Source organism: Hyla sarda, chromosome 1 (assembly GCF_029499605.1).
Source record: "Hyla sarda isolate aHylSar1 chromosome 1, aHylSar1.hap1, whole genome shotgun sequence".
Taxonomy (NCBI): Eukaryota; Metazoa; Chordata; class Amphibia; order Anura; family Hylidae; genus Hyla; species Hyla sarda.
The window spans coordinates 125,426,777-125,548,672 of NC_079189.1; the positions used below are offsets into that span (position 1 = coordinate 125,426,777).

A 121,896-nucleotide genomic window follows, 5' to 3' on the forward strand; every position below is an offset into this window, starting at 1 on the left:
GTCCATTTTAAGAACTGTCCAGAGTAGGAGAAAATACCCATAGCAAACGAATGCTGCTCTGGTCCTAAAATGGACAGAGATGTCAGCAGAGAGCACTGTGTTCCAAAAAGAAAAGAATTTCCTCTGTAGTATTCAGCAGCTCATAGGTACTAGAAGGATTTAACCCCTTAACCCAGAACGACGGGTATACCCGCCAGCTGCTGAAGTGGGTTCGCGCAGAGCGACGGGTATACCAGTCGTTCACATAATTGCTGCTGCTGCATACCGCGGGCTGAACTTTTCACCTCCAGTTGTCCCCGACAGGTGAGAAGTTCTACTTAACCTCTTCGCGCAGAACGCCGCATTTATACGGCGGATGACGCGATACCTTCGCACATTCCGCCGTATAAAGGCGGCGTTCATTATATGCGCGCTCCCGCCTGACACCCCGGGACCCCATTTGATTACCTGATCAGCGATGGGGTTTGCAGGGGCGGCGGGTGCGCGGCGATCCAGAGGTCCGGCAGCGGCGATGGCAGGTGCGTCGGCGATGACGGGGGTAAGTGCCCTCCCCCTGACACTTGTGCCCACGTGTGGAAGTCCGGTGAGAGCTTGTTGCTTACCCGGTGGCTGCATGTGGTGATCCAGCAGGCTGCGGAGGGATCTGACTGGCCGGTGAGTGATTGACGGTGGCCCTCAAGAGCATGCAAAACTACAACTCCCAGCATGCCCAAACAGCCAATGCCTTCCTGGGCATGCTGGGAGTTTAGTTTTGCAACATCTGGAGGACCACAGTTTTGAGACCACTGTGTAGTGGTCGCCAAACTGTGATCCTCCAGATGTTGCAAAACTACAACTCCCAGCATGCCCAGGCAGGCATTGGCTGTCTGGGCATGCCTGGAGTTGTAGTTTTGCAACATCTGGAGCACCACAGTTTGGCAACCACTACACAGTGGTCTCCAAACTGTAGTCCTCCAGATGTTGCAAAACTACAACTCCCAGCATGCCTGGCTGCAAACTGCTGTCTGGGCATGCTGGGAGTTGTAGTTGTGTGCCTCCAGCTGTTGCAAAACTACGACTCCCAGCATGCCCACACAGACATTTGCTGTCTGGACATCCTGGGAGTTGTAGGTTTGCAAGATCTGGAGGACCACAGTTTGGAAATCACTGTGCAGCGGTCTCTAAAATGTGGCCCTCCAGATCTTGCAGAACTACCAGCATGACCGGCAACAAGCGGCTGTCAGTACATGCTGGGAGTTGTAGTTTTGCAACAGCTGGAGGCACACTGGTGGGTAAACACTGAGTTAATCTGTTACCTAATTCACTGTTTTCCCACCAGTGTGCTTCCAGTTGTAGCAGAACTACAACTCCCAGCATGCAGTCTGTCAGTTCATGTTTAGAGTTATAGTTTTGCAACAGTCAGAGGTTTGCGCCCGTAATCTCCCCCTACCCCCCACAATGTGAATGTACAGGGTACATTCACACAGGCGGGGCTTTACAGTGAGTTTCCCAATGCAAGTTTAAGCTGAGGCATATTTTCCACTGCAACTCAAGCTCCCAGCGGGAAACTCACTGTAAACCCACAACTGTGTGAATGTACCCTAAAAACACTAACTACACTACACAAAATAAAAAGTAAAACACTACATATACACCCTTACACAATAACCCCCCACCCCCCCCAAAATAAAAATGCATTTCCAAAACAGAGCCTCCAGCTGTTGCAAAACTGTCCAGGCATGCTGGGAGTTTTACAACAGCTGGAGGCACCTTGTTTGGGAAATACTGGTGTAGGGTATTTGTGGTGGAGGAGGCAAGAGTAACGCTTGCATCCGTGTCCGCCCCTATGCAAATCACTAATTAAGGCCTCAAATGCATATGGCACTCTCTCACCTCAGAGCCCTGTCATATTTCACGGCCACATATTGGGTATTTCCGTACTCGGCAGAAATTGTGTTACAAATTTTGTGGGGCTTTTCCTCCTTTTACCCCTTATGGAAATGTAATATTGGGGTCTACACCAGCATGTTAGTGTAAAGAAATTACATTTTTTACACTAACATGCTGGTGTTGCCCCATAATTCATTTTCACAAGAGGAAAAAGGAAAACAAGACCCCAAAATGTGTAACGCAATTTCTCCTGAGTACAGAAATACCTCATGTGGGCGAAAAATGCTCTGCGGGCACACAACAAGGCTCAGGAGTGAGAGCGCAGCATGTACATTTGAGGCCTAAATTGGTGATTTGCACAGGGGTGGCTGATGGTTTGAGCGGTTCTGACATAAACGCAAAAAAAAAACACCCAAATGTGACCCCATTTTGGAAACTACACCCCTCACGGAACGTAACAAGGGGTATAGTGAGCCTTAACACCCCACAGGTGTTTGACAAATTTTCGTTAAAGTTGGACATGGAAATGAAAATTTTTAGTTTTTTCACTAAAATGCTGGTGTTACCCCAAAGTTTTCATTTTCACAAGGCGTAATAGTAAAAAAAAAGCCCCCCAACATTTGTAACCCCATTTCTTCTGAGTAAGGAAATACCCCAAATGTGTATGTAAAGTGCTCTACGGGCAAAGTACAATGCTCAGAAGAGAAGGAGCTCCATTGCGCTTTTGGAGAGAAAATTTGGCTGGAATAGAAGGCCATGTTCGTTTACAAAGCTCCCCATGGTGCCAGAACAGTGGACTCCCACCACATGTGACCCGATTTTGGAAACTAAACCCCTCACAGAATGTAATAAGGGGTGCAATCAACATTTACACCCCACAGGTGTCTGATTTTTGGAACAGTGGTCCGTGAAAAGGAAAAATTTTATTTTCATTTGCACAGCCCACTGTTCCAACGATCTGTCAAACGCCAGTGGGGTGTAAATACTCACTGAACCCCTTATTACATTCTGTAAGGGGTGTAGTTTCCAAAATGGGTCACATGTGGGGAGGTCCACTGTTATGGCACCATGGGGGGCTTTGTAAACGCACATGGCCCCCAACTTCTATTCCAACCAAATTCTCTCTCCATGGCGCTCCTTCTCTTCTGAGCATTGTAGTGCGCCAGCAGAGCACTTGACGTTAAGACATGGTGTATTTCCATACTCAGAAGAAATGGGGTTACAAATTTTGGGAGGGGGCTCCTATTACCTCTAATGAAAAAAAACTTTGGGGTAACATCAGCATTTTAGTAAAAAAAAAAAATTCATTTTCACGTCCAAATTTTGTGAAAATTTGTCAAACATCTGTGCGGTATTTAGGCTCACAGAACCCCTTGTTACGTGCCTTGAGGGGTGGAGTTTCCAAAATAGTATGCCACGTGGGGCTTTTTTTTTTTTTTTCTATTCTGGCACCATGGGGGCTTCCAAAAACCATTTCAGCTTAATTTGCTCTCCACAATCCCATTGTCGCTCCTTCCTTCTGAGCCCTCTAGTGCACCCACAGAGCACTTTACATCCACATATGAGGTATTTCCTTACTCGAGAGAAATTGGGTTACAAATTTTGGGGGACTTTTTCTCCTTTTACCCCTTGTAAAAATTCAAAAAATGGGTCTACAAGAACATGTTAGTGTAAAATTTTGACTTTTCTCATTCACTTTGCTGCTATTCCTGTGAAACACCTAAAGGGTTAACAAACTTTCTGAATATCATTTTGAATACTTTGAGGGTGTTTATATAATGGGGTCATTTATGGGGTATTTCTCACAAAAAGGTCTCTCAAATCCATTTCAAACTGAACTGGTCGCTGAAAAATTCTGATTTTGAAATTTTCATGAAAAACTGGAAAATTACTGCTAAACTTTGAAGCCCTTTAATGTCTTCAAAAAGTAAAAAAATTCAACTTTATGATGCCAGCATAAAGTAGACATATTGTGTATGTGAATCAATATATAATTAATTTGGTATGTCCATTTTCCTTACAAGCAGAGAGTTTAAAAGTAAAAAAAAAATGCAACATTTTCACAAGAAATTATGCAAGTATCGCCAAAAATGTACCACTGACATAAAGTAGAATATGTCACGAAAAAACAATCTTGGAATCAAATTCATAAGTTAAAGCATCCAAGAGTTATTAATACTTAAAGTGACAGAGGTCAGATTTGCAAAAAACGGCTGCGTCCTTAATGTCAAAATGGGCTGTGTCCTTAAGGGGTTAAGGACCAAGCATTTTTCTGTTTTTGCACTTTTGTTTTTTCTTCCTCACCTTTTAAAAATCATAACCCTTTCAATTTTGCACCTAAATATCCATATGATGGCTTATTTTTTGCGCCACCAATTCTATTTTGTAATGATAATGGGGGAGATTTATCAAAACCTGTGCAAAGGAAAAGTTGCCCAGTTGCCCATAGCAACCAATCAGATCACTTCTTTCATTTTGCAGAGGCCTTGTTAAAAATGAAAGAAGCAAGCTGATTGGTTGCTATGGGCAACTGGGCAACTTTTCCTCTGGACAGGTTTTGATAAATCTCCCCCAATGTAATCAGTCATTTTACCCAAAAATCTACGGCTAAACGGGAAAAAAATCATTGTGCGACAAAATTGAAGAAAAAATTGTGTAAATTTTGGGGGCTTCCGTTTCTACGCAGTACATTTTTCGGAAAAAAATGAAACTTTATCTTTATTCTGTAGGTCCATATGATTAACCCCTTAAGGACCCAGCCAATTTTCACTAGGACCCGGCCATTTTTTGAACATCTGACCACTTTCACTTTAAGCATTAATAACTCTGGGATGCTTTTACCTTTCATTCTGATTCAGAGACTGTTTTTTCGTTACATATTCTACTTTATGTTAGTGGTAAAATTTTGTTGATACTTGCATCGTTTCTTGGTGAAAAATTCCAAAATTTGATGAAAAAATGTAAAATTTGCATTTTTTTTTAACTTTGAAGCTCTCTGCTTATAAGGAAAATGAATTTTCCAAAATAAATTATATATTGATTCACATATACAACATGTCTAATTTATGATTGCATCATAACGTTGACATGTTTTTACTTTTGAAAGAGATCAGAGGGCTTCAAAGTTCAGCAGCAATTTTCCAATTTTTCACAAAATTTTCAAAATCAAAATTTTTCAGGGACCAGTTGTTTTGAAGTGGATTTGAAGGGCCTTCATATTAGAAATGCCCCACAAATTACCCCATTATAAAAACTGCACCCCTCAAAGTATTCAAAATGACATTCAAAAGGTTTGTTAACCCTTTAGGTGTTTCACAGGAATAGCAGAAAATTGAAGGAGAAAATTCAAATTCTTCATTTTTTACACTGGCATGTTCTTGTAGACCCAGTTTTTGAATTTTTACAAGGGGTAAAAGGAGAGAAATCTTCCTAAAATGTGTAACCCAATTTCTCTCTGGAAAGGAAATACCTCATATGTGTATGTCAAGTGTTCGGCGGGCGCAGTAGAGGGCTCAGAAGGGAAGGAGCAACAATGGGATTTTGGAGAGTGAGTTTTCCTGAAATGGTTTTTGTGGGGCATGTCGCATTTAGAAAGCCCCTATGATGCCAGAACAGCAAAAAAAAAACAACACATGGCATACTATTTTGGAAACTACACCCCTCAAGGCACGTAACAAGGGGTCCAGTGAGCCTTAACACCCCACAGGTGTTTCACAACTTTTTGTTAATTTTGGATCTGTAAATGATTTATTTATTTTTTTCCACTAAAATGCTAGTTTTCCCCCAAATTTTTAATTTTTACAAGGGATAATAGGACAAAATGCCCCCCAAAATTTGTAACCCCATCTCTTCTGAGTATGGAAATATCCCAAGTGTGGACGTCAAGTGCTCTGCTGGCGCACTACAATGCTCAGAAGAGAAGGAGTGGTAAAATATGAGAGTAAAGATTTTTTCCAGGTTTTCGGCGCAATCCACCAAGGATGGGTCAGAGTTTCTTCAAAGGAATTTTATTTGCCAAAGAAACAACGCGTTTCAGAGCTTTGGAGCTCCTTCGTTAGGTAAACATGGCAGTATGACAGAACTGAGTGCAGGAGTGCTCTTTATGTACAAAATTGGCGCCAAAGTGTAGTTAGCCCCGCCCACTGGACGTGGCCACCAGCTCCAGGCCAATGATAGACACAAGAGTTTCCAAAAAGAAAAAGAAACACGCAAAACAGCGCACACCCGTAAATATCAAAATGTTCTCTTTATTAATACATGAATCAAAAAGGACAGACAAAATTATTAAAAACATTTAAAACAGGCCTAAAGCAGCCAAAGCACAAAACAGGGTGAGCCCCCTCAACAAGGAAACCCCACCCAGGGCACCTGCCTATTACAGTACATCAATATCGTCACTGTGATATAGACATAAGCTACCACATAACACTATATTCATCTCAACAGCCCATATACAACCTGTATTCTCATGTAGCAAGGTTATGATGAAATGACAGGACGGTTAATAGAGGAGTTACCAGGCAAGTGCCCCCCTAAAGATCCCACGCGTTCCGTTGCCCGTCGGCAACTTCCTCAGGGGTGTTGTGCTCCTATTTCCTTACATCTGTCTTATATATACTACATAATCAACTTAATTACAGAGGTCTGTTTGACCAGAAGGAGATACCTGTGAGTCTCTGTGGCTTCATGTCCGAGCGCTGCCGCTCGATTCTACTTCCGGGTCTCCTGCCCGAGCGCTGTCGCTCGCTTGTACTTCCGGATCACATCCGTAGCTCCATACACCATCCACGCATGCGCACTCCATACTGCAGACTTCACTACATGCGCTTGCGCAATGCGCTCCAGAATATACTCCGTCGTTCATTCATTCTCGGGCTACGTCCCAACATACCTCTATGTGTATCACTTGTAACCGTGCGCTCTATCACTATGGCCACTCACTAATTCATCCATTCTCCTCACTATGACCATTGTCTTTCACAATAATGGTCCCTCAATAATACATTTCAATAAACTGATCTTATATTATTCACATGGACATAAAAATGCACAAATAACTTTATAGATAAATTTAAGAACATTATCTTAAGCTATTAAAAAAATATAAAATAGATAGTATACTATAAAAATTCTGTGTGATACAGCCAATTTTGGCAAAACCTATATATCTCATGAGGGACCATCCATATATGTACATCACATAATCCATATTTAGCACAAGTTTAAATCCTATACAAAGAAGACCAGCTAATGCCCAACACATCAGTATAAAAAATGGTTGTTATTATTGATATCCAGCATGCAAACATGCCAGTGGGTAGCAACACACATGAGCATACACATAAACATAACCATGGACATATATAGAGTGCCCTACCACTTAATCCACCTATGTGCACATCAAAACACACCTGGATATATCTAAAATAAATAGAAATAATAAAGATAAAAAAATCAAAAATAAATAAAAAGTAAAAAATAAAGTAAAATAAATTAAATGAATAAATGGCTCATCCAATATTAGACTCCAGTGAACAGATAAACAGATGACAGATATCCATATACCCATACCAATAGATCGTTAGGTCACAATATATATATACCCATATCCCTAAATAATTTCATGCAATATTCCTTAGATAAACCCATAATATATACTATCTCCCACATCCAAGTGATTATAACTCCAACTGAGTATAAGTTAACATAAATACAAAATCACAAAAATTACATATAATGTGAAAACGCAAAAACAATTTTTTATATTTATAGACAATTTGTGTACCATAATTGTGTACCATAATTATTATGTATCATCAAAATACATAATAGAGACCATTTGGTTATTATTGCAAATGTTGCCATAGTCAGTAAAGATGTAGCCATAGTGAAAAATACACACTACAGAGCCCATAGAGTAGGGCCCAGTTCATTTATATAACCCATATGATGTACCTATTTTCTCACAAATAGTACAATAAAAATGCATGGTTAGGCTAAGTGGAGCATACCCCCACATATCTCAATAGATGCCCCAACATACATTAACCCGCATCACTTTATCATACCATACCACGTGTGCACATCATACATACAACACCACACAGTTATTCTTCATCTTCTACCTACTAGACCACAGGTATCTCCTTCGAACTCAATATATTGTCATATAGCTACATTTTATTGAACAGACTAATTATTTACAGTTCCAGTTATCTTAGCAAGTAGTCAAAGACTAATGTCATATACATATACAATATACATAGTGTGGCCAAACGTGGCCCCCACCAGCTCACTTCACCCTACTGTGTTTCTGGTGGTTCTTTCATTTGGACTTAGGAGGGCGTAGACAATTCCAAAGGACAAGGCCTATCATCCATGGTGTCATGTGTCCCCCATCAATATGGGCACATTCCGCATTGTTCCCAGACATAACGTATCTTAGTGTTCCCCATCAGTATGGGCACATTCCACATCGCTTCCAAACATAATGTGTCCTAGGGAGTCCAAGTCTCCTCTGTGGCCAGGATCGTATCTCTTGAAGTCGGATATCCTCTGATAGCATTTAGATGTCCTCATCACTCCAGTTACTCCAATCTCTCCAATCCTTATCTGTCTCAATATGTGGATGTTTACACGAACAAGTAATTGAAAAAATCAATGTAATATAAATAGAGTTTGAGAAATATATATACCAACAATTCCGAGTATTCTCCTTGGTCCTAATCTCTGGGGATCTAATGTTGTAATTCCTGGGGTGCATGGAATAGTTCGTAGGCGTGAAACATAATATATATACATTATACTAAATTCTATAACAAGGTAGGATAATTGTGTTTGTCCCCCATCCAATAACAACCAACGTGAATAAGTGATAAACTAGTGAAAATGAATCCCTCAATATCTGATTATATCGTGATGTGCCAACTAAATAAATTGTAGAAATTGGAAGCTGTAGGTACGCGCCCCAACACACCTTATGTGCGTCCGGGCGCCCACCCACCTACCCCAATGAAGTGTGCTATGTGAATGAGAACGTGTATCCGTGTAAGTAATGTGTTTACTATTTGTGCAACCCACTACAATGACCCCTATGTGCTACCCCCCCCCCCCCCCAAAAAAAAAATGTGTGAATGGATGAGTAAACTAATGTGATCATGTGGGAAAAATGCCATTGTGTATATAATGGGCGGTTGCGGGCACGGGGCCGGAGCCACTACTGCGGCCCCGACCACATGTCCACACCACCCTCTAGTGTGATGTGAACCCACTTACCTGTATAAATACGACAACCCTTACCCACTCGTGCCTCACAGTGCCACCATCACCATGGACCCACCACTCATCTTAATTCATTTGCTTATAATTACAAGCATACCACTAGGTCCACCCCATATATCCCCAGATAGAGTCAGAGAATCCCAAATAAGACTCAAAATAAAAGAAATGCCAAAATAAGTTAGATTAAGATAGATTAGATTAGATAGGATTAGAATAGATTAAGGAATACTTACCCCAAGAAGCCTGTAAACAGGAGCTCTTCATTGAGACCTCGTGGTGTCTCTGTTCCCAAGTCATAAATCCACTTTGACTCGGCCTGTAGGAGTTTCCTTGTCGCTGAGCCACCCCTAATATTAGTACTTATTCTTTCAAGGCCAACTACTCGTAGCCCAATAGATTTTCCTGCATGATACTTCAAAAAATGCCCTGCAACAGAAGTAAGGGGTTTGTACAATGCTGCGTCACGTCTGGCCAGGGCTATGGTCGAGAGGTGCTTTTGCACCCTCTTCCGCAGCTGCTGGCCAGTCTGACCCACATAGGTCTTTCCGCATGGGCAGATCAATGCATATATTACCTGGGTGGTCTTACAGTTGACATAACCTTTCAGGGGAAACTCCTGTCCGTCAGTCCGATTGACAACCTTCTCCGTAGGTGTCATGTGTTGACACACACTACAGCTTCCACATCGATATCATTCGTTAGTTAGTTATATACATCATACACAGCATATCATTTATAGCATGTATCCTATTGTATCTACCATAAACCCTACCCACCATATATTCCTGTGTGATCCTGCTATTTAGGTTTCTTCTATTTGTCAGACGACGTGTTATATTTTATACATATTTGTCATATGCTCCCCATGCATGTGACATATACCTTGACATATATAGTATATGCTAATTATATGTTAATTATGTATTTTAAATGTAAATTTTTGTTTTTAGATGTACAAGGTATGCATTTATTTATCCATTCAAATATCGCATTTGATCACCAATTATTCCCCCTTTTTTAATATTAGAAATTCCAGTGCTTAAATATCGCACTACTAGCAATAATGGATTGTTTGCGCTTAGAGCCTTGGCTTTCCCCCCTCTTTTTTCTCTACGCATGCGCTATGTAAGACAGCTTGGCACTTTGTGCCCCCACACACACATCTATCTCTTTACACATCGCTGCTAGCGCATGCGCAGTTAAGACCATTTTGGCCATTGACAAGTACGCATGCGCCGTATTTGTCTCATAGCCCGGCCCCCTCCTCTTTTCACTGCGCACGCGTGCACAGGTGCCGCCTAATCCAAGAAATAGTCAATGCGGCCCCAGCACTTAGTACGCGTGCGCCGACACACGTCATGATCCTTCACTACACCCGCACTACTACCGGACACATGCGCACTAGACATGTGTGTTCAGCGGCTTATATGAGCCATTACCGTGACTCAAAACCGATAACAAGGTCTATTCATGTGTTCAACCATATTGATGTTATGACGTTTTTATGTGTTTTTATCCAATGTTATTAAGTGAGACAATGTTAAACTCTTGTGTCTATAATTGGCCTGGAGCTGGTTGCCATGCCCAGTGGGCGGGGCTAACTACACTTTGGCGCCAATTTTGAACATAAAGAGCGCTCCTGCACTCAGTTCTGTCATACTGCCATGTTTACCTGACGAAGGAGCTCCAAAGCTCTGAAACGCGTTGTTTCTTTGGCAAATAAAATTCCTTTGAAGAAACTCTGACCCATCCTTTGTGGATTGCGCCGAAAACCTGGAAAAAATTTTTACTCTCATATTTACCACTGTACCTACCGGCCAGGAGTACTCCTAGATCCGGGACCAGGAGGCTGCACCACCTGCATGATCACCCAAGCGCATTTGTAGTTGTGTCTTTATACACAACTAAGCAAGGTGAGTGGTTCACTAACACCCACTGCACACCACTTGCTTGATAACACACTGTGTATCAAACGATACTTGTCCCATGAGGAGCTCTGCCATTTTTTCCTCTCCAGACTTACAGAAGAGAAGGAGTCACATTTGGCTTTTGAAAAGCGAATTTTGCTGAAATGGTTTTTGTGGGGCATGTCGCATTTAGGAAGCCCCTATGATGCCAGAACAGCAAAAAAAACCAAACACATGACATACTATTTTGGAAACTACACCCCTCAAGGCACGTAACAAGGGGTCCCGTGAGCCTTAACACCCCACAGGTATTTCATGACTTTTTGTTAATTTTGGATCTGTAAATGATTTATTTATTTTTTTTCCACTAAAATGCTAGTTTTCCCCCAAATTTTTTATTTTTACAAGGGATAATAGGCCAAAATGCCCCTCAAAATTTGTAACCCCATCTCTTCTTAGTATGGAAATACCCCAAGTGTGGATGTCAAGTGCTCTGCTGGCGCACTACAATGCTCAGAAGAGAAGGAGTCACATTTGGCTTTTGAAAAGCAAATTTTGCTGAAATGGTTTTTGGAGGGCATGTCGCATTTAGGAAGCCCCTATGGTGCCAGAACAGCAAAAAAAAAAAAACAAACACATGGCATACTATTTTGGAAACTACACCCCTCAAGGAACGCAACAAGGGGTACAGTGAGCCTTAACACCTCACAGGTGTTTGACGACTTTTTGCTAAAGTCGGATGTGTAAATGAAAAAAAAAAATTTTCACTAAAATGCTGGTTTTCCCCCAAATTTTACATTTTTACAAGGGGCAATAGGAGAAAATGACCCCCAAAATTTTGTAACCCCATTTCTTCTGAGTATGGAAATACCCAATGTGTGGATGTCAAGTGCTCTGCTGGCGCACTACAATGCTCAGAAGAGAAGGAGCGCCATTGAGCTTTTGAAGACAGAATTTGGTTGGAATAAAAGTCGTGGGGGCCATGTGCGTTTACAAAGCCCCCCCCCCCCCCCCCCCCCGTGGTGCCAGAACAGTGGACCCCCCCCCCCCCACGTGACCCCATTTTGGAAAGTACACCCCTCACAGAATTTAATAAGGGGTGCAGTGAGTATTTACACCCCACTGGCGTTTGACAGATCTTTGGAACAGTGAGCTGTGCAAATGAAAAATTACATTTTTCATTTTCACGGACCACTGTTCCAAAAATCCGTCAGACACCTGTGGGGGGTAAATGCTCACCGTACCCCTTATTACATTACGTGAGGGGTGTTGTTTCCAAAATGGGGTCATATGTGGGGGGGGGGTCCATTGTTCTGGCTCTATGGGGGCTTTGTAAACACACGTGGCCTTCAATTTCGGACAAATTTTCTCTTCAAAATCCCAATGGCGCTCCTTCTCTTCTGAGCATTGTAGTTCGCCTGCAGAGCACTTGACGTCCACACATGGGGTATTTCCATGGGGTTACAAATTTTGGGGGTCATTTTCTCCTATTACCCCTTGTAAAAATGTAACATTTGGGGAAAAAACTGCATTTTAGTGAAAAAAAAATGTCTTTATTTACACATCCAACTTCAACAAAAAGTCATCAAACACCTGTGAGGTGTGAAGGCTCACTGTACCCCTTGTTATGTTCCTTAAAGGACAACTGTAGTGGTAAACATTTATATATGCCCGTGCCTCAAAAATAAACAAAATAAACTCATACATACCTTCCTACGAGCCCCCGTTGGTCCGGCACAGGCCTCACAGTCTGGTATATTAATAAGTAGATTGCAGTTGTGTTGATTTACAGCAAAATCCACAATGGGGGAGATTTATCAAAACCTTTGTAAAGAAAAAATTGACCAGTCGCCCATAGCAACCAATCTCATTACTACTTTTATTTTTGAAAGGCCTTTTATAAACAAAAGAAGCAATCTGATTGGTTGCTATAGGCGACTAGTCAACGTTTCCTCTTAACAGATTTTGGTAAATCTCCCCCAATGGCACTATTGATGCATCAGAATTGTGGCACAATTGCCACTTAACATTTTCACACACCAAAAGAGGCATAGCTAAGGATTGTATGTGTTTAAGCCACACAGCTGATTTACAAAGCCAACTAGACATTTTTCCCACTTTCTGCAAAATGCCCCATATTTATAAACAGGTTAGCCTGTCATTGATTAGGCCACTGCATCAAACTGGTCTGCATGGCAGTCTTCCCAGAAGGAGGCGAGTGTCCCAGGGAGAGAGTGTCATGGTCTGACCCAAAACACCTCCAAGACGAGCACTGCCAAGCAAGTCTAGACCTAAACCCTATTGAGCATCCTCAATCAGAAGGTGAGGGGGCACAAAATTTCTAACATTCACCAGCTTCGTGACTTTGTCGTAGAGGAGTGGAAGAGGACTTCAATGACAACCTGTGAAGCTCAGATGAATTCCATGTCCAAGGGATTGTCCCATCTGGTTACTTCCGGCTTTTCCTGCTCCACTTTAATTGGCATCATGCAAATGGCGTAGAATCAACTAGTGCCAGAAAGTTAAACAGATTATTAAATTACTTCTTTTAAAAAATCTTTACCCCTCCAGTACTTTTTAGCAGCTGTATGCTACAGAGGAAATTATTTTCTTTTTGAATTTCTTTTTTGTCTTGTCCACAGTGCTCTCTGCTGACACCTGATGCCTGTTTCAGGAACTGTCCAGAACAGGAGAAAATCCTCATTGCAAACCTATGCTGCTCTGGACAGTTCCTGACACGGACAGAGGTGTCAGCAGAGAGCACTGTGGACAAGACAAAAAAGAAATTTAAAAAGAAAATAATTTCTTCTGTAACATGCAGCTGCTAAAAAGTACTGGAAGGGTTAAGATTTTTTAATAGAAGTAATTTACAAATCTGTTTAACTTTCTGGCACCAGTTGATTTAAAAAAATAATAATATATATATATATGTTTTCCACCGGAGTACCCCTTTTAGTCCATGGGTGTTGGGCAGATTGCCTAACTTCCCTGCTTCGGCTGCTTTCTTGACAACCTCCAGCTGCTGTAAACAGGCCAGAGGAGCGGTACAAGTAACTAGGAAGTAACTAGGTGGGACAGCCCCATTTAAGGCAGTGCTGGAAGATAATGGTGGCCACACAAAATATTGACACTTTAAAGGGGTATTCCAGGCCAAAACTTTTTTTTATATATCAACTGGCTCCGGAAAGTTAAACAGATTTGTAAATTACTTCTATTAAAAAATCTTAATCCTTCCAATAGTTATTAGCTTCTGAAGTTGAGTTGTTGTTTTCTGTCTAACTGCTCTCTGATGACTCATGTCCCGAGAGCTGTGCAGTTCCTGTGGGGATATTCTCCCATTATGCACAGCTCCCGGGACGTGACATCATCATTGAGCAGTTAGACAGAAAAATTCACAAGCTAATAACTATTGGAAGGATTAAGATTTTTTAATAGAAGTAATTTACAAATCTGTTTAACTTTCCGGAGCCAGTTGATATATATATATATATATATATATATATATATATATATACATAAGGTTTTGCCTGGAATACCCCTTTAAGCCCAATTTGGACATTTACACTTAGGGGTGAACTAATGGCATTATTTGCCAGGGTGTAATGCCTGCTTTGGATTATAAATTTTCACTACAGATTGAAGCGAATATCACCTGCCAGTAGCGATGAACCATCTGAAGTATATCATAGATTACAATTAAATGAATATGTGTCATTCCTTTTATATTCTGTCCATTTGTATGATTTCACAAAAATAAACAGAAATTTACTCTTACCAGCTTGATCCCACAATTGCACCAATGGAAAGGTGTAGAGAAGCCTATCTGAGCGATGGTTTATCTAGGGTTGATAGACACCTGGGTTTAGTAGCAACATACTGCTTAATTCCATTAGTCCGGCATATAACTATCCGGCTAAGTCCTAGCACAATAACAATATGCTCTTATTTTTGCTAGAAGAGACCTGATTGGTAGTTTGTTTATTATTTATTGCATATATTTTTTTTTACTAATTGCTATATACGACCTAATAATAGCAGTTGTGTACCTATATCTGTATAATGTGATGCCGGTCCTCTCACTGACGTCCGAGGCTGATGACGGGTATAATACCCAATCACCGGTCCCGGTTTCGTTTCTGACGTCCGAGATCATCGTAGTCCATGATAGGCTGAATATTCCATCACCGGCCTTAGTGAAACCAAAACTACCGCCCACTCTAAACTCCGCTGCAGTATATATAGCGCTCCATGTGAAGTGCTACCTCCTAATAGAGGAATAAAAAGTATCCGCCCCTTCTCAACCTCGCCGCGGTATATATAGCGCTCCCTGCTAACAGCGGACACTTGTTAAAGGGGTAGTCCAGTGGTGAAAAACTTATCCCCTATCCTAAGGATAGGGGATAAGTTTGAGATCGCGGGGGGTCCGACCGCTGGGGCCCCCTGCGATCTCTCTGTACGGGGCCCCGGCTCTCCGCCGAGATAGCGGGTGTCGACCCCCGCACGAAGCGGCGGCCGACACGCCCCCTCAATACATCTCAATGGCAGAGCCGGAGATTGCCGAAGGCAGCGCTTCGGCTCTGCCATAGAGTTGTATTGAGGGGGCGTGTCGGCCGCCGCCTCGTGCGGAGGTCGACACGCCCCCTTCCCGCCGGCTGTCGGGGCTCCATACAGGAGATCTCGGGGGGCCCCAACGGTCGGACCCCCCGCGATCTGCAACTTATCCCCTATCCTTAGGATAGGGGATAAGTTGCTCACCACTGAATCACCACTGGACTACTCCTTTAACTAGCAGAGATGCAACATAGTATCAACTGTTGCAAATGTTTTGCTTTTAGTAACTGTTTAAATTCTGCCTAGAATACATCTATATCTAGTAAAGAGTTGGCTAATTTTATGCACTTTTATTGTATCATGTCACTTCCTTTTCTTTTTCACTATGGCTACTCCAGCTACTGACGTTCCTGAATAGCCCAATTGATTTGACCTTTGCTTGTTGCGTATCTCTGTCTATTTAAGTTGTCGTCATTTTAGTGTTTGTATATGCACATTTGCCTGAGGCAGTGCCCGATCCGGGCAAGAAACGCGTTGCTATTGTGTGTTTAATAAACTCCCACATGAAATATCTATGACCATTGATGTCGTCTGCACTGCTGTCAACTGCGCCTATCAAGCATCGTTTCTTTTCCTGTTCCTTAATTACATTCCGAACAGAGGATATTGACATCTGAAAACGTTTTGCTATCTTCTTATAGCTTTCTCCAGCTTTGTGAGCATCAACTATTTTCAGTTTCAGATTTCTAGACAACTGCTTAGAAGAACCCATGGTGCTGATTGTTGGGGCAAGGTCAGATGAGTCTGGGCATTTAAAACCTTTGAGATTGACATCACCTGGTCTTCCCAGATGATGACTGAGAACAATCCATGACACTAGCAGGTCTCAGCTTTCCATAGGGGGCAGTGCATGCTATAAATTCTGCAGGATGCCCAAACTTTTGCAGATGCCATTTTTTGTTTTCTGTTATTTTGAAAGTGTAAATGATGGAAATAAAATCTAACTTTTGTTGACATATTATAAGAATGTCTAATCTGTAATTTGATGCCTTTTGGAGATTTTTCCATCTTTCCTTGGCTTCTTTATGCACATTAATACAAATTTTTACCTGGGGTGCCCAAACTTTTGATCCCCACTGTAAGTGGTCAGAGCCCTCATTGGTGGGGCAGGGAGAGGGAAGAGAGAAGCAGCCCCTGCAGCGCAGGCTTCCATATGACAGGCTACAGCCTGTGCCCGGAGCACGTGCTGAGAAGAGAGAGGCCGCGAGCAGAAGGAGTCCTGTGATCCCCTGTGCGCGATATGCACCTAAGGGGGACGGAGCTATACTTAGGCCCAAGCTGTGGGCTCAATTAGAGAGCCGTCAGAGGCACGGGCTGAGAAAAAAAGACAGCCCTTGTCTGCGCAGCGCAAGAAGCGGGCCATGCATCGCAGAAGCAGTATGCGCAGCGTAGCGCAAGAAGCGGCCTGCGCATCACAGTGCAGAGAGGCGTCGCCGGTAGAGAAACCACGGCGGCTGAGACCTCCTCATGCCCTGCCGTGACTCACCGCTCGTGGCCTGGAGAAAAAGACTGCAGCATAGGGGAAAGTGAGTCAGAATCTATTAACCCCTTATAGGCTAGAAACCATTAACCCCTCATGCAGAAGAGCCCCCAGTAAGAGCTGTCCTAAGAAGAGAGAGGCTGTGTGGCTCATGCATTACCAGGTCCCCCTGTTTAGGGAGAGGGGGAACTATGACCAGGGAGAAAGGAGGGGAAGGAAGGGGGGTTAAAGGCATACTCACCCCAGGGAGAATACTCACCAATGAAGACTTCAACCAGCCAGGGCACCTGCCTTAAACCAGCTCAGCTGGCAAACAGGAGCAAATGGGGGACCCGTACCCTAGGTCACCACCAGGCGCTGGTCTAACAGCCCATCCAACAAAGCACTGTGCCCCTAGCTCGCAGGTGGGGGATCAGGCAGCATCATGCTCCAGTCACTCCAGTAGGGGGAAAAAACTAAAGAAATAAGACCAGGTCTGGAGAGATCCAGACCTGTGTCTGCCTCCTGCTGACACTAAGCTAAAACTGAGTTGCTGAGAGCCAGGAGGCGGGTATATCCTGCTGGGAGGAGCGACTTTCTTTAGTTTTTTTGCCTAGTGTCAGCCTCCTAGCAGCAAGCAGCATATACCCATGGTCCTGTGTCCCCCAATAAAGCGCTCGAGAAACAATTTTTTTTTTATTAACTGGTGCCAGAAAGTTAAACAGATTTTTAAATAGAAGTAATAAATCCTTCCAATAAGCTGCTGTATACTTCAGAGGAAGTTCTTTCCTTTTCAAATTTCCTTTCTGTCTGACAACAGTGCTCTCTGCTGACACCTCTGTCCATATCAGGAACTGTCCAGAGCAGGAGAGGTTTGCCATGGGGATTTGCTTGTACTCTGGACAGTTCCTTATATGGACAGAGGTGTCAACAGAGAGAACTGTGGTCAGACTAAAAAGAATTCCGGAAAGAAATACAATTTCCTCTGTAGCATACAGCAGCTGAAAAGTACTGGAAGGATTAATATGTTTAAATAGAAGTAATTTACAAATCTGTATAACTTTCTGGCACCAGTTGATTAAAAAAAAAAAATGTTTCCATCTGAGTACCCCTTTAAGACCCTGTTGCAATACAGTTTCCACTCAAATATTTTTTTTTTATAACTTTACATGGTGCCTGGTTGTGACATATGATGGAAATTCAGAAATAGGGAGATTAACATGATATAGATGTGTATGGGTTTTTTTAATATTAAAAACAAATAAAATGGAAGTTAGTATAATTTAAAGTTTCCTTCAACTAAAAGGGAACAAAAACATATTTCATCAGACAGAAACACAAATACAAACTACTATTCAGTAATGACCTTACAAACAGATAAATGGGGGGATTTATTAAAACTAATTCTAAGACATTTCAAACTTAACCTGTTGGGGACGGAGGGCGTACAGGTACGCCTTCACATCCTGGTAACTAATGACGGCGATCGAACCGGGATGACTGCTGATAGATGTCTTTCTGATGGTGTATGTCAATCCTGTACCTGCTTTTATTGCCTAATAATTTATCGCCCGGAAAATAAGAGTGATCAGAGACAGCTTCGACCATCCCAAAGGACAGGAGCCACCTCCTCCTATCCAGTGCCATTGGTCGATCACAACTCTGCCCACCGATTGAAGTTCAGGCAGGCAGAGCGGGGGGGGGGGGGGGGGGGAGAACAAGTGCAGCAGAGGGGGGGAGGGGGGAAACAAGTGCAGAAGAGGGGGGGGAGGGGGGGGAAACAAGTGCAGCAAGGGGGGAGCATGTGGCGAGCTTACCGCAGCAGCGGCTGTCAGTGCATGCTGGGAGTTGTACTTTTGCAACAGCTGTAAGCACACTAGTTGGGAAACACTGAGCTAGAGTCTGTTTCCAAACTCAGTGATTCCAACCCGTGTGCCTCCAGCTGTTGCAAAACTACAACTCCCCGAATGCACTGACAGACTGTACATGCTGGCAGTTGTGCAACAGCTGGAGGCACACGGGTTGGAATCACTGAGCTAGAGTCTGTTTCCTAACTCAGTGGATCCCCACCAGTGTGCCTACAGCTGTTGCAAAACTACAACTCCCAGCATGTATGGTCTGTCATTGCATTCTGGGAGTTATAGTCTTGCAACACCTGAAGGTTTGGGGCACCTCCCCATGTGTACAGGGTACATTCACACGGGCGGGGGTCTACAAAGAGTTTCCTTCTACAAACTCCCAGCAAAAAAACTCACTGTGAACCCTCGCCCATGTGAATGTACCCTAAAAACACTACGCTACACCACACCTACACTAAATAAAACACCCTTACACGGCCGTCCCCCCCCCCCCAATAAAAATTAAAAACGTCTCTTACGGCGGTGTTTCCTAAACGGAGCCTCCAGCTGTTGCAAAAAACAATTCCCAGTATTGCCGGACAGCCATTGACTGTCCTGGCAGACTGGGAGTTTTGCAATAGCTGGAGGCACCCTGTTGGGGAAACACTGCCGTAGGGTTTTGGTGGAGACAAGCCCCATCCTTGTATCCGGGTCCACCCCTATTGCAGATTCCTAATTTAGGCCTCAAATGCACATGGCACTCTCTCACTTCAGCTCTGTTGTATTTCAATGCAACAGTTTAGTGCCACATATGGGGTATTTCCGTACTCAGAAGAAATTGCATTACAAATTTTGGGGGGATTTTTCTCCTTTTACACCTTATGAAAATGAAAAGTTAGGGGCTCACCAGCATGTTAGTGTAAAAAAATAAACACTTTTACACTAACATGCTGATGTTGCCCCATACTTTTCATTTTCATAAGCTGTGAAAGGAGAATTTGCTACGGAATGTCCCCATATGTGGACGTAAAATCCTCTGTAGATGCACAACAGGGCTCAGGAGTGAGAGAGCGCCATGTACATTTGAGGCCTAAATTTAATGAATTTCCGTTAAAGTTGGACGTAAAAATAAAAAAATATATAAAAAATTTCCCTGAAATGCTGGTGTTACCCCAAATGGGTAATAGAAAAAAAGCCCCCCAAAATTTGTAACACCATTTACAGTAAGGAAATACCCCATATGTGGATGTAAAGTGCTCTACGGGTGCACTACAGGGCTTTTGGAGAGAGAATTAGGCTGGAATTGAAGGCCATGTACGTTTACAAAGCCCCCCCGTGGTGCCAGAACAGTGGACCCCCCCACATGTGACCCCATTTTGGAAACTACACCTCTCACAGAATGTAACAAGGGTTGTAGTGAGCATTTACACTCCACAGGTGTCTGGCCGATTTTTTGAAAAATGTAATTTTTCATTTGCACAGCCCACTGTTCCAAAGATCTGTCAAACGCCATTGGGGTGTAAATGCTCACTTCACCCCTTATTACATTCCGTGAGAGGTGTAGTTTCCAAAATGGGGTCACATGTGGGTGGGGAGGTCCAGCAAGCGCATACATATGTCTCTTGCAGTGCTATCTATAAAGTATGCTTTCAGCAGCCTATGATGCTGCTGGCCGGGGTAGGCAGCGCAATCTACTTCACAGATAGCGCAGCGAGGGACATGGGGGACCAACACACATTTTAGGACTACAACTCCCTTCATGGACAGACTCCATCCATGATGGGAGTTATAGTCCATGGGCTTAGGTGCAGATCGCAGCGGGTCATTATCCAGAGACGAGCTGCGATCAGCATTTATTAACTGTAAAAGCTGGCGGCACATGCAACTCTGTATACGGTGTCATAATTCATAATCCCTGCTGCCGGAACACGGGAGCTCTGATTGGTGAAAAGCTTTTCACCAATCAGAGCTCCCCTCTCCTGGCGGCGGGGATTATGAATTATGACAGTGTATACAGGAGCCGGTGGGCAGCGCAGTGGAGCTGCATGTACCGCCGGCTTGTTAACTTAATAAATGCAGATCGTAGCGGGTCTCTGGATAATGACCTGCTGCGATCTGCACCTAAGCCCATGGACTATAACTCCCATCCTGGGCATAGTCTGTCCATTATGGGAGTAGTAGTCCTAAAATTCCCTTCCCAATAACAAAAACAGAAAACATCAATACACATTCCACCTCCCATCACAATCCAATTTAAACACACCATTTCACTTATACAACAACAGCCCCTACTGGTCAAATACAATCACTACAACTCCTGCCCATATTACTTTAATCTACTGTTACCAGAAGTCTGTGAATAACTTCCCACATCTGTCAATCACAACTGAGCGTTCTAATGACCTTTGCTGTCACTCAGAGTTAAATATACACTCACAACCCCATTCAAACACCGTGTTCCTCTGGTCTCCCATCCAAGATTTAACCAGATCTAAAGCTACTGAACTTCAACGTGAAGCCAGCCAGCTCTGCCATAGACCTAAATAGGTCTATTGGTTTTAATGAGGAAAATTTCTTAGAGGACATCTGTGGTGCTGGGCATTTAATAGGTCTTTGAAAGACCTTTCCAACGATGTATCCCCGTCAAAATTGGCCCAGCCGTTCTCCCGTTATAGCCACACAAATTAGTGAGGAGAGTAGAAAGTAAAACTACATCTCCCATCATTCCTTTTGCATGATGAGAGATCAAATTATAATATTGAAACGCCCCATCTCCCTCCCCTATGCATATACCCTCCCCTTCTGCTTATCTCCCCCTCCCCATGCTGCCTCCGTGTTCATGTTAGATCCTATCTATGGAGACACACAGCCTGCATCAGCAGTGTTGGCACCGAAGCATGGTAAAATACATAATTGTTTGTCTATAAAACTGTCCTGACAGGGGTCCCTCCATCTTTTTCACAACTACAACTCCAAGCATGCCCTGTTAGTTTTATGCTGTAAGGGAAAGCTGGGAATTGCAGTGGTGTCTCCAGCTGTTGCAAGACAACACATCCCCGCATGCCCTGTCAGCTTTCTGCTGAACGTGAATGCTGGGAGTTGCAGTGGTGCCTCCAGCTGTTGCAAGACTACAAATCTCAGCATGCCCTGTCACTTTCTGCTGTTCTTGCATGCTTGGAGTGGCAGCGATGACTCCAGCTGTTGCAAGACTACAAATCCCAGCATACCCTATCAGCTTTCTGCAGTACGTGCATGCTTGGAGTTGCAGCGGTGACTCCAGCTGTTGCAAGATTACAAATCCCAGCATGCTCTGTCAGCTTTATGTATTATGGGCATGCTGGAAATTGCAGTGGTGCCTCCAGCTGTTGCAAGACTAATGTCCTGTACAAACCCCATGCATTTCTATGTCCTCTTTAATAAACACCCCATGGAAAAACCAGAAACCATCCCATGCAGTTTGTCCTCCCCCTTGCAGCCCGAGGAAACCTGCGTTAGGCCCCTTTCACACTACAAAATTTTATACACAGCACACTAATATAATACTGGTTGGGTTACACTGGCATACACACACAAAAGGGACTACAACTCCCAGCATGTGTCATTCAGGAGTCATCAGTCTGTGGTATAACACCACCATGCTGCCTCTGTAGTCTCCTGGGGGTTGTAGTTCACAAACACCTCTATTGTATCTCAGTAGTCTCCTGGGAGTTGTAATTCAACAACACCTATTATATCTCAGTAGTCTCCTGGGGGCTGTAGTTCATCAACACCTTTATTGTATCAGTATTCTCCTGGGGGTTGTAGTTCACCAACACCTCTATTGTCTCAGTAGTGTCCTGGGGGGTTGTAGTTCACCAACACCTATATTGTATCTCTGTAGTCTCCTGGGGGTTGTAGTTCACCAACAACTATATTGTATCTCTGTAGTCTACTGGGGGTTGTAGTTCACCAACAACTATATTGTATCTCTGTAGTCTCCTGGGGGTTGTAGTTCACCAACACCTCTATTGTCTATGTAGTCTCCTGGGGGTTGTAGTTCACCAACACCTCTATTGTCTCTGTAGTCTCCTGGGGGTTGTAGTTCACCAACACCTATATTGTCTCTGTAGTCTCCTGGGGGTTGTAGTTCACCAACACCTATATTGTATCTCAGTAGTCTCCTGGGGGTTGTAGTTCACCAACACCTCTATTGTATCTCAGTAGTCTCCTGGGAGTTGTAGTTCATCAACACCTATATTGTATTTCAGTAGTCTCCTGGGAGTTGTAATTCACCAACAACTATCATATCGCAGTAGTCTCCTGGGGGTTGTAGTTCACCAACACCTATATTGTCTCTGTAGTCTCCTGGGAGTTGTAGTTCACCAACACCTATATTGTATCTCAGTAGTCTCCTGGGGGTTGTAGTTCAACAACAACTATATTGTATCTCTGTAGTCTCCAGGCTGTACTTCCGGATTTCTTAAAGTCGGGGATGCGTGGATGTAGTCTCCTGGAGGTTGTAGTTCACCAACACCTCTATTGTCTCAGTAGTCTCCTGGGGGTTGTAGTTCGCCAACACCTATATTGTCTCTGTAGTCTCCTGGGGGTTGTAGTTCACCAACACCTCTATTGTCTCTGTAGTCTCCTGGGGGTTGTAGTTCACCAACACCTATATTGTATCTCAGTAGTCTCCGGGGAGTTGTAGTTCACCAACACCTCTATTGTCTCAGTAGTCTCCTGGGGGTTGTAGTTCCCAACACCTATATTGTCTCTGTAGTCTCCTGGGAGGTGTAGTTCACCAACACCTCTATTGTCTCAGTAGTCTCCTGGGGGTTGTAGTTCACCAACACCTATATTGTCTCTGTAGTCTCCGGGGGGTTGTAGTTCACCAACACCTATATTGTCTCTGTAGTCTCCTGGGGGTTGTAGTCCACCAACACCTATATTGTCTCTGTAGTCTCCTGGGAGGTGTAGTTCAACAACACCTATATTGTCTCAGTAGTCTCCTGGGGGTTGTATTTCACCAACACCTATAGTGTCTCTGTAGTCTCCTGGGGGTTGTAGTTCACAACACCTATATTGTCTCTGTAGTCTCCTGGGAGTTGTAGTTCACCAACGCCTATATTGTATCTCATTAGTCTCCTGGGGGTTGTAGTTCACCAACACCTATATCGTATCTCTAGTCTCCTGGGGGTTGTAGTTCACCAACACCTCTATTGTCTCAGTAGTCTCCTGGGGGTTGTAGTTCACCAACACCTCTATTGTCTCAGTAGTCTCCTGGGGGTTGTAGTTCACCAACACCTCTACTGTCTCAGTAGTCTTCTGGGGGTTGTAGTTCACCAACACCTCTACTGTCTCAGTAGTCTTCTGGGGGTTGTAGTTCACCAACACATCTATTGTCTCAGTAGTCTTCTGGGGGTTGTAGTTCACTACACCCCTACAGGGCATACACCAGTGTTTCCCAACCAGGGTGCCTCCAGCTGTTCCAAAACTACTACTCCCAGCATTCCCTGGCTGGGAAACACTCGCATACACACATATAACAGGGACTACAACTCCCATTATGTGTCATTCAGGAGTCCCCCCCCCCCCTTCACACACAGAAACCATCCCCAGTCCGAGGTTTATTCCCCTGCAGTCTATACATCCCCAGCCCGTGCACTTTGTTATCCTCCTCTTCAGATAACATTCTTATCTTCTCTGTCTTCTTTCAGTGCAGACCTGTGTCCTCAGAAGACAGAGCAGGGGGGAGGGGAGATGAGGAGCTGTGTATGTCCTGTCTCTCCCCCTGCTCTAGCTTCTCATGCAGACCTGCGTCCTCCAGGAGGGGGAGATGAGGGGGTGTGGCTTATTTATCATGCAGACCTGCGTCCTCCAGGAGGGGGAGATGAGGGTGTGTGGCTTATTTATCATGCAGACCTGCGTCCTCCAGGAGGGGGAGATGAGGGGGTGTGGCTTATTTATCATGCAGACCTGCGTCCTCCAGGAGGGGGAGATGAGGGGGTGTGGCTTATTTATCATGCAGACCTGCGTCCTCCAGGAGGGGGAGATGAGGGTGTGTGGCTTATTTATCATGCAGACCTGCGTCCTCCAGGAGGGGGAGATGAGGGTGTGTGGCTTATTTATCATGCAGACCTGCGTCCTCCAGGAGGGGGAGATGAGGGTGTGTGGCTTATTTATCATGCAGACCTGCGTCCTCCAGGAGGGGGAGATGAGGGTGTGTGGCTTATTTATCATGCAGACCTGCGTCCTCCAGGAGGGGGAGATGAGGGTGTGTGGCTTATTTATCATGCAGACCTGCGTCCTCCAGGAGGGGGAGATGAGGGGGTGTGGCTTATTTATCATGCAGACCTACGTCCTGACTTCACTTGTCTGCATGGGTTGCAAAATTCCACCTCACACCAGCGCTGTAGTGAGTGCGCAGGTGCGGACGGAAGAAAGTGATTGGCCATGGGTGTTTGCACAGCCCAGTGAATCGCGGCTGTGCAAACGAAGAAGCAATATGTAAACTGTGGGAGTGACCAACAGGAGGCTAGGGGGGCCGGCAGAGAGAGGGGAGGATCACTACACAGGTGACGTTTTGTTACCAAAATGGCCACGACACGCCGAATGAATAGGGGACGAAATTCATCAGTGAGAAACCCAGGCTGTACTTCCGGATTTCTTAAAGTCGGGGATGCGTGGATCCTGAGTGGAGGTAATTAACTATGTTATATAATAACATAGGGTAATCTTTTGCAATGGTCAAAAAATGTTTTGCTCTGGAGTACTCCTTTAATGTTATAGATATACCCTGCTGAAGCCCTCGGCTGTTCGGGCATGCTGGGAGTTGTAGTTTTGCAACAGCTGGAGGCACCCTGGTTGGGAAACACTGCGCTAGTGGGCACAAGGATGGGTGGATCAGTGGGCTAGTGGGCACATGGAGAGGGCTGATGAGCTGGGAGGGGGAGGATGGGAGGAGATAACCACAAGGGAAGGAGCTTTGGGCGTCACTTTATTATAATTTCCTGGGGGGTGGGAGAGAGCAGCAGCTAACAGGAAGCTGGCGCAGGGAGTCATGGGAAATGTAGTCTTTATGACATGGCTGCTTACTGCTACAGGTGGCAATTACAAGAGAATGGCTGGGCCAAATTTGACAAATGAGGTATCATTGGAAAGGTCTTTGATAGAGCGATCAGATGAGGTAAACTTTTTTTTTAAGTACCAGTGCTCCGGAGTACTCCTTTAACATAAGGGAAAACTTTTCTGCTTTAAAAAATGCTTTTGTAAACGGGTTTCCTGGTTTTTGCTTATGTGTGATTTATTTATCAAGGTCGTGTGACTATTTGATAAATAGGTCATACGTAAGCAAATGTAAGTTAAAAAAGAAAAATTATCATATAAAAGTCATACGTGTGAAAAGAATGATAAATCTCCTTCTATAAATTTCTTTCTATTTACAGTGGTTCCTAATTCATCAGGGGGGATATTTATTATTGTTTGCTTTGGTAAGCAAGTTCAGTATTTTTTTTTTCTTATGTGCTACATATTTATCATACTATCAAAGGGGGTTGATAAATTTGGAGAACATAAGCAAAACAAAAAAAAAGTCGTAGCTGAGACTTTTGTGATATTTTTTTAATTTGCTCACGTACGGGAGTTTTGTACTCCAGGTCAGACCTGGAGTAGACTTGCGACTTTTTGTAAGGTGGTTTGCAACTTTCTTTTTGCCTAAGTGCAACTTTCGCACATCATACATTTTTGACCACTGCAAAGTGAAAACTGAAAATTGCTTAGGTAAGGCTGTTTGTAACTTTTTGCTTACACAAAATGAGACTTTTTGTGCGACTTTTGAAAGCAAAAAAAAAAAAGTCTCTACCTTGATAAATGTTCCCCCATAAGAACTATTTAAAAATGTGGCATATTTTCCAGCAGACGCATTACGCATTTTAATACCAGCCTAAGCCACACTTCCGAAAATCCTTCACTTAAGCACATTTTTGATATATTATGGAGGATGGTTGTGTGCCAGTTTTTTCATCAATAACATCCTAAATATTTGTATTACATACAGTCATGCCGTAAACGTTGGCATCCCTGCAATTTTTCTAGAAAATGAAGTGTTTCTCACAGAAAAGGATTGCAGTAACACGTTTTGCTATACACGTGTTTGTTTCCTTTGTGTGTATTGGAACTAAACCAAAATAAGGAGGAAAAAAAAGCAAATTGTATATAATGTCACACCAATCTCCAAAAATGGTCTGGACAAAATTATTGGCAACAATAACTTAATATTTGGTTGTACACCCTTTAGAAAAAATAACTGAAATCTGTTGCTTCCTATAACCATCAATAAGCTTCTTACACCTCTCAGTCGGAATGTTGGGCCACTCTTCCTTTGCAAATTGCTTCAGGTCTCTCTTATGGGAAGGGCGCCTTTTCCCAACAGCAATTTTAAGATCTCTCCACAGGTGTTCAATGGGATTTAGATCTGGACTTATTGCTGGCATCCATTTCTGGGTGCTTTTTGACATGTTTGGGGTCATTATCCTGCTGGAAGACCCAAGATCTCAGACACAAACCCAGCTTTCTGACACTGGGCTGTACAGTACGACCCAAAATCCGTTGGTAACCCTCAGATTTCATGATGCCTTGCACACATTCAAGGCACCCAGTGCCAGGGGCAGCAAAACAACCCCAAAACATCATTGAACCTCCACCATATTTCACCGTAGGTACTGTGTTCTTTTCTTTGTAGGCCTCATTCTGTTTCCGGTAAACAGTAGAATGATGTGCTTTACCAAAAAGCTCTATCTTGTTCTCATCTGTCCACAAGACGTTTTCCCAGGATTTTGGCTTACTCAAGTTCATTTTGGCAAAATGTAGTCTTGCTTTTTTAGGTCTGTGTCAGCAGTGGGGTCCTCCTGGGTCTCCTGCCATAGCATTTCATTTGATTTAAAATGTTGACAAATAATTCACGCTGCCACTGATGCTCCATGAGCCTGCAGGACAGCTTGAATATATTTGGAACTTGTTTGGGGCTGCTTATCCACCATCTGGATTATTCTGCGTTGACACCTTTCATTAATTTTTATCTTCTGTCCACGCTCAGGGAGATTAGCTACAGTGCCATGGGTTGCAAACTTCTTGATGTTGCGCACTGTGGACAAATCTAGATTTCTGGAGATGGACCTGTAACCTTGAGATTTTTTTTATACGTTTTCACAATGTTTGGTTCTCAAGTCCTCAGACCGTTCTCTTCTCCTCTTTCTGTTGTCCATGCTTAGTGTGGCACACACAGACACACAATGCAAAGACTAAATTAACTTCTCTCCTTTTTATCTTTCAGGTGTGATTTTTTTTTTTATTGCCCACACTTGTTACTTGCCCCAGGTGAGTTGAAAGGAGCATCACATGCTTGAAACGGTCTTATTTTTCCACAATTTTGAAAGGGTGACAATAATTTTGTCCAAACCATTTTTGGTTTACTAAGAGTGTCGGGTTTATCTCTGAGTGTTTCTTCATTTACACCCTGTATTTTTCTCCCTGATTTACTAATGTGTCGCACGGGTTAGAAATTGTGTCGCACGGTAAGTTTTATATATGCCCCCGACACAGCGCAATCATATGATCCCAGCAGTGCATGTGTGTATTTATGTATATATATATATATGCCCCCCGCACAGCGCAAACATATGCCCCCAGCAACACATGTATATACAGTATATATGCCCCCCACACAGCGCAAACATATGATCCCAGCAGCACATGTATATATTATATATATATATGCCCCCCGCACAGCGCAAACATATGCCCCCAGCAACACATGTATATACAGTATATATGCCCCCGCACAGCGCAAACATAGGATCCCAGCAGTGCATGTGTGTGTGTATATAAATATATATATATATATATATCCCCAGCAGCGCATGTATATACAGTATATATGCCCCCCGCAAACATATGCCCCCGGCGCATCTATATACATATGCCTCAAGCGCTATCAAGGACAAGCTTTTTATTAGCAGAGCATCACTCTGGGAAGCCGCTGCACGATGCTCTGCTAATGCTCCGCTTGTCAATCATAGCGCCTCAGAGGCATATGTGTATAGAAGTGAAGTGGGGAGCAGACATATAGCCGTATCTGGTCCCCACTTTGCTTCTATACACAATCCTCAGCAAACACCTCAGCTGCCCCATCGCCTCCCCCATCCCCGATGTTATAATTACCTGTTCCCGGGGCACGCGCTTCTTCTGGCTCCGGTGCTGTGCGCTGCGCAATGACGAGTGACGTCACCAAACGCGAGTGAGTGCGCACAGTGACAGCGCCGGAGCCAGAAGAAGCGCGGGCCCCGGGAACAGGTAATTATAACACTGGGGATGGGCGAGGCGATGGGGCAGCTGAGGTGTTTGTTGAGGATTGTGTATAGAAGTGAAGTGGGGACCAGATACGGCTATATGTCTGCTCCCCACTTCACTTCTATACACATATGCCTCTGAAGCGCTATGATTGACAAGCGGAGCATTAGCAGAGCATCGTGCAGCGGCTTCCCAGAAGCTCTGCTAATAAAATGCTTGTCCTTGATAGCGCTTGGGGCATATGTATATAGATGGGCCGGGGGCATATGTTTGCGCTGTGCGGGGGCATATATACTGTATATACATGCACTGCTGGGATCATATGTTTGCGCTGTGCGGGGGGCATATATACTGTATATACATGCACTGCTGGGGGCATATGATTGCGCTGTGACTGTGGCATATATACTGTAAATACATGCGCTGCTGGGGGCATATGTTTGCGCTGTGCGGTGGGCAAATATATATATCTCTTAACATAAAAAACTACTTTGTACAAACGTGAAAAAAAAAAGGACAAAACCCGAGTAATGTGGTCGGAAAAATTGGTAAACCTGTGTGAAAGAAAGGTTTTGGTCGGGAAACGCCCCTTTTTCGGCTTTTCAGCAAGCCGAGTCGGGTGGTTTGGGAATTAGTGTCGCAACATGGAGCACATTATCTGCGCCATGGCGCAGACAATGTGCGACAACATAAATCCGACAAATGCTGTCGGTTTGGTGATAGTAAATGAGGGCCATTATGTCCAATTTGCTTTTTTTTCCCCCCTCCCTTTTTTAGTTTGGTTCCAATACACACGTGGGGGTGGGGTGTGTGTGTCAGTGTGTGTGTGTGTGTGTGTCAGTCAGTCAGTATGTGTTACTGCAAGCCTTTTCTGGATCCTTTCCTTTTACTTCATTTTCTTGAAAAATTTCAGGAGTGCCAACATTTATGGTCATGACTGTTTGAAGTGCTGACAGACAGATCCTTTTTCCAAACAATTATATGAATGTTAGATTTATCAATTTGCAATAATATTGTTGAGAGACTGATACAAATGATAGTTTTTTTTTTTTGCAAAAGGAACTACAGCCACAACCATGTTGCTAAATTCTCACGTGTGCTGGATTAAAGGAACTTAAAAGGGAATGAATGCTGACAGCTTCATGCGCTCCGGTTCTTAGCACCGCAGGTCCACACTGTTACATGCCGTGCAGCACAGGACGCACCGTTACCATAGCAGGATTTGTGAGGCCACACTTCTATCCCTGGGTAGGTGGCTTTTTGCTGCCACCTTTTGTTATGCACTTTAAGGTAGTAATGATACAGCTTCCAGCCCTTACTACTTCAGTGTTCAGTACAGAGCCAGGCATGAGTTATAGACAGTTTACTTTTTCTCTCGATGTATTTAGTGATCTTCCCAGCCAAGGGTGAATGAAGCACAGTATCCTCAGAATATACAATGCCTCCTGATGTTGTACATTTCCCTTTGCTCCTTGTGTGTTTCTGGCTGAGAGAAGCCAAAAGTGGTCTTAAACCTCCTAACCGGGCTGGGTGCATGCAGGCACTTACCTTCTTTCCTGGCTACAATTGGCAGTATACTATTGTATATAGTGAGTAAAGATGATGGGGTACATTGTTGCTTTGGTAAGCGAGTTCTGTAGGCATTTTTTTTTCCATGATAATTTCGGCACACATGAGCAAAAAAAACACAATCACTTTTGAATACCATTAACGTAGCACACATAAGCAAAAACCAATAAATTACTCCAGAACAACATTTTGTAACCCCACCTTAAGTTGCAGCTGTGAAAAAAAAAAGTGCAATATACACACACGTGTGTGTGTGTGTTTATAATTATTTTTTTTTACCCCTATTTGTATTAACCCATTTTTTTTCTTCTCATTTCAGATACGTGTATCCTGTGGAGTACGGTGACCAGCGTTTTTATTTTTTTTTATATATAATAATATGGTTACCGAGGACTTATAGGGACTGTTTTTTTTTAAAGAACTTTTTTAAACGTTTTTTATTTTATTTACTTTATAGGCTTAGTAGTGGAAGCTTTCTTATAGAGGGAGACCAATACTAAGCTAGGGCACAAAAACAGCTAACACTAACCCCCAATTATTACCATGGTAACCCTCACCACAGGGGTGCCAGGAAGAGCCAGTACCAACAGGCCCAGAGCATCAAAAATGGTGCTCCTGGGCCTAGGCAGTAACAGGCCAGTGTTATTTAGGCTGGGGAGGCCCAGAAACAATGGTCCTTGCCAATCCCTGGTAACGTCAGGCTGTTGCTGCTTGGTTGGTTATCTGGCTGAGAATAAAAATACTTTTTTTTGTCATAAATATATTTAATTTTTTTTATAAAAAATGCATAGAGGTTCCCCTATTTTTATTCTCAGCCAGATACCAACCAAGCAGCAACAGCCTGGCATTACCAGGTTGGGGGAGGACTATTGTTACTGGCCCACCCCAGCCTAAATAATGCCAGCATGTTAACACCTAGGCCAAGGGGCACCATTTTTTTTTTTACACTCCGGGCCTGTTGGTAACGGCTCTTCCTGGCACCCCTGTGGCAGTGGGTACTGAGGTAATAATCTGGGGTTTGCGCTAGCTGTTTTTGTGGCTAATGCTAAGCCCCGGCTTAGTAATGGACTCAGCCTATAAGACAACTTCCACTACTAAGCCTGTAAAGTAAATAAAAATCACAAAACACGTTTAATAAAACTTTTATTCAAAAAAAAAAAAACACTCCCCCACAAAGCCCTCATTCAGCGTTTATTTTGTTTAATGTTAATAAAACGGTTGTCATCGACATAGTCCACAGGGTATGCAGATCTGAAATAAAAAAAAAAACCACAGAAAATAGGTTAGTACATTTATTGTCACCCGCCCGCACATCTCCCGCCCGTGCCGCATGACTCCAACTCCCAGCATGTTCTCACTGTAAGGGCATGAAGGGAGTTGTAGTGATGCGACGGCAGGCTGGTGGGAGATGTCCAGGCGGGTGACAAGCAAGCCAGATAAGCTTGTTACCTGCTCACACATCTCCTGCCACCTGCGCCCCCATGACTACAACTCCCAGCATGCCCTTGCAGTAAGGACATGCTGGGAGTTGGAGTCATGAAGCACAAACGGGAGATGTGCAGGCGATTGACAAGCTTGTCGTCACCCGCCCCCACAGCACTAATACAACTCCCAGCATGCCCTTACAGTAAGGACATGCTGGGAGTTGTAGTTGTGCGACACGACCCCCCCCCTGCACGACTAAAGTAAGGATATGCTAGGAGTTGTAGTCGTGTGGCGTGGGCGGGAGATGTGCGGGCAGGTGACAAGCTTGTCACCCGCCCGCAGCACACCACTACAACTCCCAGCATTTCCTTACTGTAAGGGCATGCTGGGAGTTGTAGTAGTGCGGCGCAGGCAGCTTGTGCTCCGCTCCCTGGCTTCCCAGAAGGGAAAATGAAGTTACAGCATTGTAACTTCCTATTTCCCCCTGGCAGCTGGGATTGGCCAGGAGATCTGGACCAATCACAGGTCTGCCTGGGAAATATGACAGTGCTGTAACTTCATATTCCTGTCGGCCGGCTCTGATCCCCAGTTGCCTGCCCGTATCTAGCACCTGCCTGCTAGGTATTGCAGAACTACAACTCCCAGCATGTCCTCACTGTAAGGGAATGCTGGGAGTTGTAGTGCTGCAATGCCTGGCGAACGGGTGATAGATGCAGGTGGGTGGAACTTTACAAATGTCGCACGTGCGACTTTTAGTATAGCTCCGCTCCCCGGCCACGCGTTCACATTTACCACCCACCTGCTAACCATTGCAGGAATACAACTCCCAGCATGTCCTTACAGTGAGGACATACTGGGAGTTGTAGTCCCAACAGCTTGCGGGCGGGTGGTAGCTTTGAGTGGGTGTCGGGGAGCAGAGCTGTGCAAAAAGTCGCACAAAAAGCCGCAACTGTAAGCTCAAACGTGATGTCACCTGAATCTAATGTCAAAGGGCACAAAACTAAGCCAGATGCATCCTATAGAATAGAAGGACAATGGTACAAAAAGATCTATATATAGAGCTTTTCTTAATTATAAAGTTTGATTTATTAAATCAAATTCGACAAAATGTGCCCTTTTCTAGTTCATGGCAGAAGATGAAAGCAGTGGATTGGTGGTGGCAGACATGTTTGATGTGGTTCTCATCAGATATAATGCTCATGACCCTGGCATGCATGCAGATACGACAGAAAGGACAAGACAGTAGTTTCCCCAGAAAGTTTATTTGTATTTTCCATAATACAGTACACCTCCATTTCAGCAGTGTTTTTCAGCAGGTTTGTAATGTAGATTATATAATCATATCAGTATGCCCAAATAGTAACCTCCTCTGTAACTGCACCCATGCTATGGCCAGCATCCTTGCAGCATTCCTTGGTACACAGGTGTGGCTTATCAGAATCCCATTCTGGAGAGGTACATGATCTTAGAGCCCTAGATGACCGACTCGAGGCTCAGAATACCAATGCACTTTTCCAGGGATTTTTTTTTAATATTTTGTCTTAACCCACTGTGATGTAGTCACCCAACTAAAGCCTTAACCCTGTGGTGGGTCTGTTCGAGTGACTAGAAGGAAATGAAACATCTGAACACGCAAAACTTGGGGTGATGCATCAGCAGCCATGTTTATTGGCTAGTAGCTTCATGGTTTCCCATTCCATTACAATTACCAGTTTAGTTTTGGCTATCATGAGTTATTGCTTATTTAGAGGTATGTTACCGGTTTTCGGCCGCAGCACTACCATGAGGAGGGTGGTGTAGCTGTGCTTTAAATATGGTTCATGCATACTGATCAAAATAAAGAGAACTTTTAAATTCAAGATAAAACAAGACTTTTTCTAAAAATAAAAAAAAAGAAATTAGGTTGGGGGGGGGTGTCTAGGCTTTTGTCACTTTTATTCACATAGGATTTACTTCTATTTGTTTTTACATTAAACAGATGAAATACAGTTAGCGTCCAGGGTCTGATTTATAAGGGACTCTATATAGGAAAGATAAATGACCACACAAAAGTAAGATGTGCATTTAGTGCAATAAGGAATCAAGTTTTTCCTCCATTTGCCTGAAACTGTCATGACTGATCGAACATCAAGCAGAATATAAATACAGATGAACATTTTGCCGTAACATCATCAGCTTTCTGCTATCATGTACTGTAGGTAGAGCAGTATAAACAGTTGTCAGTGCTTGCAGTAGAATTACACAAGGTAATAAGAATAATGATAGACTTGGGTAGATATTCCATGATATTCCTAAAGCGTCATACCGTGCAAAGGCTCCACAACAAGAAAGAAAAAGTCTTCACAGCTCAAGTGGTTCTATCCACTGCAGGGTCTGTCTAACTGCAAAACATTAGTGGATTCAAGGGTTCCAGCATACAAAAATAAAAATTGCATAAATCACTTGACGCCATGGAACGGAGCATTAAATAATAAACACGTCCACTTTTGTAAGCCGTTTAGCGAAAGATGTCTGCCCCTGCATGTTAGCACTTCTGTACCAAGCTAAAGCACTACATGGCACATTTAGAGGGGATGTACTTCATGAATATGGCAGTGTATCTCAATATGAGACATTGCTGCACTAAGAATACAACAGAGGAGTGTCAGAAGGAGGAGACATAAGAAATTAAATGTCCTGGAATGTACAAAAGTGAAGTGTAATCTATTGACAGCATAAACACCTTTTCTGCCACAATAATAATAATAAAACGGGCAGCAAGTCTTGAAAAACAATGGCTCAATTCTAGGATATTTCCTGTTCTCACCGAGCGTACACTAGAAGAGTTTACACTCCTGTAACAGACCTGCCCTTTATGTCACTTCCTTATGCTGGATAAGGATATTACACTGCCCCCTACTGGCAACACAATTACAGCATATGATCTGTCCAGCCGAGTGCCGCAGATTACAGCTTCCCTTGAATTTGTACAAGAAGGGAGGCAAAATGTTGCACAACAGAACACCTTTCTCATGGTTTCCAGTTAGCCATACAACTCTTCCATCAGGGCAGAGAGTCCTTCAGTAAGCTGACCTCCTCTTCAGTCTCCTCTCCATCTTCATAAATGGCATTTAGTTGAACATTATCAACTCGGGGTCGTGGTTTGCCATTTGGGCCATATGGCGGAGAATATCTTTTTTTGTAATAATGCCAAGGAGGCGTCTGAGAAAAAAATAAAAAATTAGCATAGTTAGTTAAAAACGAGGAAAGAATCTTTGTGATACTAGATGTTATCTACAGAGAAACAGAAAAAAGAAGATACAATACAGTTTCTGGATCCATGAGTAACATTAAACCGCCACCGATTACACGATTTATTTATTGCTGATAAAAAGTCAGGATTTTTCAATAGCAAAAGATTGCCGGATTACAGGCAGATTAAAGGATGATTGAGTCCGCAACGTATCTTGGCGAAATGACCTGTGATACATTATTGGACTGGCGCACAGAATATAGTAAAGTATCATGTGCGCTCCAAATAAATGTATGTCAGATTATAACCAGCTCACTACTTCTAGTTCACTCCCCTCCTGAATGTGCAGACATGGAAATGAAGAAATTACCAGTGAGAATCTAGAATATTAAATGGGTGAGTAAGGTGACTGCTATCCTGGTACAGTATTTTCATTTCTTCCCTTATGATGATGGCGATTTAGGAATAAGGGTCGTCATTCTGAAAAGGTATGTAAAAGGTTCACACAGCAACATTTCTGCAATTCCACAGAAACTCCGTTCAGCAAAGCTTGAATGCGCCAGAATTTCTGTGTTCTCAAAACAGAGATTTCTGACAAAATGCAAGCCCAATTGATTTCAATGGGATTCAGTCGTGCAATTCCGCAAAATATAAGGATTAGTGTTATATTTTAGCGGAATGCGGAAAGGCGAATTTCCGAGGCAGAATGCCTGCCGCAAAAATTCAGCTGACTGAATGGGACTACAGCATCCCATTCAATAGGCATTATATTACAGCGGAATTCTTCCGCACAGCAATTCCACCATGTAAACATACCCTAAGGCTATGTTCACACAGCAGAATTTCTGCTGAATAACTCTATTGGAAATTCCACTGAAATTTACTGCACATAATGTTCAATGGGATTCCGCTGTCCCACAGTGGGAATTCCCCAAAAAATATAAGACCTGTCTTAAATTATGCAGAATTCCATGGAAGTCACTGGGGCTTTAAATGTCAATGGAATTCTGTGTTTTGAGCACACAAATTCTACTGAGCTCAATAGTGCCGTGTGAACATCGCTTAACGCAATTATTTGTGTCAGAAGACAGCATTCTAGCCAACGTACTGACAGGTGAATTTAGACTGCGAGCCCCAATAGGGACAGGGACCAATTTGAGAGTACAGCACTGTGGAATTAGTGTGCGCTATATCAATAAATACATTATTATCTGCACCCACTGAAAGTGTTGTATGCAAGTTCCCATGATTTCCAAGGCCAGAGACAAAACTGCAGGCAATTGAAATTTGTAATTGACAATAACTCATCATCAATAGACTTCTACCAGGATACCAGCACCACAAAGCAGAACATATTGAGCAGATGCCCCTGTTATTCTGGTTAGTACGTCCACTTATGAGAGGATGCATGAAATTCTTCTGTATTAGGATCAAACTGAAAAAGCAGAAATGCACTACAGCCCCGGTCAGTGTGATTTACAGCTGCAACATAGTCAAAGCAACCAGCATGGCCTCTAGAGCATTCACATAGGGAAATCTACAGCCAAGCTTTCACTGATCATAATTCTATGTGTTATTGCTTCTCTAAGGAAAGCAGGATATTTCAGCTAGAACATATAACCTAAGGAATTAGCACAGAGGTCATTTGAGGTGAGGGAGGACGGTACTAATTCCATCAGCTTAATGCAGTGCTATACTGGGAACAGAACTAACACAGAGAGGGGTCATATACCTTTTACTCTTGTATTCCATCCATCATCGAAGAGGAAACTTTTCTTTTGTGCAGAAGATTATGACATATATATTAATCTAATATATGGAGTTTGTGAGAATCAAGACTGCAGGAATGCCATTAGCTTATGCTACAATATATAGGATCTTGACACTGATCTTACAAGTCCCTTTCAATGATGTCACCAAACAGGAACCAAAGAATGGAGTTTTGTCATCCTGACCCAAATCTTGCCGGGGCTGGCGTAAAGGCAACCGAATTAATGCAAGCTTCTGGTTTTCTCTGTAACTTATCAAATTTTCGGCAGAAAAAGACTACCCAGTCCATCTAGTCTGCATTTACATCTATTCTTAGATTGAATGTAAACATACCTGGGATAAAACATATTTCCTTTTATTTTAGTTACTGTGGATTTGCCAACCACATCTCCTGGGAGTTTCTTCCAAGCATCTACTACTCTTTCAGTAAAATAATATTTTCTCATGTTGCTCTTGATTAGAGATGAGCGAAGTTATAGTGATTCGATTCTGCACGATCCTTGCGGCTCGGCGGTTGCTGACTTTAGCCTGCATAAATTAGTTCAGCTTTCGTCTCCTAGGACTGTATCCACCTTTTCCAGCCCACCGGACCACCTGAAAGCTGAACTAATTTATGCAGGATAAAGTCCGCAACCGCCGAGCTGCAATGTTTGTGGCAAATCAAATCACTGTAACTTCGCTCATCTCTACTCTTGATCTTTCCCCCAACTAACCTCAAATTATGCACCCTTGTTCTTGTGTTTAGTTTTTTACAAAAAATAAAATAAAAATCCTGACAGGCCTTCCACCACATCTGCAGCCCGTCTTTGGATCTGTTCTATTTTATAAATATTTTTTTGCAGGTAAGGTTCTCAATAACTGGACACATTTTCCCAGATGTAAAATAAAAGGTGGAGCACTCACCGGTGACTTGTATCCAATATTCCTTTATTTCAGGTGTTACATACTGACATTACAGCATGGCGGGGAGACCGGACAGCGAATAGGCCCTTCACATTCCCAGCTCCACTGTTCCATCTCCCTGCTTTGCTATAATATCAGACCTGAAATAAAGGAATAGGGGATATTAGCTTCCGGTGAGTGCTCTGCTCTTTACTTAGTTTACGGTTCATACTGCACCTATTGGATGTTGAGCATTCAGGAATCATATGCTCTGGCTAGACTGTTTCGGAGTCCTAAGAGTTTGCAGCACTTTTTGAGGCCCGTTACCTCGCTGTGCCCAGTGTTTTTTTTCTTACATCTTTTTCTAAGACTACAATCTCCCTCTTCCTACTGGTCATACCTCTACCTATGCAGCCAAGCATTTCACTTGCTTGCCCCACTGCTTGGCCTCATTTTTAAGCTGTCAGAAATGTATCATACATTTTTTAGTTCAACATCAGTTTTTTTCAATGATAAAAACTGGGACAACTACATGGCTGTCAATGCATGATACGGCTTAGTAATAAGCTGTCAACAGAGACAAGACAGTTTATACTTCCATAAGGGATTGAAGAAATACAAGTTTCAATCACTTAGCAGAACAAATGTCTAAGCAGGAACCCAAGTCTTTTAGATGTATATTTAGCAGGTGCTTCTTTAGTGTATCGGGAAGGCAGGATCCTAAGAATGGGATCATGTCTTATGTAAGCAGACTGTTTTCATAGCAGTTGCATTAGTATGAATAATTATGTCTATGGAAGCCAATATCTATATTCATGTATGTGAGCCAGATCTAGATAGAAATCAGTATCAAAGCTGCATTAAAGCGTACGTAGTGTTACAATTCTTTCCTACATAGCACATATCAACACATGAAACATTGTAATATATCTTAGGGGGCAGTGGCATCATCCTCACTTTCCAGGAGAATGGAGTCTCTCTATACATGTTCAGAAACCTCCTTTGGCCCCAAGTATCCATCAGGAGTAATATAATATATAAAAGATAGGGAGGAGGGGGATGAAGCTGCGGCTTTCCTCTCTTTCAGAAAGACTGCTTTAAGTGGAAATGGGGAAACAATGGAGGGGGTTCAGCTGCAGTTTCTTCTGTATGAGGGGGAGTGTTAAGGGAGAAAATATAGAGACAAAGGTAAACTCTAGCTGCATCACCTCCAATGTCTCCATAACAGTGTTTGTCAACCAGGGTGCCTCCAGCTGTTTCAAAACTACAACTCCCAGCATGCCCGGACAGCCTTTGGCTGTCCAGGCATGCTGGGAGTTGTAGTTTTGCAACAGCTGGAGGCACCCTGGTTGGCAAACACCCTTCTATAAGGATGGCGGCTTTAAGAGGAGGTAGAAAGACAATGGAGGGGATTCATTGGAAGCTTCGGAGATGCAAAACACAGACTAGACAGACAATTTCTGATTACATACAGCTGCCAAGGGAATGTATGTGATTTTCCTTTAACAATACGTACGCTTTAAGGGGCATAAATTAGATACGCAGCAAGTCAATGCTTTAAGCTCCTGGTGGCCTAGATCTGTCAACACAAGGAATGCAAGATATCTCCCTATTTACTGAACTACTTCTAAATTAAGGAGTAAATATAGGACTCCACACACTGGTATAAGCGTGTACAGTGCTTTAATAAAACCGTCATATAGGAATATTGATACCATCCAAGTTTGGTAAGACATCAGGAATACACTTTCTGACCAGCCAAGATGACATGTATTTAACATACAAGGCACTACGCTAGAAGGGAAAACATTTGGGCTCACCTTTACAAGTTGTCGTAGGTACAAAACAAAAAGAGTCTAATAGTAAAAAATACAAGATAACCTATAATGGACCATCTAAATAACCTATAATGGACCATCTATTTAAGGATTTTTAGAGACGTGAAGTGCTGAGCCTTACAATAGCTGTGGTAAAGAGCTGGTGCTTACTAAGTTGATTTGCTAATCATGTCACAGACGTGAGGAAATGCTGAGCAGACATTTCTCCGGCCTGCAATGCTCAATGTTCAAGGATGACTTTTAGCCTCGACAGTCAGCAGGGCAGAGGCTGCTATCAGCAGGAGCAGTGTGCTCTTTGGGTGACCTGGTGATGTGTGTGAACAGTAGACAAATTTCATGCTTCCTGCCTTCTAAGAAGTGACTACATGTTAGAGGCGCTTTGACTAATCACCAAGGGTTCCACGTGCTCCTTTAGATGTTCGAGATGTTCTAATATGTTCTTCTTTGTGATGATCCCCAAGACAGTCCTGAAACAGATCATGTTATGCTAAGAACTGAGATTGAACTACAAATGGAGAAAACAAAAAGAATGAAGCAACAAAAAGTCATGGAAATGTTATGGGGTAATGGGTGAAATGGCTGACATACAACTAAAAGTTAAAGAAATACAAAATTGTACATTCCAGTGATAAAGTGAACCAGGTGTGTTCTATACTATTCACATTCTGCATCTCTCATAAGTGTCATGAAAAACAGTGAGACAACATAGGCATACAAGTGTTGTATTTATGGTTAGGCTGTATTGCAACCTGCGATGGAGCGTCACAGATCATATTTTTGTCAGGAAGAATAGGGTAGCATGCAACGCTATTCTTCCCATCAGAAACAATGGACACCAGGATGGCACCAGACGGACGACATTCTAAGTCAGTGTTTCTCAAGCGCGGTCCTCAAGTCCCCCCAACAGGTCGTGTTTTCTGGATTTCCTTAGTCTTTCACAGATGATATAATTATGGTCAGTGAATCCGGCATCACCAGTTATATCACCTGTGAAAGACTAAGGAAATCCTGAAAACATGACCTGTTGGGGGTGCTTGAAGACCGCGCTTGAGAAACACTGTTCTAAGTCAATGGAATCTACTTGGCAAAAGATCAGTTAGATCTGCCAATTAATTTTTTCTGCTTGTGTGTGTATATAGACATACACACACACACACATACATAGTATATATGGTAGTTGTATGAGCAATAATAAAGCTACACTCTGGATTTGCAGTATGCAAAATTATACAACTATTCCGATAGCAGGAAAGTCAGTGAATAGCCAGCACTGGCATGTTGAAAGCTACAAAGTCACACCAACAACATCAATGGGTCGTAAGCAAAATACAATGTCACCACCAGTTTGTAGACTCACATAAGAAAACATCTGCACTACACTGCTGCGGCTCCCAGCGTCCAAGCGCACATGTGGGATTGAAGATATCCAGGAAAAAGGAGATGAATCGCGCTGCCACCAAGCAAATAATGAAAGGTACAAAAGATTTATTGCCAACTAGGGATCAGGCTAACAAAAAAGCCGGAGTGGCTTTGAAACGCGTTGCATGGATCCCTAGTTGGCAAATATTTTGTACCTTTCATTATTTGCTTGGTGGCAGCGCGATTCATCTCCTTTTTTCTGGATATCTTCAATTCCAGCAGTCTCACCCAGGCCTAGAGCACCCCACTGCAAGTGGTTAATAAACAGATAGTAAAAAGTCTTGATAAATTTGTAAGCAGAATGTTATTAGTCATGGGCACACAAAGCCAGTGCAAGCAATGCAGAAAATTGCACAAATCTTTCCATAGTTTATTCTTACAGGACTATAGATTATCACAATATTAAGCCACATGCACAATTGTGTTCTAGAATTTCATTATTTTGTCAATAAAATATGGGTTTCTTTCATGGTCTCAGTTTTAAGCTGGACATAGATATTACTATTCTGGTTTCTTTGGACAGAAGAGAGAACCGAACTCCTGATCACAAGTGTGCACACAGCATCAGGTTATCATCCAGCCTTTCACTGTATATATGGAGCCAATTTATTTTAAGAACCCCTTAACACTACTTGTCCATAGGAAACAACACTTCGCATCAATGGAAAAATATTTTAACAGGGGTTTTATGAAAGTGAAGCTTTGTAGCTGTAAATAGTTACAATATCTTTTACACACACACACATATATATACACATATACATACATATATATATATATATATATATATATATATATATAGTGCTTCAATCGTTATTTTTCAAGAGCTTTGTTCACTTGTGTTTAGATACAATCTCCAAAAGACCACCTCTTTGAGTAGACCATCCACTTTTCCAGATAAGATTTTGTGTAATGGATTTTCAGACCACCATACATTATGCATAGCCGCCATTCCCTTTCAGAAAACCAGGAAATCACCTTTCTATATGATTTTGGGTGGTCTTCTCAAAGAAGTTTCACTGTAGTGATAATACTAGAAGTCGCCTTAGAATTCTCTGACCAATATAAAATAATTTTTAGATCACAGAGGGTAGACAGGCAATGCCTCGGCACAGCAACACTTGTATTGCAGCTATAATTAAGCGGTGCAGTAATCCCTGCGCTGTGGTATGGGGTGCTATACGTGCAAAACAAGATGAACATATGGGATGGACAAGTAGAAATAATCTCGTAGCACTCGCCAACCTATTTTTCTGGCTTTATTGTACATTCATCTGTGCAAAAACTGGTTACAACTCTGGGTAAAGCAGGGAGGGAGATAGGGTGCGGGGGGAGAGCGAGACGACAGAACTGTTTCGTGCCATTTGACATGAAACAGTTCTGTCGTCTCGCTCTCCCCCCGCACCCTATCTCCCTCCCTGCTTTACCCAGAGTTGTAACCAGTTTTTGTACAGATGAATGTACAATAAAGCCAGAAGAAAAGAAGGATGGAGAGTGCTACTTGTCCGTCATAAAATTAGAGGTCTGCAGTGAATTCTTACATTTGAAAGAAGGGGTGTATTCTAAAACCAAGAAACCCTTGAAGCCATAAATAATGTATTTCATTCTTAAAACTAACCTCATAGTCTTGGCATCCATATTTAGGAGACAACACAAGCTGCTACATTATTCTCAATGAATTTCCAGGCATTTAAAAAAATAAAAATAAATACATTCCCCTGGGGAAGACATCCTAGGTCATCTGTGAGAGTCTCCTGCTGTTGTCTTATGGGATAACTAATAAAAAGGAGGTCATTTCCTGGCAAAGACGACAAAGAGGTTGGGAACACCAATCTGAGGTGACCAAAAGGTGACCAGAGATTATGTTGGGAATTGCTTTAAGACCTTGGCCCCATGGGACTCCCAGTAAATAGGCTCTTTGCATCTGGTGATAACCCCATTTTGTGACAACACATGAAATTCTGACCAAAGTTCTGGCACATTTTCTGCTAAAAAATCTTCCCTTATACAGGAAAGAATTTAAAGTCAATCAATAAGATGCAGACAGTATAGTGCTTTAGTGAGTGTCATTCAAAACCAAGTGCCATACGGCAATTACCATGCCTACTGACAAGACTGGCTAAGGGGCACACAAGTGATTGGACCATCTGATGCCTCTTTGCCAATCAGGTTGGGAGTTTTCGAAAACACTATAAGACATACTGTAGCCCCAAGTGTACACTTCTGTCCGCACCAAATACAGCACAAGTTTTTTTTATTTTTTTTTATTCTAGTTTGGCTGGTGACAGATGACCTCTAACAATGCAATATATAAAGCTCATCATCCAGCTAGTTATCCCTCAGTCTCATACCAACCATTAAGTGATCACACTCAAACTCACCCATTGTGTGTAACAAGGCACTGCCTGAGCCCCAGCTTGCGGAATATATCCACCACTATCTCCATTGGTGTATGGTCGGTCACAGTAAAGGGGCTCATGTCCAGGATGCTGCGCAGTTTAAGTGGTCGAGGGCTTTCTGCAGGAAGGGATGGGGTGTGCTGGGCAAAGCAAACACGTGAACTTCCAACTATACCTTCCTGCTTCTTTCTTGCATTTTCTAAATAAAAAAATAAATAAAAAAATAAAAAAAACTTATTAGATTCCTCCCCCAAGTATAAAATAGCTTAAAAAAAGACATCAGTGTCTTTTGTTCACCTAAAACTTTGCTCAGTGCAGCCTATAACTTTAGGATTCCTTACATAACTCAAATGCATACACTTTCTAGAAGCCAAAATCTCAATGGGGAGAGAAAAGAGTATTTTTTCATCTTCAAAAGCAGGTTTGCACAAATTTGCTGCTGCATAAAGACTATTAACATGTATCAGATGCAGACTGTTGTAGCATCCAACACAAAATCTGTACAAAAAATCTGTTTTCAGTCTAGAATTTGTGAGCAAGGCCTAAATATTAAATAAATATTAGATGGAAGTATTAATGGAAATATGTTGTACGTAAAAATGTATCCCCTAGGGAATAAGTTTTAGATTGCAGACCCTCTGCTCTCACATCAAGCGGCGGCCGTCATGCCCCCTCCATATATCTGTATAGGAGAGCCGTTAAGCTATTTCCAGCTCTCCCACTGAGATATATATAGGTTGGACCCCCCGCAATCTAAAAAACGTATCCCCTATCCTGCAGATAGGGCATGATACTTTAAAAAATATTTTACTTACCTATTGCTAATGTTAAATCTCTTCTTAAAGCGAACCCAACAAGTCGTTGTGATTCTTTAGACATGATGACGGGGAAACCATTGTAGCTCGTATCATTGATCAGGCTTTCAATGTCGTCAACAGTCATGTTATCTTGCGTGAGAACTGCTAGTGGAGGGTCTGTTCTTCGTGGCCTCATGACATCTCGAGCCAGTGTTGTGTGCGTGAATTCTTCTTTTGCGTCCAAAAATGGATAACCGTTAAGCCGTATGTGCGATTCATAGATGCCTTCACGTCCAAATGCATCTCCTACCCACTTACTGGTCATCACTGCTGCCATCAATGGCACTATGTATTCTAGGCCTCCTGTAAGCTCAAATACAATAACCACAAGCGACACAGTCATCCTGGTAACGCCACCTAAACAAAACACACGACACAAAGATGTAAGCTTACATTTCCTATTGTTACAGAAACAGCACTGCCTGGGATTTGTCAACTTTTATATTCATATTTATTTAAAGAACGATCATGATATTCAACTCTAACAATGAAAACAAAATAAAGCAATGCAATAACTGAATAAGACAGCAAATTATACTAGTCTGTTATACTATAGAAAAAAAGTCAGTCACAAACAGTGAAAATGCTGCGGCTTTGCACAGAATTACAGTATTAGGCAGGTGGATAACATTTTACGTCTCTCATCCATATGCTGCAGACATTTTAAGCACAGATATAAATAAGAATGCTGAGTATTTTTAATTCTGCTGCAGATTTATCATGGATTTCCTACACTGTGAACATAACAAGGGTTAAACCCCCGACAACTGCACAGCAAAGTCTGCATTTAACAGTTTGCAAAGCTGGAGACAACACTGGGGGAGATTTATGAAAACCTGTGCAGAAGAAGACTGGTACGGCTGCTCATAGCAACTGATCAGATTTCTTATTTAATTTTTAAAGAGGCCTGTGAAAAATGAAAGAAGCGATCTGATTGGTTGCTATGGATGACTGCACCGCTCTTCCTCTGCACAGGTTTTGGTAAATCTCCCCCTCATATGTCCATTCAGGTCAGCCTAAAAACAGGCAACACATGCAAATCTTGCTGCAGATTCACAGCAATATCTACAGCTTAAAGTTTCCCCCAAAGTGAACCTGGCCTTAAACATACCAGAATATTAGGCAAATAGTACAATTTTAGCTCGGTAAGGTTGTTGGCTAAAGGCATACATACTGTACACATATAATATTGCACGCAAAACAATTGTCACTTCAAAACGTGGCTTTGGTGAGGTCTCTGAGGAAATTAAGCAATTCTGAATTCAGGGAGTACACTAATAAGGATTAAAACGTGGAACACAACGCACACCAAAAATGCAACAAGAAGATATTCACTTTTTAATCCTACATGAATATATGTCCAGAAATCTAAGAAATAAATCTAAATAAATAATGGTATAGGGTTATTAGACTGGAGCTGGGAATTTACAAAAAAATAATAATTCTGAACTTGAATCTATTTTGGGTAGATGGGCAGATTGCCCTGGTCTGTCAAACAGAGTACAACTGGCACAACACTCCCCCTGGCACAAATTTGGACAGGCGGAGATGCCCTGCTTCTAATCTTCTACCTACTTGTTAGGTAGTTGTAAGTGGCAGATAAGGGTCTTCTCAGGAATCGGTATAGGTCATTTCCCTGTATGCTCTTATCTATATTGACTGATTTCTTCTATAATATAACTACAGTCATATTACATTAACACATGTAGAGCAAGGGCTCCAAACGTATGAATGCAACAGAGCTGGGATTAAACAAGTCACACAGCTAGGAAATTACTCATGAGTTTGCATTAAAGTACATTAAATACGTTGTAAATGTGGAATACTTTACACAACACAAATGGCGTTCCATTCAAAAACTAATTTCTAGATTATAGAATGTAACACCACACCTTTAATGCAAGCATCATACAATAAAGTACAGTTTCCTCTTCCTTGTACTAGTACTGCACATCAGATCAGTTCTTACTAAGCAGCGAGAAGCAGTACACACACACTTACCCAGACATGCTGCTGCACCAACCATAGCATACAATCCTGGAGTGATGCAGTCTGCGCCCACTTCACACCACTCCTTGAATATAAACCAGTCATGGTGGTAGTATGCCAGCTGTTCCACAGCAATGCCAACAATTCTTCCTGCTATAGCCCCTATAGCCATGCTTGGGATAAACAATCCTGAAGGAACCTGCAAATGACAAGCATAAGCCAGCTTAGATAGCAGTGAGGGACAAAGCATTTACTAGGACTTCATTCTTAAGTTTGTTCGGATCACGGTTGTTTTAAGCTTACTATTGACAGAATGACTAACCCTTAAGAAGTGAAGGCCATTTTTTTTTGTTTTGTTTTCTTTTTAGGCTTACAAGGGGCAGCCATAGGTCATTAGTACAGAAAAGTGAGGAGACTCTGGTGTTTGTACCTATTGTAGTTGTTGCGCCATTTATTCTAGTTCCTGCTTCCCCTTTGATAAGTTTCTCCTAATACAGCCTCCATTTCCCATGAAGGAAGTTCTGTGTCACTGATCTAACACTAAGGAGTTTAAGTTTAGTAATATGAGATGCATCTTTAGCCGGTCTCTTTGTAATGGGGTTCTCCTTGTCAGTTCTTAAAAGAAGGAGGCAGGTGAGAGAAGTGTTAAGCTGCATGTTATAGGACACACTAGAAATATGCCCAAAGCCCATGGAGACAGGCATTGTGGGTTAGAGGTGTTTATAACAAAGCAGGGAGAGGGCCTTAGAGCTGTCAGGATGTATTTCTGTAGTTTAGCTTCTTTCTGCGCTGAATTGCGCACTGGAGGTAGTCCAGCAGGCTGGATTTGAATATTCATGGTCACTGGTCACATGAGCGCTCAGTAGGCACAAGCGCTCACGTGACCAGCGACCATGAATATTCAAGTCAAGCCGGCAGGCCTACCTCCAGCGTGCAATTCAGTGCAGAAAGAAGCTGATCTTCATAGGGACCGGGCACCGGACTGCAGGTATGTATAGTAGAGACCTCGCATCGGTCTCCTGTCCACCAGCACTATAACAGGTGTATTGGGTTTAGTGTGGGTGAACGGGTGACCGGTTTCCTTTAACCATCAGCAGTGATTCATGTAACAGATCATAAACCGTAGGGGAAAAAAAAAAAAACTATCAATTTCCTGCAGCTGCTCCCGCCTGTAGGAAGTAGCGTATTTATCGGGGTATACCACGCACCGGCCTATAACACGCACCCTCATTTTACCAATGATATTTGGGTAAAAAAAAGTTTTTCACCCAAATATCCTTGGTAAAATGAGGGTGCGTGTGTGTGCCCATGCGTATACCCCGATACACCCCCAGGAAAGGCAGGGGGAGAGGGGCCGTCGCTGCCCGCTTCTCTTCCCCTGCCTTTCCTGGGGTCTAGAGCCCTGCTGCCGCCGCTTCTCTCCCGCTGGCTATCTGCCCCGCTGCCCGTTCTCTCCCCGACTAGCCCCCCTAGCCAGGGGGGAGAAGCGGCTCCGGCAATGGGGCAGCGGTGCCGATAGCCAGGGGGAGAGAAGGGGCAGCGGCACCCATTGCCGGCGCCGCTGCCCCGTTGCCTCCCCCATCCCCAGTTGTATAATTACCTGTTGCCGGGGTCGGGTCCGCGCTGCTTCAGGCCTCCGGTGTGCATCCCATGCGTCGTTGCTACGCACTGCACGGCGCGGCGCTATGACGAGTGACTTCATTGCGTCTCACAGCGCATAGCAACGAAGCAGGGGACGCACACCGGATGCCTGAAGCAGCGCGGACCCGACCCCGGCAACAGGTAATTATACAACTGGGGATGGGGGAGAATGTACCGTATTTATCGGCGTATAACACGCACTTTTTAGGCTAAAATTTTTAGCCTAAAGTCTACCTGCGTGTTATACGCCGATAAGCCGCTGCAGTTCAATGATTTAAAGCGTGCGCTTTAAATCAATGAACTGCAGCGGCTTTGCAGATGCAGAGACCACCATCGCTGCCGGCTTCTCTGCCCCTGCCTGTCATGGGGTCTAGAGCCCTGTTGCCGGCCCTTTTCTCCCCCTGTCTGTCGGCGCCGCTGCCCAATTGCCGGAGCCGCTTCTCTCCCCCTGGCTATCGGCGCCGGCAACGGGGCGCCGGCACTGATAGTCAGGGGGAGAGAACGGGCAGCGGCGCCGATAGCCAGGGGGAGAGAAGGGCCGGCAGCAGGGCTCTAGACCCCAGGACAGGCAGGGGCAGAGAAGCCGGCAGCGATGGTGGTCTCTGCATCTGCAAAGCCGCTGTAGTTCATTGATTTAAAGCGCACGCTTTAAATCATTGAACTGCAGCGGCTTATCGGCGTATAACACGCAGGTAGACTTTAGGCTAAAAATTTTAGCCTAAAAAGTGCGTGTTATACGCCGATAAATACGGTACATTCTTTCTTCATCCAGAGAATGCAAGGTTTGTTAAAAAACATGAAAAAAAATATTACTCGTTAGAAAAAAAAAATTGTTATATAGGTAAAAGGAATGGCTGATAAGAGAAATTCATTATATACAAGGCAAAGGTTCACCACAGCAGTGTTCCCTATCCATATTTACAACACTCGCATAAGATATAACAGGCAAGAGATCACATTCTATATGACTTACCTTGATGCCAAATGTGAATACTGTCATAACGATCTTAAACACTAGTGCCAAGCATAGCTGCCACATGGCCGAATACACCCCATTACCAGCAGGCCGGTCAGGGATGTCATCTACAATCTTACTAGCATTCATGTCATTTCTGTAGTCACATAAAGAGGAGGACTCTAGAGGTCCGCAGTCTGTGAATAGCTCTTTGATCAGCTGACTAGTGTTGAATCTTGTAAAAGGATTTGGGAACGCAACGATCGCAGTGATAGCGGCCACCACAATAACCTCTAGTACTGGGTACTTTCCGAATTTGGTGGTCTTGCGTCGTCGGCACCAGGCAATGTTCGCACGGATGAAAAAAGCTCCCCAGAGTCCTCCAAACACACCAAGGAGAATAAAAGGGATGAGTTCAAACAGGTACCAAGGAGTATGATATTCCACATAAAAGAGCACAAGACGGCTGTTTCCAAATGGGTTGATGGACCTTAAAATGAAAGCAGCCACTAAAGCAGCAAAGAAAGATCTCCACAACGTCTTCAACGGAAAGTAGTAACTGACCTGGAAAGGAAAAAGAAAAGCAGTTATCTGACAACATGTTCTTACAGAAAATGTAGGTTACTCCAAATGGGGAAACAGATTCACAACATGCACTAGGGGCAGTCCATCATATGTATGGGCTTTTTTTTCCCCTCCTCTGCAGTATTAGCAGGCAATCTGTTTACTTACATGGGGAACAATGTATGCAAGTTCTAAATACATTACTATCTTATACATTGGTGAATAAATACATAGTGCTACATTTATTTATTAGGTGCGGGCACAATAGCAGATCTACACAACAGTATGTAAAGTCTGATTCATATTCATGTCAATTGCCACAAAGTGTGCATGCACACTGCAACACTATGTAGGTATAAAAAGGAGCAACTGGTTCTCTTTATAAACATCCTAACACTTTTCTTATTCTATCCTGTCCGGGCTGCAAAAAAGGGAAAATAAACTTTCACTTACCTTCCTACGTTCCCCCGGATGTCCGCTACAGCTTATCGATCGGCCGGGCTGTCTTGTTCCTACTTCCCTTAGCCCGGAACGTCACACGGCGCTTCAGCCTATCACCTACCTCAGCGATCTCCCGCTTTGGCCGGTGATAGGTTGAAGCGCCGTGTGACGTTCCGGGCTAAGGGAAGTAGGAAGAAGACAGCCCGGCCGCCCGATCAGCTGAAGCGGAGCTCCAGGGGAACGTAGGCAGGCAGGTGAAAGTTTATTTTCACTTTTTTTGCAGCCCGGGCAGGATAGAATAAGAATAGTTCATACCGGACTATTCCTTTCAGGACCAAGGGCGTATCTTTATGCCCTGGTCCCGCTCCCATGCTATAACGCAGGGTCAGCCGCCAGAACCCGTGGCTGATGCCAGACATCACCGATCGCGGAGATGCCTGGCATTAACAACTTAGACGTGGAGATCAAAGTTGATCGCCATGTCTAAAACAAGAGTATACCGTTCCCGGCAGCTAAGTAGGGCTGTTCGGGACTGCTGCGGTGAAACCGTGGCATCCAGAACAGCTGAATGGACGGGGGGGGAGGGCCCTACCTGCCTTCATCTCCATGCGATTGGCGCTCTGCTGCTCCATGCCTGAGATCCAGGCTGGAGCAGCAGAGCGCCAATAACAATGATCAATGCTATGTTATGGCAGAAGATTGCATGTAATAGTCTCTATGGTTTGAATCACCCCCCTTTTCCCATTTAAAAAAAAATGTAAACATAAAAAAAAAAAAAAAGAAAATAACATATGTGGTATCGCCGCGTGCGTAAATGTCTGAACTATACAAAATATATCATTAATTAAACCGCACAGTCAATGGTACATGTAAAAAAAATTCCAAAGTCCAAAATTGCATATTTTTCATCATTATGTATACCCCCCCCCCCAAAAAAATAAATAAATAAATAAATTATAAAAAGCGATCAAAAAGTCCCATCAAAAACAAAAATGGTACTGATAAAAACATCTGATCACGGCGCAACAAAAATGAGCCCTCAAATCTCTGTATGCGGAAAAATAAAAAAGTTATAGGGGTCAGAAGATGACAATTTTAAAAATACAAATTTTGGTGCATGTAGTTATTTTTTTTAGCGAAACATGTAAAGTGTTTTGTTTTTTCCTCCTCACCTTCTAAAAATCATAAGTGCAAAAATGAAAAATGACCCAGTCCTTAAGGGGTTAAATAAAAAGTACATTTCTCACCTCTTCCAAACTAAAAAGGACTCCACCAATAGGAGCTCCAAACGCTACAGAGACACCAGCTGCTGAAGCTGCCGAAAGAACCTAAAATAAAAAATAAAAAGGTTATCTCAAGAATGACAGATAACATAGCATAGCAACAGTACACCACTTGGCTATCTTGGGCAGTTAGTCCCTTCTTTCCCTTTGTTTTAATACTCAGCAGGGCATACATGCACTGGTAGAAAGGCTCCTAGCAACAGGGATGTATTTACTGATTTAGAAAAAGAAAAAGCTAGCAACTATGAATGATGCACTCCAAGAATAGAAATGTATTTACAAATTTAAGTATCTTTATTTACATGTATAAACTGACAAAAAAAAGAGAGCATACAGACAATTAAAATCATTTAAAAACACATAATAATCTGGCGGAGGAGTGTGATCCTTCAACGCCCACTCCACACTAGGGAAAATAACCCACAAAAGAGAATGGAGGCTGTCCAAGCAAAGAAACAATACAGAAAAAGGAGATTTTTGTTTACTTACCGTAAAATCTCTTTCTCGGAGGATCCATTGGGGGACACAGACCGTGGGTGTATGCTGCTGTCTCTAGGAGGTGTGACACTATGTTAATAAAAAAAAAAGTCGGCTCCTCCCAGCAGGATATACCCGCCTTCAGACCCTGAGCTAATCAGTTTAAGTTCCAGAGCAATAGGAGGAGACCAACAGGTCAAGGAAAAACCCAAAACTGTCCGAGAACCAGAAGAAAAAACATAACTGAACACACCCTCGGACAGAGAACCAAAGGAAATTCCAAAAAGGGGGGAGCTGTGTCCGCCAATGGATCCTCCGAGAAAGAGATTTTACGGTAAGTAAACAAAAATCTCCTTTTCTCTATCGGCTCCATTGGGGGACACAGACTGTGGGACGTACCAAGGCCGTCCCTTGGGTGGGCAGATAAGCAGTCAGGCAGACGGCCGATCCACTGCCGCCTGCAACACTTTACGACCCAGACTAGCAGCAGCCGATGCGAAAGTATGAACTCTGTAAAACCTTGAGAAAGTGTGCAAAGACGACCAGGTAGACGCCTTGCAAATCTGCGAGGCCGAGGCTCTATTCTGGAGTGCCCAGGATGCCCCAACAGAACGAGTAGAATGAGCCACAACCCTGAAAGGAGGAATCTTCCCCTTACAGCGATAGGCTTCAGAAATGGCAGACCGAATCCACCGAGAAATGGTGGCCTTGGAAGCAGGTTGTCACTTGCGACGACCTTCCGTAAGGACAAAAAAGGAATCACACTGACCTAACAAAGAAGTGATGGAGAGATAAGACCGAACAGCCCGAACTACATCCAGCTTGTGTAGGATGAGAAGGAGCAGGACAAAAAGACGGGAGGACAATGTCCTCATTGAGATGAAAGGCCGAAACCACCTTGGCAAAAAGGAAGGATCTGGCTGGAAAACCAGCTTGTCCTGGTGGATCAGCAGAAACAGAGAACGGCAGGAAAGAGCTGCCAATTCAGACACCCTCTGGATGGATGTGATAGCAACAAGAAACGCCACTTTCCAAGAAAGGAGGCGGAGAGACACCTCTCTAACGGGCTCAAAGGGTGCACCCTGGAGGGCACTCAGAACCAAATTCAAGTCTCAAGGGGGACCGATAAGGAGGAACAGCGTGCGCCACTCCTTGAAGGAAGGTCCGGACATGAGAATTAGAAGCCAGGGGCCGCTGGAAAAGAACAGCAAGGGCCGAAACCTGACCTTTAAGTGAACTGAGAGACAACCCCAGTTCCAACCCCGACTGTAAAAAGGAGAGAAGACGGGGAACCGAGAAGGTTACCGGGGAGAAGTCCTGAGCTTCACACCAACAAAAAAAAAAACAAAAAAAAAAAGACCGCCATGTACGGTGGTAAATTCTCGTGGAGGAGGGCTTACGAGCCCCGAGCATGGTGTGAATGACTTGGGAAGAGAACCCGCGGGCCCTCAAAACCGCAGTCTCAACTGTTACGCCATCAAATGCAACGACTGTAAATTGGGGTGGCAAAGAGTACCCGGAGAGAGCAGGTCCAGACAGAGCGGAAGGCGCAGTGGAGCGTCGTCCAGGAGCCTGACTACGTCGGCGTACCACGACCTTCGGGGCCAATTTGGAGCTACCAGAATGGCGGGGACGTCCTCTGCTTTGAGCTTCCTCAGCACCCTGGGAGCGGAAGGGGAGGGAACAGATAGGGTAGGGCAAACCCCGCCCAAGGAATCACTAGGGCGTCCACGGCCAGAGCCTGAGGGTCCCGGGACTTGGACACAAAAGGAAGGATCTTCCGATTGTGCCAGGACGCGAAGAGGTCCACGTCCGGAATGCCCCAGAGGTCGCAGAGTTGCGCGAAGACCTCTGGATGTAGAGACCACTCGCCGGGGTCGGGTGAGGACGTCCGCTTCCCAGTTGAGCACTCCCGGAATGTGAATCGCCGAAATGGCCGGAACCTAGCTTTCCGCCCAGGTGAGAATCTTGGTCACCTCGGCCATGGCTGCCGAGCTGCGAGTGCTGCCCTGTCGATTTATGTACGCCACAGCCGTGGCGTTGTCCCACTGGACGTGGACAGGACAGGACTGAAGACGGGACTCCCAATGAAGAAGACAAAAGAAGAATCGCCCGTAATTCCAATATGTTTATCGGAAGAAGGGTCTCTCGGGGAGACCAGAGTCCCTGCACCGTCCCAATCCCTGAACACGCCGCCCCAGCCCAACAGGCTGGCATCCGTTGTAACAACCTGTCAGTGAAGGGGAAGAAATGACCGCCCTTGGAGAAGAAGGGGGGAGCGGAGCCACCAGAGGAGAGACTGAGGGACCCTGCGAGGGAGAACAATCTGACGATCGAGGGACAGAGGAGACCTGTTCCATCGAGAGAATCGCCAGTTGAAGGGAGCAGTAATTAAACTGGGCAAAGGGTACGGCCTCCATAGTTGCCACCATCCGACCCAGGACTTCCATACAAGTGCGGATGGGGACTGAGACCTAGGTCCGAAGGGAGCGGACCCCCGAACGAAGCGCCAGACGTTTGTCCGGCAGGAGACAAATTCAGGCAGAGGCAGAGTCGAATCGAAGTCCCAGGAAGGTTAGAGACTGGGTAGGACGGAGGACTGACTTGTCCCGGTTGACCATCCACCCGAAGCGATCCAGAGTGTGGAGAGTGACGTCCAGATTCTCCAGAGTCTGGGCTCTGGTTGGAGCCTTGATGAGAAGGTCGTCCAGGTAGGATATCACCGAGATTCCCCTCGACCGTAACAGACCCATCACTGGCGCAAGGATCTTTGTAAAGACCCAAGGAACCGTGGCTAGACCAAAGGGGAGGGCTACGAATTGAAAGTGCCCCTCCGGAACCCCAAGGCGGAGGTACCGATGATGGCCTGGAAATATTGGCACATGGAGGTAGGCATCCTTGATGTCCACCGATGAAAGGAACTCCCCTTGTTCCAGGGACGCCACCACCGAACGGAGAGATTCCATTGGAAGTGGCGGATAAGAAGGTGACGGTTGAGACGCTTGAGGTCTAGGACTGGTCGCACACAACCGTCCTTCTTGGGGACCACAAAAAGATTTGTATAGAAACCCCGAAACCATTCCCCTGAAGGAACGGGAACTATAATCCCTGGAGAAGCAGAGACTGGAGAGCCGCTCGAAAGTGCTTCACCAGAGGAGGAGACCAGGGGGTTTGGGATAGAAAAAAAGCGATCCCTTGGAAGGGAGGCGAATTCTATTTGGTAACCGTTGGACACCACGTCCCTAACCCAAGAGTCCTGAATGTGTGAGGTCCAGATATCGTGAAAAAGTAAGAGACGACCTCCCACCCGAGAAGAAACCGCGGGTGGGGGCCTCACTTCATGCAGAAGTGGGTTTGCGGTTGCCTGATTTGGGCGCAAAACGGCCGGACCGGTTGGAGTATGACTTCCAAGACGGGCGTGCCCGGAACGAGGGAGCCTTCTTGTCCCGCGAGGGCGCCTGCCCGGATCCTTTGCTGGAGCCAGAGGTCCGAAAGGACTGACAGGAAAAGGACTTCCTTTGGGAAGTAGGGCGAGCTTTATTTTGAGGTAACAAGGAACTCTTACCTCCCGTTGCCTCAGAGATAATCTCATCAAGGCGTTTGCCAAAGACGGCCACCCGTAAAGGAAGCTCAGTGAGAGACATTTTGGAAGCGGCATCCGCATTCCAAGCTTTAAACCATATAGAGCGGCGCAGAGCCGCTAGGTGACCCACAGCAAAGGCAGAACAACGGGCTGACTGCATGGAAGCTGCGCACAGGAAGTCCCCAGCTTGAGAGCATTGGACAGCCAGAGCAGATAGATCCTCTGGGGGGGATCCCGCTAAGATATCCTGATGGAGCTTTTGGCACCACTCCGACAGAGCCTTGGACACCCATGTCGAGGCGAAGATGGGAAGAAGAGAAGAGCCAGCTGCTTCAGAGGCAAACTTCGCTAAGGATTCTACCTTCTTGTCCATGGGATCCTTGAAGGCAGCGGCATCTGCCAGAGGCAGTGTAGTTGCCTTAGAGATCTGGGAGATTGGTGGATCCACTGAGGGAGGGGAAACCACCTTAGTGAACAAAGTCCATGTCAAATGGATAACGTTCTTGAATCGTCTTGATTCCCAGGAACCTCTTGTCTGGATGTTTCCATGCAGATTCCAGAATGTCGTCAAAGTCAGCGTGAGAGCTGAACCTTTGAGGTGCTAGCTTAGCACGATGAAAGGATACTCCTGGATTGACATCCGAAGATCCTGGGTCCTCTAAGTGAAAGGTGTCTCTTATGGCTGTCACCAATGAGTTCACCGTTGCAATTGAGTCCGAGCGTTTCTCTGAGGCAGATGCTGGCTTGGAAGCCTCGTCCACCAGGAGAATGTGAACGAGTAGAGGCAGTCCTGGAGGGGGGGGGGGGGGGGGTGGGCAACCCTGACTGGGTACGCGGCTCTGGCATGGCAGAGCAGCGACTCCGAGAACATCCTCTGGAGGAGCTACCTTTGTGCCCAGATGACCGGGGGGCAGGACCCACGAGGGGAACGCTCACGTCTATCTGAAGACTCAATGGAAGAGTCAGACAAGGCACCCCTAGTACGCTTGTGAGAGGGTGAAGTATGTGGAGACGATGAGAGGGCCCTCTCAGAGGCCCTGCGCAGGGAAGACCCCTTCAAGGCGGACACCACTTCCTGGGAGGCCTCCGCCACCGACCGGGAGACTTGGGTCAAGTCAGCCATATACCGGGTCAGGGAAGAAACCCAGGCTGGTGGAGCGGCTGAACCCACCGGAACCAAAAGGGCATCAGGGGGTACCAGGGGGTCTGGGGGAGCAGGCAGGGCAAGTGGGCTCGGTAGAGCCAGGCATTTTGGTACTACAGTGCTGACAGGCAAAATAAGTCACTGACGTTCCAGGTTTCTGTTTAGAGGGGGGAACAGCTCTGGATACAGACATTATGAGAAAAAAGACAGGAATTTTCTCACCCTAGTCTGTGTCCCCTGGCAGCTGCAGTGAGGAGAACGTCTCCGTGCAGCGTGAGAAACAGGCCAGCCAATAGTAGAGGGGGGCGTGCCTGCAGCAGAGGCACTAACTAATTGGCCCCCTTTTGACTGAAAATTGCCCCCTAGGCGCTGATTGGAGGCTATTGCGCGCCTCAGAAGAGCTCAGACAGCCTTGTGTGCGGAGCTAAAAACAGTCAGAAGAACTTACCTAATGGAGTCTTCAGTGAAGTCTTCAGTCAGCTTTAGTTACCTGCATCACGCCTGGCTGCTATGCGCGTGCGAGGCGAGCAGGGAAATAGGGGGACCCGGACCCATGAGGTACCAACCCAGGCGCTGACCGTTGGCGAGGGGGGTGAACAGCGCATATGCGTAATGTCTGTGCCCCCTTACTCGCAATGGGGAAACAGGGAACCGGACCCCACCTGAAAACAGAAAAGAAAAAGGAATAAAAAACTAACACGTCCCTATACTAGGAAAACAAAAAATCAGAAGACCTGGTCTGGAGAATTCCAGACCATGTCCACCTCCTTCAGACACTAAGCTTAAACTGATTAGCTCAGGGTCTGAAGGTGGGTATATCCTGCTGGGAGGAGCCGACTTTTTTTTATTACCATAGTGTCACACCTCCTAGAGACAGCAGCATACACCCATGGTCTGTGTCCCCCCAATGGAGCCGATAGAGAAATTATAATTTATCACACTAAGGCTCCACAATTACGACCACAATGTGACCACAATGCAGCAAATAGTCCCAATGTACCTAAACGCTGCATAACACCATATCATGAATCAGTAAACAATATGTATAAGGTGTAATCTGGCTGCAGAACAGTAGTTATAAATGTAAATAAATATAAGGTGCTATATACTACAGGCCTGTGAAGTGCATGTGCAGAATGATAGCCACTCGGAGCCCAATGTTCTGTCTGTATAGATGCCGGAACCGCCTACATCTCATCTCAGTGCGGGGGATAGCTGACCCCACGTGTTCTGCCTCCAGCAACGGAGGTTTTCCCAAGTGTGGAGTGGGCGTTGAAGGATCACACTCCTCCGCCAGATTATTATGCGTTTTTAAATTATTTTAAATTGTCTGTATGCTCTCTTTTTGTCAATTTATACATGTGAATAAAGATACTTATTTGTATATACATTTCTATTCTTGGAGTGCATCATTCATAGTTGCTAGCTTTTTCTTTTTCTAAATCAGTTCCAAGTCATTATAGCAACTGGTTGCACCCAGTGGGTATTTATGGTTGTAGGTGGTGCCCATCTTTGTATATATAGGGATGTATTTACTGCACATGAATGTCAACAAACATTAAAAGCAAGAAAAGAAAAAACAGTGTCCCGTCTACTTCCTATATCGATATATTCAATAGTACAGTCAGAACGCTACGAGATATGTTCTGGTGAAATTGGTGTAGGACTCACCTCCCTTTTTTTTGCTTCATTTGTGCTGTACTTAGGAAAGAGGTAGGAAAATATATTTCCACAGCAACAAGCTACATGTACCAGGGGCCCTTCCTTCCCTAAGCTTAGACCTGAAGCCACGGCAAGTACCAGTGTGACCGTTTTGATCATTAAAGTCCATTTTCCCAAATAACCTCGGATGATGAAGCCGCTTAAAATGGTTTTAATCTGAAAATAATAAAAAGAAAGCAACACATGAAAATGAAGCAATAACTATAGGTAATATACATTACAAAAACACATGGTATAAAGTTATCTATAATAAAGTTATCAGCTGCAGATATTATTAGTATGACTGTATGCCCAATTCTGACTGTTTATGTGGCACTTGTGGCCAAATGGGATCAGAGTTCAATGTCTGGTGATATGTAGAATCAATTCAGACGGCCACATGAAAAAACTGTGCTGAAAAAAGTGACCAGTGAGTGATAGATTAAAGAGTGCCTGTCACCAAATAAAACTTTTAATATAGTGTTCCTTGTGTAATTAGCAATCATGTTCCCATGAACTAACTTCAAATGATCAACATAAATATATGTTTAAATGTTTAAACCGCACTCACCCGTACTTCTTCGTGCAGGATACAAGTTTATTCCAAAGAGGTGACAGATCTGTCCATGGAACACAGTGACTGCAGGTCGGCTAGGACTCTCAGGAGCATTCCATAAGGTGTTATGGAACGCTCCTGAGAGTCCTAGCCGACCTGCAGTCACTGTGTTCCATGGACATATCTGTCACCTCTTTGGAATAAACTTGTATCCTGCACGAAGAAGTACGGGTGAGTGCGTTTTTTTCTTATACACTCATATTGGAAACAGCGATTTGTGCACCTTCACCAGCACCCCTGTACACTGCAGGTACTACAGCCTCATAGGAAATCAGTGCGGTGTATACCGATCCATTGAACTCACTAGCTACCAGCTAGCAGTGCCAGAAACCTTTCTCTCACCTGTCAAATATGTTTAAGCCCTTAACGACGCAGGAAGTAAGTGTATGTCCTGGTGCGGTGGTACTTAACGGAGCAATACTCTGGTCATGCGCTGCAGTTCCCGGATGCTGATAGCAGCCAGGGACCCGCCAGTAACGGCCTACATCCTAGATCGCGCGTATGTCTGCCATTAACCCCTAAGATGTTGTGATCAATACCGTGTATCATACCTTTATTCTTGCTCATAGCATCTGTGAGCAAGAATAAAGGTATGATACAAAGCTTTTTAAGGCTCAAATGATTTTAAAGAGTGGAAGAAGTGTTAATAGTAGTTAGGGAACATAGCCTGAGTTAGTTTAGAGAAGCTTATTTGGTGACAGGTACTTTTTAATGAATTATATAGGTTCCCCTTAAAGCAAGATAACAGTTGGCAAAATCATTCTAGATGGGGCCTTACTTCTTCAAGGGGGTCCTCTCATTGTAGGGCAGCTATCAGTGTCTAGGTCATATCCTGATCACAGGCAAAGTCCAGTAAGTGAGGGTGGGCTCTGATAGGAAAGGAGAGAACACAGAGGAGTACTAGCCCACCCTCACTTAGTGGACCTTGTCCATGCCTGTGCTTCAGGTTGGACAAAGCCATGAATTTATAAGCAACGATTTCTATCAAATAAAATTTTCTTATGAAGTATAACTAAGGTTAATGTTTTGCCAAGATGTACAACATATAAATAGCGCCCATTTCAATTGGTCCCAGCGTTTAAGATAGGGCCTGTTGCTAAAATGCTAATTCTGTTCAGCGCACAATGGAGGAAGAAGCCGACTTGCTGTCTCTGCAATATGATCATGTCATAAAAAATTCATTGACCTTAAACTGGTTTTCACAGGTCCTTTATATACATGATTTCTTTGAGTGCCCACTTAAAAGCCATCTTAAGCATATTCAGCATATTCAGAAGCATCTTAAGCATATTCAGAAGAAATCCTTATTTATATTCCATTCCTTTTTTCATTTTGACTTTCACTTAAAAACTACATCCAAAAGCAACATGTAAGATTCCAGCCCAAGTTTTATTTAGTAGGACTTATTTATCCAAAAGATAGTATAACTGTTGTTGAATCTATCAGTTTCAAGCAAACAGGCTGCCATTTCCTCATGACCATGTTCTTTCATCCCCATAACCTTTGTCACTGCAGGTGAGCCAGTCTTGAACATAGTAAGATGTCCAGAACAAAACAATACATACCTCTGGAATTCCTGAGCCACAAGCATATGGAGCAAACACTTTTACTAAACTGACCGCTAAAAAGGCAAAACTCAGAGCCCAGAAGATGTACATTATGTAATTCATAATATATGATCCAGGACCCTGCAAAATGAAAACGGGAACAAAATTAGTTTGTTATATTGACACGCTATTGTGTGTGATATGGTGGGATGATGTACTGTTTATCAGACTGTAGCCTTCTATGAGAGAAAATGCCACAAGATCAACTTACTTCTGCCTGGCCTATTATGAGATCTGCCCACGTATTCCACTGAGGACACTTGTCTCGCTCTTCAAATGTGGCTTCATCTGATCCCCAGCAACACTGTTCATGGTTAAACCAAAAGGCACTCATGCAAATTCCTTCCTTTATGTCTGCCATCCAGTCTGCAGCAATGTCTATCAAGCCTGCCAGGGCACCTGCGGCACAAGTAAGATGTGTTATTGGCAGATTTAACACTATAGGCATAAAAGGATTTGAGAAAATGTAAGAAACATGATAAACCATGTCCTTAAGGAAGAAACATAGATCAGTAAAAGTGGACTATGAATGCTGTCTCTGTAATGTGATCATGTCATAAAAAATTCAATGACCTTGAACTGGTTTTCACAGGTCCTTTATATACATGATTTCTTTGAGTGTCCACTTAAAAGCACTGCAGTGAAGTACCTGAGATGTAACATGTCCAGAATTTTGATTGCATGGGAAAATATGGACATTTTTGGAAAAATAAAAAATAAAATAAGTCAATAATTTTTTCCAGACCTTTCCATCTCTAGTAGTACACCATAATAAGCTCATATAGACAAGCATTCGAGGGTAATAATTACCGCATATACTAGAGTATAAGCCGACCCGAATATAAGCCAAGGCCCCTAATTTCACCCCAAAAACCCAGGAAGAGTTATTGACTCAACTATAAGCCTAGGGTGGGAAATACATCATCCCCCCCCATGTCATCATCCAGACCCCCCCCCTTCATCATCACCGCCTGTCAATCACTTCAGCCATCGGCTGTCCGGGCATGCTGGGAGTTGTAGTTTTGAAACCTCTGGAGGGCCGCAGGTTGAAGACCACTGTGGCCTTCGTCATCATCCAGACCCCCTTTAGTTTTATACACACCTCCCCTCGGTGGAAAGGAAGGGTGAGCTAGTCCGGCCCATCTATGCTGCAGGGACCCTCCGGTGGGGAGGGTTAGTCGTTCCGGGCTGTCCCTCTTCTCCGCGCCCTGGGCCTGACCCGGACTAGTGACGTTGCCTTGATGACAACGCACAGGAACGTTCATGTGCAGGGAGGCTGCGCATGAACATCCCCGTGCGTCGTCGTCAAGGCAACGTCACTAGTCCGGGGCAGGCCCGGAGAAGAGGGGCCCCCCCGGTGAAAATGGACAGCCCGGAACCACTAACCCTCCCCACTGGACGGTCCCTGCAGCATAGATGGCCCAGACCAGCTCACCCTTCCTTCCCACCGAGGGGAGGTGAGTAGAAAACTAAAGGGGGGGCTGGATGATGACGAAGGACACAGTGGTCTTCAACCTGTGGACCTCCAGAGGTTTCAAAACTACAACTCCCAGCATGCCCGGGAGTTGTAGTTTTGCAACATCTGGAGGTCTGCAGGTTGAAGACCACTGAGAAGGGATTGACAGGCGGAGAGTTCACTCGAGTATAAGCCGAGGGGGGCATTTCAGCACGAAAAATCGTGCTGAAAAATTCGGCTTATACTCGAGTATATACGGTACATTACAACTACCAATTATGCCAATACCTGAAATGTGGCTAGAAACCACTCAATAGTTTCCCATTTATAAAATTGTATTGGAAATACCAACTTATTCATGGCTAGGAACAAAAAAAAGGCATTGAACTGTGTTTTAAATACGTCTTTGCAATAGAAAAAAAATCCATATTCCAACAAGGTGACATTTAGACCTCACATAAACATTACCTGATGCTAAACCAGTTAGTGTTACAACCAGCCATCCCGACCATGCATCATAGAGACTTTTTGATAACTCCCACGCAGATTCCTTTTTCTTACTGTTAATCTACAGAAGAGAAAAATAATTTTAAGAATATATCTTGCAGTGGTATAAAGTTATCTAAAATCAATGATAACAGGGCTCACAAACATTCCATTTCTTTTTACTTGGAAACGTTAATTATACAAAATTAAGAATATCAAGGGAAACTTCATTCGTGTCTATTGGCCCTAAGCATTTGTTCTTGGGTGTTAAGGAGCTAAATGTTACAGTTTATAACCAACCAAGGACATTTTTCAGGAAGCAGAGATCAATTAGAGCAGTTCAGTCAGAATCTGTCACTTGTTCTGTTAGATAGAACAATAATTGTCATTATGCCTCAGGGCAGGTGTCAGAAGCCAACATTTACAAGGCCTGGAGATGGAAACAAGTGAATGTGTCGTTTTAACTTGAGGTTTTCATTACTGAAGTCAAACTGGGTCTCAAAACCGCTCCTACTGCCCATAACTGTCTGAGCAGATAATACTACCCACACATCTTTATTAACTTTAAAGTTGCTAAATACCAATGTAAGCAGATCTTCAACCATACAAGATGAGTATACACATTGGGGGTGATGTTTTTAAAAACCTGTGCAGAGGAAATTAGATTACTTCTTTCATTTTTAAAATGCCTCAAAAAATTCCCCCATTGTGCATGTATTTAACCCCTTAAGGACCGGGGTTTTTTCCATTTTTGTTTTTTGCTCCTTGCCTTTAAAAAATCATAACTCTTTCAATTTTGCACCTAAAAATCCATATTATGGCTAATTTTTTGCGCCACCAATTCTACTTTGTAATGACATCAGTCATTTTGCCCAAAAATCTACGGTGAAACGGAAAAAAAAAATCATTGTGAGACAAAATTGAAAAAAAAAAACGCCGTTTTGTAACTTTTGGGGGCTTCCGTTTCTACGTTGTACATTTTTCAGTAAAAATGACACCTTATCTTTATTCTGTAGGTCCATATGATTAAAATGATACCCTACTTATATAGGTTTGATTTTGTCGTACTTCTGGAAAAAATCATAACTTCATGCAGGAAAATTAATACGTTTAAAATTGTCATTTCTGACCCCTATAACTTTTTTATTTTTCCGCGTATGGGGCGGAATGAGGGCTCATTTTTTGCGCCGTGATCTGAAGTTTTTAACAGTATGATTTTTGCATTGATAGGACTTATTGACTTATTCATTTTTTCAAGATATAAAAAGTGACCAAAAATGGACTTCGGAATTTTTTTGCGCGTACGCCATTGACCGTGCGGTTTAATTAACGATATATTTTTATAATTCGGACATTTCCGAATACCATATATGTTTATTTTTATTTACACTGTGTTTCTTTTTTTTTATGGGAAAAGGGGGGTGATTCAAACTTTTAATAGGGAAGGGGTTAAATGATATTCATTCACTTTTTTTTTTGCAGTGTTATAGCTCCCATAGGGACCTATAACACTGCACACACTGATCTTTCACATTAATCACTGGTTTCTCATAAGAAACCAGTGATCGATGATTCTGCCACTTGACTGCTCATGCCAGGATCTCAGGCACTGAGCAGTCATTCGGCGATCGGACAGCGAGGAGGCAGGTAGGGATCCTCCTGCTGTCCTGTAAGCTGTTCGGGATGCCGCGATTTCACCGCGGCTATCCCGAACAGCCCACTGAGCTAACCGTCATACTTTCACTTTAGACGCGGCATTCAACTTTGAACTCCGCGTCTAAAGGGTTAATTGCGCGCGGCACCGCGATCAATGCCGCGCGCTATTAGCCACGGGTCCCGGGCATTGTTAGAGGCCGGGCCCGACCCGCTATGACGCGGGGCCACGCGTTATAGATCGGGAACGGACACATGACGTTCCAGTACATCATGTGTCCTTAAGGGGTTAAGAATGTATTTTTGTTATCTGGTTAAAGGGACTTTTCCCAAAAAAATAAATAGATCTAAACTGATGCATTTTGAAGCACCCCCTCAATACAGCGCTATGGCAGAGCCGGAGATTACCGAAGGCAGCGCTTCGGCTTTGCCATAGAGTTGTACTGAGGGGGCGGTCGACACGCCCCATTCCCGTGGACTGCCTTGCCCCGTATGGAAGATTGCGGCGGGGGGGGGTTGGGTCCCAGCTGTCGGACCCCCACGATCTTAAACTTATACTCTATCCTTAGGATAGGGGATACGTTTTTCAAGACTGGAGATCTCCTTTAAGTTTAACACCGAAATAAAGCTCTCTCCTTACCCTTCTATGGCGTTCCCGGTCTTTACACTTCTCTCGCACCCAGTCGATGGTATGGAAATCATCATATGTGCCGACCCCTGGAATAGGCTCATCCAACAAATCCAGCAGATGAGTAGAGCTGCTGATACCTCCTCCGTTTGTCATGGTATAGTGTGTTCCTAGGAAGCAATACACAGTATTTTAAGGGGTTACTAGAATTTCACATAAACAAAGTTTGCTAGACTTGAAAGGAACGTGACAAGCACAGAAATAAAGGTTGAAGGAAAAACAAAGTTAAACTTTTATAACAATATCCTTGTACAAAGATCTGTATGACATCAAATGCATTAAAGTTCGCATATAACTCATGCCTTTGTGTCTTTTTGTGCTTATGGCACTTAACCCCTTCACATCTGTTTCGACTTTAAGGGGTTATCCAGGAATAGAATAACAGAGCTAAAAAACAGAGCTCCTTCCACAGAGGCACTCCTGCCCTCAGGTTGTGTGCGGCATTACAACTTGGCTCTATTCACTTCAATGGAACTGAGCTGCAATGCAACACACAACCTGAGGACAGGTGTGGTGCTGTTTTTTGGGAGAAAAAAAATGGTTCTATTTTTTTCTAATCCCGTATAACCCCCTAAATGACCAAGCCCCTTTTTTTATTTTATTTTTTTATGAAATCTGACATGTGTCTCTTCGTGGCGATAACTTTGTAATGCTTTTATTTGGCCAAGCGATTCTGAAAGTTTTTTTATGACATATTGTATTTTATATATTAGTGGTACATTTTGGTTGATACATGCAATGGTTTCAGCAAAAGAAAATGGAATTTTTGGGGGGAATTTTTCTAGATTTGAAATGTTCTGCTTGTTCAAGAAATAGTCATCCCAAATAAGTTATTAATGCACATCTACAATAGGATTACTTTATGTTACGTTATTTGTTAAAAATCTTTAACTTTTTTATGACTTAAGGACTTTCCTAAGTTTAACAGCAATTTTCCACATTTTTAAGAAAATTTTTACCTCTGATTTATTAAGGGGATGTGAGGGGCCTGTAAGTTAGATACCCCATACATCATCCCATTTTAAAATCTGTACATCTCAAAGTATTCAGACAGATTCTTAGGCTATGTTCACACAACAGAATGTCCACACAGAATCTTCATGAGGACATTCCGCAAACTGTCTGACTCCACACAAAGAATGAACATGTTTATTCTTAGTGCAGACATGGAAAATAGAATTTCCGTGCCGGAAAAATCTGAAAAGGAAATTCCGCCATGTGCACAATTCTGTTGAATTTAACAGGACTCTGCTGCAGCTGAATTTTTGTGTGGACGTTCCAAGCAGAATTCTGCACGGAAATTCCGACGTGTGAACATGGCCTTGGTATTGATGTGGATTTAATTTGTGGACTTTTTGCGGAATTCATCCTGAATTTCTGCATGAATCCCACGTTAATTCCCAGTTTTTTTCTTCATTACAAAAGTTACATTCCGCACGATATCCGCATTTGGCAAAGAAAAGAAATCCCATTGACTTCAATGGGCTTCCGAAGCAGAATTCTGCAAAAAAAGAAGAAAACAATAAAGGAAAGACGACAAATTTTAGCTGAAGGCAGAATTATAGCTGCGGAATGTCCGCAGTGAAAATTTTGCAATGTGAATAGGACTGTGGAACACCATTGAAGTTAATAAGGCTATAAACACACACAGAATTTCAATGCAAATTTCAATGCGGAAATTCTGTTGTGTAAACATAGCCACTTCGTTTATTAATCCTTTAGGTGTTTTACAGAAATTAATCAGTTTTTCGTCTGTGACAAATCAGGTGTTGACAAGAGAAATGCAACTAAATATTTATTCCCTAATTCTGGCTTTATAGAAATATCCCATATGTGGTCCTTGTGCGCTACATGACATAGGTATCGTAACAAGTTGCAGAGGCTGTGAGGTACCAAAAATATTTTTTGAGAAAAAAAGTTGATGTTTTCATTGGTACTATTCTGGGCTTTGTGTGGCGCTCTGATTTTTTTTTTTATTCTACTTTATAGTTTTTTTTAACATTGTTCTTCATGCAATAAAAATGACACGTTAACTTTATTCTGCAGGTCAGTACGATTACAGACATACCAAACCTATTTCACTTTATGGTTTTTTACATTTCTACCATAGTCACAGGGATGTGGAAATCCTATCGCCCGACACCCGGGACAAGCCGTTCCGGGCGACGGGCAGGTGAATTTTTTAAATAGATTTAGCCCTGTATCAGGCAAGCAGAGACAGACCGACTTCCCCCGTATTTTTCTTTAATGCCGGTGTGAGGCGCAGGAGCGGATGCAAGTCTGCACCTCACACCGGCGCTCAGGGTGTATGTAGGGGGCTGTGGCGGCCCCCAGCTGACCACAGAGCCCCCTTATCACCCCTCCCGGAGGATGGAGGACGCAGCTCTACGTTACACAAGAAGCAAGGGGAGAGCGAGGACGTACACAGCTCGGTACACAGCTCCTCCCCTCCCCCGCACAAAGCTCCATCCCCCTCCCGCTGCTCTGTCTCCACAGGACCTAATCCACCACGGGGAGATTAAAAGTTTGCACGGGGAAAACACAGCGGGTGAGGGGAGAGAGGATGTCCAGTGTAAGGTGATATTTTCAAACCCATGTAACCTTACACCGGCAGGCGGGTCTTTATTGTGCCGGGACTACAGCTCTGATGTCCACTCATGGCCAGCTCAGGTGAGGAGGCCGAGAATGCAGGCGGCGGCAGGATGGGTGGTTGTATATGTATGGTGTGAGTGGATGTGTGTATGTAATGTATGATTTTGGGGGGGGGGGGGGCAACGGCGGGTGTATCTAAGATGTGTGCATATGTATGGTGTGAGTATGTGTATGGTGTGTGTGTGTGTGATGTATGTATGTGTATGATGTCTGTGTTTGTGTGATGTGTGTATGTAATGTATGATGTGGGGTTGGCAGCGGTGGGTGTATGTATGATGTGTATATGTATGGTGTGATATGTGTATGATGTGTGTATATGTATGATGTGTATGTGTGATTTAATGTATGATGTAATGTATGATTTGGGGTGGGCAGTGGCGGGTGTATGTATGATGTGTGAGTATATGTGTGTATGATGTATGTGTGATGTGTGTATGTAATGTATGATGTGGGGGGGCAGCGGCGGGTGTATGTATGATGTGTGCATATGTATGGTGTGAGTGTATGATGTCTGTGATGTGTGTTTGTGTGTATGATGTCTGTGTATGTGTGATGTGTGTATGTAATGTATGATGTGGGGTGGGCAGCGGTGGGTGTATGTATGATGTGTATATATGTATGGTGTGATGTGTGTATGATGTGTGTATATGTATGATGTGATGTGTATGTGTGTATGTAATGTATGATTTGGGGTGGGCAGTGGCGGGTGTATGTATGGTGTGAGTATATGTGTGTATGATGTATATCTGATGTGTGTATATAATGTATGATGTGGGGGCAGCGGCGGGTGTATGTATGATGTGTATTCAGGTAGAAAAAAACAGGCATGGTCGCACATCTACAATCTTGTATAATGATCTAATTGCTTCTCAGCATAATATCAAAAACTAACAGGTAGTTAGTATACATTTTTGATCAAAAAGTACAAGCCCACTCGCCACGTCAAGGCCACCTATTTAGAGTGGGTCCCTAACGTCCCTAGAATAAAATGGCGTAGCACCGGGCAGCGACCACCACAGCCGCGACACCAGTGCCCACAGGGGGAACGACCCACTGGCAGAGCGGCCCCAATGCCACGCAAACCAGTCTATGGGCCGCACCCCTCCACAGACACGGCGCAACGGCAGCAACGGACGCCGCACAGCGGTTAGGGACCCACTCTAAATAAGGGGCCTTGACGTGGCGAGTGGGCTTGTACTTTTTGATCAAAAATGTATACTAACTACCTGTTTTTGATATTATGCTGAGAAGCAATTAGATCATTATACAAGATTGTAGATGTGCAACCATGCCTGTTTTTTCTACCTGAATTCACGTATGTATGATGTGTGCATATGTATGGTGTGAGTGGATGTGTGTATGATGACTGTGTATGATGTATGTGTGATGTGTGTATGTATGTATGTAATGTATGATGTGGGGTGGGCAGCGGCGGGTGTATGTATGATGTGTTCATATGTATGGTGTGAGTGTATGATGTATGAGTGATGTCTGTGTGATGTGTGTGTATGATGTCTGTGTGTGATGTGTGTGTAATGTGTGTATGTGTATGATGGATGTGTGTATGTAATGTATGATGTGGGGTGGGCAGCGGCGAGTGTATGTATGATGTGTGCATATGGATGGTGTGAGTATGTGTATATGATGTATGTGACGTGTGCCTGTGTATGAGGTATGTGTGACGTGTGCATGTGTATGAGGTATGTGTGACGTGTGCATGTGTATGAGGTATGTGTATGATGTATGTGTGATGTGTGCATGTGTATGATGTATGTGTGATGTGTGCATGTGTATGATGTATGTGTGATGTGTGCATGTGTATGATGTATGTGTATGATGTATGTGTGATGTGTGCATGTGTATGATGTATGTGTGATGTGTGCATGTGTATGATGGATGTGTGATGTGTGCATGTGTATGATGGATGTGTGTATGTGTATGATTTATGTGTGTAATGTATGATGTGGGGTGGGCAGCGGCGGGTGTATGTCTGATGTGTGCATATGTATGGTGTGAGTATGTGTATATGATGTATGTGTGATGTGTGTATGTAATGTATGATGTGGGGGGGCAGTGGCGGGGGGTGTGTGTGTGTGTGTGTGTATTTATGATATGGGGGCAGTTGCCAGTGTTTGTATGATATGTGTATGCATGAATGTTTTGTACAGTGGAGGACTGACACGTCGGGCATTAGGGCAGTGCCCAAGGGCCCGTGTCTTTATTTTCAGTGGTTTCTGGCCACCCGCACTAAATTGCACCCCCAGAATCCCCCCCCCCCTTGATACTTACCCGCCAACCAAGAGCCCCACAGATGCACGGAAACACGCCCGAACCAAAACTACAACTCCCAGCATGTTGCACCATAACCTAAACTGTAGAACTATAAAGTGTAACATGCTGGGAGTTGTAGTTTTGGTTTGCGTCAGCTGCAGAGCCATAAGCTGCATCAGGGCATGCTGGGTGTTGTAGTTACTAACTGCAATTCCCAGTATTCCTTGACACAGCCTATGGCTCTGCAGCTGACACAAACCAAAATGACAACAACTCCCAGCATGTTACACAACAACCTTAACTGTACTACTATACAGTGCAACATGCTGCAACACCAACACAACCATAGGCTGTATGAGGGCATGCTGGGAGTTGTAGTTATCTAGTAACTAAATGCAACTTCCAGCATTTTCTGACACATAAATTAGAGTAAATAAAATGCAGCACATAAACTGGAGAAGCAGAACCCCCCCCCCCGTAACACAGCGGCGTTCAGTTTTTTCCAAGCAAAAGACTCCATATATAAATCCCTATGAAGACTGAAAAATAGTGATTAAAATATTTTAAAAAGTGCGTATATATGTGAATAAGCCCCTTTCCTAATAAGAGTTTCCAATTTTCTTTAAATAAAAAAAAAAAACATAGGTGGTATCGCTGCATGTGGAAATGCTCAGGCTATTAAAATATAATGTTAGAGAAATTTTTTATAAGGTGATCAAAAAGTTACATGTAGACTTTTCTGGGCTTGCCTCAGGTGTAAAAGGAGCTTCAGCTCTCCCGCCGCTAATATCCTGGCATGCTGCTATCACCATGGCCGCTATTAAACCATTAGATCACCGCTGTCTAAGTTGACAGCTGTGTCTATAGGAATCTTATATCCATCCCTGGTGGTCTAATGGGGTGAATCGTACTATTTTGGTTGAAATTATTTTATCTACCAGGACAAGTGGATTTTCTTGAGGGACAAGTAGATTGTGTTCCGCTTTAGTCCCTTGGACAAGTAATTTTTTTTTTTTTTATTTCCACACCCCTGAGTCACCATATTCTGAGAGCTGTAACATATTTTATTGATGGAGATGCATGAGGGTTTTATTTTTAGCAGGATGAGTTGACGTTGTCTGAGGTACAATTTTGGGAAACAATATTTTAATGACTTTTTAAATGTATTAATTTATGGAGGCAGTATTAAAGGGGTATTTCAGGAATGAATGGATGGAGATATATATATATATATATATATATACACACACACACACACACATTTACATATACATATATACATACACACACACACACACACACACTTCAAAGCCACCACACTACCTAGATATGTTCCCTTTAAACCACCCTGCCTGATATGCATGGCTCCTGTGGCCTCTGTTGTCTTCTCAGGCTGCTTGATATTCTTTGCTATCCTTCCTTCCCCTTGTCTACATCTCTAAGCAATCATTGCAGCTGTGCTCTGCCAGCCAGCTCCCTCTCTAAGAGCAGCCCCCACCCTCCTGCTCTGAGCAGCTGAGAGAGGTTCAGTGTCTGATTGGCTGAAGCTGCACACACCTCCCAGTTTTCAGAACTAAACAGAGCATTACTCACTATTGCATGGCACAAACCACATGGTCTGTATCTTTCAGGAGGGTGGGAGCTGCTTTCAGAAAGGGATTTGAACAGAGAGAGAGTGGATGACTGGGTGATGTGATTACTTCATGCATGTAAGTGAATAATATTTAGACAATTATAATGAATGATATTTAGATATCTTGACCAGAGGCAAAGCATGGTCTATTGGTTTACTTCTCCCTTTAACTATAAAAAAATAATAATTTCTTGACCACGGTACCACGGAGTGAACCCCAGCCATGGAACACTGTGATAAGTCCTGGCCAGTTTTAGGGATGCTTTGCAGCACAGCCGATGTGAAAGAATTGTCACTGTATGGCAACAGTTTATAATACAGGATGTACATGTACCTCCTGTTGCGGGAACACAGCTGCTTCCAGGACGTACATGTACGTCCTTTTGCAGGAAGGGGTTAGGCAGAAGCTAAATGGCAGGAAAAAAGATTTACAAGTAGGATAAGTGGGCAGATGTGTGAATATTCGAGCAATACAGTATAACCATCTAGTATTATAATCTTAGTGCGTCTACAATCAATTCATTAGTACCAGCTGGGCAGAATGTCCTTCCTACAAATGAATTATATTAGGACATACAAATGACAGTCTGCACACAATGTTCTATCTACATAATAGAGCAAGTTCTATCATGGAAAACTTTGGGTGAACAAACTGGTTTAGTGCTCACAAAAAATATGTGCAGTAGAAAACCATCACTGTCATAGCTTCCTTCTAAACCTCTACCATCTACCAGGAGTACTGGGTGAAGTGTCAGTTTAGTCTAGTGACTATTTCTGGCTGGTCATTACAGTGTTAATAGAAGTCAAACAATTGTTCTTCACCAATAAATATGCACCCTGTCACAACTACCAGGTGGTTATCTTCATATGTTTTCCGACGTTTAAACACACTACATGTGCCATATGGGAGATGACCTCTGAAAAACAGGATCCATTAGTCCTCACAGCACTGGTGTTACTGCCAATGTACAGGCACATAAGAGAAGTGAATGTGGCTTATTGCTGTAGCCACCCTGGATTCATTGCTTTTATTTGTCATACAGCCACCACAGCCAAAAACTTAGCACTGGAGCTCCAATGCAAAATATGTAAGACTAGGTTCAAAATTCCGTTCAGAGCTTCTGAATGCAGCCAGCACCAACTGGATCAGCGCTTGGACTGCGTAGGCACCACCGTCCACATAGAAGGCAATGTCTGCAGAGAGGATTCCACCTGTAGAATGGACAAGTTCATTATTTTGAGGGCAGAATTTCAGTGGTGGAACCTCATAAATGTCCCCCCTATCACATGGGTCCTCTAGGGATTTAGATATTTATAAAGCAATCCCTTTTCCACATATTTATTAGAATTTTTTAGGAAATCATCAGAAAACTAGAGTATTTAATATATTTGCCTTAGAAAAAGTAGTCCCATACAATAAAAAAATAAAAATAAAAAACACTTTCTCTATCCGCAGGATAGGGGATACGTTTTAGAGATCACGGGGGGTACGAGCGCTCTCCTGTATGGAGCCCTGGCTCTCCCCTGGATCAGCGCGTCACGCCCCCCACACGAAGCAGGGGCCACCACGCCCCCTCCATATATCTTTATGGGAGAGCTGAAGATCTCCCATAGAGATATATGGGGGGGCGTGGAGATCCTCGCTTTGGGCGGGGGGGGCATGACGTGCCGCTCCAGGCGAGAACCGGGCCCCATATACGATCTCAAACTTATCCCCTATCCTGCTTATTCTAGGGGATAAGTTCTCCCCCCCCCCCCCCAAATGAGACTGCTCCTTTAACCCCTTAAGACCAAGGATGTAAATTTACGTTCTGGTGCTGCAGTACTTAGTGTACCAGGACGTACATTTACGTCCTGTACATGACCACGAGTATTGGAGCGATGCTCTAATCATGCGTGGCTGGTCCCAGCTGCCGATAGCAGGAACCCGCTGGTAATGGCCAACATCCGCAATTGCGCTGATGGCTGCCATTAACCCCTCAGATGCCGTGATCAATACAAATCACACCTCTGTGGGAGTGCGGTCAGAAATATGGATGATCGGATCACCCGCAGCGCTGCCGCGGAGATCCAATCATCCAGAGCGGAGCATGGAGGTCCCCTCACCTGCCTCCGCCGCCTTCCATGGGTCTTCTGCTCTGGTCTGAGATCGAGTATACCAGAGCAGAAGATGACCGATAACTAGATATTAGTAAAGTTACAGCAATTCGAATCGTCATGAACCTCGAGGCTCTGTGGTTGCTGACTTTAGCCTGCATAAATTAGTTCAGCTTTTGTCTAGTAGGACTGTATCCATGTTTTCCAACCCACCGGAGCACCTGAAAGCTGAAATCATTTATGCAGGCTAACACCAAGCCGTGAGGTTAGTGACTAATCAAATTACTGTAATTTCGCTCATCTCTACCGATAACACTGATCAGTGCTATGCCCTATGCATAGCACTGAACAGTATTAGCAATCAAATGATGGCTATAAATTGTCCCCTATGGGGACTATTAAAGTGTAAAAATAAAACTAAATAAAATAAAAAAAATAAAAAAATAAAAATAAGTGAAAAATCCCCTCCCCCATTTATTTGATATCGCTGCATGCATAAATGTCCGAACTATTAAAATATAATGTTATTGATCCCGTATGGTGAACTGCGTGAACGTAAAAAAAAAATTAAAAAAATTACAAAGTTTGTCAAATTAAAAAAAAAAATCATAAAAAAGTTTTATATACACAAATGTGGTATAAATAAGTACAGACGCAAAAAATGGCGCAAAAAATGAGCCCTCATACCGCCGCTTATATGGAAAATTTTAAAAAAGTTATAGGTCATCAATATAGAAGGATTTTAAACATACTAATTTTTTGTAAGCACAACAATAATAGAAAAGGTATGTAATCATGGGTATCATTTTAATCATATTGACCCTTATAGACATCAGGCCCCCCCCCCCCCCCTTATAGACAGCAGCCCACCCACCCACCCCTTATAGACAGCAGAACGCCTGCCCGCCCCCCCCCCCCCCTTATAGACAGTAGGGATCGACCAATATCGTTTTTTTTTTTTTTTTAGGGTCGATACCAGATAACTTCTACCGATATTTCGGTAGAAGTTATCGGCTATTTATCCCCCGCGACACCGCTGCAGACCATTGATTTAAAGCGGGCGCTTTAAATCAATGAACTGCAGTGGCTTTTGTGGTGCCATAGACCACCACCGCCGCCGCCACTCGCTTCTTTCCCCCTGCCTGTCTGGGGGTCCTAAGTCCTATCAGCCCCACTACCCCCCCCCCCCCCCCGCACTGCACCGGCCCCATTGCCTCCCCCATCCCCGGTTTTATAATTACCTGTTCCCGGGGTCCACTCTGCATCTGGCTCTGGTGGCGTCCTCCTGAGCTGTCACTGTGCGCACTGACGGTGAAGTTGCATCAAGTCACTCGTCATTGCGCACAGCGTGACGCAGGACGCAGCAGGAGCCAGAAGTAGCGTGGACCCAGAGAACAGGTAATTATGAAACCGGGGATGGGGGAGGCAATGGGTCCGGGGCGGGGCGGTGCGACGCGAAGCGGTGCGGTGACGGTCGCTGTGCGGTGGGGGTGGTGCGGGGCATTTTCGGATTATCGGCAAGGTAATTGCCGATACAGATAATGCCCAAAATCGTGATTATCGGCCGATAATATCGGCCAAACCGATAATCGGTCGATCCCTAATAGACAGCTCACCTGCGGCTGTGCTCGGGTGTTGCCGCTCCGCTGTCCCGCTCTTCCGATCGCATCATTGCATCCTATGGAGGAGTATGTGACGTACACGTCACTCTACTTCCTCCGTAGCGTTACGCTGGGCGCAGGGGAGGAGGAGTGACGTGTATGTCACATTCTCCACCATAGGACGCAATAATGCGATCGGAAGAACGGAAAAGCGGAGCGGCAACACCCGAGGACAGCCGCATGATGCGATCGGGAGAACGGGGCAGCGGCCGCACAAAAGCAGGTATCGGACATGGTATCGGGGACATTAAACGAGTCCCCGATACCATGCACATGCCGAGTATCAGCCCTGATACCGATATTAGTATCGGGACATCCCTAGTGATTTTAGTATGTACCTGGCAGACAGTAATAGACATGCTTAGGAAGGATCTGCGCTTGTCTTGGGGCTAAATGGCTATGTTGAGAGATTACCTTAACACTGTGGCTAGCTTTTTGTTAACTGGTATTTCCTGTTTGACTTTTCTTTTTTTTATTACAAATCCCACAATTCCATCTTCCTCCCTCCCACACATCAGCCACCCCACCCATTGAAACATAAATGAGCTGCATCCATTTCAATCAGTGTGGTTTTCAATCAGGGTGCCTACAGCTGTTGCAGATTGATCTCTGTTGCAATCGATCCCTCCACCCATTGAAGCAGACCGGCTCCCTGTCATCAGCTGACTAGTGAGTCAGGTCTCGGCCGCACTGCAAGCTGGGAAAATCTGAGACAACAGTAATTTTGTATGCTGGTAAAAAAAAAAAATATTGGAGTGAAAATCACAGAAGAATTGTGAGAAACTTCACACACAGGTACAGACACTAGATTATGAACTACACTAACTTTACAGCCCCTGTAGCATAGTCAGAAAAAAAAAAAAAGTTCCTGGAATAACCCTTTAAGGTCAAATGGGCTTGGTCCTTAAAGGGGTACTTCGCCCCCCGACATCTTATCCCCTATCCAAAAGGATAGGGGATAAGATTTCAGATCGAGGGGGTCCCGCCACTGGACCCACCTGTTGCGGCTTCCGGAAACGCTGGCGGCTTCGGCTCCCGACCACGGGGACGTGAGATCGTGACGTCACGACTCAGCCCCCGTATGACATCACGCCCCGCCCCTCAACGCAAGTCTATGGGAGGGGGCGTGAGAGCCGTCACGCCCCCTCCCATATACTTGCATTGGGGGGGCGTGATGTCACACGGGGCGGAGTCGTGACGTCACGATCTCACGTCACGGTGGTCGGGAGCCGAAGCCTCCAGCGTTTCCGGAAGGAGTTAGGATGAGAGCCTCCAGCACTGCCGGAAGCCGCAACAGGTGGGTGCTGCAGCAGAGATCCCCAGCGGCGGGACCCCCGCGATCTGACATCTTATCCCCTATCCTTTCGATAGGGGATAAGATGTCTAGGGGCGGAGTACCACTTTAAGGTGTTAAAGCAAATATAGTAAATACTCTAGAAGTAATTAAAAAACATAAAACAAAAGTTGGCATAATTGCACACTCACACACATGCTGATAGGGGATACATTTTTTTTTCATGAGATATCTCCTTTAAAAAAAAAAAAAAAACTTTAAAGGGGTACTCCGCTGCTCAGCGTTCGGAACAAACTGTAGGTAGACCATCTTAGAAAGAAAATTTTTTTTAAAAAAAAACAAGACTTTCTAGAACAGTAAAGAATATCAAGCAGAGATAAAAGGAAAGGCTGTGGTCATGTGTGGCCTTATCTAGATAGGGCAAGGCTTCTACAGGCAAAAGGTTGGCTATAACCTCACTGTATACACACAATGGTAATCATTACCATTAATAGGATGTGGAGCAAAGATCTGACGGTCACGTTCTCGTAGTGTCTACATGAACCTACATACACACCTACGTTTACCTTCCCATTTATACACACAGAACAATTCAGCCTGTATTACACACATACCAGACTGAGGCCACAAAGTGTTGTTGTCTTTACACACAATTACTAACGCTACCATTGATTTAAATGGGTCCACAGACAGTCTGCAATAGTGTCAGATTTTGCGGACTGTCCTCGGACCCATTCAAATGAATGGTAGCGTAACTCACAGCGGGTTTCCCGCAGCGGGAAAAGCTGCTGCTAGTTACTAGCGTGTGAACACACCCTAAAGGGGTACTCCGGTGGAAATTTTTTTTTTAAATCAACTGGTGCCAGAAAGTTAAACAGAAAAAAAATCTTAATCCTTCCAGTACGTATCAGCTGCTGTATACTATAGAGGAAGTTCTTTTCTTTTTGAATTTCTTTTCTGTCTTTCAGCTCTCTGCTGACACCTCTGTCCACTTTATGAACTGTCCAGAGCAGCATATGTTTGCTATGGGGATTTTCTCCTACTCTGTACAGTTCCTGACATGGACAGAGGTGTCAGCAGAGTGCACTGTGGACAGATAGAAAAGAAATCCAAAAAGAAAAGAATTTCCTCTGTAATAAACAGCAGCTGATAAGTAATGGAAGGATTATGATTTTTTTTTAACCCCTTAAGGACCAAGCCCATTTTCACCTTAAAGCGCAACTGTCATGACATTTTGGTGCAATAACGTGCACACAGCCTTTGTACTGTGTGCAGGTGGTGGGTATAGCAATGTTTTTACCTGAAATTTGGCGGCTTTCATGACTGTAAAAAAGGCTTTTAATCAAAGCCACTGCCGGCCAGATAGGCGTGGCGTGAGGTATGTGATGCCCGCCGCTGCCACGCCTACCCCATATGTCCACGCTGGGACCTCTGTGTGATTGACATTGGCATGCGCCTTTCAGCTAATCTAACCTGCGCGCTGCTGTGTGTCATCCAGCAAGCGCTCGGTCCCGCCACAGTCTTCCTCCTCAGTGCGCCTGCGCAGAGCAGCGCGCAATCAGGTTAGTTCTCGATACTAGGTGCAGCACTGCACAGGCGCACTGAGGAAGAAGACGGCGGCGGGAGCGAGCGAGCGAGCACTTGCTGGATGACAGGTCCCAGCGCGGACATACGAGGTGGGGGTAGGCGTGGCAGCGGCAGGCATCACGTACCTCACGCCAGCCTATCCGACCGTCAGTGGCTTTAAATAAAAGCCTTTTTTGCAGTCATGAAAGCCGCCAAATTTCAGGTAAAAACATTGCTATACCCACCACCTGCACACAGTACAAAGGCTGTGTGCAGGTTATTGCACCAAAATGTCATGACAGTTGCGCTTTAAGGACCAGGCCAATTTTATTTTTGCGTTTAAATTTTTTCCGTTTCGCCTTCTAAAATCCATAACTCTTTTATATTTCCATCTACGGACCCATATAAGGGCTTGTTGTTTGCGTGACCAATTGTACTTTGTAATGAAACCTCTCATTTTACCATAAAATGTACGGCGAATCCCCCCCAAAAATTTTTTTAGGGAGGAAATTTAAATGAAAACCAAAATTTTGCACATTTTGGAGGGTTTCGTTTTCACACTGTACAATTTACGGTAAAAATGACATGTGTTCTTTATTTTGTGGGTGAATATGATTAAAATGATACCCATGGCTAGACACTTATATTTTTGTACCGCTTAAAAAAAAAATCTAAAACTTTTTGTAAAAAATCAGTAATCTAAAATCGCCCTATTTTGACCACCTATAACTTTTTCATTTTTCAGTATATAGGGCGGTATGAGGGCTAATTTTTTGCGCCGTCATCTGTACTTTTTTTTTAGATACCACATTTGCATATATAAAACTTATAGATTATTTTTTATGAATTTTTTTGAATAAAAAGCAGCATTTTTGGAATTTTTTTTTATTTTTTACGTTTACGCCGTTCACCGTACGGGATCATTAACATTATATTTTGATAGTTCGGACATTTACGCACGCGGTGATACCAAATATGTTTTTTGTTTTTTTTTAATGTACGCTTTTTGGGAGTAAAATGGGAAAAACGGACAATTTTCATTTTTATTGGGGGAGGGGATTTTTCACTTTTTTTTCCCCCATTTTTCAACTTTTTTAATTAATTTATTTTTTTTTACACTTTTTATGTCCCCATAGGGGACTATCTATAGCAATCCTTTGATTGCTAATACTGTGCAGTGCTATGCATAGGACACAGCACTGCTCAATATTAATCGGTGATCTTCTGCTCTGGTCTGCTCGATCGCAGACCAGAGCAGAAGGCCCACGGGAGACGGCCGGAGCCAGGTGATGGGACCTCCGGCCGCCATGCTGGATGATCGGATCGCCGCGGCAGCACTGCGGGCGATCCGATCATCCATTCAAAGTACCGCAATGCCGTAGATGCCGTGATCTGTATTGATCACGGAATCTGAGGGGTTAATGGCGGACATCCGCGCGATCGCATGTGTCGGCCATTACGGGCGGGTCCCCGGCTGCAGCTAGCAGCCGGAACCTGCCGTGTATGACACGAGTACCATTCCGATGCTTGCGGTCATACACAGGACGTAAATGTACGTCCTGGTGCGGGAAGTCCTGCAAAACCAGGACGTACATTTACGTCCGTGGTCGTTAAGGGGTTAATAGAAGTCATTTACAAATTTGTTTAACTTTCTGGCACCAATTGAAAAAAAAAAAAATAAGGATGTTTTCCACTGGCGTACACCTTTAAAATCAAGCAGTGTCACCCACACTAACCTTTTGTACAGGGTAATAGTGCGGGTGAAGCTGTTTACAGTGTTTTGATTAATATCACTGTTCCAGGGTTATGGATTAAAATAAAAATATGTAAATTATCTTCTTGGTGCACTGAGGGCATTCCTAGCCCCTCTGGTCACTGTTCTGCCCTCCCACACCAGCTCTGTGATGCACCCCCCTTTATAAACACTCATTCTTCTCTTCAGCACATCGCCAATATGTGCTGTGTTCTCACTTACATCTGCATACCACAAGAGTGCATGTGCCACATCCCAGTGATGACAAGGACACTACAGGCATCGGTAACATGTATCACAGGGGGGCTGGTGCGGGTGGGTAGAACAATGCACAGAGGGGCTGGGGAACTGATGCACCAAAAAGATCATTTACATATTAAAACTTTTATACAGATCATGAAAACAGCACAACGGATCAAAAATAAATCAATAAAATAAAATCAAAAAAAGAAAACGTAACCCGCGCTGGAAACAGCATCACCAGCACATTTACGCTGTATAAGCAGGTTGGTGCGGGTGATGATCCTGTTTGTTACCCCTTTTTAAAATTTATATATACAGTATACACCCCAAAATGATGACTAAAAGAGTCTAAAGAGAAATATCAAAAGACAGAAAAAGAAAGCCAAAACAGATTTGGTTACGAAAGGGTTAATGTAAGCCAATATTTCCCAACCAGTGTGTCTCCAGCTGTTGCAAAACTACAACTCCCAGCATGCCCGGACAGCCGTTGGCTGTCCGGGCATGCTGGGAGTTGTAGTTTTGCAACAGCTGGAGGCACCATGGTTGGGATACACAGACATAAGCCAAAAAGTAACACTACACGATTGCACATTTAAAGGAAACCGGAACACAAAGAGGAAAGTGAAATTCCCATTGTAGGAATATTACATTTCTGTGTTCTGCAAATACCCAAAAAATGACAGCACGTTCCTGTGTGTGGGGAAGAGTGTGTAAAAGGAAAAATACCTTCTCCTTTCAAAGTACATGTTCTACAGAATTGAGTTTACTGTGGCTCACAGATGAGAAACCACCTAAACCAGTCCGTCAGGTCAGGCCCCCGTACATACCAGAATGACAGGAAATTGAAGGATTTACAAACAATAACTTTCAGAAATGTTCACCACCCAGGACTAGGAGGGCTTCGCCCATAGCTCAGAGCCTTGTTCACACAGGTTGCTTCAGTTTTTGATTGGAAGGTTTTTATTGGACCATAATGGAAAAGATAATCAAAGCTGCAACCAAATGCTAAGAGATGTCCGGTCCCATAAAGATTGCGCCACTTTCAATCTTATCCACAGCTCTGTTTATCAGTCCAGACAGGACTGGTGGTGAGGGAGGACCAAGAGGCACTCGAGAAACTCATCCCCGCCTCCTTGACACTTGGCTGGGAAATAAAAATGTGATTTTATAGGTTTGGCAGCCAACATCAACTCCAGAAAAGGCTCAATCACATCATGTTTGGGGCATATGGCAGGCAGATCCAGCGGGAGAATTTGAAAACCAGCTGCTGCTGTATCCCTGCTGTACCCCATTTGTTTCAATGAGTCAGACGGGGTCAGCTAGCGACTCCCTTTGGGTCATTTTTGGAACATATCTGTTTTAAAGGGGTACTCCACTGGAAGTTTATTTATTTATTTATTTATTTTTAATCAAATGGTGCCAGAAAGTTAAACAGATTTGTAAATTACTTCTTTAAAAAAAATCTTAATCCTGCCAGTACTTATCAGCTGCTGTGTGCTCCACAGGAAAATCTGCCTGTGTTTGTTACATGTGGATTTTGCTGTGGTTTTCACCGCTGCTGAAAAATCCACAGCATGTTTATTCTGTAGTGGATGCTGCAGGTTTTATTACATTCACTGTGATAAAATACGCAATGAACCTATAGGAAAACCAAAAGTTAAAGGGGTACTCCACTGGAAAACATGTTTTTTCAAATCAAATGACGACAGAAAGTTAAACAGATTTTTATATTACTTCTATTTAAAAAAAATCTTAATCCTTCTAGTACTTAACTGCTGTATGCTCCACAGGAAGTTCTTTTCTTTTTGAATTTCCTTTCTGTTTGACCACTGTACTCTCTGCTGACACCTATGTCCATATCAGGAACTGACCAGAGCAAACCTATCCTGCTCTGGACAGTTCCTGACATGGACAGAGGTGTCAGCAGAGAGCACTGTGGTTAGACTAAAAGGAAATTCAAAAAGAAACTTCCTCTGTAGTATACAGCAGCTGATAAGTACTGGAAGGATTAAGATTTTTAAATAGAAGTGATTTACACATCTGTTAACTTTCTGGAGTCAGAGGATATATTTAAAAAAAAAAAGGTTTTCTAGTGTAGTTCACCTTTAAAGCTGGCTGTCCGGACATGCTGGGAGTTGCAGTTTTATAACAAGTGGAGGTCCACAGTATGGAGACATAGGAGCTAGAGCTTTCATGTTGCGGGGTCGGTGGCGGCACGCTGCGTTGGCTATGTATGGAGCAGGCTGAGCTAATGAGCCCACTTCCTATACACTTCTTTATCTAATGATATACATGTACTGTCAGGAAGGGGTTAAGCTGCCTTTCCGGCTTTCTAAACAAAAGCCTTGGCGTCCTCACCCAGAGTTTCCCCCACAGATTATGGCAGTGGAAAGGGATTTGCACATTCCAGCACTTATTACATCCTCCGGAGCCCAGAATTGCTGGGAGATGTAGTTTTGCAACAGCTGGAGGCACCCTGGTTGGGAAACACTGGTATAGACAGAGGGTGATGGGGGCAGCTGAATATCAATCAATACAGCCCCAAGGTACTAACCCAATCATCCACTCTATTCCAATGCTGGACTATGATAGATCGGCCGAGATCCAACATCCCCAGGCAAAAATTAGAGTAGGATTTGGGAAACTAGTGAGAACTCTTAAAAGGAAGCTATAGGGATATATCAGGGATATAATCAGGGGTTTGTTTTAGTAGCATGTGCATTGATTTCGGCAAATCCCATTTAGATAAGTCAAAGAAATCGCTACAACACTGTCACATGTGAACATTCCCTAATGGGATCCCTGCAGCAAAAGAGAAGGGGAAAGACTCAATGGCCCAGATTTATTAATCTGTTGGAGACGAAAACTCGAATGATGTATCCATAACAACCAATGAAAGCTTATGGCCGATATCCACCTGTCCATTACATGACGTCACTATGGCCGATATCCACCTGTCCATTACATGACGTCACTATGGCCGATATCCACCTGTCCATTACATGACGTCACTATGGCCGACATCCACCTGTCCATTACATGACGTCACTATGGCCGATATCCACCTGTCCATTACATGACGTCACTATGGCCGACATCCACCTGTCCATTACATGACGTCACTATGGCAGATATCCACCTGTCCATTACATGACATCACTATATCCACCTGTCCATTACATGACATCTCTATGGCCGACATCCACCTGTCCATTACATGACGTCACTATGGCAGATATCCACCTGTCCATTACATGACGTCACTATATCCGATATTTACCTGTCCATTACATGACGTCACTATGGCCGATATCCACCTGTCCATTACATGACGTCACTATGGCCGACATCCACCTGTCCATTACATGACGTCACTATGGCAGATATCCACCTGTCCATTACATGACATCACTATATCCGATATCCACCTGTCCATTACATGACGTCACTATGGCAGATATCCACCTGTCCATTACATGACATCACTATATCCGATATTTACCTGTCCATTACATGACGTCACTATGGCCGATATCCACCTGTCCATTACATGACGTCACTATGGCCGACATCCACCTGTCCATTACATGACGTCACTATGGCCGACATCCACCTGTCCATTACATGACGTCACTATGGCCGATATCCACCTGTCCATTACATGACGTCACTATGGCAGATATCCACCAGTCCATTACATGACGTCACTATGGCCGATATCCACCTGTCCATTACATGACGTCACTATGGCCGATATCCACCTGTCCATTACATGACATCACTATGGCCGACATCCACCTGTCCATTACATGACATCACTATATCCACCTGTCCATTACATGACATCACTATGGCCGATATCCACCTGTCCATTACATGACATCACTATGGCCGACATCCACCTGTCCATTACATGACATCACTATATCCACCTGTCCATTACATGACGTCACTATATCCACCTGTCCATTACATGACATCACTATGGCCGATATCCACCTGTCCATTACATGACATCACTATGGCCGATATCCACCTGTCCATTACATGACATCACTATGGCCGATATCCACCTGTCCATTACATGACATCACTATGGCCGACATCCACCTGTCCATTACATGACATCACTATATCCACCTGTCCATTACATGACATCACTATATCCACCTGTCCATTACATGACGTCACTATATCCACCTGTCCATTACATGACGTCACTATATCCACCTGTCCATTACATGACATCACTATATCCACCTGTCCATTACATGACATCACTATATCCACCTGTCCATTACATGACATCACTATATCCACCTGTCCATTACATGACATCACTATGGCCGATATCCACCTGTCCATTACATGACGTCACTATGGCCGACATCCACCTGTCCATTACATGACATCACTATGGCCGACATCCACCTGTCCATTACATGACATCACTATGGCCGACATCCACCTGTCCATTACATGACATCACTATGGCAGACATCCACCTGTCCATTACATGACATCACTATATCCACCTGTCCATTACATGACATCACTATGGCCGATATCCACCTGTCCATTACATGACATCACTATGGCCGATATCCACCTGTCCATTACATGACATCACTATGGCCGATATCCACCTGTCCATTACATGACATCACTATGGCCGATATCCACCTGTCCATTACATGACATCACTATGGCCGATATCCACCTGTCCATTACATGACATCACTATGGCCGATATCCACCTGTCCATTACATGACATCACTATATCCACCTGTCCATTACATGACGTCACTATATCCACCTGTCCATTACATGGCGTCACTATATCCACCTGTCCATTACATGACGTCACTATATTCACCTGTCCATTACATGACGTCACTATATCCACCTGTCCATTACATGACGTCACTATATCCACCTGTCCATTACATGACGTCACTATATCCACCTGTCCATTACATGACATCACTATATCCACCTGTCCATTACATGACATCCCTATATCCACCTGTCCATTACATGACATCACTATGGCCGATATCCACCTGTCCATTACATGACATCACTATATCCACCTGTCCATTACATGACATCACTATATCCACCTGTCCATTACATGACATCACTATATCCACCTGTCCATTACATGACATCACTATATCCACCTGTCCATTACATGACATCACTATGGCCGACATCCACCTGTCCATTACATGACATCACTATATCCACCTGTCCATTACATGAACTCACTATATCCACCTGTCCATTACATGACGTCACTATGGCCGACATCCACCTGTCCATTACATGACATCACTATGGCCGACATCCACCTGTCCATTACATGACATCACTATGGCCGACATCCACCTGTCCATTACATGACATCACTATGGCCGACATCCACCTGTCCATTACATGACATCACTATGGCCGACATCCACCTGTCCATTACATGACATCACTATGGCCAACATCCACCTGTCCATTACATGACATCACTATGGCCGACATCCACCTGTCCATTACATGACATCACTATGGCCGACATCCACCTGTCCATTACAAGACATCACTATATCTACCTGTCCATTACATGACATCACTATGGCCGATATCCACCTGTCCATTACATGACATCACTATATCCACCTGTCCATTACATGACATCACTATATCCACCTGTCCATTACATGACGTCACTATATCCACCTGTCCATTACATGACGTCACTATATCCACCTGTCCATTACATGACGTCACTATATCCACCTGTCCATTACATGACGTCACTATATCCACCTGTCCATTACATGACATCACTATATCCACCTGTCCATTACATGACATCACTATATCCACCTGTCCATTACATGACATCACTATGGCCGATATCCACCTGTCCATTACATGACATCACTATGACCGATATCCACCTGTCCATTACATGACATCACTATGGCCGATATCCACCTGTCCATTACATGACATCACTATGGCCGATATCCACCTGTCCATTACATGACATCACTATGGCCGATATCCACCTGTCCATTACATGACGTCACTATGGCTGATATCCACCTGTCCATTACATGACATCACTATATCCACCTGTCCATTACATGACATCACTATAGCTTATATCCACCTGTCCATTACATGACGTCACTATGGCTTATATCCACCTGTCCATTACATGACATCACTATATCCACCTGTCCATTACATGACGTCACTATATCCACCTGTCCATTACATGACATCACTATGGCCGATATCCACCTGTCCATTACATGACATCACTATATCCACCTGTCCATTACATGACATCACTATATCCACCTGTCCATTACATGACATCACTATATCCACCTGTCCATTACATGACATCACTATGGCCGACATCCACCTGTCCATTACATGACATCACTATATCCACCTGTCCATTACATGACGTCACTATATCCACCTGTCCATTACATGACATCACTATATCCACCTGTCCATTACATGAACTCACTATATCCACCTGTCCATTACATGACATCACTATGGCTTATATCCACCTGTCCATTACATGACGTCACTATGGCTGATATCCACCTGTCCATTACATGACATCACTATATCCACCTGTCCATTACATGACGTCACTATGGCTTATATCCACCTGTCCATTATATGACGTTTATATGGCTTATATCCACCTGTACACTCGGGAGTGGAGGGATTTGTGTGGAGATTGTATCTCGCACTGTGATTGGCTGTGACGGACCCCGCACACGATGAGCAGCCAATCATCGGTCCGCTCTGTAGTCACCATTAGTGACGGCCCGGGAGCCGCGCAGTGTATGGTGGTGACACACGTTATGTCATGGCGCTGTGCACCGTTACCGTCTCTTTCACCGTGACGCGACCATTACTGAGACAGTCTGAGACGCACATAAAAGTCCTCAGCTCGTCCTATTTCCAGCAACTCCCTATACAATCCATAGCACACACACAGCTCATACAACACGGAGATCAGCAGCCGCCGCCCGCCCGGATAGTTACACACGACAGCCGGTTACACGCCCGCAGATGAGCGAGCCGACCGGTCACCTAGAGAATGACGAGGTGCACTATTACCGCTACATACCTCGTTTATGTAGCTCCCGAAGAGGAATATTGTCTCCTCCTCCTCCTCCGTCATAGGGAAGGTATGGATCAGCTGGGATCTCCATGGAAGGTTCAATGGCGAGATCACAGAGAGAGAACGAACGGCGGTATCAGAAAGCAGCAGGGCCAGACCGGGGAACTGCCATGTTCTGCTGCGCCTGCCCCGTACACCGCCTACTCGAACAGCCTGCCCGGTGACGTCACCAACTGCTCCGCCCTCGCCCGCTCCTACACTGCCACCTACTGTTTATACCGCTGCATCACATCTCTACCGAACGGCTGAGATCCGTGCCTAGCCTCTCCCACACCTACAATGCCACTTACTGTTCATACAGTCACATAACACCCCTACAGAACAGCTGTGATCACTGCCCGGCCTCCTGTATACCTCCAGACCACAGTGTCACATCACACCTCTACAGAACAGCTGTGATCACTGCCCGGCCTCCTATATACCTCCAGACCACAGTGTCACATCACACCTCTACAGAACAGATGTGATCACTGCCCGGCCTCCTCTATACCTCCAGACCACAGTGTCACATCACACCTCTACAGAACAGCTGTGATCACTGCCCGGCCTCCTCTATACCTCCAGACCACAGTGTCACATCACACCTCTACAGAACAGCTGTGATCACTGCCCGGCCTCCTCTATACCTCCAGACCACAGTGTCACATCACACCTCTACAGAACAGATGTGATCACTGCCCGGCCTCCTATATACCTCCAGACCACAGTGTCACATCACACCTCTACAGAACAGCTGTGATCACTGCCCGGCCTCCTATATACCTCCAGACCACAGTGTCACATCACACCTCTACAGAACAGATGTGATCACTGCCCGGCCTCCTATATACCTCCAGACCACAGTGTCACATCACACCTCTACAGAACAGCTGTGATCACTGCCCGGCCTCCTCTATACCTCCAGACCACAGTGTCACATCACACCTCTACAGAACAGCTGTGATCACTGCCCGGCCTCCTATATACCTCCAGACCACAGTGTCACATCACACCTCTACAGAACAGCTGTGATCACTGCCCGGCCTCCTATATACCTCCAGACCACAGTGTCACATCACACCTCTACAGAACAGCTGTGATCACTGCCCGGCCTCCTGTATACCTCCAGACCACAGTGTCACATCACACCTCTACAGAACAGCTGTGATCACTGCCCGGCCTCCTCTATACCTCCAGACCACAGTGTCACATCACACCTCTACAGAACAGATGTGATGACTGCCCGGCCTCCTATATACCTCCAGACCACAGTGTCACATCACACCTCTACAGAACAGCTGTGATCACTGCCCGGCCTCCTATATACCTCCAGACCACACAGTGTCACATCACACCTCTACAGAACAGCTGTGCTCACTGCCCGGCCTCCTCTATACCTCCAGACCACAGTGTCATATCACACCTCTACAGAACAGCTGTGATCACTGCCCAGCCTCTTGTATACCTCCAGACCACAGTGTCACATCACGACTCTACAGAACAGCTGTGATCACTGCCCGGCCTCCTCTATACCTCCAGACCACAGTGTCACATCACACCTCTACAGAACAGCTGTGATCACTGCCCGGCCTCCTATATACCTCCAGACCACAGTGTCACATCACACCTCTACAGAACAGCTGTGATCACTGCCCGGCCTCCTCTATACCTCCAGACCACAGTGTCACATCACACCTCTACAGAACAGCTGTGATCACTGCCCGGCCTCCTATATACCTCCAGACCACAGTGTCACATCACACCTCTACAGAACAGCTGTGATCACTGCCCGGCCTCCTCTATACCTCCAGACCACAGTGTCACATCACACCTCTACAGAACAGATGTGATCACTGCCCGGCCTCCTATATACCTCCAGACCACAGTGTCACATCACACCTCTACAGAACAGCTGTGATCACTGCCCGGCCTCCTGTATACCTCCAGACCACACAGTGTCACATCACACCTCTACAGAACAGCTGTGCTCACTGCCCGGCCTCCTGTATACCTCCAGACCACACAGTGTCACATCACACCTCTACAGAACAGCTGTGCTCACTGCCCGGCCTCCTGTATACCTCCAGACCACAGTGTCACATCACACCTCTACAGAACAGATGTGATCACTGCCCGGCCTCCTCTATACCTCCAGACCACAGTGTCATATCACACCTCTACAGAACAGCTGTGATCACTGCCCAGCCTCTTGTATACCTCCAGACCACAGTGTCACATCACGACTCTACAGAACAGCTGTGATCACTGCCCGGCCTCCTCTATACCTCCAGACCACAGTGTCACATCACACCTCTACAGAACAGCTGTGATCACTGCCCGGCCTCCTATATACCTCCAGACCACAGTGTCACATCACACCTCTACAGAACAGCTGTGATCACTGCCCGGCCTCCTCTATACCTCCAGACCACAGTGTCACATCACACCTCTACAGAACAGATGTGATCACTGCCCGGCCTCCTATATACCTCCAGACCACAGTGTCACATCACACCTCTACAGAACAGCTGTGATCACTGCCCGGCCTCCTCTATACCTCCAGACCACAGTGTCACATCACACCTCTACAGAACAGCTGTGATCACTGCCCGGCCTCCTGTATACCTCCAGACCACAGTGTCACATCACACCTCTACAGAACAGATGTGATCACTGCACGGCCTCCTCTATACCTCCAGACCACAGTGTCACATCACACCTCTACAGAACAGCTGTGATCACTGCCCGGCCTCCTATAAACCTCCAGACCACAGTGTCACATCACACCTCTACAGAACAGCTGTGATCACTGTCCGGCCTCCTCTATACCTCCAGACCACAGTGTCCCATCACACCTCGACAGAACAGATGTGATCACTGCCCGGCCTCCTATATACCTCCAGACCACAGTGTCACATCACACCTCTACAGAACAGCTGTGATCACTGCCCGGCTTCCTGTATACCTCCAGACCACAGTGTCACATCACACCTCTACAGAACAGATGTGATCACTGCCCGGCCTCCTATATACCTCCAGACCAGTGTCACATCACACCTCTACAGAACAGCTGTGATCACTGCCCGGCCTCCTCTATACCTCTAGACCACACAGTATCACATTACACCTCTACAGAACAGATGTGATCACTGCCCGGCCTCCTCTATACCTCCAGACCACACAGTGTCACATCACACCTCTACAGAACAGATGTGATCCCTGCACGGCCTCCTGTATACCTCCAGACCACAGTGTCACATCACACCTCTACAGAACAGCTGTGATCACTGGCCGGCCTCCTATATACCTCCAGACCACAGTGTCACATCACACCTCTACAGAACAGATGTGATCACTGCCCGGCCTCCCCTATACCTCCAGACCACAGTGTCACATCACACCTCTACAGAACAGCAGTGATCACTGCCCGGCCTCCTATATAGCTCCAGACCACAGTGTCACATCACACCTCTACAGAACAGCTGTGATCCCTGCCCGGCCTCCCATATACCTCCAGACCACACAGTGTCACATCACACCTCTACAGAACAGCTGTGATCACTGCCCGGCCTCCTATATACCTCCAGACCACAGTGTCACATCACACCTCTACAGAACAGCTGTGATCACTGCCCGGCCTCCTCTATACCTCCAGACCACAGTGTCACATCACACCTCTACAGAACAGCTGTGATCACTGCCCGGCCTCCTATATACCTCCAGACCACAGTGTCACATCACACCTCTACAGAACAGCTGTGATCACTGCCCGGCCTCCTCTATACCTCCAGACCACAGTGTCACATCACACCTCTACAGAACAGCTGTGATCACTGCCCGGCCTCCTATATACCTCCAGACCACAGTGTCACATCACACCTCTACAGAACAGCTGTGATCCCTGCCCGGCCTCCTCTATACCTCCAGACCACAGTGTCACATTACACCTCTACAGAACAGATGTGATCACTGCCCGGCCTCCTATATAGCTCCAGACCACAGTGTCACATCACACCTCTACAGAACAGCTGTGATCACTGCCCGGCCTCCTGTATAGCTCCAGACCACAGTGTCACATCACACCTCTACAGAACAGATGTGATGACTGCCCGGCCTCCTCTATACCTCCAGATCACAGTGTCACATCACACCTCTACAGAACAGATGTGATGACTGCCCGGCCTCCTATATACCTCCAGACCACAGTGTCACATCACACCTCTACAGAACAGCTGTGATCACTGCCCGGCCTCCTGTATACCTCCAGACCACAGTGTCACATCACACCTCTACAGAACAGATGTGATGACTGCCCGGCCTCCTCTATACCTCCAGACCACAGTGTCACATCACACCTCTACAGAACAGCTGTGATCACTGCCCGGCCTCCTATAAACCTCCAGACCACAGTGTCACATCACACCTGTACAGAACAGCTGTGATCACTGCCCGGCCTCCTCTATACCTCCAGACCACACAGTGTCACATCACACCTCTACAGAACAGATGTGATCACTCTCCGGCCTCCTCTATACCTCCAGACCACAGTGTCACATCACACCTCGACAGAACAGATGTGATCACTGCCCGGCCTCCTCTATACCTCCAGACCACAGTGTCACATCACACCTCTACAGAACAGCTGTGAGCACTGCCCGGCCTCCTATATACCTCCAGACCACAGTGTCACATCACACCTCTACAGAACAGCTGTGATCACTGCCCGGCCTCCTATATACCTCCAGACCACAGTGTCACATCACACCTCTACAGAACAGATGTGATCACTGCCCGGCCTCCTCTATACCTCCAGACCACAGTGTCACATCACACCTCTACAGAACAGATGTGATCACTGCCCGGCCTCCTATATACCTCCAGACCAGTGTCACATCACACCTCTACAGAACAGCTGTGATCACTGCCCGGCCTCCTCTATACCTCCAGACCACACAGTGTCACATTACACCTCTACAGAACAGATGTGATCACTGCCCGGCCTCCTCTATACCTCCAGACCACACAGTGTCACATCACACCTCTACAGAACAGATGTGATCCCTGCACGGCCTCCTGTATACCTCCAGACCACAGTGTCACATCACACCTCTACAGAACAGATGTGATCACTGCCCGGCCTCCCCTATACCTCCAGATCACAGTGTCACATCACACCTCTACAGAACAGCAGTGATCACTGCCCGGCCTCCTATATAGCTCCAGACCACAGTGTCACATCACACCTCTACAGAACAGATGTGATGACTGCCCGGCCTCCCATATACCTCCAGATCACAGTGTCACATCACACCTCTACAGAACAGATGTGATGACTGCCCGGCCTCCTATATACCTCCAGACCACAGTGTCACATCACACCTCTACAGAACAGCTGTGATCACTGCCCGGCCTCCTGTATACCTCCAGACCATAGTGTCACATCACACCTCTACAGAACAGATGTGATCACTGCACGGCCTCCTCTATACCTCCAGACCACAGTGTCACATCACACCTCTACAGAACAGCTGTGATCACTGCCCGGCCTCCTATAAACCTCCAGACCACAGTGTCACATCACACCTGTACAGAACAGCTGTGATCACTGCCCGGCCTCCTCTATACCTCCAGACCACACAGTGTCACATCACACCTCTACAGAACAGATGTGATCACTCTCCGGCCTCCTCTATACCTCCAGACCACAGTGTCACATCACACCTCGACAGAACAGATGTGATCACTGCCCGGCCTCCTCTATACCTCCAGACCACAGTGTCACATCACACCTCTACAGAACAGCTGTGATCACTGCCCGGCTTCCTGTATACCTCCAGACCACAGTGTCACATCACACCTCTACAGAACAGATGTGATCACTGCCCGGCCTCCTATATACCTCCAGACCAGTGTCACATCACACCTCTACAGAACAGCTGTGATCACTGCCCGGCCTCCTCTATACCTCCAGACCACACAGTGTCACATTACACCTCTACAGAACAGATGTGATCACTGCCCGGCCTCCTCTATACCTCCAGACCACACAGTGTCACATCACACCTCTACAGAACAGATGTGATCCCTGCACGGCCTCCTGTATACCTCCAGACCACAGTGTCACATCACACCTCTACAGAACAGATGTGATCACTGCCCGGCCTCCCCTATACCTCCAGACCACAGTGTCACATCACACCTCTACAGAACAGCAGTGATCACTGCCCGGCCTCCTATATAGCTCCAGACCACAGTGTCACATCACACCTCTACAGAACAGCTGTGATCCCTGCCCGGCCTCCCATATACCTCCAGACCACACAGTGTCACATCACACCTCTACAGAACAGCTGTGATCACTGCCCGGCCTCCTATATACCTCCAGACCACAGTGTCACATCACACCTCTACAGAACAGATGTGATCACTGCACGGCCTCCTATATACCTCCAGACCACAGTGTCACATCACACCTCTACAGAACAGCTGTGATCCCTGCCCGGCCTCCTCTATACCTCCAGACCACAGTGTCACATTACACCTCTACAGAACAGATGTGATCACTGCCCAGCCTCCTATATAGCTCCAGACCACAGTGTCACATCACACCTCTACAGAACAGCTGTGATCACTGCCCGGCCTCCTGTATAGCTCCAGACCACAGTGTCACATCACACCTCTACAGAACAGATGTGATGACTGCCCGGCCTCCTCTATACCTCCAGATCACAGTGTCACATCACACCTCTACAGAACAGATGTGATGACTGCCCGGCCTCCTATATACCTCCAGACCACAGTGTCACATCACACCTCTACAGAACAGCTGTGATCACTGCCCGGCCTCCTCTATACCTCCAGACCAGTGTCACATCACACCTCTACAGAACAGCTGTGATCACTGCCCGGCCTCCTCTATACCTCCAGACCAATGTCACATCACACCTCTACAGAACAGCTGTGAGCACTGCCCGGCCTCCTATATACCTCCAGATCACAGTGTCACATCACACCTCTACAGAACAGCTGTGATCACTGCCCGGCCTCCTCTATACCTCCAGACCACACAGTGTCACATCACACCTCTACAGAACAGATGTGATCACTCTCCGGCCTCCTCTATACCTCCAGACCACAGTGTCACATCACACCTCGACAGAACAGATGTGATCACTGCCCGGCCTCCTCTATACCTCCAGACCACAGTGTCACATCACACCTCTACAGAACAGCTGTGATCACTGCCCGGCTTCCTGTATACCTCCAGACCACAGTGTCACATCACACCTCTACAGAACAGATGTGATCACTGCCCGGCCTCCTATATACCTCCAGACCAGTGTCACATCACACCTCTACAGAACAGCTGTGATCACTGCCCGGCCTCCTCTATACCTCCAGACCACACAGTGTCACATTACACCTCTACAGAACAGATGTGATCACTGCCCGGCCTCCTCTATACCTCCAGACCACACAGTGTCACATCACACCTCTACAGAACAGATGTGATCCCTGCACGGCCTCCTGTATACCTCCAGACCACAGTGTCACATCACACCTCTACAGAACAGATGTGATCACTGCCCGGCCTCCCCTATACCTCCAGACCACAGTGTCACATCACACCTCTACAGAACAGCAGTGATCCCTGCCCGGCCTCCTATATAGCTCCAGACCACAGTGTCACATCACACCTCTACAGAACAGCTGTGATCCCTGCCCGGCCTCCTCTATACCTCCAGACCACAGTGTCACATTACACCTCTACAGAACAGATGTGATCACTGCCCGGCCTCCTATATAGCTCCAGACCACAGTGTCACATCACACCTCTACAGAACAGCTGTGATCACTGCCCGGCCTCCTGTATAGCTCCAGACCACAGTGTCACATCACACCTCTACAGAACAGATGTGATGACTGCCCGGCCTCCTCTATACCTCCAGATCACAGTGTCACATCACACCTCTACAGAACAGATGTGATGACTGCCCGGCCTCCTATATACCTCCAGACCACAGTGTCACATCACACCTCTACAGAACAGCTGTGATCACTGCCCGGCCTCCTCTATACCTCCAGACCAGTGTCACATCACACCTCTACAGAACAGCTGTGATCACTGCCCGGCCTCCTCTATACCTCCAGACCAGTGTCACATCACACCTCTACAGAACAGCTGTGATCACTGCCCGTCATCCCTTTCACCAACACTGCCACCTACTATTCACAGTCACATCACCACTCTACAGAAAGGCTGTGATCAGTGCCCGGTCTTCCCCACATCTACACTGCCACCTACAGCCTCACATCACATCGCTACAGATCGGCTGTGGCACAATCTGTTCCCTGCCCGAAGCTTCTTACACCATTGTGCTCTGGCAAGGCCTGCCAAAAAAGGCCAGAGCAGCTGATGCAAGGAAGGAACCAGGCAGGTGATTATTTTTAAGTGTTTCCCAACCTTCAACCCCATTTCTTTTGGCGAACAAATTTGCTGAAATGGTTGAGGGCTACACCAGCTTGTTATTTAAAAAAAAATATTTTTTTTACACTAACAGGCTGGTGTAGCCGTCAACTTTTCCTTTTCATGAGGGGTAAAAGGAAAAAAAGGCCCCCAAAGTTGTTGCCTTGAAATACGACAGGGCTCAGTAGTAAGGGAGCGTCATGCGCATTTGAGGCCTAATTTAGGGATTAGCATAGTGTTTTTTTAACCTCTCAAATGTTCTTCCTGTCTCAATGAGGAGAATGCAATCCCTAATGGAGAGAACGAGAGAAATCAGGAAATTTGGCATTCTGGTTTTTATTTTCATTTACACCATTCACCATGCAGGATCAGTAACAAATAGTCAGTTAGAATTTTTTATTTTGATAGTTTATACAATTCTCCATGTGGTAAACCTAATATCTTCATTTTCTTATTTTAGATTTTTAATTTGTAAAAAAAAAACGCAGTGCGATTGAGAGAGCTTTTTTTAAATATTTTTAGAAAATATTTTTATTTATTTTTTACACTTTTTAACCCTTTAAGGACCAAACCCATTTTAGCCTTAAGGAACAGAGCATTTTTTACACATTTGACCACAGTCACTTTAAGCATTAACACCTTAAAGGAGTACTCCGGGATAAGAAAACTTATCCCCTATCCTAAGGATCCGCCTCTGCCATAGAAATGTATTGAGGGGGCGTGTCGGACGCCGCACCATGCGGTGGTCGAAATGAGCTATTTCGGCAAAGAGCCGAGAGCCCCGTACAGGAGATCACGGGGGGCCCAAGCGGTCGGACCCCCCGCGATCTGAAACTCATCCCCTATCCTTAGGATAGGGGATACGTTTTGTTATCCTGGAGTACTCCTTTAACCCCTTAAGGACGCAGGACGTAAATGTACGTCCTGGTGAGGTGGTACTTAACGCACCAGGACGTACATTTACGTCCTAAGCATAACCGCGGGCATCGGAGCGATGCCCGTGTCATGCGCGGCTGATCCCGGCTGCTGATCGCAGCCAGGGACCCGCCGGCAATGGTCGACGCCCGCGATCTCGCGGGCGTCCGCCATTAACCCCTCAGGTGCCGGGATCAATACAGATCCCGGCATCTGCGGCAGTTCGCGATTAAAATGAACGATCGGATCGCCCGCAGCGCTGCTACGGGGATCCGGTCATTCATAACGCCGCACGGAGGTCCCCTCTCCTTCCTCCGTGCGGCTCCCGGCGTCTCCTGCTCTGGTCTGTGATCGAGCAGACCAGAGCAGGAGATGACCGATAATACTGATCTGTTCTATGTCCTATACATAGAACAGATCAGTATTAGCAATCATGGTATTGCTATGAATAGTCCCCTATGGGGACTATTCAAGTGTAAAAAAAAATGTAAAAAAATGTAAAAGTAAAAGTAAAAAAAAAAGTGAAAAATCCCCTCCCCCAATAAAAAAGTAAAACGTCCGTTTTTTCCTATTTTACCCCCAAAAAGCGTAAAAAACATTTTTTTATAGACATATTTGGTATCGCCGCGTGCGTAAATGTCCGAACTATTAAAATAAAATGTTAATGATCCCGTACGGTGAACGGCGTGAACGAAAAAAAAATTAAAAAGTCCAAAATTCCTACTTTTTTAATACATTTTATTAAAAATAAAATTGTAAAAAATGTATTAAAAGTTTTTTATATGCAAATGTGGTATAAAAAAAAGTACAGATCATGGCGCAAAAAATGAGCCCCCATACCGCCGCTTATACGGAAAAATAAAAAAGTTATAGGTCATCAAAATAAAGGGATTATAAACGTACTAATTTGGTTAAAAAGTTTGTGATTTTTTTTAAGCGCAACAATAATATAAAAGTATATAATAATGGGTATCATTTTAATCGTATTGACCCTCAGAATAAAGAACACATGTCATTTTTACCAGAAATTGTACGGCGTGAAAACAAAACCTTCCAAAATTAGCAAAATTGCGTTTTTCGTTTTAATTTCCCCACAAAAATAGTGGTTTTTGGTTGCGCCATACATTTTATGATATAATGAGTTATGTCATTACAAAGGACAACTGGTCGCGCAAAAAACAAGCCCTCATACTAGTCTGTGGATGTATATATAAATGAGTTATGATTTTTAGAAGGCGAGGAGGAAAAAATGAAAACGTAAAAATTAAATTGTCTGAGTCCTTAAGGCCAAAATGGGCTGAGTCCTTAAGGGGTTAAGGACCCGGGGTTTTTCAGTTTTTGCATTTTCGTTTTTTCCTCCTTACCTTTAAAAAAAAATCATAATTCTTTCAATTTTGCACCTAAAAATCCATATGATGGCTTATTTTTTGCGCCACCAATTCTACTTTGTAATGACATCAGTCATTTTACCCAAAAATCGACAGCAAAATGGGGAAAAAATAAAACGACATTTTGTAACTTTTGGGGGCTTCCGTTTCTACCCAGTAAATTTTTCCGTAAAAATTATACCTTCTCTTTATTCTGTAGGGCCATACGATTATTTTGTCGTACTTCTGGAAATAATCATAAATACATGCAGGAAAATTTATACGTTTAAAATGGTCATATTCTGACCCCTATAGCTTTTTTATTTTTCCGCATATGGGGCGGTATGAGGGTTCGTTTTTTGTGCCGTGATCTGAAGTTTTCAGTGGTACCATTTTTGTATTCATAGGACTTATATGAATTATTTTTATTAATTTTTTTATGTTATAAAAAGTGACCAAAAAGACACGATTTTGGACTTTGGAATTTTTTTTTATATTTTTATAATTCGGACATTTCCGCACGCGGCTATACCACAAATGTTTATTTTTATTTACACAGTTTTTTTTTTTCTTTTCTTATGGGAAAAGGGGGTGATTCAAACTTTTATTAGGGAAGGGGTTAAATGATCTTTATTCACTTTTTTTTTGTAGGGCTATAGCTCCCATAGGGGACTATAACACTGCACACACTGATCTTTTACATTGATCCGTGGTTTCTCATAGGAAACCAGTGATCGATGATTCTGCCGCTTGACTGCTCATGCCTGGATCTCTGACACTGAGCAGTCATTCGGCGATCGGACACCAGGAGGCAAGGTAAGGGACCCTCCTGCTGAGTCACAGCTGTTCGGGATGCCGCGATTTTGCCGCGGACATCCCGAACAGCCCCCTGAGATAACCGGCAATGATTTAATTTCACTTTCAACGCCGCGTCTAAAGGGTTAATAGCGCGTGGCACCGCGATCAGTGCCGCGTGCTATTAGCCACGGGTCCCGACCGTTGTTAGAGGCCGGACCCGACATGCTGTGGCGCCGCGTTATAGAACAGGAGCGGACTCATGATGTACCGGTATGTGATGGGATCTGTAGGGGTTCATAACGCTAGGATGCTTTAACTTATGAATTTGATTCCAATTTTTTTTTTTTCGTGACATATTCTACTTTAACATAGTGGTAAATTTCCGTTGATACTTCCATCATTTGCCGGCTGGCTGCCGGCACCGACAATGGGGCAGCGGCGCCGGTAGCCAGGGGGAGAGAAGGGGCAGCGGCACCCATTGCCGGCGCGGCTGCCCCGTTGCTCCCCCATCTCCGGTGTGGCGTCCCCTGCGTCATTGCTATGCGCTGCGAGACGCAATGACAAGTGACGTCACTCGTCATTGCGCCTGCGCCGTGCAGCGCATAGCAACAACGCAGGGGACGCCACACCGGAGGCCAGAAGCAGCGCAGACCCGACCCAGGCAACAGGTAATTATACAACCGGGGATGGGGGAGGCAACGGGGCAGCGGCGCCGGCAATGGGTGCCGCTGCCCCTTCTCTCCCCCTGGCTATCGGAGCCGCTGCCCCATTGCTGGCGCCGCTTCTCTCCCCCTGGCTATCGGCGCCGGCAATGGGGCAGCGCAGATAGCCAGGGGGAGAGAAGGGGCAGCGGCACTGATAGCCAGGGGGAGAGAAGCGGGGGGAGGAGGGATCTAGACCCCAGGACAGGCAGGGGCAGAGAAGCCGGCAGCGACAGCAGGTCTCTGCACCTGCAAAAGCCGCTGTAGTTCATTGATTTCAAGCGCCCGCTTTAAATCATTGAACTGCAGCGGCTTATCGGCGTATGACACGCAGATAGACTTTAGGCTAAAAATTTTAGCCTAAAAAATGTGTGCTATACGCCGATAAATACGGTATATATTGATTTACATTTACAATATGTCTACTTTCTGTTTGCATCATAAAGTTGACATGTTTTTACTTCTGGAAGACATCAGAGGGCTTCAAAGTTCAGCAGCAATTTTCACATTTTTTAAAAAATTTCTAAATCTGAATTTTTCAGGGACCAGTTCAGTTTTGAAGTGGATTTGAAGGGCCTTCATATACCCCATAAGTGACCCCATTACAGAAACTGCACCCTTCAAAGTATTCAAAATGACATTCAGAAAGTTTGTTAACCCTTTAGGTGTTTCACAGGAATAGCAGCAAAGTGAAGGAGAAAATTCAAAATCTTCATTTTTTACACTCGCATGTTCTTGTAGACCCAGATCTTGAATTTTTTATAAGAGGTAATAGGTAACCCAATTTCTCTTTAGTAAGGAAATACCTCATATGTGGATTTAAAGTGTTCTGCGAGCACAGTAGAGGGCTCAGAAGGGAAGGAGCGACAATGGAATTTTGGAGAGGGAGTTTTTCTGAAATGGTTTTTGGGGGGCATGTCACATTTAGGAAGCCCCTATTGTCCCAGAACAGCAACCCCCCCCCCCCACATGGCATACTATTTTGGAAACTACACCCCTCAAGGCACGTAACAAGGGGTACAGTGAGCCTTAACACCCCACAGGTGTTAGAAGACTTTTCGCTAAAGTCTGATGTGTAAATGAAAAAAAAAAAATTCTCACATAGTGCAGTGTTTTTCCCAAATTTTTAATTTTTAAAAGGGGTAATGAGAGAAAATGCCCCCCAAAATTTGTAACCCCATTTCTTCTGAGTATGGAAATACCCCATGTTAGGATGTAAAATGCTCTGCGGGCGAACTACAATGCTCAGAAGAGAAGGAGTCACATTTGGCTTTTGGAAAGCAAATTTTGCTGAAATGATATTTGGGGGCATATCTCATTTAGGAAGCCCCCATGGTTCCAGGACAGCAAAAAACACCCCACATGGCATACTATTTTGGAAACTACACCCCTCAAGGAACATAACAAGGGATACAGTGAGCCTTAACACACCACAGGTGTTTGATGACTTTTCGTTAAAGTTGGATGGGAAAAAAAAATTAAGATTTTAACTAAAATGCTGGCGTTACCCTAAATTTTTCATTTTTACAAGGTAAAATAGGGGGAAAAAAGCCCCCCTAAAATTTGTAACCCCATTTCTTCTGAGTAAGACCATACCCCATATGTGGATGTAAAGTGCTCTTCGGGCGCACTACAATGCTCAGAAGAGAAGGAGCCCATTGGGCTTTTGGAGAGAAATTGAGAGGAATTGCAGGCCATGTGTGTTTACAAAGCCCCCGCGGATGTGTAACTTTTCTTTTCTTCTGAGTATGTTAATACCCCTTGTGAAAATGAAAAAATTAGGGTAACCAACCAGCATTTTAGTTAAAATCTTAATTTTTTTTCCCCATCCAACTTTAACGAAAATTCGTCAAACACCTGTGGGGTGTTAAGGCTCTCTATATCCCTTATTACATTACGTGAGGGGTGTAGTTTCCAAAATGGGGTCACACGTGGGAATTTATTTTTATGCGTCAGAACCACTGTAAAAGCAGCCACCCCTGAGCAAATCACCAATTTAGGACTCAAATGTACATAGTGCACTTCACTCCTGAGCCTTGTTGTGCGCCCGCAGAGCATTTTACACCCACATATGGGGTATTTCCGTACTCAGGAGAAATTGTGTTACAAATTTTGGGGGTCTTTTTTTTCCTTTTACCTCTTATGAAAATAAAAAGTATGGGGCAACACCAGCTGTTGCAAAACTATAACTCCCAGCATGTACTGACAGACCGTGCATGCTGGGAGTTGTACTTTTGCAACAGCTGGAGGCACACTGGTTGGAAAACCTTCAGTTAGGTTCTGTTACCTAACTCAGTATTTTCTAACCAGTGTGCCTCCAGCTGTTGCAAAACTACAACTCACAGCATGTACTGATCGCCAAAGGGAATTCTGGGAGATATAGTTATGCAACAGCTGGAGGTACACAACTACAACTCCCAGCATGGCGAGACAGCCATTTGCTGTTCGTGCATGCTGGGAGTTGTAGTTTTGCAAGATTTAGAGGGCCACGGTTTAGAGACCACCGCACAGTGATCTCCAAACAGTAGCCCTCCAAATATTGCAAAACTACAAATCCCAGCATGCCCAGACAGCAAACTGCTATCTGGGCATGCTGGGAGTTGTAGTTTTGCAACATCTGGAGGACTACAGTTTAGAGACCACTGTATAGTGGTCTCCAAACTGTAGCCCTCCAGATGTTGCTAGGCAACAACTCACCTGCTACAGTAGTCTGCACCAGGGTGCAGCACCTCATCGCCGCCGGTAAGTGACCGCCGGTCACAGCACAGTTCCCCCGTTCTGCCCAGACAACAGTGGGTGGCCAGAATGGGGGAACCGAACTTTAACCCTCCCGCCCCTGATCTGCTATTGGTCGGTCGCTTCTGACCGATCAATAGCAGGGATAGGAGGGGTGGCACCTTTTCCACCTCACTCCTATCCCTTCAGGGGGATCGTGGGTGTCTTGGAAAGCCCCAATCCCCCTTATTTTCCGGGTCACCAGAGACCCATATGACGGCATCGCCGCACATCGCGGGTTTGAAGAACCCACTCAGGGTTTTGCACAGGGTGCCTGCTGAACAATTTCAGAAGGCATCCTGGCCCTATCCCTGCCCGGTTAGCGTCAGGGACTGGAATTCCCACAGATGTACAGGTACACCCTTGGTCCTTAAAGGGGTATTCCAGGAAAAAACTTTTTTTTTACAACAACTGGTTCCAGAAAGTTAAAACAGATTTGTAAATTACTTTTATTAAAAAATCTTAATCCTTTCAATAATTATCAGCTGCTGAAGTTGAGTTGTTGTTTTCTGTCTGGCAACGGTGCTCTCTGCTGACATCTCTGCTTGTCTCGGGAACTGCACAGAGTAAAAAAGGTTTGCTAAGGGGGATTTGCTTCTAAACTGGGCAGTTCCTGAGACTGGTGTCATCAGAGAGCACTTAGACAGAAAAGAACAACTCAACTTCATCAGCTCATAAGTACTGAAAGGATTAAGATTTTTTTAATAGAAATAATTCACAAATCTGTTTAACTTTCTGGAGCCAGTTGATATATAAAAAAAAAAAAAAGTTTTTTCCTGGATAACCCCTTTAAGTATCAGGGCATACCTGTATGCCCTGGTCCCTAAGTGGTTAAATCTCCTTGGGGGACTTTTATAAACAATTAGTAGTAATGATCAGTCTAAGCAATCTGATAAGTCCGATTGGTGCTCTGCTTGTAGAGCCTATTAGCATGTCAACTTGTGGCCGGACGTTATTTTGTGACGGAAGATGGTAACGGGAGACATGGTGCATGCACTATTTCTTCCGTTCATTCTCCCGTCACAAAATTCGTTATTAATAACGGACTATAACGGATTAAAACAGATAATGTAAATATCCCATAGACTATAATGGGATTTTCTAACGGACGTTTAATGGCTGATTTTCAGGGTTTTCATAATGATACATCAAACGGATCTTTAAAACGGATGAATTTTAGTGTGAAAGCAGCCTAAGTTTCCACTTGGTTTTTTTTCTGTCAGTTTTTGGATATCTGCCACTGCAGTTTTTGAGCCAAAGTCAGAAGTGGATCCATAAGGGGGGGGAAGTTTAAGTCCTTCCATTATATTTCCCATTCCTTTTGAATACACTTCTGGCTTTGGCTCAAAAACCTTTAACAAAACCTGTCCAGAGGAAAAGATGCCGAGTTGCCCATAGCAACCAATCAGATCACTTCTTTAATTTTTCAGAGGCCTTTTCAAAAATGAAAGAAGCGATGTGATTGGTTGCTATGGGAAACTCAGCAACCTTTCCTTTGAATAGGTTTTGATGAATCTCCTCCATGGTGTACATGTATGAAATGTATCCACAAAAGCACAGGAGGCTGTGCGGTAAGGCTATGTTCACACGGTGGAATGTCTGCATGGAAAGTTTTCAAGGGGACCCTCCACCAAGAGCGAACCGCCGGCAGAACGTTCCGGCGCCAGGACCGCTGGAAAATTCACCGTCTCATAGATGGCAATGCATTTTCGTGCAGAGGCCACAGAAAGAATAGACATGTCTGTTATTTTTGTGGGCTTTGGAAATGGGATTTCCACATTTTGTCATGTGCAAAGTGCAGCAGAATCTCAATTAAATCAATAGGACTCTGCTGCAGCGGAATGTCCATGTGGAATTCTTCTATGGAATTCTGCACGGAAATTCAATCATGTGAACATAGCCTAAATGTTTTACAATGTTTGCCAGGAGGTTGTAGACACAGCACTGACCGGCCCTTCTCTATGTGGAGATAAAATCTAGTATGTACAGTTACATGCCATGTCCTTTAGTGGTTATTTGCTTCCTGACTGTAAACATAAGTCTGTTTCACTGACATTGTGATCTTTAATTCCTGAAAAGACAAGAAAAATTAATTTAAAAAAAACTTACCCATAGAGGCATCACCATCCAGTAAGTGGTCATCTTCCAAGGTATGGAAGTCCATCATTCCTCCAGCTCCATCAAGGAGTTCCTCGTCACTGCTTGCACTGGTGATACTGTTGTAACTGTTACGGTAGTAACTCCTCTGAAACAACTGTTCAGACTCCATTTAGCTGCTTTACAACCTGTGTGGATGCAAAAAAGCAACTTATATTAATGCATTTTAGACCATGTAAAGTATCTGTTCACTAAATGCTAATGCAAGCCAAGGGCTACTATTAAAGGGGTACTCCACTGGAAAAAAAAAATATTAAAATCAACTGGTGCCAGAAAGTTAAACAGATTTTTAAATTAGAAAAAAAGGGGATAACCATAAGCCTCAAGGGCAATATCAGATAAACCGATATATGATTATATGTATAGTAGTTTTGAATGTTAAAGTGAATTACATTTAATGATAAATGCTTCAATTTAATGATAAATGCATAACATTTTTATTAAAATACAGTTTAGTAGATTAAGTATACCCTCCTGTCACAGGGCCCTTGTGAGGAGGTATATAGATAACACATATAATAAAATTCTAATAAAATAATCGCACCACTGGGAAAATTCGATAGTCTGGCATTTGCTGATTAATGATATGCTAGTTCAGTCCGCACTTTTGTGTAGTTTAAATGTCATTGCCCAAGTCCATGATAGAAGACAACAGTAAGATTATATATTTACCAGCCACAACAACAATATGGTTCAGGGAGCTGGTGCCAGCAAGCACCCATCTGTACCGGGGTATGAAAATGCTGCTTGAGAGTGCTGGCGTGCGCTTCACTTACACGGCTGGTCTGCCTACCACAGACCCAATGGATGCCGCTGCGATAGTAACGGCAGATACCCGGTGGTCAGACCTCGTGGAGCTCCCTGGCATCTGACGTCAGAGATGAGGTAGTAGGCTGGTTGCGGTGGTGGACTGATTGATTGGAGGCTGCGGTTGTTTTAAAGCAATGGAATGCGTCCGGCTATTATAGGGTTTTCAGTTTGAACCGGTCAGTGACTGAAATAGCAGTGGTGCGTTTTCAAAGCATTTTTAAAAAAATATATTCTAGACGCGTTTCAGGGTACTGGACATATAAATGACCCTTTCCTCAGTAGAAACGTGAATGAACTGACTTCATTAATTCACATTTCTACTGAGGAAAGGGTCATTTATATGTCTAGTACCCTGAAACACGTCTAGAATTTATATGTCCAGTACCCTGAAACACGTCTAGAATATATAAAAAAAACACTTTGAAAACGCACCACTGCTATTTCAGTCACTGACCGTCTCAAACTGAAAACCCTATAATAGCCGGACGCATCCATCGCTTTACAACAGGCGCAGCCTCCAATCAACCAGCCCACCACCGCAACCAGCCTACTACCTCATCTCTGACGTGAGACGCCAGGGAGCTCCACGAGGTCTGACCACCGGGTATCTACAACCATCTTCCATTACTATCGCAGCGGCGTCCATTGGGTCTGTGGCAGGCAGACCAGCCGTGTAAGTGAAGCGCACGCCAGCACTCTCAAGCAGCATTTTCATACCTCGGTACAGACGGGTGCTTGCCGGCACCAGCTCCCTGGACCATATCTATATCGTTGTTATGGCTGGTAAATATATAATCTTACTGTTGTCTTCTATCATGGACTTGGGCAATGACATTTAAACTACACAAAAGTGCGGACTGAACTAGCATATCATTAATCAGCAAATGCCAGACTATCGAATTTTCACAGTGGTGCGATTATTTTATTAGAATTTTATTATATGTGTTATCTATATACCTCCTCACAAGGGCCCTGTGACAGGAGGGTATACTTAATCTACTAAACTGTATTTTAATAAAAATGTTATGCATTTATCATTAAATTGAAGCACGGTTAATTAATTTCAACATTTGAAACTACTATTCATATCATCATAGATCGGTTTATCTGATATTGCCCTTGAGGCTTATGGTTATCCCCTTTTTTCTATTGTACATATTTATCCACACCTAAAAGGTATAGATGTTTAAAGGGGTACTCCGCCCCGGGCATCTTATCCCTTCTCTAAAGGATAGGGGATAAGATGTTAGATCGCCGCGGTCCCGCTGCTGGGGACCCCGGGGATTGCCGCTGCGGCACCCCGCCATCATTACTGTACAGAGCAAGTTCGCTCTGTGCGTAATGACCGGCGATACAGGGGCCGGAGCAGCGTGACGTCATGGCTCCGCCCCTCATGACATCACGGCCCGTCCCCTTAATGCAAGTCTATGGCAGAGGGCGTGACGACCGCCACGCCCCCTCCCATAGACTTGTATTGACGGGGACGGGCGGTGACGTCACGAGGGGTGTAGCCATGACGTAACGATGCTCCGGCCACTGTATTGCCCGTCATTACGTGAAGAGCGATCTCGCTCTGTGCAGTAATGATAGCGGGGTGCTGCAACAGCGATCCCCGGGGTCCCCAGCAGCGGGACCGTGGCGATCTGACATCTTATCCCCTATCCTTTGGATAGGGGATAAGATGTCTAGGGGCGGAGTACCCCTTTAACCATTTCACCTCGGACAACAAATTGGGAGCTGCACACACCACTTTTCTAAAGATTTGTAAATTACTTCTTTTAAAAAAGCTTAATCCTTTTAGTACTTATCAGATGCTGTATGATCCACAGGAAGTTATTTTCTTTTTCAATTTCCTTTCTGTCTGACCACAGTGCTCTCTGCTGACACCTCTGTACATTTTAGGAACTGTCCAGAGTATAAGCAAATCCCCATAGAAAATCTATTCTTCTCTGGACAGTTCCTAAAATGGACAGAGGTGTCAGCAGAGAGCAGTGTGGTCAGGTGGAAAAGAAATTCAAAAAGAAAATAACTTCCTGTGGATCATAACAGCAGCTGATAAGTACTGGAAGGATTATGATTTTTTTTTTTTTTATAGAAGTGATTTGCATATCTGTCTAACTTTCTGGCACCAGTTGATTTAAAAAAAAAAAAAAAATGTTTTCCAGTGGAGTGCCCCTTTAAGTGCTTCATTACAGCAACTCTTTGCAGGGTAACTGCAGGGAGGAAGTCAGTGAGAGCCAAGATCACAGGCAGAATTGGTGCTGTTTTAACCTATCCAGTAACCACAGCAGTTTTTACCTTTGTTGAAAATTCCTTCAAAGGGGGCCTGTCATGTCCCCTCCCCACCATAAAAAGGTAGGCTGGCACCTTATTTTCCCTCTTCGAGATAGTTTTTTTGTTTCCCCTATCCAGCAATCCTGTATCCTTATTTTAAATTCATAGACAACATGAACTGTGCAAAACAATCTGATCGAACGCATTTCAAGCACATGCACTCTCTATCGGTCCAGTTAGTATGGAAATGTCCGGACATGCTGGGAGTTGTAGTTTTGCAACAGCTGGAGGCACCCTCGTTGGAAAACACTGGCCTAAAACATCAACTGGACATTAGCTGTACAGCACTCGGACCTCTTCAGCAGCTCCCATATTCATGCCCATCTTATGTATATTGATTATTCTTCCCTCTGCCGTCCTAGTGAGTCCATGAGTGACAAATAACCAACATACATAAGATAGGCGGGCAGAATGTGGCATACATGTGGTTCGGAATACCGGCTCCCGCCTCGATTGCACTGAACAAAATTACATATTAGCAACAGAGACCATATCTTAAAAACAGCGGGACCAATTTAAGTGAGGTATACCAGATACCATTATGATAACGGATGGTTCTGGAGATGCGATCAGAATAGTCATGAACAGAATAAGGCCATGTTCACAAGGCGGATTTTCCGTGAAAAATATTGCAGAGGAATTCCACACAGACATTCCCCTGCAGCAGAGTCCCATTTATTTCAATGGGATTAAGCGCAGATATTCCAATTCCGATGTCCGCAGAAAGAATACATATGTCAATTCTTTCAGCGAATTCTGCAAGGATATGCATTTCCATCTAAGAGACGGTGCATTTCTGTGCGGTCCTAGAGCCGGCATGTTCTGCCAGCACTCTGCTGTCTGTGGAATGACCGCACAGAAGTGCAGTCTTCTGTACGGACATACCACTATGTGGACATAGTCATAGAATAAGGCTCTAACATTCCCTATAACATTGTAATTTATATTTATTTCACATGCAATTCGCATGTGAAATCATGGTGAGAATGGAGATTGGTAGATAAAGCTTTCAGGCTGCCCATACACGTGCAATTTTTTCTTAAAGCCGGACCTATAAGTAGAATCTGAGTATAATGTCACTATGGACTTTCCGAGTGGAATTCCAATCAAAAATTGCTTCTATGCGGCCGACTTTCAAATCCATTAGCACTACGACTGCGCAGACCACCTCTATTGACGGCAATGTAGTCCATGCGTAATTCGCCAACAGAACGAACATGTTCATTATTCTGGCTTATCAGTTTTCGCGGCTGAATGAGTTCCTGAGCACACTTCAGTACACAGAAATTCCATAGTGTGAACGTTCCCTTAAGGTGATATTCTTGACAAAAGCTTCACAAGCCACAGTATTAACGGTATTTTCCACCCCCCCAATCATGTGACCCATGGGCACTGCTTCTCTAACCCCCCATCATGTGACCCCTTGGCGCTGCTTCTCTATCCAGCCTATCCCGCCTCAGCCGGTGATAGCGGCCCCCAGCGGCCGGACCCCCGCGATCAGGCATCTTATCCCCTACCCTTTGGATAGGGAATAAGATGTCTTAGCGCCGGAGTACCCCTTTAAGGGTGCGTTCTCACGCTAGTAGATAGCAGCGAGTTTTCTGCTGCAGGAAACCCACTGCGAGTTACGCTACCATTGATTTAAATGGGTCCGCGGTCAGTCCGCAAATCTGACACTATTGCGGACTGTCTGTGGATCCATTCAAATCAATGGTAGTGTAACTCGCAGCAGGTTTCCTGCAGCGTGAAACCCGCTGCTAATAATAGCATGTGAACGCAATCTAAAGGGGTACTCCACTGGAAAATATGTTTTTTTTTTAAATCAACTGATGACAGAAAGTTATACAGATTTGTAAATTACTTCAATTAAAAAAATCTTAATCCTACTGATAAGCTTCTGTATGCTCCACAGGAAGTTATTTTCTTTTTGAATTTCCTTTCTGTCTGACCACAGTGCTCTCTGCTGACACCTCAGTCCATGTCAGGAACTGTCCAGAGCAGGAGCAAATCTCCATAGCAAACCTCTCTTGCTCTGGACAGTTCCTGACATGGACAGAGGTGTCAGCAGAGAGCAATGTGGTCAGACAGAAACAAAATTCAAAAAGAAAAGAACTTCCTGTGGAGCATACAGCTGCTGATAAGTACTGGAAGGATTAAGATTTTTTAATTGAAGTAATTTACAAATCTGTATAACTTTCTGTCATCAGTTGATTTAAAAAAAAAAAAAAAACAGACATGTTTTCCAGCAGAGTAACCCTTTAACACATGACACATCCAGATTTTGCTGTGACTATGCTACTCATATACTGCATGGTGTAGGAAAAGGGAAAAAAAATATCTAGCGCAAAAGAAAACTGGTTTTAGAAAGCCTGTAGAAAGAACCACTACCTTGAAAAGTATAAAGCACACGATCCAGACCTATAGATGATCTGTATAGAATGTGTTCAGAGCTTCCAAACAATACCAACCCCAGCACTTACTAACAAGAAAAATCATACCTTCACGTGTCACACCATCTGCAAGAAAACCAGCATGTACCGCAACACATGTCATGCAGGTAGCCAGTAAGGTCTAGGTAATCCCAGCTCTTCTTCTCAGCCTCACGGGAAAACAGATCACTGCTTGGGAGTGAATGACTTGTAGTGAATGAATGCTGTAATCCAGCCTCATGATCTGTGCTGGACACGTGCTCCAGATCATATGAGCACAGTATGATCTACATCCATTTATAAAATAGGTGCTCAGACCATGACGGTAAAGTTGTGAATAGAAAGTGGCAATAAAAAAAAGCAATATACAAAACATTATTGGCAAAAACTAAAACAACATGGGAGAAGGAAATGAGGGGAGAGCACAACAATGATAAACAGCAGCAAGCATCGGGAGCGGAGGGCTTAGACTGATCGCAACAACAGAAATCCAGGGTCCGACTCGTAAGACACCTGCAGGGTGCAAGCGCTAGGTGAAGTATTATAGAGATAGTATAAAAGAGCATGTAAGGTAATGCACATGGGGAGGAAAATCCGGGCTGGGATTATGTATTAAATGGGAGAACACTTGGGACGACTGATGTGGAAAAGGACTTTGGAGTTTTAGTTAATAGTAAATTTAGCTGTAGTGACCAGTGTCGGGCAGCTGCTGCCAAGGCTAATAAAATCATGGGGCGCATCAATAGGGGCATAGATGCCCACGACAAGGAAATAATTCTACCACTGTACAAATCACTAGTCAGACCACACATAGAATACTGTGTACAGTACTGGGCACCAGTGTACAAGAAAGATATAGAGGAGCTGGAGAGGGTTCAAAGACTAGAGTTATACAGGGAATGGGAGGACTACAGTACCCAGATAGATTATCAGAATTGGGGTTATTTAGTTTAGAAAAAAGAAGAACATAGGGGCGACCTAATAACTATGTATAAATATATCAGGGGACATACAGAGCTCTTTCCCATAATCTATTTATACCCAGGACGGTATCTATAACAAGGGGGCATCCTCTACATTTAGAGGAAAGAAGGTTTCTACACCAGCACAGATGGGGGTTCTTTACTGTAAGAGCAGTGAGACTGTGGAATTCTCTCCCGGAGGAGGTGGTCATGGAAAACTGTAAAATTATTAAAAAAGGGGTCTGGATGCATTTTTGGAGAATTATGACATTGCTGGTTATGTATACTAGATTTATAGGGACAGAACATTGATCCAGGGATTTATTCTGACTGCCATATTTGGAGTCGGGAAGGAATTTTTACCTCTAGTATGAGGGTTTTTTGTCTTCCTCTAGATCAACTCAACTCAGTAGGGACTCATTAGGGATATAGGTTGAACTTGATGGACTCTGGTCTTTTTTCAACCTTATGAACTATGTTACTATACATGCACTCACCGCTGGGAAGGTGTCTATGCATCTGGGATGATGGGATCTTGAGAGAAGATGCTACGAAACGCTTAGAGGCAACACCGGCCGTTTCGTACGATGATACGTACTTCTTCCGGCCTCGAAGAGGCAGGAAGAAGTACGTATCATCGTAAGAAAATGCCGGCATTGCCTCTGAGCGTTCCCAGCGATGAGTGCATATATGCACTTTTATACAGTCATGGCCGTAAATGTTGGCACCCCTGAAATTTTTCAAGAAAATTAAGTATTTCTCACAGAAAAGGATTACAGTAACACATTTTGCCATACACATGTTTATTCCCGCTCGGGGGAGATTCATCAAAACCTGTCCAGAGGAAAAGTTGCTGAGTTGCCCATAGCAACCAATCAGATCGCTTCTTTCATTTTTCAGAGGCCATTTCAAAAATGAAAAAAGTGATCTGATTGGTTGCTATGGGCAACTCAGCAACTTTTCCTCTGGACAGATTTTGATAAATCTCCCCCTTTGTGTGTATTGGAAGTAAACCAAAAAAAGGAGGGAAAAAAAGTAAATTGGACATAATGTCACACCAAACTCCAAAAATGGGCTGGACAAAATTATTGGCACACTTAACTTAATTTTTGGTTGCACACTCTTTGGAAAAGATAACAAATCAGTCGCTTCCTATAACCATCAATAAGCTTCTTACACCTCTCAGTCGGAATGTTGGACCACTCTTCCTTTGCAAACTGCTCCAGGTTTCTCTTATTGGAAGGGTGCCTTTTCCCAACAGCAATTTTAACCCTTTCATGACATCGGACGTATATGTACATCATGGTGCGGTGGTACTTAAAGCACCATGTGCTCGCATCATGCGCGGCAGGTCCCAGCTGCTATCAGCAGTCGGGGACCCGCCTATAATGGCAGACATCAGCGATCGCGCCAATGTCCACCATTAACCCCTCAGATGCCGTGATCAATACAGATCACGGCATCTGCGGCAGTGCGGTCAGAAAAATGGATGATAGGATCACCCGCAGCGCTGCCGCGGGGATCTGATCATCCATAATGGCGGACCGAGGTCCCGTCACCTGCCTCTGTCCGTCTCCAGGGGTCTTCTGGTCTGCTTGATCAGACCAGAGAGCAGAAGAACATCGATAACACTGATCAGTGCTATGCTCTATGCACAGCACTGAACAGTAATAGCAATCAAATGATTGCGATAAATAGTCCCCTATAAGGAAATAAAAAGTGTAAAAAAAAAAAATTATAAAAAGTAAAAAAATTTGAAAAATCCCCTCCCTCAATAAAAAAGGTCAAACGTCAGTGTTTTCCATTTTACCCCCATAAAGCGTTAAAAAAACAAAACAAAAACAAACATATTTGGTATCGCTGCAAATGTCTAAACTATCAAAATATAATGTTAAATTATCCCGTATGGTGAACGGCGTAAACATAAAAAGACAAAGTCCAAAATTGCTGCTTTTTTCACATCATATTCCAACAAAAAATGTATAAAAAATGTATTAAAGCTGAATGAGCTGAATGAGTTTTTGACTGACAGCGACCTCTTTCAGAGGGTAAAAAACATAAGCATGGAGGCCCAACCTTGTGGTACTGTCAGATACTAAGTTCTATTCCTCAATATACAATAAGAGCCTTTCCTTCCACCATGAGGCTAGAATTCCACTGAGGTTTTCGCACTGCGTTTTTTTAAGGCTTAAAAACGGCAGAAAAAATGCCAGAAAAACAACCAATGTTTATCCCTACGTTTTTTCTGTCGTTTTTTCCTTTGTGTGAATTTTTTTTTCTTTTTTACATTTTTTAGGTAGCAGTACTACTACTCCCAGCATGGAACAGACTGTTCAATGATGGGAGGAGTAGTACCTGTACTAATAGACATATCGCCCCGGGTGTCAATCGTGACACCCGATGCGATCGTCTTTAATATAGCAGAGATGTGGAGCGGCTCTATACAGCGCTCACATCTCTGCACTATACTCCGGCCAGTGATGTGAATAGAACATCACTCATTCATATTTTCCGCCCAGAGTGGTGATTGGCCGGATGGTAGCAGCCAATCACAGCTCTCAGAGGGAAATATGAATGAGTGATGTTCTATTCATATCACTGGCCGGAGTATAGTTCAGAGATATGAGCGCTGTATAGAGCCGCTCCACATCTATGCAATAGACAGGACGATCACAGCCGATGTCAGGAGTGATACCCGCTGTGATCTGTCCTTAACTGCAAGTACTACTACTCCCAACATGGAGCACACTCTGCTGTAATAGACAGATCGCAGCGAGTGTAACTTCTGACACCTGTTGCGATCTGTCTATTAATGCAGGTACTACAGCTCCCAGCATGGAGCAGAGTGCGCTCAATGTTTGGAGTTGCAGTACTTGCAGTTAAGGACAGTAGTGACACCCGCAGTGATCCTCCTGTATAATGTATAGATGCGGTCAGCCGCTCTTCTATGGTCCCCTGCACTGACATATATACACCTATTCATATTTCCCAGAGTTTTGATTGGCTGGAACCATCTGGCCAATCACAGCTCTCTGCAGGTAATATGAATAGGTGTGTACATATATATATATATATACACGTCAGTGCAGGGGACCATAGAAGAGCGGCCAGCTTCATCTATAAATCATACAGAAGGATTGCAATGGACCAGGGGCGATCTGTCAATTAGTACAGGTACTACTACTCCCATCATGGAACAGTGCACTGTACTCACTCGCAGGCACTACTACTCCCATCATGGAACAGTGCACTGTACTCACTCGCAGGTACTACTACTCCCATCATGGAACAGTGCACTGTACTCACTCGCAGGTACTACTACTCCCATCATGGAACAGTGCACTGTACTCACTCGCACTGTGCACTAAACATGTATATATTTCTTACTATTACACGTGAAATGCACTTACCAGCACTAAACATGCAGGCGGCTCACTATTACAAATGTGATGTCCTCGCCAGCACTACTCACTATTACACATGTGATGTCCTCACCAGCACTGCTCACTATTACACATGTGATGTCCTCACCAGCACTGCTCACCATTACACATGTGATGTCCTCACCAGCACTGCTCACTATTCCACATGTGATGTACTCACCAGCACTGCTCACCATTACACATGTGATGTCCTCACCAGCACTGCTCACTATTACACATGTGATGTCCTCACCAGCACTGCTCACTATTACACATGTGATGTCCTCACCAGCACTGCTCACCATTACACATGTGATGTCCTCACCAGCACTGCTCACCATTACACATGTGAGGTCCTCACCAGCACTGCTCACCATTACACATGTGATGTCCTCACCAGCACTGCTCACCATTACACATGTGATGTCCTCACCAGCACTGCTCACCATTACACATGTGATGTCCTCACCAGCACTGCTCACCATTACACATGTGATGTCCTCACCAGCACTGCTCACCATTACACATGTGATGTCCTCACCAGCACTGCTCACCATTACACATGTGATGTCCTCATCAGCACTGCTCACTATTACACATGTGATGTCCTCACCAGCACTGCTCACTATTACACATGTGATGTCCTCGCCAGCACTGCTCACTATTACACACGTGATGTAGGTGCTTTACTCCATTATAATACACCCAGGCAGGACGTTGAAAGATCACATGACATTCCACATTGACTTCTATAGGGAGAGGAAAGTTATCCAACCAGTGTCCCTGGAAAGCAGCAGCATGTGCCTGTCCGCGTCCACCACCCCTGACAGGACGCTGTGTACCCCCGGGTCAGCACTGACGCCCGCTCCTCCCCCCACCTGTCACTCTACACCCCGCAGCACCACGTACAGCGCCAGTACTGGACAGGCCGCTCCACCTTCTGACAGGCGACCACTAGATAGTAACATGGAAGACGGTCCAGGCCTCGTACCTGCGCTGGGTGTCCGGAGGCACTGCCTGCTCCCCCGGCTGCAGTATGCCGCATCCTCTCCCTGCTCCGCTGTGTGTTGCTGTGCACCGTACGTCAGATGGGGGTCACTGGGCTGAAGACTGGGGGCTTCTCCGCTCTACACTACCTGCTGGAGGAGGGACTGCACATCCGGCCCCGCTTCCGGGCAGCTGCTGAAGCTGTTGCTAGGGTGGAATGGGCGTTGCTAGGGAAGGCCTCATCCAAGCTGGGAGGGCGGTTATGGACGTGGGGCAGAGCATATAATGGTTCGTCCAGCCAGGGGAGCCAGTAAGCAGGGCCAGTATTAGACTGTGTGGCCCTGGGCAAAATTAAAACTGGGGCCCCAAATGCCGAAATATCTCACCAACAACACAGTCATAGTCACAATACCATTATATAAGGCCCAGATAATAGTGCCACACCAGGAACACTACCATCACCAACAAACAGTGACTAATACCATTATACTGTTACTGCCTAAAACCACTACACCAACATTTCCCACATACAGTGACCGTATAGTCGTTTGTACCAGCTCAATACAGGTTTGAATACCATATAAATGACTACAGCTACATATACAGTCATCGCCGTAAATGTTGGCAGCCCTGAAATTTTTCTAGAAAATGAAGTATTTCCCAGGGCTAATAGCGCGCGGCAGCCATCACGGTGCCGTGCGCTATTAACCCTTTAGACGCGGCGTTAAAAGTTGAACGTCGCATCTAAAATGAAAGTAAAACCTTCCTGGTTGCTCAGTGGGGCTGATTGGGACCACCGCAGTGAAAATGCGGTGTCTCGATCAGCTAGGATGCGAGCGGAGGGTCACTCACCTTCCTCCAGTGCGTCCGATCAGCGATTGATTGCTCCAAGACTGAGATTCAGGCTTGAGCAATCGACCGCCGATAACACTGATCAATGCAAAGATATGGCTTTGCAGTGAACAGTGCTGGCAATCAGTGTATGCAATGTTATAGTCCCCTATGGGAGCTATAAAATTGCAAAAAAAAGTTAATAAATGTGATTTAACCCTTTCCCTAATAAAAGTCCAAATCACCCCCCTTTTCCCATTTAAGAAAAAAAAACATTTAAATAAAAATAAATATAAACATATGTAGTATCTCCGCATAAGTAAGTTTCCGAACTCTAAAAAAAAATTTATTAAACCGCACGGTCAATGGCGTACGCGCATAAAAATTCCAAAGTCCGAAATAGCTTATTTTTGGTCACTTTTTATATCATGACAAAAAAGAAATAAAGCGATCAAAAAGTCCGATCAATACAAAAATGTTATCAATAAAAACTTCAGATAACGGTGCAAAAAATGAGCCCTCATACCGCCCCATATGCAGAAAAATAAAAAAGTTATAGGGGTCAGAAGATGGCAATTTTAAACGTATACATTTTACTGCATGTAGTTATGATTTTTTCCAGAAGTCCGACAAAATCAAACCTATATAAGTAGGGTATCATTTTAATCGTATGGACCTACAGAATAAAGATTAGGTGTCATTCATACCGAAAAATGTATTGCGTAGGAACGGAAGCCCCCAAAATTTACAAAATGGCATTTTTTCTTCAATTTTCGTTGCACAATGATTTTTTGGGGGGTAAAATGACTGATGTCACTGCAAAGTAGAATTGGTGGTGCAAAAAATAAGTCATCAAATGGATTTTTAGGTGCTAAATTGAAAGGGTTATGATTTTTGAAGGTGAGGAGGAAAAAAAGGAAAGTGCAAAAACGCTGATAAAAAGGAGAGAAGTTTACTTAGTCTTTGCATTGTGTGTGTTATGATTCGGCAGGCTGGAGGTGGATCCTCTGTGTCAGCGAGGGATTGCAGTGGACCGTACCGGTGGACCGGTTCTAAATTGCTACTGGTATTCACCAGAGCCCGCTGCAAAACGGGATGGTCTTGCTGCGGCGGTAGCAACCAGGTCGTATCCACCGGTAACGGCTCAACCTCGCTGACTGCTGAGAGTGGCGTGGGACAGAAGGACTAGACAGGCGAGGTCAGACGTACTAGAAGGTCAATGCAGGCGGCAAGGTTCGTAGTCAAGGGTAACGGCAGAAGGTCTGGTAACACTGGTAATGCAATCACAGAAACGCTTTCACTAGGCACAAGGCAACAAGATCCGGCAATGCAGGGAAGGTGAAGTGAGGTAATATAGGCCTGGAGCAGGTGAGCTAATACACTGATTGGGCCAGGCACCAATTAGCGGTGCACTGGCCCTTTAAATCTTAGAGAGCTGGCGCGTGCGCGCCCTAGAGAGCGGAGCCGCGCGCGCCAGGACGTGACAGCCGGGGACCGGGACAGGTAAGTAGATTGGGATGCGATCCGCGAGCGGGCGCGTCCCGCTATGCGAATCGCATCCCTGCCGGCAGTGTCAGTGCAGCGCTCCCGGTCAGCGGGTCTGACCGGGGCGCTGCAGAGAGGAGAACGCTACGAGCGCTCCGGGGAGGAGCAGGGACCCGGAGCGCTCGGCTAACTGTGTGTCTGTGTGTGCCATACTAAGCATGGACAACAGAAAGAGGAGAAGAGAACTATCTGAAGACTTGAGAACCAAAATTGTGGGAAAATATTAACAATTTCAAGATTACAAGTCCATCTCCAGAGATCTAGATTTACCTTTGTCCACAGTGCGCAACATTATCAAGAAGTTTGCAACCCATGACACTGTAGCTAATCTCCCTGGGCGTGGACTGAAGAGAAAAATTGATGAAAGGTGTCAATGTAGGATAGTCCGGATGGTGGATAATAGGGATGTAAGAAAAAATCGATTCTCGCGATAATCGCGATTTTTTCATTTGCCGATACTGAATCGATTCAAAATATTTTTCAGATATTATGTGTTCGGCAAAGTCGTTGAAGGCTACGAAGTTGTGGGATGTGGAATTTTTATCTCCTGACGCCCGGAACAGCATGTCATGTCCTGGGCATCAGGAGATAAAAGTTCCACATTTGTGGAGCCGGGCAGGCCGGATCTGACACGGCGTCGCTCTGGGTGTATGGAGCGGGCTCCGACTCGTGCCCGCTCCATACTATGCGACCCCCGGCTGATTTCAGTAGCCGGGGGCCGCCGCTAATAGCCAGCATGCGGCGATCGCCGCGGCTGGCTATTAAAGGAGTACTCCGGTGCACACTTTTCTCATGTTATCCCGTCCGGGCTGCAAAATAAAAGAAAACGCACTTTATCTTACCTGCCAACGAGCCCCCGGAGCTCCGGTACAGGTGTTTGGTCCCCGGGCTGTATTCTTCTTACTTCCTGTTAGCCCGACACGTCACACGGAGCTTCAGCCTATCACTGGCCGCAGCGATGTCCCGCCTCCGCTGGTGATAGGCTGAAGCTCCATGTGACGTGCCGGGCTAACAGGAAGTAAGAAGAATACAGCCCGGGGACCGAACACCAGTACCGGAGCTCCGGGGGCTCGTTGGCAGGTAAGATAAAGTGCGTTTTCTTTTATTTTGCAGCCCGGACGGGATAACATGAGAAAAGTGTGCACCGGAGTACTAGATCGCCGCTGTCAAAGCTGACAGCGGCGTCTATTGGGATCTATGAATGCTCCCAGGTGGGTGATGTATCGGGATATATCGTGATGTATCGTCACCTAGACGGTATCATGATATATCGGAATATATCGAATCGCCACACTGGTATCGCGATTCGAATCGAATCGCCAAGAATTTATCCCCTAGTGGATAAGCAGCCCCAAACAAGTTCCAAAGATATTCAAGCTGTCCTGCAGGCTCAGGGAGCATCAGTGTCAGCGCAAACTATCCGTCGACATTTAAATAAAAGGAAATGCTATGGCAGGAGACCCAGGAGGACCCCACTGCTGACACAGAGACATAGAAAAGCAAGACTTCATTTTGCCAAAATGAACTTGAGTAAGCGTAAATCCTTCACTGAAAACGTCTTGTGGACAGATGAGCTTTTTGGTAAAGCACATCATTCTACTGTTTACCGAAAAAGGAATGAGGCCTACAAAGAAAAGAACACAGTACCTACAGTGAAATATGGTGGAGGTTCAATGATGTTTTGGGGTTGTTTTGCTGCCTCTGGCACCAGGTCCCTTGAATGTGTGCAAGGCATCATGAAATCTGAGGATTACCAATGGATTTTGGGTCACACTGTACAGCCCCGTGTCAGAAAGCTGGTTTTGCGTCCGAGATCTTAGGTCTTCTAGCAGGACAATGACCCCAAACATACGTCCAAAAGCACCCAGAAATATATGGCAACAAAGCGCTGGAGAGTTATGAAGTGGCCAGTAATGAGTCCAGATCTAAATCCCATTGAACACTTGTGGAGAGATTTTAACCCCTTAAGGACTCAGGGTTTTTCCGTTTTTGCACTTTTGTTTTTTCCTCCTTACCTTTTAAAAATCATAACCCTTTCAATTTTCTACCTAAAAATCCATATTATGGCTTATTTTTGCGTCCCCAATTCTACTTTGCAGTGACATTAGTCATTTTACCCAAAAATGCATGGCGAAACGGAAAAAAAAATCACTGTGCGACAAAATCGAAGAAAAAACGCCATTTTGTAACTTTTGGGGGCTTCCGTTTCTACGCAGTGCATATTTCGGTAAAAATTACACCTTGTCATTATTCAGTAGGTCCATACGGTTAAAATGATACCCTACTTATATAGGTTTGATTTTGTCGCACTTCTGGAAAAAATCACAACTACATGCAGGAAAATGTATACGTTTAAAAATGTCATCTTTTGACCCCTATAACTTTTTTATTTTTCCACGTACAGGGCGGTATGAAGACTCATTTTTTGCGCCGTGATCTGAAGTTTTTATCAGTATGGTTTTTGTTTTGATCGGACTTTTTGATCACTTTTTATTCATTTTTTAATGGTATAAAAAGTGACCAAAATAAGCTTTTTTGGACTTTGGAATTTTTTTGCAAGTACGCCATTGACCGTGCGGTTTAGTTAATGATATAATTTTATAGTTCGGACATTTATGCACACGGCGATACCACATATGTTTATTTTTATTTTTTTTTACACAGTTTTATTTTTTTTATGGGAAAAGGGGGGTGATTCAAACTTTTATTAGGGAAGGGGTTAAATGACCTTTATTAACACTTTTTTTTTACATTTTTTTTGCAGTGTTATAGGTCCCATAGGGACCTATAACACTGCACACACTGATCTTTTACACAGATCACAGGCGTGTATTAACATGCCTGTGATCAGTGTTATCGGCGCTTGACTGCTCCTGCCTGGATCTCAGGCACGGAGCAGTCATTCGCCGATCGGACACCGAGGAGGCAGGTAAGGGCCCTCCCGGTGTCCTGTCAGCTGTTCGGGATGCCGCGGCGGTCCCGAACAGCCCGACTGACCAGCCGGGTCACTTTCACTTTAGAAGCGGCGGTCAGCTTTGACCGCCGCTTCTAAAGGGTTAATACCGCACATCGCCGCGATCGGTGATGTGTGGTATTAGCCGCGGGTACCAGCCGTTGATGAGCACCGGGACCGCCGCTTCATATCGTGGGAGCCGGAGCAGGACGTAAATATACGTCCTGCGTCGTTAAGGGGTTAAAATTGCTGTTGGGAAAAGGTGCCCTTCCAATAAGAGAGACCTGGAGCAGTTTGCAAAGGTAGAGTGGTCCAACATTCCGGCTGAGAGGTGTAAGAAGCTTATTGATGGTTATAGGAAGCAACTGATTTCAATTATTTTTTCCAAAGGGTGTGCAACCAAATATTAAGTTAAGGGTCCAATAATTTTGTCCAGCCCATTTTTGGAGTTTGGTGTCATGTTATGTCCAATTTGCCTTTTTTCCTCCCTTTTTTGATTTACTTCCAATACACACAAAGGGAACACACATGTATATAGCAAAACATGTGTTACTGTAATCCTTTTCTGTGAGAAATACTTCATTTTCTTGAAAAATTTCAGGGAGGCCAACATTTGTGGCCATGACTGTAGTAACTCACAGCTAATGTCATCTCTGATTGGATTTGATTACTATCCATTTTCTTTTCCATCTGGCCCAGACCATCATGCTGATTTCTTCCATCCACAACTCATCTTTGCAGAATCTGGCAGACAAAAATTTTAGGCTGCCCACTTTTCCTGTTCCCACCCCAATCATTTCACAATCTACCCAATTTTCTTAAACATAAAGCTCAAAATGGGAACAATGTTCACAGTGATGTCCCACACAGTATAGAAGTACACCATTTTGTATGTAGGAAATGTGTAGGAAGATCACTCCATTAGAAAGGTAGGTTGTCCCCCTATCAAAGGGGTACTTCCATGGAAACTTTTTTTTTTTTTTTTTTTTTATCAACTTGTGCCAGAAAGTTAAACAGATTTTTAAATTATGTAAAAAAAGAAAATGGCAGCAGCACACTTGGTCAACAAAATGGAGGCTCTTAGCGCACTTTTTGATCAAAACATGTCCCCCCA

General features: G+C 44.5%; 1 protein-coding gene across 3 annotated transcripts; it reads right to left on the reverse strand.

Annotated features, from left to right (window-relative positions):
- Positions 1 to 33,528: 33,528 nt before the first annotated feature.
- On the reverse strand, positions 33,529 to 115,644 carry CLCN3 (chloride voltage-gated channel 3). 3 transcript variants are annotated; one of them, XM_056560950.1, is made up of 14 exons: positions 115,458 to 115,644; positions 104,462 to 104,637; positions 64,916 to 65,073; positions 62,605 to 62,704; positions 60,892 to 61,079; positions 60,639 to 60,761; positions 58,428 to 58,634; positions 51,517 to 51,597; positions 49,283 to 49,828; positions 46,681 to 46,867; positions 44,638 to 45,036; positions 43,805 to 44,021; positions 40,396 to 40,471; positions 33,529 to 35,483 (listed from the first exon to the last, which is right to left on the reverse strand). In XM_056560950.1, exons 2-14 carry the CDS (start codon positions 104,619 to 104,621, stop codon positions 35,325 to 35,327), a joined length of 2,601 nt encoding a protein of 866 aa, XP_056416925.1. In that variant the 5' UTR covers positions 104,622 to 104,637; positions 115,458 to 115,644; the 3' UTR covers positions 33,529 to 35,324. The 3 variants fall into 3 exon arrangements, with proteins under 3 accessions (XP_056416925.1, XP_056416932.1, XP_056416927.1); XM_056560957.1 differs by lacking the exon at positions 40,396 to 40,471 and having other exon boundaries at positions 115,458 to 115,643; XM_056560952.1 differs by lacking the exons at positions 104,462 to 104,637; positions 115,458 to 115,644 and adding an exon at positions 87,297 to 87,529.
- Between the last annotated feature and the right edge of the window lie 6,252 nt (positions 115,645 to 121,896).

Excerpts from the sequence above, each read along its gene's own strand:
- CLCN3 (XM_056560950.1), bottom strand. The coding sequence starts at position 104,621 with ATGGAGTCTGAACAGTTGTTTCAGAGGAGTTACTACCGTAACAGTTAC. Across the intron at positions 51,598-58,427 it reads ATGAAGCAAAAAAAAGGGAG|GTTCTTTCGGCAGCTTCAGC; the intron begins GTGAGTCCTACA and ends TTTTTATTTTAG. Across the intron at positions 49,829-51,516 it reads TCCTTTTTAGTTTGGAAGAG|GTCAGTTACTACTTTCCGTT; the intron begins GTGAGAAATGTA and ends TTTCCTTTCCAG.